The 116,309-nt window shown below is 38.9% G+C and overlaps 4 protein-coding genes across 4 annotated transcripts; 2 read left to right on the top strand and 2 right to left on the bottom strand.

The window, feature by feature from the left end:
* Nucleotides 1-9,168: 9,168 nt before the first annotated feature.
* On the bottom strand, nt 9,169-59,396 carry LOC139708922 (delphilin-like). The gene is made up of 28 exons (XM_071620886.1): nt 59,289-59,396; nt 53,325-54,008; nt 47,636-47,790; nt 46,762-46,836; nt 45,917-46,002; nt 45,148-45,312; nt 42,296-42,498; nt 41,541-41,611; nt 40,117-40,268; nt 39,410-39,562; nt 37,600-37,674; nt 35,244-35,315; nt 32,686-32,874; nt 32,047-32,094; nt 28,665-28,883; nt 25,385-25,779; nt 24,496-24,709; nt 22,836-23,041; nt 21,241-21,325; nt 19,558-19,593; nt 17,556-17,624; nt 16,783-16,910; nt 16,228-16,296; nt 14,875-15,030; nt 14,481-14,567; nt 12,294-12,476; nt 10,038-10,283; nt 9,169-9,204 (listed from the first exon to the last, which is right to left on the bottom strand). Exons 2-28 carry the CDS (start codon nt 53,982-53,984, stop codon nt 9,169-9,171), a joined length of 4,233 nt encoding a protein of 1,410 aa, XP_071476987.1. The 5' UTR covers nt 53,985-54,008; nt 59,289-59,396.
* Nucleotides 59,397-61,300: 1,904 nt separating this feature from the next.
* Nucleotides 61,301-66,547, top strand: LOC139708935 (palmitoyltransferase ZDHHC4-like). Its single transcript, XM_071620902.1, has 5 exons — nt 61,301-61,429; nt 62,698-62,780; nt 63,443-63,747; nt 64,402-64,646; nt 65,736-66,547. Exons 1-5 carry the CDS (start codon nt 61,301-61,303, stop codon nt 66,075-66,077), a joined length of 1,104 nt encoding a protein of 367 aa, XP_071477003.1. The 3' UTR covers nt 66,078-66,547.
* Nucleotides 66,548-84,686: 18,139 nt separating this feature from the next.
* On the bottom strand, nt 84,687-92,956 carry LOC139708934 (transmembrane protein 220-like). The gene is made up of 6 exons (XM_071620901.1): nt 92,774-92,956; nt 91,350-91,379; nt 89,939-89,999; nt 88,835-88,967; nt 86,664-86,738; nt 84,687-84,810 (listed from the first exon to the last, which is right to left on the bottom strand). Exons 1-6 carry the CDS (start codon nt 92,885-92,887, stop codon nt 84,687-84,689), a joined length of 537 nt encoding a protein of 178 aa, XP_071477002.1. The 5' UTR covers nt 92,888-92,956.
* Nucleotides 92,957-97,556: 4,600 nt separating this feature from the next.
* Nucleotides 97,557-113,320, top strand: LOC139708932 (AP-4 complex accessory subunit tepsin-like). The gene is made up of 13 exons (XM_071620899.1): nt 97,557-97,616; nt 99,936-100,008; nt 102,716-102,807; nt 103,978-104,071; nt 104,869-104,936; nt 105,600-105,735; nt 106,290-106,472; nt 107,267-107,431; nt 109,004-109,124; nt 109,404-109,523; nt 110,676-110,751; nt 111,656-111,790; nt 112,430-113,320. The coding sequence occupies exons 1-13, from the start codon at nt 97,557-97,559 to the stop codon at nt 113,318-113,320; spliced, it is 2,214 nt and encodes a 737-aa protein (XP_071477000.1).
* The last annotated feature ends 2,989 nt before the right edge of the window (nt 113,321-116,309 follow it).

The following is a 116,309-nucleotide window of genomic DNA, read 5'->3' as shown; positions in this document are numbered from 1 at the left end:
TCTTCAAAAACTTTCTAAAATTTATTTATTCTTGTTTTTTAGCTGGGTGGTTGAGCTATTAAGTATGGTATACATAGTACAGGTGACTCCCCTTATAAACAAAGTCCTTGGGACCAGCAATTTTCTTTTTTGGTTATGTACTAAAATTTCACTATATCTGAACAATAATATACAAATAATGAATACAGTCAACCTCGGCTAAGTCGACCTCGCACAAGTCGAAAACTCGGCCAAGTCGAAGCTCCAGAAAAGTCCCGATTATCTCTTTACCTATTTCTTTAAAATAATCTTTCACAAGTCGAAGTTTTACAAGTCGAATTTCGCCTATGTCGAAGATAATTTTGGGTCCAGATTTGTCTAAATACATGTTATTTCCCTCGCACAAGTCGAAGTTTTTTTTTTCCTCCGTAGGTCATTCAAACATCGAAGTAAAAAAAAAAGCATTCTTTCATTCTTTAATAAACAAAAACACACTATAAAATACTCTTGTAATAAAATGCTCCCAAGGGTCGAATACAAGTTAATCCCAATATCCCAGGTATCCTCGATGTCCAGCTGAGAAGAACATAAATCACAATCATGTACAGTACCAGGTTAGAGGCGAGCCATGTGCGGGCGGTGCAGCGGGGTTTGTGGGGAAAAGAGAAGAAGAAAAAAAATCCTCGCACAAGCCACCCAATCTCATTTAGTGGCGAATGTTTGCGAGCGTAGCGCGTTGAAAATTTATCGACAACAAAAACTGTTTCCGACGATAAAAAGAGTCTGCGAGTTTGACTGCATTTTTTTTTGTTTACGAATTTGCTTGCAAATTCCCTAGTATTCGCTACGCTCGAAAACATTCTCAGCTCAGTGAGATTTCGGGGAGTACGCGAATGATATGCGAAGGACACTAATGGCAAAATCCAAAATTCGAAAGTTTTTTATCCGAATGTGTTCGGACAATGAAGCAAAAAAAACAAAACAAAACATGCCTTTTTGCGCAGTATGTACCAAGTTCTCAAGATGTATGTGTAAATGTCGCGTGTACTTTTGCTAGAATCAGTCAGTTACGTAAACGAAACACAAGCGTCGGAAAAACCACGCAAATTTTTCAATAATCATTGCAGAATAATGTTTTAGTTGAAGAATTCTCTTCCTGTACTTCTCCTTTCTTTCCCTTTCATTTCTCCGTTGCGTATGTGTGTGCAGACCATTAGTTTGTTGGGTTTTTTTCTAATGATCTAGGCTACCCCACGATGTAGGTGGTCAAAACTTACATTTGAAATGAGAAGGTGGGAGCATTTGCAGACATTTGTAAACATCCGACAGTTGTTTTAACATTGTAAAGAACCGAAAGTTACCGTTATTCATTTCTGATTTCAAAAGCAATCATCCAACATTTACTAGTATCTTAACACCTTATCGGAGCCGAATGTTACCGTTAATCATTTTCAAATGTAAAAGCAAACAACCGACATTCATTTCAATATCTTACGGAGCTGAATGTTATATCCTTATTCATTTCCGAACGTGAAAGCAATCATCCGCTATTTATTTTAGCATCTAACAGAGCCGATTGATACCGTTAATCATTTCACAATGTAAAAGCACCAATCTGTTATTTATTCTATCATCGCATGGAGCAGAATATTACCGTTATTCATTTCCAAATTTAAAAGCGCACATCCAACCTTTATTTTATTATTGTACGGAGCCTAATGTTACTGCTGTCCACTTACGAAAGTGAAATGAATCATCTGACAATATTATTTTAGCATCGCACGGGGCCGAATGTTACTGTTTTTCATTTTTGACCGTCAAGGCAGACATCATTTACTATCAAACGCAGCTGAATGTTACTGCTATTCACTTCCAAACGTAATAGCAATCATCTGACATTCATTTTGGCATCTTCCGGAACCAAATATTATTGTAATTTATATACTTACGAAAGTAAAAACAAACATCCGACATATTATTTTATCATCGTACGGAGTTGAATATTATTGTTATTCATTTCCAAATGTCAAAGGGATCATTCGACATTTATTTTAGTATCTTCCTGAGCTGAACGTTATTGCTATTTACTTTCGAACGTAAAAGCAAACATCCGCCATTTATTCTATCATCGTACGGAGTTGAATATCATTATTATACATTTCCGAACGTCAAAGCAAACATTCGACATTTATTTCAGCATCTTCCGGAGCCGAGTGTTATCCTTATTCATTTCCGAAGGCACAATCAAATATCTGACATTAATTTTAGCACCATACGGAGCTGAATCTTACCGTTATTCATTTCCAAAAGTATAAGCAAACATCCGACATTTATTTTAGTATCATACGGAGTCGAATATTACCGTTATTCATTTCTGAAATTAAAAGCAAATATCTGACATTTATTCTAGCATCTTACGGAGCCGATTGTTACCGCTGTTCATTTCCAAAAGTAAAGGCAAACATCCGACTTTTTTAGGTGGCCCGACGTGCGTTTTTTGGTTGAAATTTAGTTGCCGAATTAAAAATGATATCCCCAAACACATGACGACGCCCCGAACTCCCGCGTTCGTTTGGCGATCTTTGGCAGACATTACGTGCAACGCATTTCGATTATCGCAGTCCAATTATTGGGCTTCAGGATTCTTTTTTAAAACTTAAACAAAACAAACACACTAATTATAACATATTGATACCGCCTACTGTAATTTCACGGCCAATAAAAACATAGAAAGACGTTGAATTATGAAAATTCGTCAGGAAATAAAAGTCGAAAAAAAATTCGACTTTCGCGGAAGTCGAATTTCGCGTAAGTCGAAGTGTTTTTGTCGGTCCCAATAGATTCGACTTAGGCGAGGTTGACTGTATTTATGAGTGCAGACAGCCAGAATGTTCAGGAGGTGAAAGATCTTTCAAAGCATTATGTTTTTAATACATGTATATAACACCTAAAAATACAACTTGTCATTTGATGTCTTATGAATTTAGAAACAAGTGAGAATGTGCGAGATCTGAGAGCTACAACGTATATACTGTATATGCTAGAGCGCTGTCCATCAATATGCTGGATTGCATGCACACTGCAAAGACAAGCGTTTTACGTACCAGGTATGTAGTGTGCCGGGCTCTCAGCATGCGTGCAAATTGAGCAAATCGCATGGATCTTAGATTTCACATTAAGATGACGTAGTAGTAAAATTGGACATACGTGTATCAAGTAACCAATCAAATGACAAGGATCTATTTGGGTGTTATATAAAGTATGTTGAGATATATACTTATAATAATAATTTTGAGGGCCTGAATTTATACTGTTCTAACGAGAGTTTCAGTGTAAAAGTGTTTGTTATAATGGGAGTGCACTGTATATTTTGTCATAATGATGTGATAAAGTACTGATTAATCATAACAGTATGTTGTTAATTTATAAACTGCTCATATTGGCTTCCTATTGCATGATAACTCTACATCTCGAAAGGTCTGTTGTAGCAAAAGGTTGTCAATATTTGCGATATTGTAAGAAGTGAATGTATTTGAAATATGTGCTTTGAAATATGAAAAAAAGATAAATGTATGCAGCAAATAAAACCACACACAGACATCTGTGAGACAAATATTGCACTTGAGTCTGTTTTGAGTTCTGCACACATCTTTATTTTCACATAATCTGGAGATAATCAATTGACTGTACATCAAAGTAGGAAAAGTCAAGGTGAAGAAAAGGAAGAAGTTTATTTACAGGTAAAAAAATTCAGCATGCTTTACCAGAAACTTTACCTTGTACTTTATTCTGACACGCGATGAATAATTGTGCAATACTATCTAGGATAACCATGTGTAGTCCTCATCTGAAATTTCCCTGTAACGGGAATCATATAGTTTATAATATCCAGAGAAATCATCACAAAAGCATTTGATTTTCATTGATAAATCTTGTGAAGCATAAATAAGACTGACAGAATTTACAATAGCATGAGTGGACACACAAAGAAAATAGTGAGTTAAATCCAATATTACATTGAGAGTCTGTGTAAACAGTAGTTACTTGCATTTTCCAGATCACATCAAGGTTTGTTGGGGCTCCAGTGACATTCACATTGCTTCTGAGTTTGTGTCATTTGAAAATATGGAATTACTACACAAAGAATTCTGTTAATGGATGGATTAAAGAATTAACATACATTAGTACAGTGATCAGATGCCTGCCATACAACTCCAAATTTTCAGCTCAGATTTCTTTTCTTTGGTGATATTCTCATTCACTTCAAAAACCTGCATTTACTACATGTATGTCATGGACTGCTGATAAAACAGGAATTTCCATTATCACAGTTCAATTCTTGACCTTGATGCCCTCCCTTCCAGGCAGCTTGCTACTGTGTACATGTATATGCATTTTTTTTTTTTTTTTTTTTGTCTTCTTCTGTCAAATAAATGGAAATGAACTGGGAAATCTGCAGGAATCTTCTGCATACCAGAAAAACATCTGTGCAGTGAAATGTACCATGGATTCTTGATACAAAGCACACTGACTTAACAAGCTATTGTCTTAACAAGTATGTTTTCCTCCTCCCAAAGTTCAGCTTGTTTGATTTTTTGAAATATTTTTTCTGGTGATTTTCAAACCCTGTCGTATCACAATTTTCTTTTTTTATAAATCAAAAACACATGACAGAAAACAAACTAAATTGGTCTCAAGGCAGTTGCTACTAGGATAACCTATTGTATTGTAAAGGTTATGTAACAATTGCCAGTGAAACAAACAAAGCACTATACGGGGCATTCGAACTAGGATGTCAGCAAATTTGCCTCAGTGTCATTAGAGTAAGTTTGTTGTATCTATGTTTGCCACTAAGCACAATTCACTCTATTCATTTTCACCACATGGTTCTTTCATTCAACCGCCGTTAATTTCTCACCAGCACAACCTGGTTCCTAACTCTCTTGGCACTTAATATTAGCACACTTCTGTATTACCCTGTCAAAACTTTGTGGATTCCTTTGCGATCCTAGCACATACTCTCCGTACAGTTCCTGGCCTATTTATTTAAAAAACCAAATTCAAAACTACAACATTCAAGATATTTGGGGAGCATGGTAAGACATTACACTTGGTTATGACAGCTGTTGTTATCTTACAAAACAAAGTCAAGGACTGGTGTTTGATGCAAGTCCGACAGAGAATTAACCATTAATACTGTGTCAAGAAGAAATTCCAAAGACATCACAGAATAGTCTTGTTAAACATGTACTATTAATTAAACAGACATGTATAATATTACAAATGCTAATGGCATTAGCCCACAGGAGGTAACTATTGTATACAGATATGCTCAAGGTGATGTATACAAATATGCTCAAGGTGTTAAGATGCCATGTAAGGCAGTACACATGTAAAGTGTTTCAGAGGGACACCTGTTTTACTTCTTTTGGATTATTCATAGTAAGTGCAAATCATATAACAATGGTGAAAGTTGCCTTATATGCAAATGTTATCAGTCACTCAAAAAAACTGTCTCAGTATTTATTGCAGCAGATATACTAAACACTTGCCAGATAAAATTATGTGTGTAAAGATACCAAACAATAAGCATTTCAGGAAAAAATAATAATACATTTTAGCACATTCACACCAATTAAGCAGGCCAGCCCTATCTCTACAACATGTAATGAAACAAAGCTTGTGAGTAAAGCAGCAAACTCAATACACTGTACATGCAATGTAGCACTTTGCACAATGTACATAAAATATACAATATCCACAATCACAAATTTATGCACAATTCACACCGCTGATGCACGTATATTATAAACAACATTATCAAACAATATTAATACAGATACAACCTTCAATTCTTTGTGTACTTTCAGACCAAACAAACACATAATTTATTTTCATAATTTTTTAACTGAAATGTAAATACTGCATGCAAAGTTATTGGCCCACCGATTTACATTGCAGAGGCTCACATATTTCAGACCACACTTGTGTTTGTAAACAAATCCACCACACACACACATACACACAAATAATACAAAGATACAATGACAGACCCTTTTAACTCCATTGAAACAAATATATGTACTATGATAAAGAGTACTTCATAGGTCAAAGCTCTACCTTGTGCTCGTCTCAGATTTCATGGTGCCAGAAATGTTCTTTTTATTTTTCCTTCATAGTTGAGAATGATTTGACAGGAAAATTCCCCACAAATTTCAACACTTCAATGATGTGACATGATTTGATAAGTATGTTTGTGGTCAAATTGAGCTCATTTCATGCCCTTTGAGCACTCAGACTGAGTGGTAAAGAGCAATATAAATACTCATTATCAATAGTAGTTATTCTTTGAACATCCTTGCAGAGTTAAACAGGTGGTTGCTAGTAAAAGAAGACAAGGAATATTTCATATATGATATGGGTAACTGTATTTCCCCTTTGCTTTGCTCATTATCAAAAATAATGCTACATCTTTCAGTCTTCACACTTCATAGTAAAGATTATTTGATAAGGTGATCTCATTTTGATTTCACTTGGTAGCAGTACAAGGTCATGGCATCACCATTTAAAACATAGTTATCTCCCAAGCCACAGAGTTTTTTTTTCCCCTTTTCTCATTAATTCGATTAATTGTATATAATTGTATATGTCATACATTGCTTGTCCTGCATTCAGCTTAATACTTCCTTGTTTACCTTGATTCATTTGCTGTGGTGGGAAATTTAACATTGATCCTTCCATCATCATTCTTTCAGTGAGATGGGATACAAGTGACATGAATGATTCAAATTTTGACATCACAATTGTCATATCTTACATTAACACACACACAAAAGGGAGAACAACTTTATGCAATGAACACAATTTTGATGTGTGTGTGTGATCAAGTAATATGATTGACGTACCTTAGCACAACCATCAAGAGCACAAATCAAGGAACAGCACAACAAAGCACTTTTAACTTTCTGAGAAACGAAACCAAAGATCATGGAAATCCAACAAAACGTTCACCACAAGCTAAGCACGATACTTGAGAGAATTTGCCACACTTGTGCAGTGTAATACTCAGTTGAGCACACGTCAAATTGAATGCTGGTGTGTGTGTGTACGAAATGGCAAGCAGTGTTGCTTGCTGGACAGTTCAGCCTTATCGGGCCGTGCACAGAACACAGAGCAAATTCCAAAGCATGAGTTACAGGGAAAAAAAAAATGATAGAAATCATCACACTTCAAAAGCAACAACAATTAGAAATATTTGAAATACTGTATACGCTATAATTTTCGCTTACATAAATTTTCGCAAATTGTCGCTGTCACACATTTTCGCGAGTGGTTAAATTCGCGATTGGGGGACCAGAGAAAATATGAAGTGGCAAAGAAAGTGTGAATTTTCAACTTACTAGCAAATAAGAATGATACTAGTTATACACTGCATGAAAAAGACTTGCCAAACTCTGCGAACTAGTAAGTTAGAATTCAACATTTTTGAAGTGGTTAAGTCCATCGCGCTAGATTTCTGACGAGTGGTCCCCTTGCGATAATGGATTGGCTCTCTACAGTATTCGTAAGTAGACGTGGACGTGCGTAAACAAGCTTAGCCAGTATGGTCTGTTCGGTAAGCCGTGACATGGTATACTAGTTATACTAGTACTGAAATGTTCGTATCATCAAGGCAAGGGATTCATTTTGGAAGGTAATATTTTCGCGTGTTGTTAATTTCGCGAATAGCTCCCGACTCGCGAAATTCGCGAAAATAAAACCCCCGCGAAATATATAGCGTATACAGTATGCTTCCCTTGACAAGTCTTAGGCCACAATACCAGGACCTCAGGTTTTACACAATCATTCCATTCAGGGTCTCCAAACAATCAATCTTACAACGGGAAAAGTTTGCTGTCAAGTTGTCTCCAGACCCGAGCGAAAGACACTGCAGTACCCAGCACATGCATACAATGGCTTGTGCCACAGAGACTTGAAGTGGACTTCCTGTAATTACAGTGACCCTGGAGGTCCTCTCTCTCTCATTACCAAGTTCAATGAAATTAGTCGATCACAGCTGGAGCTTATACTTGAACTCCGCAATTTCGGGAGTAGACTGTGATCCTTATTCCTTGAGCTATGATTTGATTTGTCCAAGACCTTGTCAGTTGCCATACCATTCTACTTCTATTGTGTAAAGCTGAACAATGTTGTGTCCAACATTTCCTAGTGAGTTCTGTGTGTGAAACTATAACTGCATGACAATGACATATGAACTTTGCCCTCAAATTTTGCCCTTATTTTCTCAGCATTTTTGCTCTCTCACAATACATTGATTTGTAAACACAGCTGCTGACCAATGCTAGCTACCCCAAACTTGCACCAAAGCGATTCTGCGAAATTGCCTCACAGAAATTACATTCAAACACAGAGTTTCAAGAAACTACCGTACATTGAAGACTTCTAGAGTAATTAAGTGAGCAATAAAACCTCTGACCCTTGACCCTTGTTTTTTTTTATCATCAAACTAGTGAATCACAGCACATAATCTCAATTATCACGATCTTATTTGCATGATCCATTTTTTTTTCCTCATACACACATCAAACGAGATAAATATCAGCCTTCTAACTTGTTTTGATATCCTAAAACATAAAGAGCAAAAAAGTGATTATAAAAAACACACAATAAATTAAACACCTGCTATCTGCAACATTGTGTGAACCTTTGTTACAGGAGTTTGTCTCTCAAGTTTACATGAACTTGACAATTAAAATGCTGAACATCTTCAGTGCTCTTCAACAGCCATGGAGTTAATGCCCTTTTTTCTCTTAAAGGCACAATAAACTGTACAACGTACCTCATTAAAATCCAGAGAGTGCAATTAAACACATGTACTTCCTCAAACCTCTCCATGTCTTGCATCCAATCAGCATCCCAAGACCACAGTTGTCATTGAAAATACCTGTATGACGTCAACTTGAATTTTTGCTGTGAATAGCTGCAGGTCCCTTGGTAGTGCTGCGCGAGGGTGTGCCGCCTTTACACGCCTGCAGGAGCGTAGTCCTATTATGAAATGCTGCGCGGGGGATGCCACACACACTTTACTCAGGGAATCAGCTACATCTATGAACCGTCACTTGTGCCGGGGCAAGTCTGGGTGTCTGTGTGGTTCTGTCCTCCTACCCTCGCTGTCTCCCGTTCTGACTGTCACGAAGGTCTCTGTTGGTTGTCTGCATGGGCTTTCTGAGAGAGAAAGAGAGGGGGGGGGGGGGGGTGAGGAAAGAGAAGGAATGTACTCACTTACCTGACAAGCTCAGTGAGTCAAATAATCTGACATAAAATCCTTACAGAGAGCAAGCACCAAATATTTCGAGAGTGCCCATCATATCTAATATGTAGTGTGCTTCTGTGACACATCTATTCCGGTTTCTGATGGTATGAAAGACTCGAGTAATGACATCTTCATTGTACCAAGGTCACTACGATTCATCTTCACAAAAGTCCTCAATGATCCAACTTCATTCCAGTTATTTCCACAATAAAAACAAAACCTAACATAATACAGAAATGCAGTTCTTCAAGCAAGTATTTTATTGTGATTACTACCATAGTGCTCTGTAAAAAGTGGATAGATTCACTTATTACTCCAGGAGCGTCAAATGATCTACAGAGGGTTTGCTGCAGAACTTTACAGAACAGCAATGAGCTACATTTCAAATGCAAGATGAAGTGTGAGTGCTGTGTTTCCTAGGTCAGTTTCTCTTGGTTTCTCCCTTGACTATTCATCGTCTTGCGATAGAAATAATTATATAATAGTATTAATAATGCTTAAACTTGGGAGAATTCTGAATACGTGGACAATTTCACAGTGCAGAATTTTCTTCAATCTTGGCGCTTAAACTGCACTATCGCAAAATGATAATATACAAATATTTGTTACAAATATTTTATACATAGCAAAGTGAAACTGGCCCCACAAAAAAAAAGTGTCAAAAAAAAAAATGGCATCTCATCAAACCATACATTTGGATGATAAAGAAATACAGAATTAAGATGATTTGTCCAGTCCAACTTACAGCAAACTTGTTGATGAAGAGTGAGAAGATACTGAAGAAGATGTCACTCTCGGTGGAGGATGGGTCCTCGCCGAAGAACTGGGCCGTCTTGAGGAACTCCTCGTGACTGTTCTCATACTGCTCCTGGACACTGGCCAGGTGATGGGCGGCACTCTGGAGGAACGTCGCCATGACTTCACTGAAATGGTCCTCCTCATTGACCACCTTCTCCTGCTGGTTGTAGGCGTGGACCTTCTCATCCATCTCCTGGATAGGTGGGGAGAGAAGTGAAGGAGGTGGGGGTGGGGGTTTAGGGTTATTATAACTTTAGATATTTGTATCCCTCTTTCAGCCAGGGATGGATAAAACAGTGTTACATCAAGTATCTAAGCTAAATTCTAGGCAGCAATATTTGTACATATCTGAAACATGTTTAACAGGCTTTTTGAGAACAAATAGGCCTACTATTAGATAATCAAATTAACTAGGATATTATCATGTATACTTTTTGAAAAAACAAGCATGTACTACTTATCTGGCTTATCTTATCTTTTGTTTTCTTTCTTTTTTTAGGGGGGGGGACATTTGTTTTAAATGCACAACTGGATTTCCAACTATTTTGATTGCATTCAAATACTGCTTCAAAATATAAGTTTAAATCTACATGAACAAAAAAAAAAAAAAATTGCTGCACAGAAGCATCTTAACACTGAACAATGTCAAATCTACGCCTGGGGCCTTTCCAGTTTGCATTTAAAAGACAAGCGTCATCTGAAACCACAAAAAACTAGAATTATCACTGAAGGTGATTGATACCCCCGCCCCTAGTGTTGCTTTATAGTATGTGATGTCATGAGGGCAATGACGTTAATATCAAGTTTGTGCATTTGTCGAATTGGAAACAGAATAATTTTAGTTTACTGTACAATTACAGAGTTGACACCGAGTATAAAACTTACAGCAAATGGAAACATGCTTTCCCCCAGCATCACTACATTTAAAGACCATCACACACACCAAATTTGACCTTCATAGCTTGAATAGTTTATTTTGATACAAAAATGAGTGGTTACCATGGCAACACATTTTCCTTAAACTAACACATTGGTGTCTTGCAAAACTACACTTCTAGATCATGATACATATCAAATTTGACTTTAATTGCTTGAATGATGGAAAAGTTATTCGATCTGCAAGGTTTTGGTAAAATTGTGGTTACCATGGCAACGGTTTGTGTGACAAACACAAAAATTATGTGTTCCACATCTATACCTCAGGGCTATAATGCCTACCAAATTTGGTTCCAATTGCTTGAAAACTGTGGAAGAAGTTCACTCCACAGGAATGAAAAAAAAATGCGGTTACCATGGCAATGCATTGTCTGATACAAATACAAAGGACATTTTGCAAAACTACACTTAAAGAGCATCATACACACCAAATTTCACCTTCATAGATTAAATGGTTCAATTTGATACAAAAATGAGTGGTTACCATGGCAACACATTTTTTTTATATAACACATTGGTGTCTTGCATAACTACACCTCCCGATCATCATACATACTAAATTTGACCTTACTTGCTTGAATGATGTGGAAGTTATTCAATCCACAAGGTTTTGGTAAAATTATGGTTACCATGGCAACGCTTTGTCCGACAAACACAAAAATTATGTGTTTCACATCTATGCCTCAAGGCCATAATGCCTACCAAATTTGATTTCAACTGCTTCAAAACTGTGGAAGTTGTTCACTCCACAAGATTTCAAAGAAAACATGTGGTTACCATGGCAATGCTTTGTCAAGTACAAACACAAAGAGTGTCTTGCATAGCTACACCTATAGATCATCGTAGATACCAATTTTGAAACTGATTGCTTAAATACTATGAAAGTTATTCAATCCACAAGGTTTTGGTAAAATTATGGTTACCATGGCAACACATTGTCCGACAACCACAAAAAACACGTCTTGCACATCTATACCTCAATATCATCATTTACCCTAAGTTTCATTTAACTTGCTTCAAAACTGTAGGAGGAGTTCGCGACGCAAGATTTTGCAACAGACCGACCGACCGCCCGCCCTCCCGCCCGACCAACATCGCGGTGATTCCTATATAACCCCTTCACACTATGTGTGGCCCCCCTTAACTAAGCACACTAAACTACAAAGAAAGCTACAGAAACCTGTCTGGCTAATGCAAATTGGAATGATTGCTGAGAGCAAAGGGTGAAAGCAAACACAAGCCAAGAAAGAGACTGGGATGGACTCACGGTGAGTTCTCTGGCGATGCTGTTCAGCTCCTCACCCAGCTGCCTGAGGGAGATCTTCACGGCCTTGGGAACCGACGGAATCTCGTCCCGGAAGTTGATGACCTCTGGCACGTTGGAGTGGACGGCTTTGGCCACGACGTGCAGAAAAGTGGCCTTGTTGTCGGATGTCTTGGTGGTATCCAGCTGTGGTAAGAATCAATTATAGCTGGTGAATGAGCTTCTTTTCTTTTTTGCATTCAAGTTTTTTCATAGTTTCCCTCACAATGTCATCAATGTACCAACAATTTACATGGTTTTTCAGCCATTCCTACCAACTGCGACAAATCTGATCAACCCTGTCACTCCATGAATTCATATAGTGATGGAAGAAAAAATTAAGAAACTCATATATTTACATTTCACAAGGGGATATCAGTTTAAATACCAAATCAAGCTAACTATCATGTAAAAGCAACACATATTTAAAGTGTACAAAGCTTGTCTTTATTTTTGCGCCATTGTAAACTTTCCTTATCATAGATAAGTCCTCTTGCATAATAACAAGAACTTTCAGTCTCTTATATTAACATTTTAATCATTATGCCCTTTCAAGAGTAAAAAAAACAAGAGACCCGCGGGTCTAGCGCTCACCTGAGTATCGCAAGTTCACCTTTCACGCAGTCACTAATCTAAATTATTCACAGCTCTACCAAAATTTGACCAGGCATTCTGAAGTAGAAGATGAAAATGTACAATAAGGGCCCAAATTTTTAAAGATTCCTTAATTTGGGGAATTGGGGGCCCCCTGGGGCCCTCTGGGTGGGGCATGGTGCCCATTTTGATAAATTGAGATCCTGACCCCCTAAGGATGCTACCTGCCAAGTTTGACGAAAATCTATCATGAGGTTTTCAGGAAGAAGATGACAATGTACGATTCAGGCCCCCATTTGGACCTTCCTAACCAAACCCCCCCCCCCCCCCCCCACCCCTGCCCCCAAGAGGGGCACCCCTGGATCTCCTATGAACAAACTCGAAACTACAGTCATTAATGTACTCACTCATAGTATTATCTTAGCTGTATAACTTCTGATTCTAGAGAAAATTTTTTAACAATTCCTTCATTTGGGGGGTTTGGGCCCCCCTGGGGGCCCCCTGGGTGGGACATGGTGCCCATTTTAACAAATTGAGATCCTAACCCCTTAGGGATGCTACCTGCCAAGTTTGGTGAAAATGGGTCATGGGGTTCTAAAAAAGAAGATAAAAATGTACAATTTAGGCCCCATTAGGACCCCTCCTCACCTCCCTCCCCTGGGTCCCAAGGGGGGCACCCCTGATTCTGCCATGAACAAACTTGAAACTGCAGTCATCAATGTACTAACTCATAGTATTAACTTAGCTCCATCACTTCTGGTTCTAGAGAAGAAGATTTTTAAAGATTCCTTAATTTTGGGGGATTTGGGCCCCCTGGGGGTCCCCTGGGGGCCCCCTGGGTGGGGCATGGTGCCCATTTTAACAAATTGAGTTCCTAACCCCCTAGGGATGCTACCTGCCAAGTTTGGTGAAAATGGGTCATGGGGTTCTCAAGAAGAAGATGAAAATGTACAATTTAGGCCCCATTAGAACCCCTCCCCACCCCCCCTCCCCTGGGTCCCAAGGGGGGCATCCCTGATTCTGCCATGAACAAACTTGAAACTACAGTCATCAATGAACTAACTCATAGTATTAACTTAGCTCTATCACTTCTGGTTCTAGAGAAGAAGATTTTCAAAGATTCCTTAATTTTGGGGGGTTTGGGCCCCCCTGGGGGCCCCCTGGGTGGGTCATGGTGCCCATTTTAACAAATTGAGTTCCTAACCCCCTAGGGATGCTACCTGCCAAGTTTGATGAAAATCGGTCTTGGGGTTTTCAAGAAGAAGATGAAAATGTAAAAAGTTTACGCACGACGCACGATGGACGACGGACGACGGACGACGGACGACGGACGACGCACGACGCACGACGCACGACGCACGACGGACGCCGGACGAAGGGCGATCGCAATAGCTCACTTGAGCCTTTGGCTCAGGTGAGCTAAAAATAGAAAGAAAAAGTTACATCAAATAATTTTAAAGAATAAAGTCTAAGTGATAGCAGCATTAAGATATGTATGTGAACTCATGTGATATTTTAAAAGATAAATGATAATGCCAAATACCCATGGTCACTCACCTCTGTTAGAAAGCTGATTCTAAATCCTGTTGCCCCCGCAACACGCTGGTTGCCCTGATTCATGTAATTGCCCATTGCAAGGACGAGCTGTCACAAGAAGAGAAAGGAATTATTTTCTTGCTCAAGATAACAATTACTGAATAAATTGGTAATAGGCTTGCACTTCTGCTCAACATACATGCATATTTGCTATAATTTTAAATGTACACTTATCCTACATTTTTTCTCTTGTTGGGAAAAAAACATGTGTCAAGTAAGAACATACTTTGTAGGGTTTCTCATAATTTCCGATACAAATTGAGGGGGGAGATTTGCCACCTCCAAAACTTTTAAGTATATTAAACATGAACTCCTAGGAATGGGGTAGTTGTAGACACATAGTGACAAGACTTACCTCCAGGACTTTAGCTAGTTTCTGGCTGTGCCTCAGTTCAGCTGACGCCCGCTGGATGACGGACAGACAGCCTGACAGCTCCTCAACCTTCTCGTTGAATCCTGCCTTGAACATGAGAGCAGTCAGCCTCAACCTGAAGCCTGGGATCCTTGACATCTGGAAGATGTATAGATTATATCATCTTCATCACCATCCTTTCATTGTTGTCATTTTCATAATCACCTTTTCATTTCATCATCATCTCTTTGATCATCATTATCATCATCTCTTAGTTGTCATCATCATTTCATCATCGTCATCACCACCATCATCACTATCATCATCTCCCCATCATCATTATCACCATCATCATCTCTTCATCAACAACTTCATCCTCATCATCTAATCATCACCTCTTCATCTATCTTTATCTTATCATCATAATCATCACCTTTTCATTAACATCATTAGCATCAACATCATCATCTAAGCATCATCTCATCATCATCATCATCTGAAAGATGTTCAAATTATATCATCTTCCATTGTCATCTTTTTGTTGTCATTATCATAATCATCTCTTTATCTCATATAATCTCTTTATCTCATCATTCATTTCATTATCATTATCACCATCACCATTACCATTTTTCATAAAAATCATCACCTTATCATCAACAGCATAATCATAATCCTCACTTTTTCATGAACATCATTATCACTACCATCATCACCACCAACTCTTCATCAACATCTTCATCTTCTTTTCCTTCTTCATCATAATCATCATGATCATCCTCATCATCAATGTCATCATCCTCATTATTAATGTCATCATCATCATTATTATCAGTCATTGTCATTATCATCATCCTCACCATCACCATTATCACTGTCATTCTCATCATCATCATCATCACTATTATCATCCTCATCATCATCATCACCATCATTATCACTGTCATCATCATCATCATCACCATCATTATCACTGTCATCATCATCATCATCACCATCATCATCACCATCATCCTCCTGCCAAGCGCCATGTGATAGCGTATTGTTTAAGAACTCCCCTCACTTGCTTTCCCACATAGTCTTCTTGATTCTTCTGGATTCACAACAAATTTTGTATTCTACTGTACACTCCAGGGAACAAGAAAGCCATGGGTTACCTCAACATTTGATATGAAGGGTTAGATGTTGGGAATGATACTCCCCATGTCCTTAAACTGAGTTACACCAGGGCTTTACAAATCTGGTTACATGTAATGCTTTCCGTCAGAAAAAAAAAAGGGGTCTTAGAAATTCTTTTCATGACTTCTGCTACAGAAACAACACCAGTGGAAATTTGCCATGATACCACTCACTCACCTCATACGCAAACTTGTCTGGTTCGCTCAGCTGTGATGCTTGGCCGGCATAGCGAGCCAGATTGGCAACCTGCACAAAACATTTTAAAAGAGAATGGGCAAGTTTTCTTGTAAGCATGTGGTTCAACCGATTCTATTATTTAAGTCAATGATAAGATTCACAATATCTGCACAGATAAATCTTGATAAGATTCACAATATCAGCATAGATAAATCTTTGCATACCAAATTAAAATCATCCCCTCGACAGATAACATGACTCTTGATCATATCTATCAGTTTTTGTGTAAAAGCTTTTAAGTTGGATTTATCCAAATCTTCCCATTGAAGATGAGTCCCGAGAATACTAAGGCAGGTGTTTATGGGAAATGCGTGTTATAGCAAAATCAGTCCGTCCTCAACGGGTTAAAGACTGTATTTTACAATGAAAGTAAAAAGCAGGTATATTCAGGCATAGTTTCCACTACCCCCACAGTAACAAGAAAGACCACACATGAGTTGCACATGTAACCAAAGAGGGAGCCATCACGGAAACCAGAGCCCACATTTAACCCACCTCTGAGTCGTCTGGTGCGAACTGGGCCAGCTGTTGGATGTGGGCCACCGAGAGACGCCGACACTCCATGGTCAGGATGTCTCTCTTCAGCTCCTCTACGGGGGCTCGGAGATGACCCAAGAGGATGGCTGCCATGGCAACAGAGGAAGAGAAGGAGAGAGATTATCTATTTAATTCATTTACACACATACTTGCATGTACACAAATACATTGAACATACACACACACATACACACACGTAGTTACAACATACATGATGCACCTACACACGCATAGAATGTAAACAACACATAAGAAGAGCATACACATTTAAATGCACACACATAACACAAACACAAACAACACACATTGGCAAACAAATACTTTAAAAGTGGAAATTTTCGCGTACTTCGCGCAACCAGAAACTAGCGCGAAATTAAAACCACGCGAATATTTTTGCATGCCATATGTTCCAGTGGTTGATGTCTTGATACCACGGAATTTAAAACACGCGAAACTCTTCTTACCTGGCCTAGCGCAAAAAATTAGTCACACGAAAATATCCACTTTACAGTATACAACTAAATGCAAACACACATACAAACAACACATGACATACATACAAACTGACAGACAGTCAGACACACAAAAATGCAGGTAAATCTTTTGAAGAGGACATCTTCACCCCTATTCACCCGATCTCTAAATCAAACATGCAGGACACACAGCCATATTTCTCACCCACCTCCTACATACAAACTATTACTTTTTGCAAACATACTCCAAAGTCTTACCTGTGTTATGAGCCTTCTTGTGGTTGATGACAAAAATGTGGTTTTTCTTGTCCTTGGGACTATTCAGTGCTGTAAGAAAATAATAGCACACAATGTTGACAGAAATCTTTTGTTAGTGGACAGAGTGGTAACTGCTCAGCTCTGACATCAAAAACTCTTTCAAAAAGTTCTAAGAGCAAAAAAAAACAACAACAAACAAAACAAAACAAAACATAGCAGCACATATGCTAAGGATTACAAAATTTAGGGAAACACACACAAAAAAAAATCATTGTGATACTCAGAGGGAGGCCAAAAAAGACCCTAACAAATGCAATGTATACAAACACTTAGCACAAACATGAAACGGACACAGAAAACAAACAAACAAACCTACAAGTAGTATTTTAAATGACTGGAGTACAAAGTGCAGAGGAACATTCATTGAATTCTCTGATGTTAGAAATAGTTTTCACAATTACAAGATTTAATCATATTTTGTAAATCTTTGTAGGAAAACATGGACAATTTTTGTGTAGACTTTTTAATTACCGGTAATATTTCGGGTGATCGTTTCTGGCTCACATTTTTAGTGAAGCCAAATTTAAGATGGATTTGAACTGAAATTTTTGAAAAAAACTCAGCATCTAAAAAGCAAGTGTTTACATCTAAAAACCATGGATTAGAGGTAGTTGATAAAACCTCACTCTTCCATTGTCTACTGCATTCTAAAACAATTAAGCACAGGACACGACCAAAGAAACAAGTGAGTACACTTTCTACAATGAGTTAAAGCAGTTGTTACAGAAGCCACATAATTGTTGCCTATTCCTACAAAAGCAATGAATAGACTAGCACTAGGTACAACTTTTGGCAATAAACAACACAAACAAATATAATGCAACACTTGATTGCACACAGGACAAGACCAGACAAGATTAGACAAGACAAAAATAAAAACAATGTGTGATCCAGACTTATTATGGCCCCCTAAACATTCCAGCTTTATGAATGTGTGACTCTGCTGTGTTACAAGATAACAAGGGACATTCAACAGATTAACAGTGAAGATTTTCTGATCACCAGAATATATACATTATATCCAGACACCTAGCTTGGGAACATAAGGCATACCACCAAGTGCTCAACCAAAACCAATATTTCCTTTTACTACCCAAACTAACGGATGTAATAATAGCAAGTTAAAATGGAAATAGCAACACAAAATGGAGTCATCATGATGTCCATGGAAATTTCCTAGCATTTTAAGACATTGTTAAAGCTTCTAGCGCAACAAGAATACACGTCAGTGTTTCTTTTTTTGCTTAGTCCTTACAAATTTCATAACAGATTTGATGAATTGCATATTAGTTTAGATGCATTTTATTATTCAATTGAATTGCGGTCTTAGGTGTTCAGTATGTATCTCTGTTGGTCAGATGGAACCATTTGCTTACACTTATTGTGTGCACCTAAACAGAGCCAACTTTATGTGTGCTTGTGACTTCCCTACAACTCATCACTGTACTGTGACTACTGCACCTTGGGAAGGCATATCAATGCCAGTAGTGTATTCAAAGGATATCATTTACAGTGTAGTTGCTACAAACAGTTGAGATGAAATGAATGATTAGTGCAATGTTCTATCTCCAGCAAGCTTTACGGAAATCTTTCATCATTTTAAATTCTTGCACTGAAATCTGATCAATCTGCATTATGAAGCCTAGCCTCAAGCAAGCTTTTGTTTGTGGTTGTGTGTTTTGCATGTACATTGTATCTCCTCTTAGAAGCACATATTGACATTGAATGCAATTAATACTATGCAACTTCAGACTTCACAAAGTAGTACAAACAAACAAAAATAAAAACACTGGAAGAACAAAATGAGTTAAAATCATATGAACAAAAAAAAAAGCTAGTCTACTATTTTTTTTTTTCTTTTTGCTCTACTGAAACTAAAAGAATGACGCATCAGAAGATGAATTTAACAAAGAGTACATGTACAACAAATCGGTTATCTGACCTAGCTTGCCTACTCCACTCCTGCCAGGGCCAAACTCTGTGAAAAGCACAACATATATATTTTGTCTGAAGACACAGGAATGCAGGTGTATCAAGAGAACTTCCAACAGAATCTGACTTCAAGAATCCAGATATAACTCAAACTGTGTATTACTGATCGTGATTTATACCCCCACCTAAACCTGAGAGAGTTACTGTATAGCTCAATCCACAATATTTTTTGTGTGTTTATTATCAAAAAAAAAAAAAATTTTACCAAGGCAATGCATTGTTTAATGTTGACGACCAACTGGAATTATTTTGCTCATTTAAAATTTTGCTCATCAGTCACATATACTAAATCTCAAGTCAAATGCTCAAAAACTGAGACAGCTAACTTAATTTTAGAATATTTCTGTATGTTTTCATTTTAAAAATGTGTTACCATGGCAACACACTACTCGACATTGACAAAAGATGAAGTTTGCATGTCTTCATAGGAGTAGTTTGATCTGCAGGTTATTGCAATGGACAAACAGACCAACTGATTGACCGCCAGGCCATCCACTGAGTGATTCCTACAATGCATAAATAATCATTACCCCCATACACACTGTGTGTGGGTGAAGGTATAAATTTGTTTTTCTCCATAGTTCTAACTGTTGACTGTCACTACCACATTGGTACATTCTTTTAAATACCATCTGAAGAGCGAGACTGTAATAAGTCTGCAATGCTCTACAGCATATTCTTTGTGTATGCTACACAAGCCCATGTGACATTTCTGGGTACACTGGTCTCCATACCTTATTTTTTACACAAGAACAGCCAACTCTTTGTCACCAACAATGTAACCAGTTCTGTAACCACCAATTAAACCTACTTTCCATTGATTATTTCAGCAAGTTTCCACTTTTCACTTGTCAATAGGCTTGTTTGTTTGTCTGTTTCCTCTTTTAATTGCTTTCTCTGAATGGAAATTATAATGAATACAATAATTTTTCACATATTTAAGTTTTTTGTATATTTCTAACATTTTGGACTGATATGCCTGTCATCAACAGGAATCAGCAAAAATACAGACTGGAATTAAAAGCAATAATTATGTTTTTCTATGGCTTCCCTATATTCATGGCTTCAATACAGCCTCTACTAATAGCATTAAAGGGACTGTACAGTACTGGTTGAGGTGGGGATTCATGTTCTGAACATTCTTAAGTGAGATAATGAGAAACCTCTTATGAAATAATAAAGAGCATGTAATTCTAAGAAGGATTTAAGATTTATTTGATGAAAATTGGTTTTCAAATGGCTGAGATATCCAAAAAAGTGATAATAATAAAAGGCGACAGGCCACGCCTTTTATTAGGATCTCTTTGTTCACCTTGTTTTTGGATATCTCAGCCATTTCAAAACCGATTTTAATCAAATAAACTTTTGATACCCCTTAGAATTGCATGCTCATTGACATCTCATAGAGTGGTTTCTGAATATCTTGCAAAACGTTAAAAGCTAAATTCTCACCTCAACCAGAACTGCACACACCCTTTAACCTGTTGAGGATGGTTTGATTTTGCTACAACATGCATTTCCAATAGACACCTGCCCAAGTACACTTGGGACTCATCCTCAACGGGTTTATACAAATATCCCTGAAGCTCCTGGGCTTCATTTTCATCTAAGAATGAAATGGGAGCACACTCACCTTTCCCTTTGCTCACTGTGCTGAATTTCTCCTCTAGCTCAAGATGCTTGATGACATCATGGAAGTAGCCGTCTTCATCTCCGAGCTGAAGCAACGAGGTAAAGTATGAGAGAGGAATTCAGTGAGAGCGATGAATGCACAGAATCATCAGTTCGTATCTCTTGTCTAAGACGTGGCAGGAACAGACATTTACCAATCCAAGTCCCAGAGTGATTTCACTGCATTTCATTATCATTACATCCGCCAAGGAAGGAGGTTGTGTTTTCATCGGCATTGGTTTGTTTGTTTGTCTGTGTGCAAAATAACTCAAAATGTTGTGAACGGATTTGGAAGAAACTTTCTGGAAAGGTTGAGAATGTCACAAGGAGCAGATGATTGAATTTTGGTAGTGATCTAGGAATTTTTCTGGATTTTATGAAGGATTTTCAATATTTTGGTAGGTAGGGTCAATGAACTTGGGAGTTCAAGCTGCGCATTTTTTGAGGTTTGCATAAGCGCACAAAATTGCGTGCTCTAGTTTCTGCTATGGTGAGGCACCGCACAGCTGGAAGTTGATGATGTAACAAAAGGTTTCCGTATAGGGAAATCGAGCAATTTTCAACATGCATATGTATGGGTGCAAATCACCGATCTCTATGGATGACAAGATCAATGGTGGAAATGAGCTGCTTGGCAGAAGTATGCACTCTCAGAAAGTGCTTTTCTAGTTTGTCAATTAATCTTTGCCTCTGAATTTCACTTCATATATTCTATTGGAGAAAAAAAAAAAAAACTTCAAAACTCTGCTAATGAGAGTGGGATCAGGAATTCAAGTCTTTGAAAAGGTGTTGCCAATTGTAAAGCAGGTATAAACTTTACCAATTAGAAGCTTTAGAAAATTCTGCAACTGACAAAAAACAATCATGTATGCACAAGCAAAGGACTCAAGTGGCAGGGAATTTTTCACTTTACCTCATGAAACTTGAATGAGGAAAGGTAACAATAATAACAAAAAGAGACAGTACAATCGTACCACATCACACCACAAACATATTACTGGGACTTGAGGGTTAAGAGGATGGTGACGTAAAAAAGGCTTTCCACCAGATATACTGACAAGTTGTTTTTATCAAGACACAAGCAGCCAAAGAATCTGACCAAAAGAATTTTGCCGACAGGATGAAAATATAATTCTGAACAGATAGATTTGCATTGTGACGATTTTCATGTACTTCAACAATATGTATGATTGTAATCCTTCATGATCTGAATTGCAAGTAGATGAAATGTTTTCAGGACCCCTTCATTCATCACAAAAACAAAACCTAAATGATAACTGTAAGGTGTAGGCAAATGTCATCCAAAGTCTTCTAAGATGTTTGTTATAACCTGCCCAGCTTTGACCATTTTTGCCCCATGACATATCGCATTAAAAATAATTTCTATGATCATAACCAGTGAACACATACTTTGAAGATGAAATAACAGTATTTTGCACAATAAAATAGCATTTTCTCAAATTTACCAATGGACGCTTTAAGCTGGAAAATGTGGGAAATGGCACCATGAAAGAACATTTTATTCAAAAGGAAAAAAAGTGGGGCCGTCTTTCTCACCCCACTCCAGACGGTATTCTCTGTGTCCTGTAGTTTCTCCCAGTTGAGCCTCTTGACCGACATCTTTCCCTCTCTGGTCCAGTTGTTGTTGACCTCTCCCGGGACCGGTGGAGGGGGAGGGGGTGGCGGCGGCGGTGGAGGGGGCGGTGGGGATGTGGGCGGGGGCGGAGGACTCCGTGGAGAGGATGTTGAGGAGGAGGCAATGTCTATAACAAGAATAGACAAAAATTTTAGTATGAAATTGAAGGCTCTATACTTTTAAAAGGACAGAAATATTCGATGTACCACAGCAACTACTATTTGAAGGTGTTTGAGAAGTGTACATGTAGGTCCATGAATTGCCCGATGAAGTGATGACTAGAATATCTCTTGCAGCCATCCGTCTGCCTCAACAAGACACATTGGACACATTTCTTCCAGACATTTCAAATGTCAGACACAGAGGGTAACCTCAATTGCTGTATTAACATCTTGGAGAGTGTTTTTCCCACCTACACTCCATGTATCTACAATAAAGAAGGCAAAGTCAGTAGAGCGTTGAATGAGTGATCCAATGGCTTGCTTTGGATACTCTTGCTTGCTATTGCTCACAACAAGTAAATTTCTTCACACAACACCTCACTGTCTTTTCTTTCTCCTTATTAGACATGGCTGTACCACAATCACACACCAAACTCACTCTACACCTCACTGGAGTTGCATGCCACATGTACTTCAAATCACTTTAATTTTTTTTAATAAAAGAAGGGAATGATACAGTCATTCGCATTGAGTATGTGTTAAATGTAGCTATATAGTATACTGTGTTGTAAAAGCTGCTCGTAATATTCATTGCAATATTAGTAAAATGTTGGTATTGGCTTCAAGGGAGAGGGCTCATGCTTGTTAGTTGGGCAGATGCCAGACAAAAAGAGGTTACAAAAGAGAACATTATATCAACCAGATATCAATCAGTCAATCAATCAATCAATTCATTTATGACACAGATATCACAAGCTTCAAAGACTCGGCAACTTAGAGCACCAAATCATCTGCATACTGAATTTTCAGCATGTGTGCTTGCTTAATATACAACAATTCCTCCAGCAGAACACATTACATCATCAAATCCTCACTAACTGTCTACACAGAGCAGCAGTAATGCAATGTGAGTTTGATTTAGCAGTATTTTTTTATTTTTTATTTTTTTTGGCTGAATTCACATTTGCTAGGGTCAGTACTGGCACTGTTCCTGTTATTTTGGATGACAAGAGTGCACACAAAAGTGTGATACTGCTAAGACCGAAAGAAGTTGAGATATAACTTAGCATGGAATGCAAATGAGATGGCAGGCACCAATACTACAAATCAAAAACAAGTATTCCGGCTCTACTTTTAGGATCATCTCTTCAAATTCATGTGGTAAATATTTCTGAGAAGGTACACTGTGTATAATGGTCATTACCAATATTTTTGAATGATACTACAGGACACCAGATGTATTATCTTCTTTCTTTTTTTTTGTCATGATATTAATTTTGTTTACAAAGAAATAGAGTAACATGTTTACCACCTTTCTTAAAGATGTGCCTGACAGAAAGTATATTGTGCATCACAGAGCACAAACATGAAATAAAAGTGAAAGGATGAAGGTGCATAAGATGCCTGCTGAAATTCTTACCCGCCTCATCACCATTGATCATGGTGGACTCCAGTGAGCCATTGTGCTCCTCCGTGGGCAGGGGGATGACGGGGGGAGGGAGGGGGCGGGCCTGGGTCTGGGGCGGGGACTGGTGGCTGTTGCGGATCAGATCCTCCACCCGCTCCTGGATGCTCTTGTCCGAGAGGGGCGGGCTGGCGGAGTGGTTGAGGCCGGCGCTGGAGCCAGGGGAGGCCTGAGAAAGGGACGGGGAGATAGGGCAGAAGATGATATCATCCTGAATCTGTGCTTCAACATATAATCATGACCAGTGAAGGCAGATTTGTTTAATTTCTGGATGCTCAGTAGAGTTATAAAATTTACGTTATTATGTTTTAGTGAAAAGTTGAGTAAAAAAAATGGGATTCCATCAGGAATATTCTACTGAAAAATGAAAATAAAATTTGAATTGAATGGAGTAAATGTGATTTCCTACTCTTTTCTATGTGTCTGTGACCAAATGACAGCATAATGCTACATTGCAATGTCATTCTCCATATGGTTTTGTCCTGTGAAATTCTGTAAATTCTTTTAAACATGAGGTCTTCTTGAATGATCCCTTTAACTTCTGTTGGTCAGTACTCAAGTAGTTCTTGCTATGACTTTCTCCTTATAACTGAATATGACTTGTGAATTATGTGGTTTTTAAAGGATTTTTTTTTTCTATGTACTTTGCCTGAACTATGCATGTTATTATTTGCCTGTTGCTATTTTCACCTTGATGGCAATGATCGTTTTGGTTGGAAGAAGACTAACGAAGTATATAGTATGTGTTCCTGCATCATTCTGTATCTGTATCTATATCTATGTTACGGTGACTGAACTGCTAGTAAATTAGTTATCATAATCTTGAATTACTCTAGAGTCTTACATGTGACTCCAGATTGTAGGAGTTGTGGGCTTGGGATGACTGTCTCCTGGAACTCGATTCTCGCCTCCTCTCCCTCTGCCGGGCCGGAGGACTGCCTCCGCTGCTGTCGGACACGCTCCGCCGGAACTGTTGCTCCTTGGGCGTGGAGAAGTAGAAGTTGGGCGAGGCGCTGGACGCCACCATGTGGGCCTCGCCGTGGGTCTCGCCGTAGGCCTCGCCGCGGCGACCGCCGGTGGCGCCGCTGTGTCGTGAATTGTTGTTGTTGTTTGCGCTGTCGCCTGGGGCGCTTCTTTCTCGCTGGGACCTGGGGGGTCTTGGCACCGATCTTGATCGGGGTTGGCGGTTGCTAGGGGGCATCGTAGCACTCTCCTCATCTGACACTAAGTCAGCGACAACTAAACGAGACAATCACACAATCACGTCATGCATCCTCTTCTAAATGAGAGTTCCATAAAAATGATTTCCGTATCGTCACTGGCGTGACAAGACCTTGCGTATCTCAAATTTTGGTGAAAATCACTTTTTGGGGATAGATTGTCAGACAATTAAGTTCTGTCATGTCCAAATCCTACTCTGTCGATAACCCCAAAAATGAAGCCAATAAGGCATGTCAGAGCAACGGCAATCCCAATTTAAGATACAAGGATTTGTCACTCCAACAGCAGTATTCATCTCTTTCTTCCCGGCCCTCCTAACTGCATGTTGACTGCTGAAAATCAAGTCCACTCTCACTTCCAGCTTAACCTTTCATAAATGGTTCGAGTAACAGAGAGAGTGCACTTTCAACATTCATATCAAATATACTGATCTGGTAGCCATGGAAACACAAAGACAAATCTTGTGAACTACAAAGCAGTTCTGTGAGGGAAGCATAAACATCTACATGGCATGTGGGTAGCGGAATGTCACAGTGGTATGCATGCATGAAAAATTCTGGCCATGTGTCATTTTTACCATTTTTACAAAGGCAAATGCATTTGTGATCACAGAAACACAACATGTATGTGCTGCAACTGTTGTGGATCTGACATGACATATAAATGTGTGCGCACAGTAACATCTCAACATTGTCATGCATTAGGCAGTTAACAATGTAACAGCATTCATGCATTGGTCCAGAGTGTGACACAGTGCAACTCACCTTTGTTACAATGTGCAGTTACTCTGCGAGCTTTTTGTTGTTATGTGAAACAGCCACAAACAAGCATTATTCATTTCAATTTATCGAAAAAAGAGTCTATCTAGAGCAAGTCATCCTATAATCCATCACACATTAAATTACATAAATCAGTCAATGATCATGTATTTAAGATTCAGATCCAACATTCAATATCTGTTCAAATTTCAATGAATTAACCTCAGCTCTAGTCTTGAGAGCAACATTACAGCTTGATATTTCTTTGGTACATGTATGCTCAATTCAAGCATCATTCGCAGTGCTCATGACTTGCTGGGCTGAATGTAGACATGCAGTATTCACATGTAGCTCTGACAAATGTTGTCTACGCAAATGAAATGAACATAAAATTAACATAATCACTGTATGTTCATACAAAATTATTAGAATAATTTCACCTTATTTGTGGACCCCATATAGTCACAATTCAGAATTACTGCGAAGGAATTCCTTCAATTCTACAATCAACTGAAGTTGTGTTACTATTTTGCGTTTTTAAACATGGGGGTGTCAATCGAAACCTGATCATTTTCACAAGGGGATCCATCATTTTCTATCTAAACTGATGGAAAAGTTGATCTCAACTAACTGTAATTATGAACTGACAAGAGACCCGCGGGTCTAGCGCTCACCCGAGTATCGCAAGTTCACCTTTCACGCAGTCACTAATCTAAATTATTCACAGCTCTACCAAAATTTGACCAGGCATTCTCAAGTAGAAGATGAAAATGTACAATAAGGGCCCAATTTTTTTAAGATTCCTTAATTTGGGGGGATTGGGGCCCCCTGGGGCCCTCTGGGTGGGGCATGGTGCCCATTTTGATAAATTGAGATCCTGACCCCCTAGGGATGCTACCTGCCAAGTTTGACAAAAATCCATCATGAGGTTTTCAGGAAGAAGATGAAAATGTACAATTCAGGCCCCCATTTGGACCCTTCCAACCACCACCCCCCCCCCCTACCCAAGAGGGGCACCCCTGGATCTCCTATGAACAAACTTGAAACTACAGTCATTAATGTACTCACTCATAGTATTATCTCAGCTCTATATATAACTTCTGATTCTAGAGAAGATTTATAAAGATTCCTTCATTTGGGGGATTTGGGACCCCTGGGGCCCCCTGGGTGGGGCATGGTGCCCATTTTAACAAATTGAGATCCTAACCCCCTAGGGATGCTACCTGCCAAGTTTGGTGAAAATAGGTCATGGGGTTCTCAAGAAGAAGATAAAAATGTACAATTTAGGCCCCATTAGGACCCCTCCTCACCCCCTCCCCTGGGTCCCAAGGGGGGCACCCCTAATTCTGCCATGAACAAACTTGAAACTACAGTCATCAATGTACTAACTCATAGTATTAACTTAGCTCTATCACTTCTGGTTCTAGAGAAGAAGATTTTTGCAGATATTCCTTAATTTTGGGGGTTTGGGCCCCCTGGGGGCCCCCTGGGTGGGGCATGGTGCCCATTTTCACAAATTGATTTCCTAACCCCCTAGGGATGCTACCTACCAAGTTTGGTGAAAATGGGTCATGGGGTTCTCAAGAAGATGATGAAAATGTACAATTTAGGCCCCATTAGAACCCTTCCCCACCCCCCTCCCCTGGGTCCCAAGGGGGGCACCCCTGATTCTGCCATGAACAAACTTGAAACTACAGTCATCAATGTACTAACTCATAGTATTAACTTAGCTCTATCACTTCTGGTTCTAGAGAAGAAGATTTTTACAGATTCCTTAATTTTGGGGGGTTTGGGCCCCCCTGGGGGCCCCCTGGGTGGGGCATGGTGCCCATTTTAACAAATTGAGTTCCTAACCCCCTAGGGATGCTACCTGCCAAGTTTGATGAAAATCGGTCTTGGGGTTTTCAAGAAGAAGATGAAAATGTAAAAAGTTTACGCACGACGCACGACGGACGACGGACGACGGACGACGGACGACGGACGACGCACGACGGACGACGCACGACGGACGCCGGACGAAGGGCGATCGCAATAGCTCACTTGAGCCTTTGGCTCAGGTGAGCTAATAATTTGTGAAGCTCCCCAAGAGAGCCACTCAATCATTAGAGGAGTAGATAAAATGTTACTATAGTAGCTGTTACATACCTGCCATGGGGTTCCTCACGTAAGAACCCATTTCCCCGTGCTCAAAACCCCCCGTATTCGCTAAAAAAGAATCCGACAGGCGTGATCGTCTGCGGCCAGCAGGGAGGGAGTGAAAGCTGCCGTATCGGCCCGCGCGGCCCTGGGGCACGTAGCGCGGGGCCGAGGCCCGGCTGTAGAACAAGCGCTCATCAGGCAGAAAATCTTCAGCCTCTTCGAAATCTGCCATGCAGGTGGGGGGAGGGAGTAGAAGGGAAGGGAGGGGAGAGTTAGAGGTGTATGAGGGAGAGGAGATTTTAGCCAAGTGGCATTTTAAGCTGCAGGGTTGTTTTTTTGTTGTTGTTGTTGTTGATTTAAACTTATACTTCATGCACTGAGTGATTCAGATGCAGGGAGGGAATTTCACAGCACACTGTTTGCTCATAAAAAAAAAATGAATGACATGGAACAAATGCGTAAATCATCCGATGTCCACACCGAGTGTCCAAAATCTCATGCTGAGCTACAGCTTTCTTTCTCCTACATGGGGCTGATATCCTAAATACTGGCAACCATTCTAATGTGGTATAGAAACATCTGTAGCAGTAAAGTTGCCCATAATTCACTCAAAGTGACTGGTTATGCGGCTAATAAAGAGCCCTTATTTCATACAATATTATAAATCCTTTTACACCAAAACTTAAAAGAAATAGTATAACAGACCCATATACAAACTTTGAAGCAAAACTTAAAAGAAATAGTTAAGACCCATATATCTCTGAAGCTACTTATATCCAAATAAATATAACAAAAATATTATGACAGAATTTTAGATTCTTGTTGTTGCTAGTCACTATGAGGAAATATCACTTTTGTGATATAAATTTATTTTTTCTTCCATTCTAGACATTACTATCACGGTATATTCTTTGAAACAATTGGAGAGTAGATGGGACATTAAATTCTGGGTTTTGTTTTGTTTTGTATTTAGTTTGAAAATTTCATTTCCTTTCATAACTGCTTTCTACATTTAATGATTACATAGTTTGTATTTACAGCTGGAGTTACAAATTAGTGATAATTGGGGGCTCACAAACTTTTTACTATACCCTGTTTAAAACTGTTGTAGATGAGAGTTAAAGAATTATTTTTTCATAAATGAAGTGAATTAACAAACCCTGGTTCTAAAGTGCACATTTGTGTAACCTTTGCATACAAGATGATAATATAGTGGTAATGCACACAGGTTCAGCAATACATTTACATTTTGAGTATAGAAGGGATACATTTTGTGTTTTTGAAAACACAAAACATGTGAATGCATAGACTAGGATGTTATGCAATGCAGTGACTCATACTTACATACAGCTGTAAAGCTGTTTAATCAACTGTGCTCAAGCTTTGTCACTATACATAACAACCTAAAACCTACCCAGGTACAACTTTGTACATGTACGTCTGATAATGTAATGACACAGATATAAAATTTAAGAAATGTATATATACGAATAATAGAAATATATGCATTGTAAGCAAGCATCACCATCATGAAGGAATAACACATGAGAAATGATGGGGTTGATTGATTTCACAGGACAATTTCCATAACTTCGACATGTGGCATGGTTCAGGTTGCTAGCTAAAACTTCTCGTAAAATATTTCTTAGTTATCCTTGTAAGCATGAGCAGTCACTTGATTTCAACTCATGAATACAGGTATCATGCATATACGATGTTTTTCTTATCATCATGTGGTACTAAAGCTCTTCACACATAAAATTGCTGAACGCCCCTTGAATTGTTGTTGTTTGCCTATCCCCCATCCCCATTCTTTTATCTTTCTTTCTTTCTTTTTTCATTGTTTTATGGGTGGGGGGGGGGGAGAAGAAGGTTAAGTTTGACACGCATGTTTGTATGATTTTTCTGTGACCAATATTCACATTTTTGTATATTTTCCAAATACACTTGCATCCATATTTTTTCTATTTCAAATGAACCATTCAATATACTTGTCATGAGAATTATTTTGATATATTCTATTCCATGATAAACATTCTAGAATGTCCTGCAAAATGACAGAATGGTGCACATGAAATGGACCAGAAATGACAAAATTTTACCATGACCCAGGACATAAAGATGAAATAAGTGAAGGAAATATATTGAAGAAACATAACTCAAAGTATATATATATATATATATCAGAACATGCAATACAGATAGAGACGCAGATGAATATAGATACATAAATCTTAGTAAAACGATATACAGGATAAACAAATGAGACTAAATGATAGCAAATATTGCTAGAAGAGATAGAAAGTAAGACCTGGGCTGACATTCAAAATGGAGTTGAAAGGTACTACACACATTGACAACTACTCCCTCAAGGAAAATCCAGCATATCCAGCATCCCCAGCAGAAGCCAGATGTGAGCATTTCTACGAACACTTCTGCAAAGATGTGTGGGTGGCTATGACAAATACATCTACAAACTTCAAAGACACTTTTACACCTGTCTTTAAACGTCTAACTTATTGTAGGCCACTCTGCTACCTATAATTGCAATCACATTGCAAAATATAAGAATGAACTGAATGAGACATAAACTTCTCATTGCCATTTATAAGATTTAATAAGATTTCAAGCATTTTCAATTAACCCATAGTAAGAAGATTGTTCAAATTCATGAAATTCTTCCATTGAGTTGTTTTTATTGCAGCCCATTGACAAATCGCTCTACATCGACACAAATAAGCACTGAATTGTTCAGTATTTTAGTAGTACATTGTAGGTATGCCCGTGATTTCTTTTGTCATGGCTACTACAAAAACACTCATTAATTCAGTGCTTACATGTATTTACGTCAATGGAAGGCAATTTGTCAATCAGCTGCATAAGAAAGAGTGTACTGCCTTGGTAACTCCTAAAAGTATGATCACACATGCATTACTGCAAGAGACAAGCTACAGGTGTATCTATGGTCTACAGTTAAAGGGCAACTCATTTCTGTTCAAGATATTCAACAATTCCAGGCAAATATAGGCCTTAAAGACTTTAGAAAAATAAACACAACGCCAAAATAGAGAAGCAGAAGAGATGAAAGGTTGAAAGTTATAGTTGCAGATTAAATGAATACTCAGTCTGAAAATAGAAATGGGTACTGTGAGAAATTGAAAATGCACTGTAGACCATAGCCTGAGAGGCAGGTAAATGATAGAGAAATATGGTGTATCAAAAAAAAATGATTAAAAAAAAAAGTATTTTGGAAAGTTTTGGCAACAAATAGAGAGAAAGCTGCAAGGAAATACCACAGGAACCAATAGAAGTCGAATGGTGCACATATGGTATATGAGATGAGAAGCTACAGATCTTGACTGCAGATATTTCTAAGCTTCATCTTTACCTCTTTCATTGACGGGTAAGTATATCTTGTGAAGATTTCGTTCGGAAACTACAGGAAATGAGTGAAACATAATAGACTCTAATCACATATTAATAATCAAAATTATATCATCACTTGTCTAAATGCATCAGAGTGGTTCTGTAATTAAACCAGCTTCCAATGCTGAAATTACATGTACAAAGTATTACCTTTTTTCTTTTTTTTCTTTTTTGACTCTTGAAATACTTATCTGACACACTGTGCCATATCAAAGCATAGGGTTGAAATTGAGAGGGCTTGTAATACAAGTGTAACATTGCTAATGTTACATTTCTTTGCTCACATGTATTCACAATAACTTGTTCTGTGAAATTGTGCATCAAGCTTATCTTGGTATGGAGCAGAGGCACCATTTACTAAATGCATTGAGACATGTCATCAAAGTTCATTCAGTCAGTCTTTCAATAAGCTCATTTTATTTTTGTATTTACATGTAGAACATATTTTTTCTTTCCATGATGTTTACCTCATGGAAAGTAGTTAGCTGTGTTCAAGTGTGCATTGTAATAATTCAACATGTACTACAAGTTAACTCTCCAGTAGCTGGGAAAATGTAATTAATTCATAGTTCTACATCTGTGGATATATATATTTTTTTACCATATCTTCTACCCCTTCTTCTTGGAATGGGGAATATGTCAGAATCGTCGTCGGTGTCGTAGCTATCGTGGGTGAGGTCCGGCTGGCTGCGGTGCCGCATTCTCCGCGGATAGGTGCCCGCTGCCTCGCTGTACACCGACCCGTCCACGGAACCACGCGTGGAGAATCGCGGTGCTTCGTATTCATCAGCTGCCGATTTCAATTGGGATGCATGTTAAGACGAGGGAGCAAAGCAGAAACAGGGATGTTGTGGGTTAATAAGGGATCAAGCTGGCAGCCAAGGGGGCGGCATGGGGGGTAGGGGTTGTTAAAAGATTTTCCTATCTGAACTTCTCAAATTTCATGCAACATTTTGAATGAACAAATGCAAGATATTGAAAAATGAAAAGCACAGCCACAACTATAAAGACTATAAGACTTGATTTCTTGCCACTCTCTACACTTCAACACCTAAAAATGATAAAATCATAAATGCACTTGATTAAGTCTCACGATGATGAAAGTTAACACCGCAACTTACTTGCCAGCACTAAGCCATGATGCATACTGTATGTTTTCTAGCACATGAAAATTCTGATGAATATACACATGAAATAACAATGGCAAATGGATGTGATGTATGCAGTGATTGTACACACTTGCACTATGATATGTAGAACACACCTGAATATATTGTGAAGTCCCTATATTGATCCAACAGTGCATATAAAGCAACAAAATTTGCAGCCAGGTGCTGTATGCAAAATAAACATGATGCAACACACTACAGAATAGCAGGATGGAGTATATCAACATATTATATGCAATGGAAATTTGAAGCAATCCGGTATTTAATTGCTAGGTCAAGCCCAAGAGTGTCTGCTGGTCAGTCAGACACAGAATGAGAGTGGACTGGCCCAATCCCTGACAGACTTTTCCAAACACAGATACTGGCAAGATTTCGAAAGAAAAGGCATGAAATATAGTGAAAAGCTACTTCAAATGACGTTTTGTCTGCCAGTACTGCTGTCTCTGTTGTAGATGATGACATGTTATTCTCACTCATTCACTACTTAGTTTACCTCTTCTTTTTTTTCATCCTTGACTGTCACAGTGTACCAATTAATTTTGAAATATTAGGAATCATTTGGAATTATTTAGAATTATTTGGAAAATATGTACACATAAATAAATTGCAGCTCATTTTGCATTTTCATACTAGATACTTTCACCTGTTTCATGTTTAATGCCACGAGATTCCAAACCATAATGCGAACAGAACGGTAGCGTTACAAGTAGTAGAAAACTCATTAGACTATCAAACTGAAAAATAAACAACTAATGTGATGGATTTGGCTGCAACAAACACAAATATGTGATATGATTAAAAGTGTTCAAATGGAATTCGGACATGAAATGGATACAGAAAAAAAAAAAAAATCCCTGATTGCTAATACATGTAGTTAAGGATGATTGATGACAATAAAGGAAAAAATGAAAAACAAAACAAGAACCTGTGTAAATGAGAATTACAAATGTAAGTCAGTTTTAGCATGCATTGTTAGTACCTGGAAGGATATAAACAACTGGTGCTGTCCATGCTAAACAGTGAACAAGAATAAAGGAGAAAATGAAAGGTCCTGTCTCATATGATATGATACAATGTATGATGGCAACACACATTCTTTTTTTTTTTTGTGAAGTCAAATTGATTTACCCAACTGATAAACACAGAATGCTGCTAATCTCAAAGAATTAGCATGGCATGATAGGTATTGTATGGGCGCACAACAACAACAACAAATCCTTATGTATGTATACTAGAGATATACATTGTTTCAATTTACACAAGGAGTAACAGCAATAAATATGTGCTGGTTTAAAAAAGAACAGAAATGGCCAAAAGTAACAGGAGTTGCTGACATTGTGATTTCCAGCTAAGTTGTGTGAAAAAAAAAAGGTTATACAAACTGCAGAAAATTGGTGATAACCATCATGCAAAAAAAATAATAACCATCATCATCATCTTTGAGAAAGAATCTACTTGGGGGAGGCATAAGGGTTTTGTGGAAGTGCATATTCAACATCAACACTGCAAGGTACTCACAGGGAAATTATGAAAAAAGGAGATAATACCAAAGAAAAGGTGTTAGTACAGATTTGTGTTCGTGACTTGGGGCCATCGTTGTCACACAGTGCGGGTTTCTGAGGTCAATATTACTGATTTAATCTCTCAAACAGTGTTATCAAGCATGATGTTACCAACTGTATCAATACACTTTATTAATTCGGCCATTCACTGATTATGTTTTACAACATTGGCAAGGTCTGCATTGCAACTTTTCTCTCTAATGGCTGTACTTCCACAGAACAACAGGGCATGAATTAAATACCAGTAATGATGAACAGATGATGATATTAGTGCTTATGCTTCTATTTCTTTTTTTTTTTCCTTCATGGTATCAGCACACAAGGTCATGTATAATTAGTATAATGATTTTGTTAAAAAATTATGTGTTGACATTTGACATTCTGTCATTTCTGGAAAGTGGTTAGAATGCCAAGGATATTGTTCGTACCTGAGCTGACCATAGCAGGTGGAAAAGATCCATCTGTGTAGCGTTTGCTGATCAACTTTGGCTCTCCAGAATCTAATCAGAGAGATTGCATTTCCATCAAGCAGATTGCACATTCATCAAATTATAGTTGTGTTCACACTACGCTTGAAATCTTCAAAGCTTCAAACTTTGATTAGCTTGGAGTTTTAAAATACAATGCACGTCCACATGGAAGCCTAATCTTAAAGGACAAGTTCACCTTCATAAACATAAGGATTGAGAGAATGTAGCAATATTAGTAGAACACATCATTGAAAGTTTGAGGAAAATCGGACAATCCGTTCAAAAGTTATGAATTTTTGAAGTTTTTGTGCAGTAACCGCTGGATGAGAAGACTACTGCAGTGTGTGAAAAACTTAGATGTCACATGCGTACAACAATATAAGGAAAATATAAAGAGAATTTCACAAAATTTCATCTTATGAAAAAAGTACACATTCCCCCGACTCGTTACTGACAAATGTTATGGGTAATATTATTCCCCCTGCCTTTAGAAAGAGGCAAGTCAAGTGCTCTTTTATTATGCGAAAAAAGTGAAAATATGTTGAATTTTCTTTATATTTTCTTTATACTGTTGTACGCATATGACTCACAAGCTGTAGTAGTCTCCTCATCCAGCGGGTCCAAAACAAAAATTTTAAAAATTCATAACTTTTGCATCGATTGTCCAATTTTCCTCAAACTTTCACTGATGTGTTCTACTAATATTGTTGCATTCTCTCAATCGTTATGTTTATGAAGGTGAACTTGTCCTTTAAAGACTGAATCTTCAAGTGACAGTCCCACTCTATGATTAAACCAAAGGACCTGAAGAAATACAAATAAACAGCACGAGCAATAAACCCGATAATGTGCAATGATACCGTAGTGTACAACAGGCACTGGAGGTTGACCTAAAAGCTGTGGGGTAATAGGCTTCACAGAGAGGTTACCCTAACCTACAAGTTTGTTGATTATGGTGTCTACACAGCACAAATCAACAAGTAGGGAACCCTCCGTGGCTCTTGGATAGAGCATAAACCTTATAATGGCTTGTGGTTTTAATCATCGACTGATCTTTAAGGTTGCTATAACTTTCGAGTCCATCTACATGGGATTAAAGTACAAGCTAACCCTCAAAGATTGAATCTTCAAGCTAATCTTTAAGTTTAGGAACATCATGTGAACATAATGAACTTATGGCACAATCATCTTACAAAAGCCTTCCAAAAAATGGTAACATTTAGCTGGAGTTCAGAAATCAACTACAGGGGGTGGAGGAAACATGCAATGCGGGTATGCATGGAAACTTGTATTATACAGATACTACTGATTTATTCTAAGCCTACTGGCATGAAATCTGTAACAGGGTATGCTGAAATTTTTGGTATCTTTGTACACAACTGTAAACAAATTTTATGAAGCAAGGGTATGCAAAAGGAAAATGGACTTTAGTTATGAATATCGACATTATACTTAAAATTACTTTGTCTTAATCATGAATGTTAATGCTTTAAGGATTTGACAGGATGACAAAAGCTTCATCTACTCTCTGTGGTCTGTTAAAATTTTCTCATCTATGCAAAAAAAAAAAGTCAACTTAAACTCAGCAAAATTCCATACGAGTCTGAGAACTACCAGCTACCACATTCTGTGAAAAAAAACCCTAAAGTTTCACCATGTGGAGGGCATACGTTGTACTTGAGTTTGCTTTTTAAACTCTATTATCTTGGATACTTTGCTGTATTGAATTTGGAGGACACGATTGTACTTCTCAGGATATTCTGGTAAAAAAGAAAAAAAGAAAAAAGAAAGACCCAAGACTTGAAAGCATGACATCATGTTTCATATCATGGATACCCATCTTAAAACTACCGACACGCTGGGATGGCAGCAATTGAAAATGATTGTTCATTTGGTTGTTGTTGCTGTTGTTGTTGTTGTTGTTGTTGTTGTTGTTGTTGTTGTTGTTGTTGTTGTTGTTGTTGTTGTTGTTGTTGTTGTTGTTGTTGTTGTTGTTGTTGTTGTTGTTGTTGTTGTTGTCATTGTTGTAGTTGTTTTTGCTGCTGCTACTGTTGTTGTTGTTCAATATGGCAAATGAATATAGAAGTATTATGAATCGGGCCTTTCTGACTAACTTTGTCTTGAAACTAACTGTCAGGATATGAAGGCAAAAAAAATAAAAAAATCATGATAATAATATGGACAGCGGAGCAAGCAGACCCTCTAGTGCAATAATGGAAAAAAAAAGGACAAATAATAGCAACTTTTATAGTGAAAACCATTAACTTATACACCTTGTACTAACTCGCCCCAAAACTTCAGGAGGGATACTCACAGTCCAGGTTGCCCAGGGAGCGGTGCCGACGCATCCTCCGCCTTCGCTCCTGCTGAAACATGTACGCTGCCTCTCCTAGTTTGGGGTATTCGGAATGGGACGGGATGGATCGAGTTTGGCGGGGGTGGGTTTATTTTGTTTTGTTTTGTTTTGGGGTGGGTTTTTCAAAATTTTATTCCAAAGCAAGCCAAGATGGACACGCATGCAAAACGGCAGAATCACAGAAAACAAAGTTGGATAGGAGACACAGAAAGAGGGAGAGAGAGATAAATAAAGAAGAAAGAAGACAAATAGAAAAAGAAAGCAGCAAAATAAGAGGGTCAAACCAGGAAGCACAACAAGCAAACATCGTGCACGCAACTGTGAGGTGCTGAAGTCTACAAGAGGTCATGCGCATGCATTCAAATGTTACATGGTGCCTATAACTGTACAATGGGTGGTGGAATAATTAACTGTATAGCAAATCATGTCTGGTCAACACAACGCACTGAGAATGCTTACTCTTGCAACTCATTATTTGTAAATCTATACAGCGATTGGTACTAACCTACATGAAGCACAAACATCACGTTTATCATACAGCTCAAATTGTTACATGATCAGAATACTATGAATGTACACCGTAAATATCGTACATGTACAGTATACGTACAACTGTATATGCACCACATAGTACAAACACAACTGTACACCTTGTAATGAATGACAATGGACTAAACTTGTACTGCTCCACTGAAATTATTGTATTCATAAAAGTATAAAAAAGGCAACTTAAATTTCCACAATGCCTCTCCCTGATTTTCTCATGGTTGCATTTATTTATAATAACTATGCTTTTCATAGAGTTCCGTCGCACCATGCCAACATATCTCTCTCCTATGTTCAATCTTACAAAAACTAGTATATTAATTCATCTCTAGTGATGACTAAGTCATTACAATTAACACATTTAGACATTTTTCTAATTCCAGGCAGTCAGATTATAGGTATAGCTACAAAACATATTCACAATGTCAAGATGATCATTTCCATGATATCACTATTTACTTTGGTGGGTCTTTCCATTTTTTCCTGAACTTTTTGATTCTCAAAGAAGACTATAAAAAAGCCTGCTATTCCAACTTTAGGTTGTTCTGCATGTACCCTTTTCTTTCCACAGCATATCAAGGCAGTTTTCATGAACCTACAGAGCTCATTGGCTTGGTATAAAGAAGGCTTCATAATTCAGCAAAAGCTAAAATTTCTACTTGCTACACAAACCAGGGTGTGTAGTACCAAGAAATAAACAGCTAGCTCTAATGACTCTTATCATCGAGGCAAAATGCCTGTGACTGTAACTTTCACAAACCACTTGGACGACACAAAATGAACTGCAATGCAGTGTTGTGATTTCAATTCAGTTTTGGTATCTGCACACCCACACTGAGCCACTACAACAAAAACTTGATGCACTGATGTTCAGTTTAGCAGCATAAGGACACAACTGCATGCAATTCACCTCTACAACTCAATCATGTATGATTGTGTGTCTTTTTGTGTGTAATCAATTTCAAGGCCATTGACTCAATATCTACAGCTGTATATTATCAAGTATCTCAGTTATGTTCTACTCTATGTGCCTTTCTCTCACGGTACCTAATGGCATGGCTGTTAGCTGGCTGTCAAGTTTTTCTTTATGGAGCAGAGTAAGCAACAGTGGGAACTAAATGGACACACGATGAAGAAAATGCGCATTGACACAAACACACATATACATACACACATACACATACATTTGAAATGTATGTATGCACACTTCATCACAACTCACCTGGCTCAAACTCGCCGGGAGCGCCGAAGACAACGTCACCGTAGGAAGGCGTGATGTCGTAGCTGGCAGCACGGTTGTGGTTGCGGGACCTGGCCCGGCGTGACGTCTCCTCGTCGGGGTGAAGCAGGCTATTCTTGGGCTTGTAAACAGCATCTGCAAACAAATGGGTCACATACATTGTATCATTTACAATATACATCATGCGTACATGTAGTGAGCTGCACACAGAAGCACTGATTCCACTATGATCATAACAATGACATCACCTTTCTCAATAAAGCTAACCATCATGAATTATCACCATCACTGATACCATCAATATTAAATCACCAACAGCATTAACACTATCATCATCATCATTAACATCAACCTTCTCATTATCACTATCATTATGTTCATCAGTATCATCACCAACATCATCATCAGAATCATTGCCATCATCATCACGACCATTACTATCATCATCTTCATCATCATTATCAGCACTATCATCAGTATCATCAACATCATCATCATCATCATCATCACCATCATCACCATCATCATCATCATCATCATCATCATCATCATCATCTTCATCATCATCATCATCATTTTCATCGTCATGACCATTGATCTTACCCTCATCACCATCATGATCATTGCCATTACAACCATCCACATAATTCTCATCTCATCATCATCATCATCATCATCATCATCTCTACCTGCGGCATGTCTGTCGATGAGATAGATGACCTTCTTCTTGCACCGCTCCTGCTGGTCGTCAGGCAGGATGTGGATGATGTAGGGCCAAATGGTTCGCTTAGCATTGGTGTCAAGGATCGGGAAGATTTCAACAATCAGAGCATCCAAATTCCTGACAGGAGAGAACAAAGGATGATTTTTGATTCACAACAATGACAATCGTTGAAGAAGCTATTCAGATCCGCTTACACCCTAATAACATAAACAGGGACAGCGGAATTGATATTCCGGATGAATGGTTACCTGTCATCCGCCACCATGCTCTCCCCCTCCGCAGCCGACGGGGACGGCATGGCACCCCAATCAGTCCCCGTACAGGCTGATTTCAGTGTTTACGCATCACCGCATCGTACGCTGTTGTTTACCCCGCCTTGTTTCCTAGCTACGACGTCCGCAATTCGTAATTCCGCCACGACTTAAGACGTGACAAAAGAGCACCGGCGGCGGGAAGCATCCTGATTGGCTGACCGTTATCGCATTGTCGAATAATAGCGCACCTTACGCTCCAGCAAAGCGGAACAATGGCGTGCCCTTGAGCACAATGCTCCCTTCCACCAGCCCTATAAATAGGCATGCGCTGCAGCGTTCGGTCTACTTTGCCAGACGAAGGCCAGCAGAATTCGTGGCCGAAACGTCGTACGCGTACATTTGTGTTTACCTCGCTTCGTGTGACAAACGATTAACTTTATTCTTACAGATTCTACCACGATGATGAACATCTTGCGTACTAATGACAATCATCTTCATAAAATGCACACAATTTTGACAGGATCTAGCCATATCACAAGCAAGAGAACATCTCCAGTCTACTTCTGAGAAAACATGATAATGACAACTCATAATCTTCAAAAGAATTTTCTAAGCACTGCTACAGTTATGCTTGCTGTACAACACTACAGGATTCAAAAGCTTCAAACACAAAAACCTAAAATTTCCTAAAGCTGTTCAAAGAATGAATCTCTAGACTCAACACACAAGTGATAATAACCATGTGTGCAATGCTGGTGTGATTTTATATAAATTCTGGAATAACTGGAAAAAGTGACATATTTTATCATGATGAAATTACACAATCTCAACATGGTGACATTTTTAAACACAACAGGAGGCAAATATGAACAACAACAAAAAAGAAAGATGTCCAATTTAGTGGAAACAAACATGTGCCATTCTATTTTTCCTTGTCTGCTACACACACAAAAATGAGTGAACAGTCATAAGTTCTCTCTAACTTGATTGTAAGCTTTATCCTCATAACTATCATGTTTTGTATGCTTGTGTATACTATAACAGTGTGGCATATCCTTTGCTAAAATTCTCACACTTTTGCCCTTTCATCACAAGGAGATGGGACTACATACCACAGAATATCGTCTGCACTCACCTGGTGTGATGGTAGTCACGGAGACACTTCTTGATAACCTTTCTCTCCTCAGACGTAAGATGGTGCTCCATCTGATGGAGGAGTGAGAGAAGGCATGAGGAAGAAATCATTCTCGAAGGCAAGATAACTGTGCTGATAATGGGACACACACATGGTAAGAGCCTCTTCGAATCTCTAACATTTGAATAAAGCACTAGATAATTCCCTCTATCTCCCGTTGCACTATCGTTGCATTATGTGCATTATTTGTTTTATAAAATGATTACAGCATTGTATCATCTGATGTCAAAATGTCTGCTACTCACACAAAAATGTGTGAACAGTCATGAAAGTTATCTCCAACTTGATTTTAAGCTCTTATTCAACTACATGTATCATGTTGTATATGACACTGTGGCATATCTTTTTGCTACAATTCTCACACTTCTGCCCTTTACATTATTGATTAAAATATCTTCTATTAAAAAACATGACCTCATGTTTTTGATAGAAATGTAGCTCCATGATTCACAAGAGATGCAATTTATGAAGGATGGTACATCTGCTCTCTCACCAATAATCAGAAATTTAACATTTGGTATGAATAATAAAACATTTACTGATGTGTGTGGTTACAAGTACATTTTACCTTTTTAGAATATGAGACAATATCCCTGCATTTTGTCCAAGAGGTTTATCCTGTTAAATTGAATGTAAGGTTTGATTGCATTGTACATATTATTTTCTTCATGTGCTTGTAATGCAGAACATCCTACCATTTCCTTGAAGGTTCGTCCTAAAGAGTACAGGTCCATTTTGCCCAGAGACTTTAGACCCGCCACACTCTCCCCATCGTAGGCCGTGGTCGTCGCCCGACTCGTTCCAGACTCCGACCACCACCCCGCCACCGACGTGACATCACTCTGCAGCGTTGTGCTCGCGGCGCTCGACACCACGCTTGCACTTGCCACAGATGTGCCTGCAGCAATTGGAATGCAGTGGAGTTGGTAAGCACATCAAATTGTCCTCAAATGCATTAAGCTACCAACTTTGCCATAACAAACACACCATCTGTTGGACAGCATGAATACATGACGATGCAGAAGCAATTTGGAAATTGAGTGATTTCATTAGCAGCTGCATGGTGCCTCGCATCTGCAGAAATGTTAATTGATTCTTCTTCATGCAAAATGCAATATCAGTGGGCGTAAGGTATGACAATTACATTACCATGTTGCTAATAAATTGATGTTACATTTACATTACTGCTACCACGCTAACCATGAGGTGCAAGATGTGTTTTTATATGGATGCTCATTTATCTATTTGTCGTATTCATGTGGCATGTGTCAGTAACGTACATATCCACAGACATGACAATCCTCTCACATTAGCAACCGATAATAGCAATGTGAAACACTTCCATGAAATAAATGATGCAAACTCGGAGGCGAAATTTATGACAAGTCAGACACCACAGGCTATTCTACACTCCTAGAATCAAATGTCACACTGGAATGCACATACTGTTCCCCACAGGCCTTTTAAATCATGATGGAAGGCATTACAATGTAGATGGTTTTGGGAGCAAATACAGAGGGGAAGAAAGAGATTTCAAATGAAAGTGAATTTCAATGTTTATTGCGAAAAACATAAACAAAAAACAAACTTTAATGTTTCGCTTTGTTTATCAGAATACTGAAATAGAGTGATAGCACATCGGTTCTTGAGAAGTTCTGTAGACATGTATCTTCATCTCATTCTTACATATGAAAGGAAATATACAGACTGTATACTGCATTTGCAATATATATGTTCCCTAGTTTGCACTTTTGTATTCAACATCTCAAAAATTTGGACTAGTACAGCAATTTTGCACATTGTAAAATTTGCAATTGAAAACCACTTTGACAGAATGTGAGAGAAGTATTACCCTCTTTCAAGACAAAAAATAGCGATTTTCCGCCTTGGAAGCATTGGTATTTTTTGAATATTGGTCAACTTGCTACTGTACGAGCTAAAATTTTCGCGTTCAGATATTTTCGCGAATTGCTACTTGGAGGACATTTTCACGTGTTATCAATTTTGCGGTTGCGAGGGTCTAACTGAACTTACTTATTCGCGCGTTCTAATTTTCGTGTGTTGTTATTTTCGCGGTTCAAAGGCGCTTCGCGAAATTCGCGAAATTCGCGAAATTAAAACCACCGCGAAAATTTCAGCTCATACAGTATTTGCATAAATAAAAGCACTGTGACTTTTATCACCTACACCAGAGCTTGACACTAATCTTTTTCTCTTGTGACCTGTTTGGGCCACTAAAATAAGAAATGTTGGTGGCATGAAAAAGATATGTAAAAACCTCGAATAAAAGGAAACAAAACAATTTGTTTTTTAATTTTAGCTGTCCAACAGGCCATCAAGGGGTAAACTTTTTAGAAATACGGTAGACCTACATAAATTGTTGACTCCTGAGTATACAGTAACACCACATCCAGCAAGGTTTAGAGAGAGTAAATGTGATCAAGCATTTACAATAAGCTCAACAGTCTCATCTCAATGATTATAGTTTATCACAGAAAATAAATGTCATATGAAATCACGTCTGCATGTGTGTGTTGGCCAACTGGTTGATTCGCGCCTGTCCGTTCCTAAATTCTCACAACCACTCAACTGCAAAAATTGCAACCAAGGATAAAGCCATTATAGAATATGAAGCCGACCTACAATTAGCATAATGATAGACAGCACAGCTTTTGAGCAGCACGTCCCAGAAGGCTACAGCCCTCTAAAATATTGTCAGTTAACTGGGCATTGGAGTTCTGGCACGAACGTCTCAATGTTGATACTTGTAACCTGAATGCTTTAATAGATTATGCCGATCGAGGTGCTCTACCAAGGAAAAAGGGTAGCTTTCAGACTGTATTTTGTCTAAACAGCTGTTGCCTCTAACCTAATTACACCCTATTTTGCCATAACTTTGCTATCAAAACAACAGCGGGCCACTATCCAATATGCTACTAAGATATGAGTGTACTGCACTTGTCACTTAAAATAATTAGTATCTATTTCCTTGCCAAAAGTGAGAGGCAAAATTTGTACAGCTTAGAACTGAGCCATTATCTTGAAATTTCAAGGTAAAGGAATGCCCCTTGTTGAGCAGGTGACAGTTGCAAGGGAGGGGGTAGGAGATTAAGGAGGAACATATGAATTCTTTCATCAGTGCAAATGTTTTCTTTTTCTCTTTCTTCTAAACATTCACTCTCTCCTGTTCTACCTTTCTACCTTTCTACCTTCTATTTCTTTTCTCCCATCTATTCTGTTCCTTTCATGTCCTCCCTTTCTTAACATTCCTCTCCCTGCAATTGTGTTTTGTTTTGTTTTGTTTTGTTTTGCTTTGCTTTTTTTTTGGGGGGGGGGGAGGAAGGGCTTCAAGTAAAATGTTCTGCTAAACAGTGCATGCTGCAAACATGATGTAATGTCCAGATTGACATGGTGTTGTATTTAAACACTGAATGGCAATTTCAGCATTGTATGACAGATCCCTGTCATCACTCCATTGTTTCGTTTCACTTTGTTTTGTTTTGTTCTGTTTTGTTTTGCTTTGCTTTTAATCACGTGTAACACTCACCGGAGGATGCTACCACAGGACCGGTCTCTACCACCAGCGTTGGGGTGGAGCCACTCCCCTTCAGGAGTTCCACCAGCTCGTCATGTGACTTCTTCTTCACATTCAGGCCGTTGAGTCGCAGGATGCGATCACCTGTCCTCAGGCCGGCTCTCTCTGCGGCGCCACCTACGGGTAGCAATTCATTCGCAAGGCGATTATTATCAAGTCAATGTTTCGTGGCAAGCATAAATCTGAGCAGCTGCATTCCTGGGTGGGTGGGGGGGGGGGGGGGGGGGGGGGGGGGTGGTGGTTGGCCTGATTAAAGACACTGCCAGTATAAAGCCACATCAGTAATGTCAAATATACTTTAATATGGGTGATTGAGGGTCATTACACAACACAGTTACTCTAGTGAGATGTACAAATGTACACAACTGATTAGCTTACAATAATTTACTTTAGCGGTGGCAACGCTGACAATTTTACCACATGAAAACTGCAAGTAGCCATAAATATGGCACAATATTCCTGGAATCAAACTGCAGTGTAAAGAACTGTGGGAAAAGCCACCAACTAAACCTTTCTTTTTTTCACATTTAATAAGGCAAGCTATAACTGATTAATCTTAATCTAACAAAAAAGTGACAAAAGATTCTCAGATTCAAGTCTACACATCTACAGCTGTATTTGATTTTTTACAGGAATTTGAATATGCCTTTACTTCATACTTTTTGGATCTATCTTTACAGCATTGTACCTCTAGTCCCACAGAGGTTAGTTTCTCACTCACCTTTGTCAATGGTCTCAATAATGACAGGGTTTTCTCCAGCAAGAACAAAACCAAATGATCCACCTGCTCTGTTGATGGTGACAATCCTGTAAGGTTTCAAGATGATAGCAACAGTCAGATACTAAACATGACTTCTGGTTGTCTTTAATTGTCTAGGGCAGGTAGGTGAACATCCTACTAAAGAGCAAAGTATATCCAATAATTCTCACATCCACACAACACGCAAGAGACAGATTTGAATATCCCTTTAAAATAATAAAAGCACAAATATCCCTGCATAAGAGTATATTGTACGTCTACATGGGTAATTCTTATGCTTGAATACAAAGTCACATGTCTTGAAGCTTGACATGATATTCTCAGGTTCACTCTTATAGGAGAAGTCAGGGAAAGTGCAATCTTTATTCTTGACCTACATTTGGTGACTTCTTATCTGTTCTACAACCAAGATTAGCAAAGTAAAAAAATAAAAAGTGTGCAAACATATCAGAGAGTGATACAATCAACATAGAAATATCACTCGAACCATCTAATACATGTATCTCCCACAGTAACATATAAATACAAAACCTGCCATTTCACAAATATCAGACAATCTCATTGTATCCAATATACTGTACTTACCTACTCACAAATCACTGCAGCATCCATGAAATGCTGTATTACACATCAATTATAATCATACACATTGTAGTGTAAACAGACTACATGTGAAATCACAAACATTTATAGATTTTATGCACTGAGGAAACATTATTTTGTAACAACAACCATTCCTACAATGTAGTTCACATAGTACAGAAATATTGTGGTAACAATAAAAGCATGTCAGGTATCACATTTACCTCTTTCCTGTTGCTGGTTCATCTTTCGTCACCAAAAAGTCAAACCTGTCACGATGCTTCGGCGGCACAAATATCCTGACAAAATAAATGAGACCAGTGCAAAGTCAAAATTGATGACATCCCAGTACAGAAGGGCATGTCTGCACAGAAACTACAGAAAGCAGTCTGTTTAAGTAATTTGAGAGGGAAAGAGTGAGAAATGAAGTCTTTCCAAGTGCAGCATAGAGAGCTTTATCACTGAGAAGTGATTTGATTGTAAGTAAAGTAGTATTACCATATTAAAGTCTACCTTTTCCACTGACTAACATCTCTATGTCAGCATTTATATTTCTATACAGCTGTACAACCTTGTGAATCAATAATCTTAATATTTTGTATATCTCATGTTTATGTCTCATGAACCTATCACCTTTAGCTGTAGATCATGTACGTTTGCTAAATGCATGGAAAAGGTAGTTCACTCTCTCTTTGATATTCCTCTCTGTCCCTTTCAAGTTTTATGACCCTTTTATACATGTACTCTGGACATTCAATAGAATTTGTATTCGAATCAATTACTGAAAATGAAAGGTATAAGAAAGCCAAGGTTGCATAGAAAATTTCCACACACAAAAAAAAAACACACAGGAAAAGTGGTTACTTATGAATCATAAATAAATAATGTATTTTCTTTAAAGATTTGGAAGAAATTTTAATCTAAAGAAAGTAGAGTAATGGACAAATGGAGACTACAAACGATATATCGGAATAATATCGGAATGACAAAGAAAGGATGCAATGTAACAGCTGTTGACAGTTTGAACACAAGTGATATTCCTCACCCCCCTCCCCCTCCAAATTTTTGTAGAATGAGGCCAAAAATATCATTGCTTACCTGATGTCTTCAAACAGCTTCCGCTCTGTGGGTGTGTCCAGAAGCCCAGAGAGTGCCCTCCCAAACATGTCCACTTTCTTGTCCCTGGCATAGCGCTTCAACAGTGCTAGGAGGGTTTCCTTCTTCAGAGGTTCATTGTAAAATACCGCATCCAGCTGTCGAGATGAAAGAAAATATATCACATCTAAAAATATGGAAATAAAAAACTGATGTGTTTCTCTTTTATATCTTTTTGACTTTGTTTCAAGCAGTATGAAAATACTTAAGTGGAAATCAAATGGTTTTTGTTTCAGATGATGTACTGTAAAAGTGGTTTCTTTCGCGGTGGTTTTATTTTCGCGCTTTTCGCGCTTTGAGGTTGAACCGCGAATTTGACATCACGCGAATATGTTTTAAACTCGTCGCTTGTACAACGCTATCATTACCGACCGCGAATTTAAACACACGCGAAAAAGTCCGCACCGATGGAAACCGCAAGTTTCTGTACGCGAAAGAAACCACTTTTACAGTACCAGTACATGACACTGCTCTGTATGAAAGTGATTACTATAGTGCTATCACCTTTTTCTGAATTACAATGAATGATGAGCCTACATGTACACTGTACAACATGTGAGATCACTTTTCTGTTAATTCAACAATTTTCAAAGTCTCACTCAACAGACATTACTTGAAATTTGCTTGCCCAAAACGGGTATAATAATGAGTGTGACTGAATGTAAATGCTGAGCATCTAAAGCTACCCAACAGAGCATGGGTATCGAGGCCCAAAGGTAAAACTATATGGCGTACAATGTACAGGGCCAGCACTACATTTTTACAAGTAAAGGGGCCCAGTTTATGGGAACAGGGCCCTGTTTCATAAAGCTGTTCGTAAAGTTATGAACATCTTACGAGCTACTGGTGATCACTTCTGATGTGCTATACTTATCAGAATTTCCATAATTCAGCACAAGAACTGATCACCAGTTGCTCGTAAGTTGTTCGTAACTTTACAAACAGCTTTATGAAACACCCCCCTGGGACGTCAATTCATTTTGAGGATGGGGGGTGGGGGAAACATTTTGGATGAAAGTTAATTGTATCCCCAAATGGGCTGACAAGCCCCCCCCCCCCAAAAAAAAAAGGGGGGGGGGGCTTTTTACGTGCCATGCTCGCACGCCTGACCCAGTCAACGGCTCAAATGCACAAACCCACCCAAACCAATCTATAAATCGCCAAATGAAAGTGTTTCCCCCAATTCCATTCCTGTCACATGTAGCCTGCATATGTATTACAACTACAGTGTATGTATGTGGTACGTGACTATCAAGCGGTGTTCCCTACTAGATTTGCGAGTAAATTTTAAGTTTCTATCACTGTTAATGTGTGCAAAAGTTGTACAAAAGAAAAGGAATTGCATTGTTATTGGACACTGCTTTTCTTTTTATCTCTTTTACAATGACTGTAACATTATATACTGGATGAAGGATTTTTTCCATGTTTTTGTTGTTTTTGCATTTTTCGTGTAGCACATTTACAATGATGAAAGTGCATCATACAGAGCTACAATTGTAGTCCCTTCTACAATGTAATAGTATGATACTGGTAAGCTAAATACTGATTTTCTTTACCAGCATCTCAATGCAATAAGAGCTAAGTACTGTAGTTCTCATACAATGTGAGTATTCAACATTCTTTCAAACACTAATGAGTGACTGCATTACCTGCATTTAATTTCAACTAGTTTTGAAATCTGATGTTAAAACAATTTGGATCATTTCGTCCTTCTGAACATGGAATGGATGCAATTTATTAACCATGTACAGCCATATATACAGGTATTCAAGTGGCAAGAAGATTGACAATGCAAGCAAACAGGACTAACAGATTACCAACTCTGTCCCAGCACAAATTCCACGAAAGAAAATTTGTAAAAGCATTAGTTTTTTTTTTTCTTTTGTGGCTTGACCCCAATTCTCATGACTGGGCAGTCACCACATTAATGTCGGCCTACAGTATTCAACCCAATAATTCTTTATCGAGTAAAAAAGGCAAATTTATCTTATATTTGTTGTGTTGACAGTCTACCCACAATTCCCATGTAGGGGTTTAACAATTGTATTGTGATTACATAATCCCCTTTTTTAAATGCCAGCCATCTCATCCACTGTGTGGAAAGGAACCAGCCTGTTTCTGTGACCCAAATCTCCTTGTACAATAATACAAAAATTGGGCTTCTGCAGACAAGTCAATACAGACAAGAGCAGTGGCTGTCAATAGGCCCCTGCTTTTATCTCGCAGGTGACTACATTACTTGATCAAAGCATTTCGAGGAGATTGTAATTCCCTTAGTCACATTGATGCGTGCACAACAGAAATTGCGGGTCACAAAGGAGCGTGGCTGCCTGTCTATCGATTGCTGGAAAGCCAGCGATCATAAAAGAACCCCCAGCCGGCACGCTTGGGTGGAAACAATGCCATTCTCATAACCCCCCTGCTTGCTCTGGTCTGACAATGGCGGACAGGGAGGGGGGACAATGGTCATTTGCACGAAGCGGATTCACAACGTCATTGATTAGCGTGCACTGAGGAATTCAATGTCACCGAGAAAGGCATGTTTGCGGTGAATCATTAGGCGAGACTGGATCTTCTTTTATTGTTCTTGACTGAATGATATCATCCTGCATGCAACAACTCCACCCACTCCACCCAGAAACCATAAACATGCAAATCAGCAGGTTGAATTCTACTTCCACTCCTTTGCAGGCCTGCAGACTGTCCAATTGGTGACATCTGGACACTGATCTTTTTTGTACATTGCTACGTGTATCATCTCTGCACAGCATTAATAGCACTCATGCATCCAGACAAAATTCTGAATATACTGTAGTGAAACTGAAATTTCAATGAAATATTGTGCAGTACGTAAGAGATTTAGATACGTAAATAATAAAGATTTATTGACAATATACCCTCAGACTAGGAGTATAATTTACCAGTAATAATGTTATCATACAAAACAAAATCTTTACATTCTAATTAACTCAATGGAATGTTCAATTGCATCTTACATCAATGCATCAATGCCTGCAATTAGATTAAAAATCTTTTGCTTATTTCTCATCCAGCATACTTTTATGAAATAGGATTATACACACAAACACGCACATTGTACACACACACACGCACAAAAGAAAGTCAGTGGGGTCCACCCACACACTGCACGGACGATGCGATTAAATATTTACCCTTCCCCGACCTAGTGCACTCTGCTAATTAAAGTCAGTCAAATTCATCACCTGCTAGACCACCACTTGTACACTGTAGCCTTACATCACATTGTTGTTGCTGTTTTGTGGATAATCTTTATTACTATTCACAACAAGATGAAAAGTGCAGCATAAGTCAGCTGGCTTGACATCTTGCATGAAATATCGAATCTATGTCTAGCACTTTAGTCAACTACAGAATAATATTGTTAACAACATTTCTTTCTTTGTTTTTTGACAAAGTCATTTGGAATCATACAAACTGTCATCTCAAGGAGGTGGAACTACAGTTTGTACCTCCCTGGTCATCTCTCGATAACATCTTATTAGAAAACTTCCATAACCATTCCTTGTCTGAATTAATCTGCAGAATATTGATATATCATATCAATGTGTGGATCTCATTCATATACAGTGTACATGGGTGCAGGCCTACATGTATCTCGTCTATATCATATCCATAATCAAATGAAGGACAAGCTACAAATTGAAGTACCACTAAAATTTCTATTGCACAGAATTTACATATTAAAAGGAATATGATCTATCTACTGCTTGGTTGCTGTAGCCTACAGGTGTACAATGTTTGTATGCTTGAAAAAGAGGCCACTCAACATTGAAACCAACTGGATGTCAATCAAGTCATAACAATTCATGGTGGTTTTGAAGAAGATATATTTCACTTCCTCTCCCCCCCCCCCCTTCTTTCTCTTTCATGATACAAGTAGCTTGTATCCAAACAGGTACAATCTATGCTAAGTAAAGTAAATCTCACTTTAAATGCAGAACATCTTTTGTGTGGCTGTCATACATTCTGTATGCCCCAGGACAGCTACCATCAATTATGCATTAGAGTCAGGTCTCAACAAATACAGCCCTTTTACCCTTAATATTTGGACAGTTTACAAATTGGTTTGAATGCCAATAAACATGTCATCCAATCAGTCTTGCCCTATTAGTTTCCCTCTCCAATGCAAACAAGGCTCCCAGTCAAGCAAACTCAAAGTGCTGAAAGAGCAGGCTGCAAGCCATCCGGCAGCATCTACATCTGGTTACCATGGCAATGGCCCTGCACATGGCAGGAAGCCATTGCCATAGCAACAGGTGTTGGGAATTTCATTCCCATAGGTCTGCTTACTGGGCCACCAGTCTCACTGGCTTTTCAGCCTCTGAGAATTTCAGCTAGCTGCCTTTGTGTAGGGACATGTGCACTGTACATCAATGTAGACTTCCAAACACATGTACTGTACAGCTGTATTTTTTTTCTTTAATGTGTTCATTTACTGTTCAAAGAGTACTCAAATTCAAGATACTCATCAATAGCAGATTTGCCATAATGTAAATGTATCTTAAATTTGCTAAGTACACATACTCTCTGAGACATTTTTTTTTTTGCACTGTTGGTTTGTTTGTTTGTCTGCACATGGTTGAATCTGGAAGAATTATAAAGGTTTACTGTCAAAGGAAAGGGTGGTGCATGTGGTGAGTTTTTGTTTATAATTCTTTATTTACAGTTGTATATCAGCTAGTGTTTTTAACATCACTGCATTTCGGGTATTTTTATCTAGAGCTACAAGTAGTATACGTATTCTAGTTTTATTTATCGCATGCATGTCATCAATGCCTACAATGTACATATGTACATTCAGAATGAATCTGAATTAGAAATCATCTCTCACCTTTGTTGTAGACCTATTCACATTTCTAATGAAAATACATGTGTAGTGTATACAGATGCAATCCTCTGATCCATAACCCTGATTTATACATTGTACTGGTGTTTTTTTTGTACTTGATGGTGACAATATTTACCAATGATGATGGTGTTGATGATGATAACAATGACAAAAAACATATTACATTGTATAACATAAGCACAGTAATCTGTGATACTGCACAACACGACAAAAGTTTCTACTACATACAAATTTGTAGATGTGATAAAGAGAATTCTGCAAAAGGGAATTCACTGTCAAAAACACAGTCCGAATAACAAAATAGTGCAGGCCTACACACAAATAGCATACACTGCAAACTATATTTGTCCTCAGTTTTATATGTTCTATCACAATGTAAATACCTGAAACACTTAATATCTACAAATACAATATTAGGTATATTAAAAGGTCGACTCTTCTTTTTATGTGATACACACGAGTAGGATGGTAACATGAATATGGTTCAGATAAAGTATAATTTTCAGCAGCAAACAAGAATGAAGCAAAGAACTGACTGTAGGCCTATACAGTTTTTGTGACAGCAAACTTACCTCATGTTTCCACTGGGTTTGTTTGCACAAGCTACTGTACAGTGCAGCTGACTTGGCCTGCACCCAAACCTGCAATATTTACTTTGGGAAACATTCTATATTAGTGTATCAATCGGTTTGAAACTGAAGGTCATGAAAATCAAGGGGGGGGGGGAGCTATTATTTTTACCTTTCTGAAGAATCCTTCTGCTTTATTTTTCCTGTCCTGAGCGTGGGCCTCAAATCGTTCAGCAATTTTCTTCACAGACTGATGTCCAGCCCCAGGTATGATGACGAGCTTGAGTTTTGCTGCCCCCGTCACAAATAACTTGGCATCATCGGAATGCTTGATGGGCAGCCCGTTGATTTCTAACACCATGTCACCCGCCTTGAGTCCATGGTGCATGGCAGGGCTTCCATGTTCCACAATCTCTATGTAGACCGGTCCTGCCCCGATGAGGGTCAGTCCAAACCGGCCCTGCCTGTCGCGGTAGAGTTCGCATGTCTTGACGCACGATACGACGACAATGCTGGGAGGCACCTCCGGGCATCGTCGTGCCAAAGTTCTGATGGCGTCCGATCCCAAATGTAGCACGCTCTGGTTGTTGAGTTCCACGAGTTGATCGCCGGGCTGAAGGCCCGCAGCGTAGGCATGGCTGTTTGGTTCCACAGTGAGAATGTATGTGGGCGCATCGCCACCAATGGTAAATCCGAATGACGTTGGCCAGTTTTTGTTATTGACAGGCATGGGGAGCGGAGGTCGCTTGTGTGGCCGTTTGGAGGATCCGGTGGACGGTCGCGAGGACCGCACCGACCGAGATACTCTCGAAGAGGTTGATCGGCCGGGCATGTTGACTGCCGGCCATATGATTTTCTGTTGTACAAAGAGATGTAAACAAAACATTTCATTATGATCATCACACATTTAACTGATGTATACATACAAACCTTTACATGGGTATTGTTTACGCCCTTTCTAGGAATTCTTGTTTCTATCATAACATTATCACGAATTCCTAAAAAGGGCGTAAAGATTTTGTCTTGCCTCAACAACAGTGTCCTTGCCCTGAGATGTTGTACCACCTATTACAAAACTTCAAAAACTGAAGTCCACGGAGGATGAAAATGGTGTAAATGTTGTACTATTGTAAGTAGTCATTTTCATATTTCCTGCCATACCCACTGCCAAGAAATATGGCAATTGCAGAGCCTGTTTAGACCACCATGGGCATAAAATTCCAACTGCATACCATGTGCACTTTATCTTAAATGATTTACTTTAAATTGCTTCATAAGACTGCTTAATAATACTATATAGTACCTACAGGTGTTTTACCTATTCAATCTGCCTATTAAAGAAACACCACTTTCAGAAAGTGATATAATTGCAAACTAAACAGTCTGAAATTTAATGCACTGCAACACAACACCAACAACAAAAGGATATTAAATGCACTGCACAAAACTGGAATCCGAACGAGCAACCATCAATAGCCTATTTTGCTATCAATTGCAATAAAGAAGGCTCCTACAATGTAACACTTCCACTTTACATGGAACAATTGACAATTTTGTAAGTTGAACATAGAAAAAAATTAAAAATGGTTCACAGAATATTATGCTCCCGTACAACTGCTCAAGTGTCAAAATGTTTTGTTGTGGTTGTTTTTGCTTAAGAAGTTTTGTTGACAATCTGCAGGGCTGCTCCCACATCCTTATTCAAAGGGAATGAGATCATACATGTACAATGTACAACTGTATACATTGTGAGACCACGCACTTACATCCTGTATTTTCAGAAGTGCATTTCCAGAGAGACAAGATCCCGGTTCCTGACTTATTGTCACACATACACTGTATAGTATCCCTCCTTGAGGAGTCCTACAGATTGGCAGACACAGGTTAGTAAAAACAATATGAGATTCCTCCCCCCCCCCCCCCCCCCACCCAAGTGCTGTTGTTGGGTGTTGTCAGGTGTCCCGTTTCAGCAGCCATGACCCTGGGTTTCTAAGGTCAGGATTGAGACCAGGCTCATTTGACCCCCTGGCTTGGCGCATCACATTACGTGAGGAGACACACAACAAATTTTGTACAAGTTTTCTCCTGTAGGGCGAATGAAAAACACTTGGTGCTCATGTTCGCTTTGTTCCCTGTCGTTGAATTCATTGAATCTGTGGATGACTTCAATTTACCTGACACAGTTGCAGACACACGTACAACTTGAAAATACAGAACATCACCAGAAGACATAACATGTACATTGTAGTACCTCCTCAGTGCATACATGTAGATTCTAGGAGCTAACCTGCTCACAAAGTTACTTTGATAATTTTAAACAATATTTACCTCAGCCAAGGGAAGAGGTTATGTTTTCATTACCGCTGGTTTGTTTGTTGGTTTGTTTGTCCGTGTGCAAAAACGTTCTCAAAAAAAGTTGTGAACAGATTTGGATGAAACTTGCAGGAAAGCTTCAAAATTACACAAGTAAGAGATGATTAAATTTTGGTAGTGATCCGGACACTTTTATGGATTCTATGAAGGATTTTTGATTTTGGTAGGTTGTACAGACTGTAGGGTCAATTGAACTTGGAAGTTCAAGCTGTACATTTTTTAGGTTTTTATACGCGCACTACAGTGCGCGCTCTAGTTTCTGCTAGAGTGAAGGGCAGCGTGGAGCTACAATTGATGTCATAACAAAAGGCTTCTATTGTGAAATTGGGCGAATTTCAGTATGCAATATATGGGTGCGAATCACTGATATCTATGGAAGAACAAGATCATTGGTGGAAATTAGCTACTTGGCGGAGATCTGCACTCTCAGAGTGCTTAACTGTAGTTTTTCACTGTTTTTCTCCTCTCTAAATCTTATCTTCAAACGTGTTGCCCTTGAGCAGGACATTATTTAAAAAAAGATACGTGGATTTGGATTTTGACACATCACGCTCCTTCCATTCAGCTCAAACAAAAATGTGAAGAGTGTTTCTTAACCCCTTGAGGATGAGTCCGAAGTATACTCGGGCAAGTGTCTACATATGGGAAATGTGTGTTGAGAGGCAAAATCAGTCCATCCTCAACAGGTTAAAGAGGAAATCAAGTCCACATACAAGTTAGTCTGATAAGAAAGAGTAAAATATGAGCTCAATGGTATAATTTTGATCAAAATCGGATGAAAATTAAGGAAGTTATGACATTTTAAAGTTTCACTATCTTGGGGGTAAACAGTTCTTGAACTTCAAAATGTCATAACTTCTTTTAAATCTTTCATCCGATTTTAGTCAAATTTTTACAGTTGAACTCGTAAGATTTTATTCTTTTTTTTTTATTGGACTAACTTATATTTGGACTGGATTTCCCCTTTAAGTCTTGATCTCTTTGCTGTTGAACAATCAGACACAACAAGCTCCATTATCTGTAATTTAACCATATACATGTAGGCCTCATGAAATGTATTTTTGTACCACATTGTAAGTAGACATCTTTGAATCAATCTGCTTTGAGCATGACATGCTTTGAAAAAACTAAACTGCACCCTGAGGGGGAAAAGTGTTCTTAGGTCTTCTTCAATGATATCAATTATGGAAATATGTTAGCAACTCTTGCTGGGATTGCAGGGTTCGAAATTGGCGATGGTCCGCTGGCCATTGGCCACCCAAAATCACGTCGGACTAGCTAAAAATCATAAAATTCTGAAGTTACTAGTCCGTCTGGCTAGCCAAAATATTGCTTCAGTGTCAAAATTGATTCTAAGTAGTCCGCCTGGCTAGTTAAAAAAAAAAGTTAAGTGCGATCCCTGGATTGCAATTGTCATGGTAACATTAAAAATCCAGCTTCCTGATTGGCTGTTGCTATTGGAAGTTGCCATTCCAGCAATGCTATCCTAACATCTTTTATGAAATGGGACCCAGATGCCATGTGAAGCACACACTTGTGTACAGCGACAGGGCTGTGTACTGTATCACCCACACAAGCCTCGCCCACGTGGGTGGTTTGGGCAATTTGTGATGGGGTTGGGATGGATGACGGAGGCATATTCATGTAGTGTTCTGTAACTAGTGTTGTGGCTAGCCAGGATGTTCAGAAATGGAAGCTATAGATTGTAGACGGTCTATCACAGACTTACTGCCAACATTCTCAAATTTAATTGCACCTAAATGATCACAGCAATTTTCTCCAATGTAACATTTCAAATGTAATAAGTTAGAAAAAAAACTTGATAATCCTGCAGTGGAGAGCGAAGGCACGCGATATCAGGATCGGATCGCACAGTGTTCGATGTGTCAGCTACGCAGCTAGTGTAGTAGTGAGTAGTACAAGAAGCGCAGTCAGTGACAGTCCGGGAAATCCACTCATGAGGGGGACTCTGTCGAACAAGGCTCTCTCCCTGGCTAACCTTAAATCAATGGTTTATAAGTTAGTGTTAGGTTACTCTAGAGGTTCCCTGCCCACAGTGCTCATGATGAGGCCTCCTTACTTTTAATATTATTACTTCTCATCCATCTCACATCCAACAATATTAACTGCGACCAGCCCCAACACTACGCGTCAGCGCACTGTAGCATTCAGGATCATGACAGGGGTAGTATCGCGGATAAACGACATCTTATCCGGTCAATGGATTTGAAATTTGTGCGCATGCGCTGGCCGTCAATTCAGTGTAGCTCTCCCAGGTTCCTCTCGACCGAGTCACATTATTAAAGTCATCAATTCGAACAGAAAGGGACTATTGGCAGAACCAGACGTTGCACAGTACCTGTTGTCAACACTTCAACTTCACCTGTAAGTCTTCAAATTGAAGAAATGTTTTGATTTTAAGTTGATACTTATCCGCGATACTACCCCTGTCATGATCCTGAATGCTACATTGTAACTGTAGTTGCTATAGTGCAGTGGGCTACGCGTTGGGGCTGGTCACAGTTAATCTAACAAGCGAACTGTTATTTAGTGTTACTGTTAGTTTAGACCCCTAAAACCCAGGATAGCCAGTAACTGTTAACTACTAACGTTAAGTCGTTACACTCTAACGTTAACTAGTTACAGGTTAAAGGACAAGTTCACCTTCATAGACATGTGGGTTGAGTGAATGCAGCAATATTAGCAGAACACATCATTGAGAGTTTGAGGAAAATCGGACAATCCGTTCAAAAGTTATGAATTTTTGAAGTTTCTGCTCACTCAAGGCTGGATGAGAAGACTACTATCATAGCTTGTGATGTCACATGAGTACAACGATATAAAGAAAGAACAAAGAAAATTCAACATACATGTATTTTCACTTTTCTCGCATAACAAAAGAACACTTGATTTCTCTCTTTCAGAAGGCAGGGGGAATAATATTACCCTTAACATATTGTCAGTAACAAGTCGAAGAAATGTGCACTTTATTCAAAAAGTAAAGTTTTGTGAAATTCTCTTTTTATTTTCTTTATATGGCCATATGGTTGTTGTACGCATATCATCATAAACACTGTAGGTATCTAGTACAGTAGTAATCTTCTCATCCAGCAGTAAAATTCATAACTTTTGAACGGATTGTCCGATTTTCCCCAAACTTTCACTGATGTGTTCTAGGCCTACTAATATTGCTGCATTCACTCAATCCACATGTACTAGGGTCTATTTATGAAGGTGGACTTGTCCTTTAACGTTAACATTTACAAGATAGATCTGATATAAAAATGGTCGCAAGTTCAAACTGTGATTTTTTGTTACACAGAGTCACAACTTGTCCACTCTCTCTCTCTCTCTGTGATGCACTGATGGATCGTGATGAGCAGAAGAAAAAAATTATATCTGTACTGTAACGGTGTTAACTGTTATGATTAAAACTCGAAACGTCGAAAGAATACCTTGCCTCATTTAACGGAGTAACATAACACTAACAGTGTGTTACACAGTAGAATCTACATGATGAAGTACTTTCGAAGCTTTCCCCAAGTACTTTTTTTGTACCATGTTGTACTAGATCTAGACAATTAAAATGAATAGCTTCATCATCCAAATTTCATTTACCCGACATCACCCTCGGCCCTCATCGACACTGGACATGCGTATGCAAAATTTTAGTGTCAGTGTCAGTGAAGCCAAGTCTGTGAAATATTGTTGGAAATATGTTTAACTCATTTAACGACTATCATCAGATCATAGGTCTACTCACCTGTTTGTGACAGCAGATGAAACTATCCGGGTATTCCGATTCTACATAATTCCAAAAGTCTACGTCGAAAACATGTGCATGGCGAATTTAAATTTCTTCATCTTCCCCTGTCCTAGTCCTGTACGGCACAGCTCACTGACTAAGCGTGTGCGGGTACGGGTGGAAAAGTGCAGTGTTGTTGTAATGGGTTGTACACCAAAATCGCCACCAGCTGCAATACACTTGTTCACAATGCAAATCGCTTGATACGTGCGTCGTACAAGTACCGTACTGCCGTTACTCAGTAGATGGCGTCTCTAGCAATCAAAAATTTGGACCAGCCTTTGTCACGTGACATGATAAAGCCAATGCGCAGCATCTCACTATTCATTGTCGTGTCGTATCGTGAGCGGATCGCTTTGTATGCGGAAGCCGCGCTTTCCTGCATGGTAGTGCACTGGCTATGGTACTATAAATTTACGCGATGCGTGTCTCAATCGGATCGCGGATAGGATGAATGAAAGGTGGGTGACCGTGATGACTGCAGAGCTGTGTCGCGTCTGTCGGAAGGTATGGAGCCCAATCTGCGAAATGGTCAAGCGAACATACGGGTATTTCTTCTTTAGAGTAATTTGAGACAATTCAGTCGCTCTAAGTAAATTCATGATTACGTGTGACGTGAACGTCGGGTGTTTAAACCAGGTTTTTCGTGAAAGGAGTTCGGATCTAGCCACATAAATGAGAAGATCGACCGGAGCGGAGAGAGTTTGCTCTAAAATTGCGGGAACAGACGATATATGGCCCTTAGGTACTTGTCCCACCTATTAGTATTTGTGTAAGTAATGAACATGCTAATGACAATTTCCATCATGTCCATGCATGCTGCATTGTTGCCATAACTTTAATAAGGGATCTAATCTGCATGCAATCACGATTTTCATTTTAGTATTGTGACAAACATAATCTGGATGTACTAAGTTTATCAACTGTATATAAGCGCAAATTGTGGCTGTTTGTCGATTGTGTGTGTAGGTGCAAGTGTTGGCCCAGCAAGGCCAGGTCAATGTTGAATTGCCACAATGTAATTTACAAGTAAAGTTAATACGCCATACACACGGTTCTTGTACTCCACTTCTACTAGGAGTTCTAAGCTAGTAGAAGCTCTAACTTTAACCCTTTTTAATAGACAGCTTTCTTCAGTGAAACTGAACTGTGAACAACTCAACCACATGCCACATGAAGACACAAGACTACAAAAGTACAACTTAAAGTTCTACCAGAACAAGTGAAGGGTGTTTTTTTACTTTTTTCCTTAAAAATTAACCATTTTTTTTTTGCCACGTGCCGCGGACATGGACCACCCTAGAAAAGTTCAAATGGATGTCTAAAAAAAACAACTGTAATTCGACTATAGAAATGCCGTCCAAATTTGACCGCCAACTTAATGTAGGGGACATGTACACAGAAACCTCTTTAATAGCGCGAGGTGGAATTTCAGCACGGAGGCATAGCGCATATTGGTCCTAAACTTGCTAGAAACTCTATGATATGCAATGAGGATATACACAATGCTAAGTTTACTTGCAACTATATCATATGCAAGATATTTCACAGAAAAGTATAGAGATTTGTAATCACTCAATTCTGTGTTTGGAGTTGACTAGCTTGCAGACCACACAAGGAGATGAAGAAAGTGTGGTTAATATTGCTTTCTTTGTGTGTGTATGTGTGCTTTATAAATGATTCAAATATGTGAGTATATGGTGGTGGCATATTACCGTACAGTAGCATCAAATTAACTTACAAAGCAAATGAAAGCATTCAGCTACAGGGATATTACAAAAATACCATATTCTACCCTTGTGTACAATTCTCATACGAAAGAAAAAAAAAACATGTAAAAATGTGCATTACCATACTCAATTTGAACATATGATGTTATCTGCTAGCTTACAGGCATCTGTGTCATCACGCTGCAGCTTCGTTGGACTGAAGAGAAGTTATGATGCTGAAAGAAAGCAACTGTCTTCAAAATGGATTTCTTGACTCTAATGATTACATATGGAGTAACATTTGGTGTGGCTTCTTACATTCTGTTGCTCGGCGATAACGACTTTCATCGTAATGGAGTCATTGGAAGCATTAGAAGAGGTTCCATTCAGGTATACCAGAAATATTCTTTTGACTGTTTCATACAGTGCACTCCCGTTATAACGAAATGCTCGGGACCGGCAGTTTTCTTTCGTTATAACGAAATTTCGTTATAACGGAACAAATACAATATATAACGAAAACAAGGAACCATGTATATATATCATATTATGTTTGCTGAATACTCATCATACACTGGAAAGCTATGTGAAATGTGATGGCATAACTGTATTACAATAATAAACGCAAGTTCACCCTCAGAAACTGCGTGACACAAGGAGCGAACACACAGTGGTATGAAATGTTCACCCATGCAGAGACGCTGTAAATGCTTGTTCCGCTTCGTATTTTCAAAAGCAATTTACATTTCATTATAATGGAGCACATTTCTTTTGTTTTTCTTTGTCTGTGGTGCTCGGAAAAGACTTCATTATAACGGAAATTTTGCTATAACTGTGTTCGTTATAAGCGAATTTGTACCATAGACTTTAATGGTGATAATTTTGGGACCAGAAGATTTACTTCGTTATAACGAAATTTCGTTATAACCGTGTTCGTTGTAACGGGAGTGAACTGTACATGAAAAGTTAGGACAAGTCAAAGAACATGCATCATGGCTTTACCTCTACATTTTAGCTTCGAGCTGCCAAGTCTCCGTGATTCTGGAAAAAGAAAACCAAACCAAATCAAAACAAAACAAAAACTGTCTTTTCTCAACATAAGAATATGAAAGCATCTCTGATTTTGAAATATTTTCACCTATTGAGATGCATGTGACACATAAGTATCTCCTGTGTAGATCTTAAGAATCTCTGTGATTCTGATGTGTGGATGTTGGCATTGGTTATACGTGACATTTGCTCCCATGAAATATCTGTACGCTAAGCTAAATGTAAAACCTACCCAGAAATATAACCCTAATCATGTTAAATCCTTACATTTAACTAAACCTATACTCCTATCACAACCCTAATCCTAACCCAAAGTCTTTGGAGAAAATAAGACCAGAGCAGTTGTCGTTGGAGCAAATGTTGTGTCACTATTGACATTTGTACCTTCGTTGGAATATTTTGCATGCTTGTTTTTAATATCTTGTGGTTTGTAAGGCTTTGGTTTTTATTTGTTTGTTGTTTTCTCACAGGAATGTGAATTCAAATGATGTACCATTTTATTTATTTTTTTCTTTCAATCAAAATTATATTGATTTTGTATTGCATGTATTTATATCTCTCTCTGCCATCTCTAACTATCTCTTTACCCTCTCTTTCTGTGAATGCAGATTGTGACAAGGTTGTCCCTGCTGCTACCTCAATCTGTTCAAGATGGAATAAATAATGGACTCGAATATCTCCTGTACAAGAGGCAAGACAACTTCAGGATACTACAGTTTGCAGATCTAAACAACTGTAGACTTAATTGGTAGTGTCAGAATCTGCAGTAGGCATCCACTTTGGGGGAAATCCATCACTTGTAAGACTTGATTATGGGAGAGGAAAAAAAATGCTTTCTTTCATGTTTCCATCATTTTATCAATGTGAATTTCAGCTTTCAGCATTGTTGCATGACATTCAGAATTTTAACTAGCAAAAATTGTAGAAATATGTATAGTGTCTTTATTGCCATTACTATAATTCTTTGTGGGGGATCAAGTGTTGTTTAAACAAGATAGCAGTTTGATCTCCATGATTCCACATGGGCTGTGATTAGTATTAGCTGTGATAATAGGCCTAACCTGCTGCCTTCAAAGCGATTTCAAGGAACTTGAGGGATTAGTAGTTTATATGCCACATTTTGAGTCTTTAGACTCAAACTGTTTAAACACCTGAAAATGTGATTGATAAGAAAGGCAATTTCACACACAAATCATAGCATAAAGATCATTATGAAGCCCACATTACACATAAGGGTATATTACTGCTCTGAGTAGTCTTGATTTTTCCACATGTGAATTCTATCACATTATTCCTAATGCTTGGTACCTTTTCTATTCCTCATTGCAATCACTTGTCCCGTACCTTTCTCAGAAACCCAGTCTTCAAGTACGTCTATGTCATCATTCTCCTTCTTGTGGCCTACTACTACACTACAGAGGTCTTACCCGTTGCCACGACGGTGGGGGCGCCGCCCCTGGTCATCCTAGGAACCTACACCTGGTTTGTCTGGTGTCTCTGGCTGTACCTGTTTTGCTGCGGGACCGATCCAGGTGTCATAAGCAAGACCACTTTGCACCACTATGGAGATGTCTACGAGTTTGATGAGGAGCTTTATCTCACAGGAAGGAAATGCTGGACATGTGGGATTACAAAGCCTGCCAGATCTAAGCACTGTGGTGAGCCACGACAAAACCCTACATAAAAATGCAGCAGTGATGTAAATCTGTTAGTATGATCATGATTGTCATGGACATCGATTTCCTCTTCAGCTTATATGACAGTAATTATGTGAGGCAAGATTATATCTTACTACTGAGCATTACACTGCATAGATTCTGCAAAGTGTAAGTGTGGTGCAAACACCTCTCATGGGGTAAGAGAATCTGGAGAGGTTTGTGAACCCAAAGCTGAAGAACATCCTGCGACTGTTTTTGGATTTATGTTTCATTGATATATTTTGATTGAAATGTGTGAACCGTTTCATCATATTCATGTATGACATGCATATCTGTGCCTCAATCTATATACACAGAAATTAATCTCCCTACTTGAACTCATTATAAAGTTATAAATGTCATGATCATGATGCTATGTAGTAAATCAGTGGCTGACTGTTGTTAAATTCCTTTAACTTGTGTTTGAAGTGACATGGTGAAGTAGGTAAGGCATTCATGCTGTCATTCTAAATGCTAAATATTGTTGAGAATCTGTTTTTCTGTCATGAAAAATTGCATAAATTATACCAAGTATTCTTTTGCTGGATAACCTTAAATTTGGTGAAAACAAAATTATGACATACATTTTTTTTTGTCTCATGTTTTCTCTTCAAGTTACTTGCGATCACTGTGTCCATCGTTTCGACCACCACTGCACCTGGCTCAATAACTGCATCGGTGGGCTCAACGTCCGCTATTTCTTGCTCCTCCTCATGTCTCTCACTCTTGGCACGAGCTTCGTGTCATACAGCATCGCCTCAACTCTGAGGTTGTTTGCCGAGACTAGTGGTCTGCTCAGAGCCAGCTACGTTGGTCCCGACGGAATTCTCAGGCCCGTCACCTGGCAGGTTGCAGTCCAGGTATGAATATAATAGTCTCCTGTCGAGTCAATGCAGCCTAACAAATCCTAAAGCTACATTGTATGAAGTCACTGGAAGCTGTACTGGTGTTCTGAATCTAGTGGAAACCTGTATATAAATATAAATATATGCAAATGTCTTTCTATGAAAGATGAGACTGTAATTGTAACCCCAATGCCTATGGCAACCATACTGCATATCATGTATCAAGTCTATGAGACATTACCATACATGGGTATGATATGATCAGAATAATATGGACAAACAAAAAAGGATCATGTTGCAGCAAAGTCATTCTGTTAGTCCTTTGGTTTGATTTTCTTTGGAGTCCATGTTCAAGAATGCAATACCCTATTGATCAAAATTTGCTCAAAATTTGACTTACAATTTTATAGCTCAATGTCACACAACCCAGACAGCTCTGTTGCTTTCAGTTTTGCCATACCCTCCAAAGATGACTGTCCATGATGCAGCCCACCTACCTTCAGTTCTTGAGTTTGTGTTTTGTTCATCCACTAATTTTTGCATTCACTTGGGTAACAGTGGGTGTTAATCAGTTGAGGACGGACTGATTTTGCTATAACACACATTTGCCATAGACACCTGCCCGAGTATTCTCGGGACTCGTCTTCAACGGGTTAAATTCAGTTGAGAACAATACATACTTTATGTACTAACATGTCAACAGAGAACTCTGTAGAAAGTTTGTAAAAAGGATGAGTCATGACTCTTTGGAAAGCTTTCATTTTTGTCTTCTTTTTTTTTTTGTATAAAAGTGTATTCATGAAATGGAGGATTTAATCAGTTCCCACTTGTAAACTGTTGCTTTTAGTAGATAAATAGATAGATAGATAGATGGATGGATGGATGGATTGATAGATAGATAGATAGAGAGATAGATAGATAGACAGATAAATAGATTGATTGATTGATTTTGGTATGTGAATGTAGAGCATAATGCTGGATGCAGCTTTTTTCATTTCATGATCCAGCTAAGAATCATAACCATAATCTACTGAAAGTTTTCAAAGGTTAATTTTCTGTTGCAAGCTGTCATTGAAGCGTGACCTCTTCCCACTTTCGAAACAGCACCTCTTCATGGAGAGACCCATGCCCATCTTCATCATGGTATCTCTGGCGCTGCTCTCCATACTGATCGCAGCCTTCACCCTCTATCACCTCTACCTGGCCCTGAGCAACCAGACCACCAACGAGAGATACAAGCGGTCTCGCATCTCCACCCACGTCCACTCACAGGAAGCGTGTAGCGTCCACTCTCACGGTCAGAAAACCACAGAGATAAAGAATTCACGGAAGAGGCCAGGCAAGAGAAGACAATGTAGTGGTCATGTTCGTCGTCTTGGAAACATATACAACACTGGACTTGTTTCAAACATCGTTGAAGTTGTATGTCCACATGCTCCTAGGTGACTGAGTATTTATGTTCATTGGACAGCTATTACAGTACTACAATGTAACATAGAGTATAACAGTACTGGTCATAACACAACAGAAGGAGAGGATTTAGGGAAGAGGAGTTATAAGAGCAGTTAATGTTACAGTCTAGCCTGTTGATTATGAAACACATACACTACAAGCCTAGTTCCAAACATATTTAAAGTCATGTTCACGTAATCTGAGGTGAGTGAACACAGCATATTTGTATCGGACAGCTATTACAGTACTTCCTATTGCAGTACACACTACCAGAGTATCTACTCTCTCTCATGTAATGACTAACTGCATGTGTGAACCTCTTGTGCTGTTACATTTGTAACATCTTTGGTATATAATAAGGAGTCAGGGAGTCAACAGAACCAACATCATAGCGAATATTTTCAGGGTCCAGCTTGACCAGTGTGTGTGTTTATTAGCTGCATGTAAATTATAATTATAAAATACTCCGGGATCACACGTTTGATGTGCATGCATGAACAGAAAACTGTCTTGGTATTTTTTTTTTGTCTTTGCATCAATCTGTGCAATTTTCACAAACAATTGTACCCAAAATGTGACAATTCTCTTTTTGTTTATTTTTTTTTTATACCAGAAGCCACAAGAATTACATTTTCTTTTTGATGAACTTTAAAACAAGACCAAAACAATTTTCATTAAAACCTTAACGCAGTACGAAATCGCTCAGCTTCGCTGGGGCTCTTCTCTGGCGGCCTGACCGTCAGACTGGAACGGCTGGTGGCTTCCCATGTGGCCTGGACACCTCAGATGTGATGTCACCCTGGTTAATGTGGGAAAGGGGCTGGTCTCGGGAACGGGTAGGAGTTGCAACCCTAGACCTGTTGCTGGAACTATGGATGGAACCAGGGCTGGAACCGGGACAGGAACTGGTACTGGAACTGGGGCTCGAATCGGCACCATCACAGGAAACACCTGCCACTGGTCGAGAGTGCCTGAGTCTGTCTCCGGTTTAATGGTAACCAGCACAGGGTCCTCTGGACCAGGTGGTTCTCTGCTGGCCCTCAGATGCTCTCTGTTCCATCTATAGGTACCATCGTGGTCCACCTCATAGGACCGCTCATTCAGTCTGCGGAGTACTGTTGCCTTCCTCCAGTGATCCTCTCCTGGGCAAAATGGTTTCATTCTCACCACGTCACCCTCCGCAAGATCAGGCAGTGTCTAGGTGTGTCTGTCACAATACTTTGCCTGCCTTTTCTTGTTCAGCTCTAGTTGTTGTTTCTCATGTTTACTGTCATGTTTCCTCGGCTGAAGGAGAGACTGAGTTGTTGGGATGCCAGTTTTAGTTCATTGTCCAAGGAACCTTTGAGCTGGGCTGGAGTCAACACCTTGACTTGGTGTGTTTTTCAAGTTCAAGAGAGCAAGGCTTTCATCTTCTCCTGATGAATGACACTTCTTCAGCCCTTTCTTTGCTGCTTTCACGGCTGCCTCTGCTTTCCTGTTCGCCTTGCTGTTGTAGGGCAATATTTTCTCTGGTGATTGATTCCAAGTTCTGCTACAAATGTGTCGAATTCCCTTGACCCAAACGGTGGACCATTATCACTCACGATGGTGTCTGGAAGACCATATCTCGCAAAATGGCTCCTCAGGTTTGTTCATGACCACCGTCGCAGTAGTCTTGTGAAGTCTTTCTAGCTCCCAGAAGTTAGACTGGTGACTTGGCATTTAGATTTGGAGTGGGAATGCTTAGAGATGAAGATGCATTGTTGAGACAATTCTAAGGCTGAGAGACACACTCTCTGGGAGTAGATTTGTTTGTGCGCATGTATCTAATTTGAACAGCACTTGACACTCATTCACCATGAGATGTGCTTTCCATTCGTCGCTTGACTCCTGTGACTTGACAATATCAATAAGAAGACTCCCATCCTTGGAATTGCTCTGCAGTTCATTTATCTGAACACGACTTTTGCAACTATTTGCGAAGTGATTCATTTTCCCACATTTTTTACACACCTTTCCTTGTGCAGGGCATGCATTCATGGCATGTCGATTGCCACACCTGCCACAAGCCTTGGAATTCTGACCAAGACTTTGTTTTTGTTTCCACCTTGAAACTAGTTTCTGATTTTTTACCGGGATTGACTGCCTTTTTGTTTAAAGCATCGACACAGCTACCTTTGAATCAAGCTCTTGTGCCTGAGCTCTGGTAATTTCAGCAGCACGACAAATTTGCAATACCTTTTGAACTAGTGTCAAATCATCCTCTCTGAGCAAACGCTCATGCAAACCACCATCTGTGATTCCACAAATTATCTGATCTCTGATCAAACTATCAGTCAACTCTCCAAATTCACTCAATTGTGCATGATTTCTCAATTCTGTGACATACTGATCAACGTTCTTACTCACACCCTTAGATCTGGGAAAGAATTTATGCCACTCATATGTGACATTCTTTTTGGGAGTGCAATATTTCTCAAACTGTTCAAGCACTTTCTCCAATGTCATCTCATCACCCTCAGCAAATGTGAATGTATTGTAAATATCAAGGGCAGCATCACCTATCACATGCAACAACATTGATGTTTGTGCTTTATCATCTTTCTTAGACATTCCAGAAGCAACATTGTACAGAGTGAATCTTTGCTTAAATCTCTTCCAATTCTCAGACAAATTACCACTCAAATCTAGCAGTGCTGGTTTGGTTAAGTATGCCATGTTCACTCTCTGATCATTCACTCACATGAATAGTGTTAAACTAAATTAGCATAAAACTGTATCTTTTCAACAAGTACAATGTATAACAGGGGGTTAGTATTTTGCATGCACCATATGCGTTCTCAATACCTGCAGCTACATACACTGTGCATGCAGTCTGGTCATTTGACCTCTTGAACTTTCTGTTCCCTCTGCTTACAGTGCCTATGCAGGTCATTGGACACACAATACAGTCAAGCACATTCAATGCAATGTATGTCACCGCACACGTTGGGTTAGTACATCTCAATACACTGTGTTGCTTTGCTACTGTACTGCATGCTAATGTACACGTAGCTCCATGCATTCTCCACTCGTATCAAATGAAACGGTCTGGCCTGTTTCCTGCGTGGATTAATCCCTGTCCTGGTCCCTTCTGTTCTTCAGAATGATGTGGACAATTGAACCACTCTGACACCTCTGACACTTTGATGATGCTCTCCAGAGGCTTGTGGTCTGAGTAAACTGTGACTTCCCGACCGAACGTGAACTGGTTCCACTTCTCGAGTGCGAAGACTATTGCGAGCATCTCTTTCTCGATCACCGAGTACCGCAAACTCAGCGTCCCTCAGAGCTCTGCTGGCATAAGCAATCGGTCTGCCTCCCTGCATCATCACTGCACCTAGGCCAAGTGCACTAGCATCTGTGTGTATGACAAGTTCTTTTGCCTGGTCGTAGTACATCAGCACTGGTGCTTCTCTCAGCAACTGTTTCAGCTTTCTGAATGCCTCTTCATGGTTGGCATCCCAGTTCCAGGCAACGTTTTTGCGAGACAACTCATTCAGAGCTTGCGTTACGTCAGAGAGATTCGGGAGATACCGGGCTAGGTAGTTTACCATGCCTCATAAATGTTCATTGTCATCTTTGTTGGTTGGGGCAGTCATCTTCAGGATAGCCTCCACCTTTGATGGATCCTGCTTCAACCCAGAGCTTGAGATGATGTGTCCAAGAATTCACCCAAATCGACACTTCTCCGTGTTGAGCATGATGCCCACATCATGATATCTCTGCAACATAGTTCACACAGACGATCTGAGAATTGTGTTCTGCTTCATCACTTCCCCACACGATGATGTCATCAGCAACACAACATACTCCACTGAGGCCTTCTAGTGCCTGATGCAGTTTCTTCTTGGAGATCTCACAGCTCACCTTGAGTCCGAAAGGCAATCTCTTCCATCTATACCTTTCCCATGGTGTAGCAAATGTAGTCAGCAGACTGGAGTCTTCATCTAGGGCACAGTGGAGATAACCATCTTTGAGATCACAGACTGAAAACAGACTAGCAGTAGCCAACTCTGGTAGTATGTCATGGAGTATGGGTAGAGGGTAGTGCTCTCTTTTCAACACCAGATTCAACGATCTTGGATCCGGACAAATTCTGACTTTTCCAGACTTCTTCTGAGCGACAGACATCTGGCTGACCCAGTCCGTTGGCTTGTGCACTCCTTCAATCACGCCTCTGCATTGAAGATTGTCCAGCTCCTCCTTCACTGCTGCCTTCAGTGACTCGGGCACAGTTCTAGATGGACGGATGACTGGCTGTGCATTTTCTTCAGTCAACAAGTGGACTTCATCACCTGACAATGTCCCAACTCGTGATGACGAGAAGACATCAAGAGTATACTCCTCCATGAAATCAGTCTGTCTAGCTGAGTTGACTTGTTTAATGGAATCATAGTTCACTGTTATGATGCCCAATTTTTCTGCCACTGCTTTACTCAGAAGGGGTGTAAAGTCTTCCTCGACTATCACATAGTCCACATTCTACTTCTTCTACGTGGCTGGATTACGCGTCTTGACTGTGCATCTGCCCTTAGCACACATTGTTTAGCAATTCCACATCTGCAGAGACACATGATCATTCCTCAAATCATTAGATGAGTGAAGAAACTTCTGCGGCATAAACATTATAATTCAGGCATTTAGCCAGATCGCATAAACAGCGTATTGCCACAATATTCTTATGTACACTGTACCTCCTATCCTAATAGGTAGCTGGAAACTGTAACTTGTTGAGAAAGGTGATCAGAAAAACTAGTGATACCCTAATACACGCATAAACAAACAAACACACACACACACACACACACACACACACACACACACACACACACACAAACCTATCAATGTCTCATAATCAGATCACACTTCTCCAGTAGAAATTATCTAAGTTTAATTTTACTGGAAAAGTACTCATTCAGTCAACTTGTTCCTGACATATGAGAAGGGGAATATTATTCACCCTTCCTTCTGAAGAGGTTAGTCAATTGCTCTTTCATTGTGCTAGAATAAAGAAAATGTGTTTAATTCTTCTTTAATTGTTCCACTACTGTTAAATTGGGAATTGTTGTAGCCTTTTATTTTCCAGCAGTGACAATACATGGTATTGATTTACCCAAAACTTTGAACTTCATAACTTTTTGAAAAGGTGGTCCACTTTTCCTCATACTTCGCTGATATGATTCTCAAACATTTCTGCATTCATTAATTTCACATTTGTGCAAAGGGTTAATTCCCTTTCAAGCTCTGTAATTCTAGATTTACTCTAGTCAAGCCAGACAACAAATCTATTTTAGGGAAAAGTGAAAGGCACAGATACAATCTTCTGGGGAAGTGTTGCTGGACATAAGTGATCAAAGCATCCACTTTGTCCTTACCGAGGGCAAGTTCTTTTTTTCCCCATGACTGTTGGCTGCACCGGTCAAGGAATACTTGTAGAGCTCTTCCCGTCCAAACAGAACTACCAGAAGGTCATTAGTTGATTTTCCGAAATCTCGCTGATCACCTTGGGTGAGAGGTCCACCATGCTCTCTATCTGTTCTTCTGCAAATCGCTTGAGCCTTGCAGCATGTCGTCAATGGATACAGTTGCAGATGAGGACAGTCCTGATGTTGACTATCGGCTCTGGTTGCCTCCAGTGTCCTTCAGGCAGGTCACCAACCGCTCTTCCATCTTTTCCATTATTGTAATGAAGTGTGGAAGTTTATCTTTGAGCAAGAGAAAACTGTTCTTATAGAACATTTTTTCCTTTTGCTCTTTTTGCAGAAGATTTTGCAGGTCTCAGACTTTTTTGTTTGATTCTGTCTGCGTAGGCAGTTCTTCGTCAGAAGAATCTGAATCGACTAATGTTGAACCTGTGCCGCTCTTGTGTTCTTCTGCCAAATCGCTTGCAGCATGTCGTCAACGGATACAGTTGCAGATGAGGACAGTCCTGATGTTGACTTTCGGCTCTGGTTGCCTCCAGTGTCCTTCAGACAGGTCACCAACCGTTTCTCCATCTTTTCCATTGTTGTAGCGAAGTGTTGAGGCTTATCTTTGAGCAAGAGAAGACTGTTCTTACAGAACACTTTTTTCCTTCTGCTCTTTTTTCAGAAGATTTTGCAGGTCACAGACTTTTTTATTTAATTCTGTCTGCACAGGCGGTTCTTCGTCAGAAGAATCTGAATTGACTAATGTTGAACCTGTGCCACTCTTGTTCAATCAGTCTCGTAGCTGACTGGCAACCTTGTTACAATCAGAAACCGTCAGTTGTCAGGTCTTCTTTGTCTTTTTTGGCAGGTCTCGGCTGTGCGTCATCCTCACTCTCCGATTCCATTTCTTCTTCTAAGTCACCTGAGTCTTATCTAACAGGTTTTTTTAGTCCATTTTCCTCGACCAAATTCAATGTCAGTATCAATGGTGCGTCCATCACAGAGCTTATTCGGTTTTTCACATAATATCAGCTTTGAGTCATTCACTGCAACTACTGTATCAGAATAACTCCTAGGTGATTTCATACTGCTGTTCGATCCCGCGCTCGGCCACATCACGTTCACCATCTTTCCCAACTTGATCAAGTGGGTTTATCGGGTCAGTATCAGGGTCAGTAACTATCCGAGATACTTCTCCAACCTCTACACTCAAGTCCTCAAACTCAAAGAGAGCATACTTCATCCTTAGATATTCAAAAATTTGTGAGTTAATAAAAGGAAATATTTTCAAATGTATTTGTCCGTGTGATCTTCCACCAAGCACCATTCCTTGATCATTTCCAAAGTTTTTTTGATGGAGATAGTTTTTTGATATGCAAAAGATATGTTGCATCTATGATGAACTGTCATAAAGATGGTTACAGAAAATATATTGTTGATTGAGTTAACTTATTTAGTTTTTTATGTATTCTTATTTGAAATTTGGCACATGTGATTAATGTCAAGTGCGGGTGTATAAATTTGTTTTGTTCTTTTTTAAAATCAAAATTGATAGTAGAAATAGGGTAATTTTTCAGCGATTAGCTATGTGTTGACAGTAAACTCTTCCCCCCTGTTTTTCCTCCTGTTTTTTCTTCTTTTTTTTTATATTAAAAGTAATCTTAGTATTGATTGAGCTGGTACTCTCTGATAAAGTTGCATCATTAGTTGTAATAGCGAAATGTGAGTTTTTTTTTCAGCGTTGAGCAGTGTGTTGCCATGTTAAAGTCAATTTTTCGTTCTCTCTTTTTCTGTTTTGTTTTTGGGTTGTTTTTTTTAGAGCAATTCATGGATTGGGCTGGTACCCTCACTGATTGACTATTTGTTGTGATTTGCCACATGTGACCACTGTAATGTTTTTGTTTTTTTTTTGTTTTTTTAATATCATGTCTTTATATCATTGTTTGTACAAAGCACTGAAGTAATCTGTTTTTATAATTATGCTTGTAAACATTGCATGTGCAATTCAGCCTTTGGCTGCCAGACATAATTTTTAATAAAACCTGTTCAATTCAATTCAATTCAAATACCGGTACACAACTCATATACATTTTTTTTTATTTTTTAAAATCATTTTCAGATTTTTCCCTATTTCTTATTTTTTTCTTAAAGGTAGGGAATCCCATTTGTATGCCTTAAATGAAGAGTTGTATAAATACAGTGGTATGTTGAAGAGAATATCATTTTAGAAACTCCCATAAAGTATTGAAAGTGGAAGGTAACATTTAGTACATTTTTTTGACGGTTAGATTTTGAATTGAATTGTTTTCGGGGCTCACCGTAAATTCCAGTACATTACTAGGCTACCTTTGCAGACCCAATGTACTGCATGTGTGTCCATCATGTATATTTTGTGAAGAAAGTTCATCAACACTTACAAACATTTCTATATACATTCTTACCACACACTCTATATGTTATTACATCAGCTCTTGTACTGTTAGATTTGTGTTTATAGATCACAAATACAGAAGAATGCAACAAAAAGGCTTAAGTGTGGCTGACACACAGAACTACTGAGTAGTTGAGTTTTGTGCATTATTCAAATTTTAGATAACTGTTGACTTCCAAATTTCTAAGCAGTGGCCTAAGCAAGTCCCCAGAGGTTCATATCTAATGTTTTGCTGCATTTTGGGAGGTCTGTAAAAGGTATCCCCTACCTTTAAAGAGTAGGGAAACTGACCCCAAACAGTTCCATGGCCCCTGTACCAGAATGATTTTGACAAAGCTGTTCTTGCACTTGAAGAAAATGGTTTCATGATTAGCAGACTTTGGAAGTTGTATACTGTACTGTATGTCACATTCATATTATATTGAATGGCAATGAATGGGATGCCAGGGAATATTGCACGCATTAGGGCCAATATTGCAAGATGGCGATCTTTAAATTGTGAGAGGAGAATTGAATTCAACTCAATGAATTTATTAAGTTGGCCTTTTTTGAAACTACATCACACTGTAGATAAATGTTGACATGTGTGTAGTGAAGTTTTTCTTGCCTCAAAGTTTAAAACTTCTTCTCTTTTTTTTTAGGTTATGTTATTGATGTTGAATGTTCCAAACCTAATAAAAGTTTGATTTCACAAAGTGACTTTCATGGTCTGAAGGAGTGTTTGTTTGTTTGTTGGTTGGTTGGTTGGTTGGTTTTTTATTTAATGTGAGCCCACTGTGCTGGATATGCATTCCAAGATGACATGTGGGGCATGTGGTAAAGAGGAAGGCATATGAAAACACAATGGAGTGAGTGGGAAGAGAAGTGAAAATACATGTACTTCACATTTAGACAGTGTACTGTAGATGGACTGCTGCTTGTTCACGGCAGGTTGATCTGAAATGTTTGACTTAAACTAAATCTATGAAGTCTTTTCTTTATGGTAGTCTATACAATGTACTCTGAAAGCAAAAGTGCTAATATTCACGGAACCTGAAAGACAGTCAACAGAGGTGAGTCCTCACCTTACAACTCATATGACACCATTCTACACGTATTAACTTCTTGAATGAAAGAGCTAGAGAATTAGAACTGGAAATGGATTCAATTGGAATTGAACTAATGATGTACTGTAAATGCAGAAATGTTTGCATTAATCTTCATGTGTTTCATGTAACTTTTGGCTGGCAAGAATTCCAAAACCCAGGAAATTATCTTCACAATTTTGTCCGTGCATTGTGAATAGGTTGATAATTGCACAGCGTGCAAATTAAAGAACCGGTGAATAATTATGTTTTTGAGCGCTCGACACAAAAAATCTATCGCACAAAAATATTGACGTATACCTTGTAAAGTATGTGGTAGCTAAGGAAGCAACAGATGCTAGTGAACATGAAACAACAGGACGGATGGTTCAGTGTCCCTCCCTCTTAAGGACTAGGCCATGCATGAGGGATAAGGTGCCTTGCGTAGGGGCATAACCGCTGCAACAAGGGGACTTGAATCAGGGAGCTTGTGAATGACAGTCCCTGGTCCTATCCGCCTGTCCCAACGGAAAATGACATAGAGCTGGAAATTGCTTTTGCTCATGACACAAATTGTACACCAACAAACAACAGCAACTGCCTGCAAATCATTTTGAATTTAATTCATTATTCAATTCAAATAATCTTGTACATCAATATGCTTCCAATACTGGTAAAAGGAATGCATGGTACATATTTATACACATGTTGCTCGGGCATATCTTCAAAGTGTATACTAGTAGCACTCATAGTTTAATGACCTGATGATGATTTTGTCACTAACATACAAAATGAATAACTGAGGTCAAGTCATTAAACACCTGCAGTATATATATTTTTTTGTATCAGATCACTGATTTTCTGAATGACAAGACTTTAATAGACTCAATTCTTATCTCCTATGAGTCTCATCGCAAATCAAAATTATATCAAATAGACAAACTCTGCATAGAAATAAAAGCAATGAGTATCCACTTGGAATTATCAGACAGAAAACACTGGAGCAAAAGAAACAACAAATTCTAAACCATAGCATCCATGTTAAAAAGCATAGAAAATTTGATCTCGTGACATATAACATACCAGAACATAACAATTCAAAGTTTCCATCCTCTAACAGGTACAATTCAGGCAAATGTTTACCCTCTCAAAGTTAAACATTAAAACATTTTTATTGTTTCAGTAGTACAAGCTGTATGAATAAACCATAGATCTACGTCTCTTTCGGTTTCGTCAACTTTGACGACATCTTGCACATCTTATACAGCTGTATGTGTGTTGTATATCCTCCACTGTCACTCTCACCCTTTAAAGAACTATCACGTAATACACCATAGACTATTAAAGGCATGAATATCCTTCATATAAATTATTCATTCTAGAGACATTTTTTTTTGTGCATATATAGTAATGTCTCACGAATTTTTGTTGAATGCCTGCACAAAGTGCCAGAAAACAAGCAAATTTCCTAAATCTTTGAACAGCCTGAAGCATGAAAGAAACATGGTATTATGGCAAGCCTTGCAGATTGCATCCCAGCAAAGACAACTTACGGTAACTTCCCAAAGGGTTTGTCCACAACTAATAAAGTTGTGTATTTTGCCCCACAACCAAATGTCCTTAAAAGTGGACAGTGTGACTGTAAAAATTTGTCTCCATTACACAAATTACATGTTATTGCAAAATGTCTCTAGTTAATACCATTGAGGATTTGCCTATCTCATATCATTGTTCTTGTCCCTCTTTACTGACGGCCCTGCTTGCAAAACAAAATGAAAGAATCTAAACGTCTGAAGCAGACGATAAACCAGAAAGATAGCTTTGATTACCGTTAATCAGCCAGAGCCCTCTTTTATGAAGAGTGAAACTTGATAATAAAGTTGATTTGGAGCATAAGTCTATGGCAGCCTGCGTGTTAAGGAAATTTGAAATCGATCATATCTTTTGATAGTTCAGGGCCCAGTGCTGTTAGACCCCGTTTACAGTGCGGAGCCCGGCCTCAATTGCGCGGCCGAGCCCCGCAATTTTGTCCGTTTAATATTTTGTCGTAGTGGCGCTCTGCTTGTAAACAAACACAATTTGGTATTGTCTGGTTTTCAGACCCTTTGCCAACTGAATTCCGTGGCGACAAAGTCGCCGTTTGGGCAAAGGCCTTTGCTGAAGGAAAAAATTCTTTGCAAGACAAAACCACCTTAAACTATACTAGTTTTTGACATTGAGGGGGTTAATATCCTGAATAGCGAAAAAGTACAGGCAGAGGGTTTGGAAGCCAGACTAAAATTGGCTGCACATTTGGCCCAGTTTGTGTTTACACTGAGAAAAGGCCGAGACCACCTTAAGAGCGAGGCCAAATTTGGCCTTTTGCGCGTTTACACTGAAGCGGGGCTGGGCCAGGCCGCGGCTCGGCCGCGGCCGAGCCTCGCACTGTAAACGGGGTCAAAGTGGCCACGGTGGTATGACTGTTCTTTGTGACTAGAAGACTAATGAAACTCCACAATATAACCTTCATTGTTTTCACACTTGTAACAGTTTGATAACTGCAAGGCTAATTGATTCCATGGATTTACTGGTACTGTACCAGTTCTTTTTTATATGATTTCTCTGCAAATCAAAATAAGTTGTTTTTTTTTCTTTATCTTCTTCTTTCTTTCTTCTCCTTCCTATTTTCTTCTTCTTCTCCAAAGACAGCTCTTTATATCAGAATAAAATGATATAGTGTTTAAGCATTATGGGGGATTGCATTGCATAGATATGTCATACTATAAATGTGCAGGAGCATGAATATACAGATACATATAGGTGCAAGTGCATACATAATATCTCTAAATGATTTCTGACATTACCAACCGATGAAAGTGAGGAAAAATAGGATAAAATTAATATAACCAACTTCTTTTATTGTTAAAGCAAGTTTTCTTTTGTCTTCATTCAGCACCTTTTTAAGACCCATCACATGCCGCAAAATCCACTAGTTTTTTAAGAAAATGTTCTCATTAGTTAACACCATATCATTACTTTGGAATACATGTAGTTCTAAATAATTTCCTCATAAGTGCATTGTATCTCAAACCATTAATCATGCATACTACCTGTTTGCATTTTCATGGAAATATATAATTTCTATTGAAATCAAAGTAACATATGTACTCTGTTGAAAAAGCAAAAATGCTCAGCCATAATTTGATTATTATCGAGCAGCATTGGCTCTGGTTTACCTAAATCTATTCAAAGTCACAGAAGAGAAAGTTTCAGAAATCGACATCATGAAACAGATTTCAAAAAATCAAACCACTCCACCTTCCAATGAATTGAGAGAAGGTATCATAGCAGCTGTTTGCATTGCAAATTAGTAGGTACTTTCAAAACTATGTGCATTCATTCTTGCAACAAGGCAAGAAGTCATTGATTAATAATTTCCAAATATGCAAAAGAAGTCTAGCCTCCACCATACTGACAGAAACGAATAGGTGTCTTTTTTGTTTTGTTTTTTCCTTAGAGACCAAGTAGATTTTCTTTGCATGAAAATACACACACGTGAAGAAACTGAACTTCTTTCTGAATAGTGGAACTGTGTAGGAAGTATAATTTTCCCATACACATACTTCTGGATTCAGAGGAAAAGCCACTTGTTTAAAAATATGACAACAGCCTGCTCGAGATTACCTACATAAAAACAGCAAACATGTTCGAAGCATGGAGCTACAACACAGTAGTTGCTCCATGCTTTTTATTGTTACATTTCTCAAGTAAGTTGTGACTTTTGGCAATGCATTAAATTTGGTGATGAACGATTGTCAAGTCATTCAAGAAATGTACAGTAGCTACAATGGGTGAATTTCTGCACTTAACTCCCTTATACCACTTTCACATAGAAGTCACTACCTTCAGGAACAAAGAAGAATTAATTTGCACCAATTTTTAAATGCACAACCCTGTACAGGTAGTTACGTTAAAAAAAGTATTTCAGAATATTGTGCATTCAATTAATTTCTTTTAAGAACCAAAACTCAGGGCATTTCTAGGCAGTCATTTTAATTTGTGTAAGTAACCATGGCAGATGAATAAGAAATTTTCCAAATGGTATTCTGTATTACTTCTAGAGAGACTCAGTGACTTTCCGGATCACATCTTTCCCTCGATGCTAATTCTGGATTTCAAAAGTCAACTACGTAAGTACTGATTTAATGTGAATTCATTGAACATAAACAACCGACTGGACACTTGACAGATCGGGGGGGGGGGGGGGGGGGGGGGGGCATTTCATGAAGCATTTTGTCAGATATTTTTTCTGACAAAATGTTATAAGCTACTGAAATCCTTGCATCTGATTGGCTGAAAGCAAATCGGACAAGTCGGACAAAATGCTTCATGAAATGCCCCCTGGTGGTTACTAGTGATAGGGCCTCAAAAATGCCACTTTGGAGACATGCCAGACCCAAGTTTCATTCCATTCACCCTGAGATAGAATGCATGCCCCAGTCAAACTTAGCATAACCTCTGAAAAATTGGTAATCAGTAGAGTTGCTCAAATTACTAAAATTGAAGAAAATATCAATGTTACATAACCAGGGGAATGTTTCATAAAGCTGTTCTTAAACTTACGAACGACTTAAGAATGACTGGTGATCAGTTCTTGTGCTGAATTATGGAAATTCTGATAAGTATGGCATATCAGGGGAGCATTTCATGAAACATTTTGTCCGACTACTTTGTCAGACAAATTTGCTATCAGCCAATCAAATGTAAGGATTTCTGTTGCTTTTAACAGTTTGCGAGATGAAATATCTAACATAACGCATCAAGAAATGCCCCCCTGAACTGATCACCAGTCGTTCTTAAGTCGTTTGTAACTTTAAGAACAGCTTTATGAAACACCCCCTGGGAGTTGTATACAAAACCATGCATCTGCATCAACACCACCATATCCTGTTAAACACTACATATTGACTGTATGCCAAATGCATATTGAAATATAAACTGATCTAATTAAGTGCTGAAAATGGCTTCCTTTTGTGCAAATACATGTGTGACATTTGAAGTTATAATTATAGTGGCTACCTTTGATGAATACTGTGCTTGAATTATGCATGTACATGAGAAATACAATGTACTGCATTGTCAGTGTACAGCATGTGGAACATACTGTCAATAATTGGAACCTTGAGCCAAAGAATTTGCAGAAGTAATGTGATTATCATCTTTAAGATGTAAATGAGTAATCAATTCAGCATCATAAAATACAAATATAATTTACAAAATGACTTTCAGAACAATTTCAAACAGATTTTATCTTCATATCAGGGCAGTTGTTGAACTTGCGCACATTCCATGTTAATACCCAGCTGAGAGTTTCCATTTGTTTGAATCACCAAGTTTATCATGAAACATATAAATATTTCACCTTTTTCATGTGAAATATGGAGAAAAATTCAAAGTGAAATCTACCAGAATTGTTTGGTGATATGACGAAGTTTTATCAAAGTCAAATTCCATGCAACATGCACATATGTTCTATAATTCTGACATGAAGAGCAAACAGTACTGTTTTTAAATGTTAGTACAATATCCTGCAACTTTTTGATTACGGTACCATTAGGAAGCCGAAGATACAAAATAACCTTCTTTCTAAGGATATTGGCTGCATTAAATGTAAGGATTACAAATTAACAATATATACAAGTTACAGAGTTCCTATGAATAATCCTTTGAAAGTAATACATAATCTGTCTAAACAAAAGCCTAAATTAATTCAAAAGTCAAATTGAAAGCCCAAAGTCGCCATTACCATTATTTATAAAAAGTATCAAGAATGCTATGGTGTGCTTTGATACCATCCAAACAAGCACACATCAAATCAAATGATCTTTCTTTTGTTTTTATAACATGGAAACTCACAGAACAATGTACAAGAAAAGAGTTTTTTTTGTTTGTTGGTTTTTTTAAAAGTGATAATATGGTCTTAAACATATGGGGCAATATCAAGCACAAATTTGTGCCATATATACAAAGAATGTACTTGACTTAATCAATAGATCACTACTTAGCACAAGTCCCATGTACAGAGTTGTTATATTCTTTTGCAGCATCTCCACATCCCATGCACAGATCATGAGGAAAATAAAACATTTAATGAAAATACATGAATGCAGAGACTCCAACCCCAAGCACCTTCTGATCTGGAGATTCTCCCGCCCGAAACCCCTAACAAACGGGAGACTCCAAGTTGATGTGTGCGAAGCGCAAAGCGCGAAGTTCCTAGGGTTCTAGATGCTCTCTGGTGCTATCTAAGGCTTATTTTTTCAACATACGATAGCAATAAGTAAGAAATCCTTTCCACTGGGAGACACAGTGCCAGGGCGGGAGAAATCAAATCTCAAGCGGAAGAACTGAAGATTTTGCGAAAATGGGGTTTCGGCGGGAGATCTCCCGTCGAAAACGGGAGAGTTAGAGTCTCTGTGAATGTTGTGAAAAGGACTCCTATGAAATCATAACAATCACACGAGTGTACAAACCCAAGCTGTGCAGGTAAACAAGCATACAAATCACATAGATGACTATTTTTAAACTTAATTCAGCCTAAGCAACCAACAGCATATTCTTTGAAGGTCCCATTAAAGATAATATAAAGTTTTGGTACCTCAAAAGTTTCCCTGAATTTCCTTGTCTTAATTTGTGTTTCAGGTTAAAGTACCTTTCATATGACTAACACTGTGAGACTTACTCGCCCCAAAGTGCTCTCATGTTTTAGTAATCATACGATAATGGTTTTGTACCAGAGCCGCCGCCGTACAACGGCGAGGTAGTACACGTATTGTACGAAACCATTATTTATATAATATTGGATGGCCTTGAGATTAATACATGGAAATATTGGACGAGCTATGCACAAATATTGGACGAGTCGAAGACGAGTCCAATATTTTGCTTAGCGAGTCCAATATTTCCTTGTATTAATCGAAAATAGGGCATTCAATATCATCATTATTATCCTACAGAGGATTTTAGCAAAGAATGTTTTCACTTACGCCTCCCCTTTCTGTCTCCGACTCCGAGTGCTGTATGGTCTCCTACTGTGTAGTGATCCTGACATGGGGCATGGTATATACATGTTGATGTAGGCCTACACTCTTCAGTGCAAGTAGTTAATCCACTTCAGTCTCTGATAAAACAGTGATCTATGTATCCAAGGTACGTGTATGTAGCCGTCATGTTACTGTTAGACCGAGATCTAGCTAATTTAGACCAGAATTAGATGTATTTGTATCCGAGATCTGAGAAACAATTCACGGCACATCTACCGTAGATCGTGAAAGATCGAATTAGGCTACTACCACAACTAGTACTAGTCCTGCTGTGCTAGTATGATGTAACGTACTTTTACACACGTACGTACATGTACAGTAACTGTAATATGCATATCGCGCATGCAAATGCAAGCGCAGCGGCGGCGGCCGGCTACATATCGCGCGCGGGCTATCCAGCCGCGTAGCGCTGAGCATGCAGAGCTGCAGATCAATCATCGCCTTGCGCATGCATGCACAAAAAAAAAAAAAAAAAAGCAACTTGTTTTCATCTAACCTAAATTTAACTTCCTGTTATGAAAGTGATATTTTGAAAAATTGTGTGAAAAACAATTTCAGATAATTGATGTATGAAATTTGTTTGTATAAACGCAGACTTTTAGAAGAAACGATATTCTAGTTAATTCGTGATTGACCAATCACAGACGTTTTTGCTTCATATTTCAGATCATCTCGTATATATCTCAACCAATCACGGTGCAGTTTATAAAAACTTTGGGGAATCCCCCTCTTGCCGTCCAATATTTTAAATATTGGTCGCCTCGGCAAAAAATATTGGTCGAGTTCAACAAACTTTTTAAGTGGGTTGAAGGTTATGAGGTGCGTCGACAAAATAACACTTGTATTTGGGCTCTAAAAATCCTCTGTATGGATAATAATGCACGATAACTGCGACCAGCAGCGTGCAGCCCCATACGCATACAGTAGCTAACTGCGACCAGCAGCCCCATACGCATAGTGTAATGGGGCTTCGCATTGTAGCATTCAGGATCATGACAGATTTAGTATCCCGGGTAAATATCAACTTAAAATCAAAAAATTTCTTCAATTTGAAGACTTACCAATTAAGTTGAAGAATATTGAAAACAGGCTTCGGGCAACATTTGGTTCTGCCAATAGTCCCTTTCTGTTTGAATTGATGACTGAATGTGACACGGTCGAGAGGACCTTGGGAGAGCTACATACACTGAATACTACGGCCAGCGCATGCGCACACAAACATCTTATCCGTTCATGGATTTGAAATTTGTGCGCATGTGATGTGTGGGCATGCGCTGGCCGTAGCATTCAGTGTAGCTCTCCCAAGGTCCTCTCGACCGAGTCACATTCAGTCATCAATTTGAACAGAAAGGGACTATTGGCAGAACCAAACATTGCCCGAAGCCTGTTTTCAATACTTCAACTTAATTGGTAAGTCTTCAAATTGAATAAATTTTTGGATTTTATGTTGATATTAACCCGCGATACTAAATCTGTCATGATCCCGAATGCTACAATGTGAAGCCCCATTACGCTATGCATATGGGGCTGCTGGTCGCAGTTAATTGCATGATTACTAAGACATGAGAGCACTTTGGGGCGAGTAAGTCTCACAGTGTTAGTTATATGAAAGGTACTTTAACCTGAAACGCAAACTAAGACAAAGAAATTCAGGGAAACTTTTGAGGTACCAAAACTTTATATCATCTTTAAGGTGAAAAGTGGCAGAACAATATCGGAAATTAAGTAGGACAGGAGAGAGGAAAACCGGCAAACATTGAATTTTGACATTTTGAAAACTGAAATAAGGAGGAGTTTTTTTGCCACATTCCATTTTGTCTGGTGGTATCCACGAGCGGCACTGGGAATTTCATGGCACCAAAGTCAAACCACTCAGTGGCACAGGGGCAAGTGTTGCTTGCAAAGCTTTTAAATTATGACCAGAAAACAAAAATCATGGGAATTGAAGGCAAAATAGTATTAGCTGTCGATTTGCACTGCATATTGACAGGTTGGGATCCAAAAGGTTAAAGATAAGTGAAACGAGAGAAGGTTGTGACTTAATCCAGAGAGCGCCCTCTACAGCCACAATAAAAGCATGCAGAAGGCTGGATGTGGCACTCTTGTCATGACCCTTACTTCACACTTCAGAGGACTGGCACCAATTTAACTTTTCCCTTGGCATGTTGTGCATATATACTACATACAAAGACAAAACATGTGTAAAAATAATGGGAGTATTAGGTACATTGTATACTCTTGCTTTACTCAGTTTACAAACAAGTATCTGTTATACACTAAAGAAAAAAACAAAAGTTTAGTTGGCAAATCTGATTAACCCACTGTGGATTTAATGCATAAATGTTTCCTACATAGATGGTGCTCTTATCTGAATGTTATGAATGATGCATTGACTTACTGGCACAAGAAACAAACAAACAAACAAACAAACAAATGCTCATAAGTCAAAGAGTAGTCCAAAGAGCAATGTAAGTACAAAACATCTTTAAAAATACATGCAAGTCATTGTTATGGTGCGTGGTGGTTGGCAAGTGTTGTCAGGACTAGGTGGCCTGCACGTCAGATGGGCCGGCCCCGTGGCCGGCGGGCCCCACTAGTCACCACATGTCCATGCAGTGGTTGAAGCGGGAGAAGCAGCAAAGGCCCCAGAAAACTATGGGCATCAGGCTACTGACCAGCGTAAGCCACATGACCACACTGATCTGACCCGTCGACGTGCCACTGGAGGAGGCAAGGATGGAGGAACGACAGAAATGATGCACAAGAGGAGGAGGAGAAGGAGGAGGAGAAGGAGGGAGGGATAGAAATGATGCAATGGGGTACAAAGTGAGATGTGCAGGAGAGGGTAATGATTCCAGGATGCAGCAGGAGGAATTATGTCAGAGAGAAGAGAGCAAGGAGACAGAGAATACCAGAGAGGAAGAAGGATGAGGTGGAAGAAGAGGAAGAGGAGAAAGAGTGATGAGAGGAGAAGAAATGTTTTGAGATGCAGAGGAGTGGACAACAAGGAAGATTTAGATTTGATGCAAGAGAGGAATGGTGCAAGGAGGAAAGAGAAGAAATTAAGAATGAATAATGCAAGAAGGGAGGAAAGGGAAGGAGGAAGATTAGAAACAAGGTAAGAAGGGAAAAAGAATGGTGCGAGGATGAAGAGTAAGAAGAGGAGAAGAAATAATATCAGAGGATGAGGAGGGGAGGGTGAAGAGGAAGAACGGAATTGATGCAAGAGAGGAATGGCACAAGGAGGAAGAGAAGAAATTGAGAATGGATAATGAAAGAGGTGAGGAGGAGGGGGAAGAAGAAGGAGAGGAAGAAGATTAGAAACAATGTACGAGGGAAGAAGAATATTGCAAGGAAGAAGAGTAAGAAGAGGAGAAGAAATATGAGAGGATGAAGGGGAAGATAAGAAATGATGCGAGAGGAATGGTGCAAGGAGGAAGAGAAGAATGAATAATGGAAGAGGGAAGAGGAGGGGAGGAAGAAGAGGAAGACAAGAAGAAATAAAGCAAAAATGAAAGGAGGTGGTGAAAAAAGAGGTGGAAGAGAAGAAAAAAATAAAGCAAAAATGGAAGAAGGAAGAATGAAAGAAGGAGATGTTGGAAAAGAGGAGGAAGAGAAGAAAAAATAAATCAAAAATGGAAGAAGGAGGTGGGTGAAGAAGAGGAGGAAGAGAAGAAGAAATACAAGAGAGGAAGGGGAGGAAAAAGAGGATGGAGAGAAGGTTTAGAAATGATGCAAGAGAGGAGGAGGATGGTGCCAGGAGGAAGAGGAGTGGGGAAAAAAAAGAGATAATGAAATGAAACAAGGGGAGGGGAGAGAGAGAAGAAATGATGTGAGAGAGGAAGAGGGAGAAAAATGACGCAATGAAAGAGGAGGAAGAGAAATGGTGCATGGTAGGACATAGTGGAGAAGGAGATGGAAGAAGAGTACAAGGCAGAAAAGAGAAGATGTGCGAGAAGAAGGGAAGAAGGAAGAGCAAAATGCGAGGGGGGGAAAAGAGAAGACAAGAGATGACAGTAACTTATGGAAAACATTTCCACTCATTAAAGTCTCTGCTAACTTGGTGTCTGCTTTTATCAAACACTGCATCAATGCAATTACAATAATTGCAGTCACATAAAATAGCTAGGCAGCAACCAATTAACTGTCAGCACTTAATTTTGTTTCTCCAGAAATTGCAATACATGTCAGCTGCAATAGTCAGTAACATTATGGGGGATTGATGATAGAGAGCTTATAAGATAAAACATATCACACAGAGAAGGCTCCCGGATAGACGAGAGATAATCCCAACGACCATAACCTCATGACCATTTGAATGTTTGTAGGTCATCTAAATTTGCATCTTTGACCAGCACCACAGAGAGATTTAGAGCAAAATGTCATTTATTTCTCATATATGATGGAAAGACTATCTTCACAATGACTCCTGCCGTGACATACAATGTATACGTGTAACACAGAAATTATTTCCTGGCTCGTCCTCCATAGCACAGGACATTCTGTAATACAAACCAACGTCAAGTTCAGGGAATGGAAGATGGGTTACACAAACACTCGGACAGGTTACTTACTTTTTGACGACACCACAGCATTTGCACAGGCATATTGTTAACCAGACGTCGATGATCATAACACCACACAGTTCCCTGCATCATGAATGATGGTAATGATAACAGCAATTCAATACTTTGCACAATATTGATCACTATGAAATGATGTACACTGTTGTACAGCATAGGTTATAAAATCATACTGGGTATTGGGAAATTCTATCAAAAGTGACTGACAGGTTACAGTGGATAAAACAGACGAGTCTACAATCTCTCTTGTACAAATCTTGGTTACTGGCAAGAAAAATGTCACAAATCTGCCATCTAAGTAAGAACAGGCCGACTCAGTACATAAATGTTTACACTAGACACACTATGATCTCTTATAGTATATATATGCAAAAACTGTCATTACAGGCAAAATCGGGAGACACTCAACTTGGTTAACCCTAAAAAGACTGGGGTATTTTGGTAGCTGGAAAGACTGGGGGGGGGGGCCTAAAGGACCCCCCTTGAGATCTCGGCCGTGGATCCCGTGATCGCCGCAAAAATTTGCACAGTGGTAGTGTGCGATGTAATCTACAAGATCACATAATTAGATTTTTCAAAGTAGTCTTCTTTTATTTCATACAATTAATTATGCTAATTCATGCAAAAATCAGACTTTTTGCTATATATCAGTAAATGAAGTTCTAAGAGTGCAAATTTTTGGTCCAAATACCCTTGGTCGCATTCTTAGCAAATGTACTTGAAAAAAAAACATTCCGTATCAAACTTTATTTCTTCTATGTATTTTATTGTTTTATGAATTTCTTATGTATTTCCTTGTTTTTTGACCTTTTGTTTTTGTCTTTTTTGGGGGCAAAATTTTATGTCAGACGTTTTTGAAGAACAATACTGCTAATACAAATCGATTTCAGCCATTGAGAGTAAAAATAAGCATATTTATAAGAACCATGTGAAAAATATCAATTTGCATTCACTTTGTACACAAAATCACATTTTAGAGCCATTTTCAGTCTGATGTGCATGCACAAAAAGTTACATAACATCAGAACCATACCCCGGGCATCACAAATTTGATGTCAAAATGTGCGGGAAACTCAAAAGAAAAAAGTCATTGAGCGTCGCGGTGAAAGCAAGGCGCGTTGCCGAGTAATCTCACAAAATGTTGAGGGGGGCCTTTTAGCCCCCCCCCCCCCCCCCCCCCCCGTCTTTTTAGGGTTAAAAAAAAATCTTCCTTATTTCCGATTCACTGCCCTCCCTCCCTCCACCACCAACTTGCCCCTCCCTCTCCACCCCCCCCCCCCTCCAAAAAAAGGGGGGTTGAAATGAGACATATCAATTTGCATTTAACAACATGCATGATCAGACGTCAGGTTTAGATATGTCTAACATTCGTTCACAATGTTCTTGAACAGATAAATGTTGATATTTGGTGTACAGACCATCTGCACACACTACTTAATTTTGGTCTTGTACATATAGATTAAAAACCACAAGAACGCTCACATTGTGCCAAAAACTTGAGTAGTAGACTCCTTTATTGCTTTTAATTGCTTATTGAGTGCAAAGTTGTCTTCATGAAAGAGTAAAAAAAAAAAAATCTTTATCATGACATCATGTTGCTTTGCATGAAAACTGTAAAAATCAAAGAAGTAAATCAGTGAAAATTTGAGGAAAAAGTTGGACACATAAAAAGGTTAAAAATTCCATGAAAACTGAGGGTAAGACAAATCGGCAACTCTGTGTGATCGAGCTATATGTACTTAGCAGCTCTCCATTTGCTTTGTACACAAAATTTCATGAATTTCAATTTTTCTCAAATACTTAGCTGCAGACAACTTATCCTTTAAAGGGACACAGAAAAAACGTATTACTCTTTAAAATCATATACTTGTACTGTACCAAGAAGATGTCTGAAGAAAATCTCACTTCATAGAAAATGAAACTCGGTGCATTTTCATGCATGGAGACCTGCTCGACACCTAGATCATACCGAGTTGCCAATTTGTCTTACTCTCTATAGACATATAAAATTCATAACTTTTTTCTGTGGGAAAATGAGCAAAGAAAATGGGATTCCATCGGGATTTGAACCCGAGACCTCCGAATGCTAGCCCGATATTTCCTTTAATGGATATAAACAGGTCATACAGCCTCTTGTAATGTTAGCACTTGCTCATACATACCTCCCTTCCTCATATCTGAGTGGATTTATGACTCTGTCTTCAAGATAATGGATGACAGTTCCACCAACCACCAAGGTTGCAATGAGGCAGACTATCAGGTGGGCTATTGCTATCACTCTCCATAGCCCTTTATCTGTGGGGAGAAGGGAGAAGGGGAAACATCCAGTAACAACATCTTTACAGTCATTATGGTTTGCAAAATTGGCATAAGCTTTTTTTTTTTTCTTTTTTTTTCTGTCTGTCTGTCTGTTGTTGTTGTTGTTTTCAAATGGAAAACGTATCAATACGGGTACAGAGCCGAAATCATGTGTTTCTTCCAAGCACTCAAAAACTGGTCAGAAATATAGAAATGTTGTGGGATGTTTGCTTTGTTCTTATTTGTCTGTGTCTGTGTCTGCGTCTGTGTGTGTCCATGTCTGTTTCTTTTTGTCACAGTCCTGTCTGTCTTTCTGTGTGTCTGTCTGCTGGTCTATAATGGAGCAAATTCTTGAAGAAAAATAACCAAATCACTATGGACCTACCATGACAAGTCACACAAACATCAATACAAGGAGACCATCAAAAGAAACCAGAATACTAAACCTTCAAGCACAAACCCCAAAAAGAATGTTGCTCCTGTTAAAGACATATTTGTAGTTATCGTGGCAACTTATCAGTAAAACATGGGGGGGGGGGGGGAGGGAAAGCATGTCACTGTCATGTCAGTTAAGCCATCCAATTGATCATTAGTTCGTTGTTGTTGGGGGTTTTTTTATTTTCAGCAAATTTCCTTGTTTTTATAAAAAATTTAGCAAGATCCTCTCTATTACAAACATCATGCTAGAGTTCTACGATTTAGCATCAATAATTTCATGAAAAGGAAATTAAGTTCCTAAATCCTGGCTTGATATATAGATATAGATATTATACATATATACATATATTCCAGAAGATTGTACAAACACAAAGACTCACTAGACTGAATGAAACTGATATCAGTATTGCATGAAAACCCTTTTATGACTCCATTTGCAAATCGTGGATCCTTTTATCAATGTTTACTTGAACTTGGATTTGAACATGGACTGAACACTTTTTCAGTAGATTGACACATTGACTACTTACCTACAACTTCAGGATTCCAAACTATTGTGAAGCAGAGACATGCAGGAATAAGGTAGATGGGCTGAAGAAAGAACAGTACAGAATTGTTACACATGCAACTTCAGATGTCTGAAAAGTTTATTTCCAAATATACATATTCCTCAATTACTAAACAAGCTAGACAACGTTTATTACTGCAGGTATTCTAGAAGATGAACATTTGTACCACATAAAACTGAAGGAATATTCAACAGAAGACTCTCTAACCCAACAGTCATACATGAACGTGTATTCATGTGTTGACTGAAGAGATACACAACGTACGTTGGGATTGCATAACATGTATGCACAATCTATACAACTCACTCATGGACTGGCACACATGGCAGGTCAACACATTTTGCCTACAATTCTATCATCCTACCATCAGGCTGAGAAAGACTCTTTTTCAATTTGAATCTTATATCACTGTACACAGGCTCATTAAAGCAGTGACATTTATAAACATAAGGCAACTGCCACGATTGTATCTAGCCCACATGGGACTTCATGATGTTATGGAATATTCATGGCAAGAGATGCAACTAACATTCATTATTGATAAACTGGCTACATGAAGGAGAGAAGCAAAGCTAAACAATTTTTTAAAATCATTTTCATTATGATATTAAATAAGGGTGGGAGATATTTGAGGAAGTGCTGTATGTGGACAGCAGAATGTGATCTTTGAAGATGAAGATTTCCCAATTGCACCTTTGGATTAAGTTTAAAGAGACTGTACAGTTCTGGTTGAGGTGAGGATTTAGCTTTTAACGTTTTGCGAGATATTCAGAAACCACTCTATGAGATGTCAAAGAGCATGCAATTCTAAGGGGAATCAAAACTTTCTTTGATGAAAATTGTTTTTGAAATGGCTGAGATATCAAAAAAACAAGGTGAAATAAAGAGATCCTAATAAAAGGCGTGGCCTGTCCCCTTTTATCATTATTACTTTTTTGGATATCTCAGCCATTTGAAAGCCAATTTCCATCAAATAAACGTTGAATCCTTTTTAAAATTACATGCTCTTTCATATTTCATAAGAGGCTTCTCATTATCTCACTTAGGAATGTTATAAACTTGAATCCTCACCTCAACCAGTACTGTACAGTCCCTTTATTAAATCAAAATTGGAGTCATGATTGTACTAAGTCATTCGTGCGAGGAGATCTGTTGACATTTGTGACTGAAAACAGACAGATGCAACTTTGTATCCCCTAGTCCCATCGCTACATTTAGTGGGCCAAACAGAAAAGCACTTGCTGTCATTTCTGTCTGAAAATATATATTTCCACTGCAAATTGATACCCATATATGTCTGTCCGAATGTGTCTGCCAACAATGATTATATTGGTTCAATACTGTTATATAGTTTAAGACGCGTTCTACTTACCATCCATACGTAGGGATCAATGTCATTGATCTGCAAAATTAAACAAAACGACACATTTCTATGGGATAAACATCATATGTACACAGCTGTTCTGACAGGAACAAGCAACTCTACTCACTTTGGTATTGACATTGTTCAGTTCCTTTTACTGATGTGAAGTAAACTTATGTCTGAAAGAGCCACATTATAATACATATGTAATTACCTCACTTCAAAATACTGATCTACTCTCTCTATATGTTGAACATTATGATAATACATGTAGGATTCATGCTAACATTTACTTCACAATAAGTTATCTGTTTGTATGATACATTTTGTGAAAAAGCAACATTTATAAGCATTTTGTGGTTCAGAAAAACGTGCTTCAGAAGAGACATTTAGCCATTATATCAATTTCACAGATTGAGTGGTATATTGCATACTTATCACGGTTCTTTTTCTTTACATCACCATCAATTAGCACTAATAAGAACAAGATAATCTTAATCAGGCTAAAATGCATACAATGTGACATGTATGAATAAAAGAATGACCAAAATACACTGGCAAAACAGAATATTGCTTGATATGCAAAGATAATCAATTTTTCTGTATTACATAAATGAAAGAAATCAATCGGGCAATTTCTTCTGGCTTCTACAAGCCTTAGGGAATGTGAAGATACCCCCATTTCAAACCATATGGGCCTACTGCCTATTTGATGCCTATACGAAACGTGTCTTAAAATAAAGCATTTTGTGCCCCTTCTGAGCTTAGATGTGTTCAGAGCTTTTTTCGTGCTAGTGTATCAATGTAGGCCTACACTCCACACATTCCACTGAGAGAATTTATATAACATGTCACAGTATGTGTGACACAATTCTGTAGCTTACAGAATGTAAGGATTTATATAAGCATTTAATTTCTTAGACTGTTTTCAACCATACAAGTTTGTATTGGGGTAGGTAGGGGTGGATCCAGGAATTCCGCAAAGGGGAGGCGCCTTTGCAAAATTACAGGGAGGCACACACACACCCCCCCCCCCCCCAATTTTTTCCTTTATTTCTTTCATTTTAACAAAAAATAAATCCGCCAACAGCTGGTAAAGGTGGTTGCCTTAGACTTTACAAAATTAAAGGGGGGCGCATGTGCCCCCTTTTTCATTTCTTTTGTTTTAACAAAAAATAAAGGGGAGGCACGCGCCAGGTGCATGACCACCTTGATCCACCACAGGGTAGGGGATGTTTTCCTTTCTTTTTTCTTTAATTTACTAAAATTTTACTTGCCTCCCGTGCACTGGGCAAAGTTCCCCAGTAGAGCTGAGAGCCCTTCTAATGAGCTTTGACTTTTCTTGTTTTTTGTTTTTTGTTTTTTGTTTTTTGTTTTTTGTTTTTTGTAACACATTGTTTATGATATGACAGGAATCAGGGCATGCCAGTTACCTGTACCAGTCCAGCTAGAGAAAAGAACACTCCCGTGATTATATTTATCAGCATCCACAGCTTTCCTGCACTGCTGTTGCGAAGTTTCTGACTAGGTCCTGCATCAGACCCCATGGCGATATCTGCTTGAGGTACAAGTCCACTGCTGCGGCTACTTCACTTGTTGTCAAAAGGTCACAGGTACTGTCTTTCTGTTGACACTTTTCACCCGATTCCGGAGATGATCAATGCAACAGTGAAAAGATATGAATCTGCAGTATTTTCTGCCATGGTGAAATTAAAATAAGGTGAAACTGACCAATAGGTACCTATATGTGACCCTGCACCTCAAAACAAACAAAAAGTCGCCAGACATAAACTTTTAGTTAAGACCATATTCTGAAAGAGGAGACTTTAAGCTTTAAAATGATGTATTGATAACTCAAATCAAATGGACTCTCCTAACCTATCTAAATATTGGAAAGAAAGCACAAACTCAGGAAAAGTGTGAATTGAGAAAAGAGGCTCTGAAGTACAGTGTCTATTCAAGCGCTTAATCTTTACCAAACCGTGCTGGCTGTGCGATGAATGGGACAAAAAACAGGAAGTAAACCACCAGAGTAACAACAAGGAAGGGATTATCAGATTTAACTGAAATTAAGCATGCCTCATTAACACATTCTGTCCATATTTAATGCCAACTTTCAAAGCAGTAGCACTATCCTTTCAAAAGTTATTAGAGTTGAAAGTGAAGAGTGTGGACAAGGTTTTTCAGAAATGAAAAAGGGATTCTAAAGACACACCTAATCACACTATTCTACCAAAAATGTTCGAGATAAACTGCTAAAAAAACACACTTTCCTGCCCGTTTTATGATACCAAATTTTAACATAATGTAAAAGAAGACCCGCTCTTTCAGAAAATATGAAAAAGTCAAGGTTGACCCATATCACTTATTTTCAGTCCTCACGCAAAATCAGTGTGTGCGACTTTATGTTCGTTTTGAGGTGCACGGTCACATATTTTCTACTAAAGATACAAGGTATTTAAAAGGAGTGGTCGATGAGTCGATGGGGATTTGAAGTTTCAACTTCTTGATATTATTAGTTATACAAGCAAGACTACGCTGTACAAGTGGATATTTTGCACGACTAATTTTTCGCACTCAGCAGGGTAAGAAGAGTTTCATGTGTCTTAGGGATTGCATAGTTTTCGTTGAGACCTAATTTCAGGTTTCTAACATTTTTTGGTGAGATAATGAGAAACCTCTTATGAAATATGAAAGAGCATTTATTTCCATGAGGAATTCAACGTTTACTTGATGAAAATTGGTCCTGAAATGGCTGAGATATCCAAAACAGAGCGATTCTAATAAGTGTGGGACCCACACTTTATTACGATTGCTTTGTTTTACTTCCAAACATTCCAAACCCGATCCTCATCAAACAAACTTTGAATTCCTCTTAAAATGGTATGCTCTGTACTATTTCCTAAGTGTTTTCTTGGTATCTCGCAAAAAGTTAAAAGCCCAATTCTCATCTCCACCAATACCGTACCGTTACTATCCCTTTAATTTCGCGGAATCAAGATTTTTATTTTAAACATCTGGAACATATTGCAAGCAAAAATATTCACGTGCTGTGAGTGTTATTTGCGCACTTGTTTCTGGTTGCGCAAAAAGTGTGAAAATTTCAACACCGCGAAAATCTCCTCTTTTACAGTTCTTGTCCTTTCAAGTTTTCATATACTTATTAGTTTAATATACTGCAAAAGTGGAAATTTTCGCGGTGTTGAAATTTTCGCGCATTTCGCGCAACCAGAAACTACCACGAAAATGAAAGCACGCGAATATTTTTGCTAGCCATATGTTCCTGTGCGTGATGTCTTGATTCCGCGGAACTAAAAACACGCGAAACTCTTCTTACCCGCCCAAGCGCGAAAAATTAGTCGCGTGAAAATATCCACTTTTACAGTAGATGGTCTAGACATGTGTGTCTAATCCAAATACAGTGGAAACTCGATATAACGAGATGGTCGGGACCGAGTCATTTTCCTCGTTATAGCCGATATCTCGTTATATCAGTAGGCATAAAAGAAAGCATAACATAAAGACATTAATTTGCACATGTGGGACTACCCATCATATTTCAATCAATACTGATATCACTTGATATTGTGTGTGAGGGAATTACTCACCTTTATGGGTAAGAAGATGTTTTTCGCCAAGGAAATCCAATATCAATAATGTGTTTCTTATCAATTGTAGATGTTTGAATTTGTAAATTTATATAGCTTGCGATTGTATCCTGCAAGATCGTCTGTGGATTGGTATGTGGTTATAGTATGGGTGTGTGTTGTATGGAAAGCTTGAATATGGTCTGCACAATGCTGTGTGTGTATGTGACACATTCTGTATGTACGTTATGACTGCGTGTGTGTGAAGATGGGGAATTCCCTACGTAGAAAGCCAATCACAGCATCAGATTGCCTCACACCTGCTAAACGTCGTGATGATGTCATGTATACATATGACCGTCCCACCACATTTTCTGCATGTATCAGTGTGCGCGCACACACACACTTACATGTACAACATGCAGTGCTAGCTGGAGTGCACTGAAGAAAAATAATTATGTGTGTACAAGACAGTTTTTGGCGCATCAAGCTTTACAATCTCGGAAGATGATAGCACAGGCGAAGTAAAGCTTTACCGAAGACATTTTGCTTTACCTCGCTATAGCAGGTTTGATTGGCTTTGTTTTTCTTTGTTTGGAAGTCACAAAATTTATCTCGTTATAGCAGTTATTTCGTTATAGCCGATCTCGCTATAAGAGTAGCATTTTACATAGACTTGTGTGGAGGAAATTTGGGACCGGGAAAATTTCCTCGTTATAACCGATATCTCGTTATAGCAGTGTTCGTTATACCGAGTTTCCCCTGTAATATAACAAAAAGTCTTGTACAAACATTGTCATTATTAAAAAACAAACACAAGTAGAAATGACAATTCATGAATTCATCATCAAACATTTATTGATTCTACAGACTTCACAACTGCTAACGTTAGTAGACACTATATCACTAACGTAGATTTCTTAGTTGTTACTGAAGCTGATAAAATTTCTATCTTCTGGTACGGTATTGGTAATGCCTTGGTAAATTTATAGCCTGTTCTTAAATTCCACTGGCGCAAGTCAACCAACACTAAACGGTAAACCACCAAACAAGGCCAAGGCAAATTAGGGTAGAGAGTGTTTAAGATGGTAGAACCCTCTAAGCTCTATGACTATGTGAATACTTTCTGTGCTGTGGTGCTGTGTTTGAACGAAAGATCGGTCTGTATCTGTCCGTCGGGGAATGTTCCGCGGAGACTACGTCTGGCTTCATGGATCTACGGAGGACAGCGTTAATGGCAAAATATAAAAGAGTCCTCCGGACAGACGGATCTTTCTGTCTAGTGCTGTGTATGACCACAACGTGTAAAATATTGACATTTGTGTCAAACCAACCCGCCAGGGCCAGGGCCAGGGCGCTCCTTGTATTACTAGTTGTAACGTTAATAGTAATTTTAGTACACAGTTTATAAACTTCCTGTGGGTTGGGGCTGGTTGGTCGCAGTACTGTACTGCAGAGACTCCAACCCCAAGCACCTTCTGATCTGGAGATTCTCCCGCCCGAAACCCCTAGCAAACGGGAGACTCCAAGTTGATGTGTGCGAAGCACGAAGTTCCTAGGATTCCAGATGTTCTCTGGTGCTATCTAAGGCTTATTTTTTTCAACATACAATAGAAATAAGTAAGAAATCCTTTCCACCGGGAGACACAGAGCCAGGGCGGGAGAAATCAAATCTCAAACGGGAGAACGGGAGAATGTGCAAAAATGGGCTTTCAGCGGGATATCTCCCGTCGAAAACGGGAGAGTTGGAGTCTCTGGTACTGTCAAACAAAATACTACTAGAAATACAGCGTAAAACTGAATGCTGAAATGCGAGCGATTACTGGCGCGAGTGTCGCCAGGCGCGGCGGGGCGGCAATGCTTGAGTGCAGACGTGGCGAGTGAGTACATGTACTCAGTCGCCACGTCTGCACTCAAGCATTTGCCGCGCCACCGCGCCTGGCGACACTCACGCCAGTAATCGCTTGCATTTCAGCATTCGCATGGGTCGTTCGACATCGCATTTAAATCCATGATTTTAGATATGATGCCTCAAACCGATTTTGCTCAAATTTCGTGAGTAACTAGGAAACTTGTAAAGCTTTATGGACATAATCAAGCGAATTGCCGCAGTCCTTTCATTTTCGCGTTGCATTGCAAAAAAGCGTGGAGACTCCTTATAAGGGGTGCCCCGGGGACTTATAAGGGGGACGGGGTTACTTATAAGGGGGACGGGTTACTTATAAGGAGGGGCCCCCCTTGTGAGTGGGTTTCCCGAACTGAACTATACTATACCGTAACCGCAGCAGCGACCCCATACGGACAAATACGACCACAGCGCCCCGCGACGGGGTTATACTATACCGGTACACATACCAATGTGGTGTGATGCTGATGTTGATGTGGGCAACAGCCAGTATGCAGCTGGTACAACGACTCTCACGATGTAAAAGTGGACCGTCAAGTTGATTGCAACGCCAATTTCATGCATTCAGCCCGTCAGCAGCCCGCGGGAGATGAATGCGATCGGATCGTGCGATCATGCGAGAGCTGAGCCGAGAGCTAGGCGTGTGTGTGTGTGCTTAGCTAGTGCGTGCATATGCAGCGCAATCAAAGACACGGCAGTCGCAAGTGACGTTGTTGTAGCAAAATGGCTGCGCCCACAGGGTTTTTGACGGAAGTGGTCGAAAAAGTTTCTTTCGTCAATAAGGTGAGGTGCCACATTTTCTATAGTCTGGATTATTTGCATGTCTATGAATATCCTTAATTTGGCAAAATCATACTTCGTATGAAAGTTTAGTTAAACTATCTGAATGTTAGAGCCTATTTCTTATAGCGATCTAGGTGTGTAAGTGTAGTTTAGTCCCACTAACTGCTTTTCATGTAAGTTACGATAATGAGAATGTGCGTGTGTGTCATACACATTTGACATTTTGCACTCATTGCTAAAGCTTCTGACCATTCGAGCATTTCCTGGACGAACACTGTTCTAGGGCTTTCTGTAGCTCATTTGGTAGAGCACCGGGCTAGCAATCCGGAGGTCGAGGTCTTGCCACTCTTCTTGGGCCTTGGGTTAAGCCGGGTTCAAATACCGGCGATGCACAATCCCATTTTCTTTGCTCATTTTCCACTAAGTTTATCTCCAGACTCCAATAGGTCTAGAACTAGAGTAGTAATACATAAATTTTATATTAATTTATTCAAATGCTATGATCCTATGGCTATGATGATGAATATGATGAGTATGAATTGTCTGGAATGTCATGACCACTCACCTGTTCACAGAGCTGACTTTGTATGCAAAGTCTCAAAGAACAGTAAATTTAACCAGCTTAATAGTGGACGTGGCTTGATGACTGCAGTAGGCCTTAGCCCTTACATTATAAAGTAGATTTACATGATTTAATGTAGATCCTCTCCAGTGTACCAAAGACCAAACAACCACAACTGAGTCAATGACGACATGTGCGTGTCTTTTGTGTTATGGCATCCACTGCCCAGACCAGGCCAACCACACATCCACAGCCACATGAGTGTTTAAAGTGTGGGTGTGTGATTGACATTAGAGTGGGTAATAGATGAAACGTTACAATACATGTCCAATTGTCCATACTGATCTTTGCCTTGGCTGGATCTGGAAGAGGCACACATACATATCATGTACATAATGTAGGCCAGTGTAGCAGCGGAAAGTGCCCCCCATAGCTACGCACCCTCCCTGCCTTAACTGCGACCAGCCCAAAAATGCAAGCTTATGAATGAAGTCCTGTCTCCACCAGTGGGCAGCGAATGCATCAGGCCACCTTTGAATCCCTACACAACTGTATAAGCTGTTATTTTCGTGTACAGATATACATAGACGTTTTCACGAGATGTTGTTTTCACGAATAGACATCAACGCTAATGTACCAGGTATAACACATGGTGACATTTTCATGTGTTGTTAAATCCAAATGTGATTCGAAAAAATTAATTGAAATTAAGCGCTCACGAAAATAACAGCTTATACAGTATTGTGCTATTGGGTCTTTTTAAACTCCAAGATTTCCTGATAGGCCATCTCACTGCCTCTGAGTAGAACCACATTCCACCTCAAAACAAGCACACAAAGTCAAGTCCATCAGTCTGTGGAATAGGCTGCATAGCCCATTGAAGGTTATTGAAAGAAAAAGAGGATGAAGAAGAAGAAGAAGGATAAAGCATTTTTTGGCTATTCTTTGTGGTCACAACAACCACTGAAGCCTTGGGACTCCAGGGACCTTCATAATGTCATGCGACCTTATATCCACTGAGCCACAAAAGCTTGGCTGCAATTTCACACCACATCATATTCAAATTGACTCTGAAAAATAAAGGAAAATCAGACAAACAAATTGGTAGAGGTTTCATGAATTCATATAAAGATTTAAAAATCTATTCAGTTTTTTAACCTTGAAATGCATTTGATACATGGTTCAGAGACAACAAAAATAAATCAGTCTGAATACACTTATGAAAAGAAGTCCTAGACACTACCTACGAGCTGGCTGAGAGAGTGTAAATGACTTTGCAGTCTTGTATTTCACTTGACAGAAGAGGAATGCTTAAACTTGTTCCAGTATGTTTATAAAGATGTTTGGTTTGTGCCAATCTCGATATCTCTTCTCCTTGGATCTGTGGACTTTGACATTGTGCTTACCAGACACTTCATAATACATGATAATTGTAAACTCTGATAACATTTCAATTTGTGTAAAGTAAAAATGAGTTTAATCACCAAACAGGATGATGGCTGGTTATTTCATTGCTTGTTAATTGCTGTCATAGGACAGTTATGCAGTGAGTTATATTTATTTGACAATTTAGATTTCCAATTTAAGGATGTATGTATGTAAACATACATGTATATTTACTTTATAGTGAATGATGAATATGATCAACATTTCTCTGTTAAAATCTAAAAGCTCTATGCATTGTTTATCAATTTTGTGTTTACATTTATGATGCTACGACTGTACTTTTATTCCTCATCTTTACATTGTTATTCCAGTGGCCAATGCTGTTGAAAGCTACTCAAGATGATGAAACTCCAACCCCTGGCTATCTTTACAATGACATAACAGGTATAATTTTGATGCAACGCCTAACAATTTGACTGAAGTACAGTATATATATGTACTTTGACACATGAGGATAGTGCTCAAACATTTTGTCGTGGGAAGTAACTTTTCACAAGCTACAAACTATTGGGGGCATAGGCGCCGGAAGTGGGGGATCAGGGGGGGCGGCCGCCCCCCCAATCCAAAAAGTGGGGGGGGCAAAACGCATTTTTGCCCCCCCCCCCCCCCAAAAAAAAAATGATAATAATAAAAATAAATGAATAAACAAAGAAAATAAAATAAATATGTATATATATGAATATAAGGGAAAAAATATGGCTACAAACCGCAGCTTTTGGACTGTAAAATGTCAAAATTTTCAAGCTCGCTCGCTTCGCTCGCTCGCATCCAGCAGTTGAGCCCGGTGCGCCTCCCCCTTAATTTCTAAAGCGAAAAACATAGCTACGACGGCAGTTGTTGGACTCTAGAATGTCAAAATTTTCAAGCTCGCTCGCTTCGCTCGCTCGCATTGAATCGTTATGCCATTCTCCTAATGTTGCTGACAGTAATTGCCAGTAGTTGCGCCCGATGCCCCCACCCCTTAATTTCCAAAGCGAAAGATAAATATAGCTACAAACGGGAGTTTTGGGACTGTAAAATGTCAAAGTTTTCAAGCTCGCTCGTTTCGCTCGCTCGCATTGAATCGTTATGCCACTCTCCTAATGTTGCTGCCAGTAATTGCAGCAGTTGCGTCCGATGCCCCCCCCCCCCTTAATTTCCAAAGCGAAAGATATAGCTACAAACGGGAGTTTTTGGACTGTAAAATGTCAAAATTTTCAAGCTCGCTCGCTTCGCTCGCTCGCATCCAGCAGCTGAGCCCGGTGCGCCTCCCCCTTAATTTCTAAAGCGAAAAACATAGCTACGACGGCAGTTGTTGGACTCTAGAATGTCAAAATTTTCAAGCTCGCTCGCTTCGCTCGCTCGCATTGAATCGTTATGCCATTCTCCTAATGTTGCTGACAGTAATTGCCAGTAGTTGCGCCCGATGCCCCCACCCCTTAATTTCCAAAGCGAAAGATAAATATAGCTACAAACGGGAGTTTTTGGACTGTAAAATGTCAAAGTTTTCAAGCTCGCTCGCTTCACTCGCTCGCATTGAATCGTTATGCCACTCTCCTAATGTTGCTGCCAGTAATTGCAGCAGTTGCGTCCGATGCCCCCCCCCCCCCTTAATTTCCAAAGCGAAAGATATAGCTACAAACGGGAGGTTTTGGACTGTAAAAATGTCAAAATTCTCAAGCTCGCTTGCTTTGCTCGCTCGCATTGAATCGTTATGTCATTCTCCTAATGTTGCTGCCAATAATTGCCAGCAGTTGCGCCCGATGCGCCCCCATTTATTTCAAAGCGAAATATGTAGCTACAATTAAAACTCCAGTTTGGAACTATAGAATATCAAAATTTTCAAGCTCGCTCGCTTCGCTCGCTCGCATTTTATTGTTATGCCATGCACCTTATGTTTAGCTGACAGTATATAATTTGTTGATCGTTTCACACCGTCATTCCATAAGCCATGTAAGGAAAACTTACAATGTTCCTCAATGACTGCGTTGTTGAATGTATCACATTCCGTAATTGTAGTCCCATTATTGCTCAGGCACACACGCACAAGCATACAGACCGTCAAAATTACTTTATGGTTCCCCCCATGTTTCGACCCACCGTACGCCACTTAACATATATACATACATATATAATAGATGTGTGTGTGTGTGTGTGTGTGCGTGTGTGTGTGTGTATGTGTATATTGTGTAACATATGCATGATCTAATCTTGAGCCCCCTCCAATGTTTGCCCCCCCAATCCAAAACTGCTTCCGGCGCGCCTGATTGGGGGGAAAAATAATTCATCAATTCATTCAGTCATTCATCCATATCTTTGCTTCACATTTCAAACATAATATTATTGTCTTCAGGAAGTCCCATTTGGTGGTATTTGGTGTACTAATTACTGTTGTTTATCAAATTTGGGTGTGGTTTTTTTTCACCATTGAGATTAATTATGTATTTGATATTGAAATGCATACTTAAATGCTTCTGATCAGTTATGATTTTCCTTCTGTATCAGTATCATTACCTGCCGTATGATTTCATGAACAATGATGTATAGCATGTGTTATAAATTTGACTATGTACATGATTCAGTACAGGCTGTTCTCTTGCAACTCTTTGTGATTGTACTTCCTGTTCCTACACTGGATCATTTTCAAAGTTCTCATTTCTATATGCTACATGTGGTCGTTGTTGCATAATGTGAAGATCGCTCCTTTCCATACATCACCCCCAAATTTGGGAATTCATAACCCTCCTTGCAAACAAATAAACTATCAAATTTGTTGCTTGAGAAGCACCTAAAATTTCAATCATTTCAGGATTGATATATAATATTTCAGACTGTTGTTTGTTTATGAGTATACATCCAGTGTGAGTTTATCATGCCTGATATATCATTATTTAATGTATAAAGCACCTTGTACCCTTTGGAAAAGGGGTTGTGAAAATGTCATGATGTACGTGCAGTGCACCCAGTTTGTACAACGCTGTATGTACCGGTATACATGCGCTTAAAACACACCGCAAAATTCTGAAGAGATGTGTTTTAATCTCCTGGTTCAAATGGGATAACAGGCAACAATAGGCAATTTTCGATTTTACCTCCTACTGGTTTTCTGAAGCTCTGACGTATGAATCTGGGAGCAACTGTCAGTGTCTTGTGGATTTCCTGGCAGACAGACTGGACAAGAACTCCTGTCATGTCAAGTTTAAGGTAATCTTGGCTCAAGAGTTTCTTCAGCTGCCATATGCCAAGTCAATTCATAAACCAACAATCATGTAAATTCACAGCCAGATATACTCACTCACAAGCTGGACTGTGGTATACTGGGTTTAAACCATTAGAATTATGTATTGAATGTTAGAAATCAAGCTGTCTTTACAATATTTGATAAATTACATTACCTCTTCTTCTTTTTTTTTTAGAGGGGGGCATACAAATATTTCATGTAAGAATTACTTGTACAGCAGGTCATGATGCCATATGTTTTGTAAGATCAACTTAATCTACATGATTTGAATAATGATATACATGCTCCCCAAAGATGGGTTAAACTCATTTCCAGTGTTCTGTGCTAAAAGAATTACTTTTTATTTTGCTCAAAAAAAGTGTATCATAAAAGGAAGCCGAGATAATATGAACATTTTTCATAGTGCATGAGTTGTCTAAAGACTGCTGGTTTGATCAGAGGAAGCTGATGAAAAAAAAATGACCACTTTCTATCTGACAAGTGAGAAGAAACAGCAGATCTTTAGAACACAATTTTCATTACTGTGTAGCACATTTTTCAATATCAGGATTTAGGGTATGAGTACCCTATATCTTCACCCCTCTGCGAAATGATATCTTGCTCTCAATATCAAAATTGTTTTTCATTTCTCGAGGGCATTTATAATAGATGCTTTGTGGGGCAAAAATTCTCCAGCCTTAAGTGTAGGTGTTACCACAGTCGCAGATCCAGAGGGGGGCATACATTGTACCAGGTGCACACCCCCTTTATTTTTCGTTAAAAACAAAAGAAATTTTAAAAAATGAAATGAAACCCGGAAGTGGCACCAGAAATATCAGTTGCCCCCCCCCCCCCCCCCCCCCAACAAAATTCCTGGATCCGCCCCTGTACCATGACCTATTCGATGAAAGCAAAAAAAACCCAATGTCATTGCAGACTATCACAAATGTTGGATTATGGGGTATTTTGGTCTACAGTACAGTTAGATCCAAGCAGGAGATTGTAATATTGAATATGATATTCACAATATGATCCAGGGGATGTTGTCAAAGTTATTAGTATTACATTACATATATAAAGAAAGAATCATATACCAGTAATTGCATTTGCCAGCAAATTGCTTCTTTTCACCACTTTGTAATTACATCATTTAGGTTCTTAAAGTGATGCTACACATAGTGGACCACGGCCATGAGGCATTCTCTGACAGGTTGAGGAACAAAGCAAAGGGCATTCAACTCTCAACAAGTAAGAGCAACGCAGTATGTCATAAACCTGGTCATGTACTCATTGACAGATTCCAGATGTATATCATGACACATGCCATCCTAGAACTATCTCCAGGACTTGGATGAGATGATTTCTCCTCAAGAATAGGCAAATTCAACCACATTGACTCTTTACATACTGTTGTTTTTGGTTCAAGTACATATCTAAACCAAATGTGTTGTGTCTAGGGTTTTTACACCTCTGGAAGATTTATGTAGGTGTATATTAGGTTGTCTCATTGATGTTGTCTTTTATTAGATAACCAGACTGTGCATACAGTAAACTGATACTAGTAATGGTTTTGTTAAAAGATCAGATATTTAGCTGTTTAAATGCTATTTTATTGATGCAGAGAAACAATACATTATTCTCATTGCTTGAGCACAGAGTGTGCCCTTGTAAGCTGATGTTGATATTGGCAATTCATTGCTAACAGCAAAATAGGCTTGAGCTCGTTTGTCTGTGCAAGGATGTTTGAAAAGGTGGAGATACCTCAAACCTGGTGTTACTATCACATAGGTTGTATACCTTTAGGTTTTACCAAACTGAAATACAAACATGCACAGATTAGGGGTCCTCTCATGGTGAATTTATATGCGTTAGAATTGATTGTAAATCTGACAAAACTCTGAACTCAGTGGCTATTCATGCGTCGCAGTACTTGCACAAACTGGGCTGTAATGTCAGATAGCATCAAAATATGTTATACTGAAAAAAAAACACAATTAAAAAAAAAAGATCTAGTGATATCTGGAAACTGAATTTCTCCCTCACAGAATACAGTGGCCCTCCACATCCCTTGCATGGCATGGCTCCTTATGTAGCTGTCAGAAAAACAGCAAAGGTAAAATTGCATTTTATGCTTTGGCAATGTTTAATTGAATGAAGTCAGTGTTGAGTCATTTCCACATTTTTGTTTTGCCTTTTCACCTTTATGTCATTATGTGTTGTGTTGTTGTTGTTTTTTTGTCAGTAGAGAAATCTTTCTCAAGTTGAGATGGCTAGAGTTAGCATCAATTTCTATAGCTGTAGTAGCTCTCTCAATTGCTTCAGTTTTCTCACTGATAGTATTTGATGTTTTAGTGACTGTGTATGAAATTTTATTTCAAACTGCCTCAATAGGTTTGGCATTGGAGGATGAAAATGTCTCTTTGTGATTTAATTCTTATTCTTGTGATAGCACAAGGAATTCCGTAGTCGCCTGAGCACAAAGTATTTATCAGTGTATCAGGTTAATGTATATGGGGAAGGTGCTATAACTAATTTGTATAATGTTATGTGTATCTCCTGGTATGTAATTTTGGAAGACATTTTTTTTTTTTTAATCAGGGCAACTTAGTCCACAAAATGTTTATCTCCTGGTATGTAATTTTTGAAGACATTTTTTATTTTTAAATCAGGGCAACTTAGTCCCCAAAATAAAAACAATAACAGCAACAAGAAAACATTTTTGTTTTTTTTTTTTGCAATGAAGCACTGCTTACTGTCAATGTGTGTTCTTTGCCAGGAGCTGAGTGAGAAATTATTTGATACAGAAGCCTCGTCCAGGAGGAGTTCATCTCAGCGTACAGGAAGGTCTGGTCACATGACGCAAGCAACCAGAAAGATGGACGGCATTGGGAATTCCCCAATATCTGCACAGAGTGAGACATTTTCTCTTTTGATCAAGCATTTTATGTCCGTCAAGAATCCGTATTATGTAGTAATGCATTTTGATTCTGTCTACTCAAAACTTTTTCTTTTTTTCAATCATATAATACAGGTCTCACACATACGTACACACACAAAAAACACATATTACCCAACAACATACACTCATTATATCAACTTATTTGGGTATTCTTGAAGCGTCTTTTGTGTCTTCATGTGTGTATGTGTGTGTGGATATTCATATTACTGTATACGCCATATATTTGCAGAATCTATTTTGTCGCAAATCGGGACTTTCTGACAATTTCACAAGTGCTTAAATTTGCAATTGCGGAGTGAAATACTGAATGGAGAAACGTATATATGCATGCACGTCACATTCATGTCAAGATAAGTGTTGATATTTTTGCGTTTTTTTAAATTTGCGAAAAGCACCCGACTTGCGAAATTCATGATGATATAAACTCACGAAATATTTGGCGTATACAGTATGTTTGCACTACATGTTTGTACTTGTGTGTATTTGTTTCTGCACCTGTGTTTTCAGAGCCTGTGACTATTGAATCTCTTGGTGAGTCAGTGAAGGAAGGCCTGCAGCACATTGCCAATAGACTGAGCGGAGAGAACAAGATCTCACTGGCGTCCTCTCAGTCTGGCTCAGGGTACAGGGCTCTCCATGGCAACGATGCAGGGTCATCGCACTATGACTCACATGGGTTTACCACACAGGGTATGTTGATTCCCCGTCACATGATAAGTCACATCATAAGCAATTTTTTTCACTGCTTAACATAGTTTGTTTGTTCGGTACAATTCATGAGATAGGTTCTCATCGTTACAGCAGTGTATTTACAGAAATGTTTTAATACAATTTTTTGTGACAAGAGGCATTAGTTTCTTTCCTTTGATGTGATATTCCATGTTTGCTTGTTTGTTTGCTTTTTTTTTTATAGTGTGTCTCAACCCTCTAGTATTTCAGGGGAAACATTCATCAAACTACTTACTGGCATATGAAAAAAGATATCACAATTATCCTAGACCTCTCAATCAAATCAAGTTCATAGTTAAATATGTTTGTCCACCCTATCTCAACTTTTAGCAGGTGCCTTTTTTTTTTAATTCTACAAAGTGCACTCCTTTGTAGAGTCCTAACATGTCTATTATATAGACATAGTGATATGTCTATGGCAACAAGCTTTCCACATAGGTATTGGAATTCAGGCTTACTTTGCTCAAGTTTTGTTTTTAAAAGTAAAACTCTCATTTCTCTACTGCCATGGATTATAATGCTGATTGAGCTTGTGCCTTAAATCTGTATTCCTAAACAGAAGCACTGATCATACAGTAAAGGAAGCCTGTATGAATTGTTCTCCTCGGATTCCAATTTTGTACCAAATTGCTTTCCCCTATCCTGGTAAATGGTAGGAAAATTGCATGTGTCAAATTTTAGGTTTAAGAACAAAGTAACCGCAAATCTAAAAATGTGATATGATGCAAACTTACTGCTCTTCCTATCTTTATCAGGTTTCATCAACTCTAGATCACCAGCATTCCCTCGTCACATTTCAGACTCCAGTAACTACACACCGGTTACAATAGGCAACGATGATGATGGTGATGGTGATGGGGATGATGCCCCTAGAAGCACCGGTAGCCATGTGATGCGAACACTGTCCTCAACCAAAGCAGGTAGCATCATGAGACATGAGTCTTTATTAATATAGTGCCCCTTGTAAGTGCATTAGACCGTGAACTGTCCTGTGGTGTGATCTCACCTCAAAACAGCTGTTCCTTATCGAGTGGTGGTTTGTGTTGTATTTCTTGTTCCACAAGTGATCCTGACATTTCACGTCAAATTGTGAGAGAAAGAAGAGAGACATTATAATTTACATAATTTGATGAAACATATGACAAAATATGACAAATTTGATTCCATAAAACTTACAGTAAGCTGATGCATTTCATTATTTGAATTGTTCAAACAAAGTTTGAAGGGGGTATATAGGAATCAGCGGACGGTCGGGCGGCCGGTCCGTTGCAAATCTTGCGTCGCGAACTACTTCCTCAGTTTTCAACCGATTCCCATAAAACTTGGCACAGATGTGTGCCTTGGGTTGTAGATGTGCAAGACGTATTTTTTCACAGTACCCAAAAGTACGTTGCCATGGTAACAGCATATTATGGGCAAAAATGGGTACAAATCTTGCGTCGCGAACTCCTCCCACAGTTTTTGATCAATTTTTATGAAATTAGGTACAGATGTTCATCTGAATATGTTAATGTGCAAGACACATATTTCCGCAGTGGCAAAAAGTGCGTTGCCATGGTAACGGCATGTTATTGGTAAAATATAGGGCAAAATGCTTCATGGCAAAACTGCTTCATCAGTGTTCTTCCAATTCTCATGGAATTCATATTGAATGTTTGTCTTAGGATATAGGTCAGCATGACACATTTCTTGACAGTGACAAAAAGTATGTTGCCATGGTAACAGCTCACATATTATGAGCCAAAATGATGGAAAATTTTGTGTTGCAAACTACTTCCTCAGTTTTTGCCCAATTTCCATGAAACTTGTTACAGATGTGTGCCTTTGGTTGTAGATGTGCAAGACGCATTTTTTGACAGTACCCGAAAGTATGTTGCCATGGTAACGGCATATTAATGGCAGAAGATCAAGGAAAGATCTTGCGGATTTAACTACTTCCTCAGTTTTTTGACCAAAGCTTATGAAATGTGGCACACACCTTGATCTTGGTGGGAAGATGTGGAAGACATATTTTTCGGATGTGTCGGAAGCTGCGTTGCCATGGTAACGGCATATAAATGGCAGAAGATCAAGGAAAGATCTTGCGGATTGAACTACTTCCTCTGTATTCGACTGAAGCTCATGAAATGTGGCACACACATTGGTCTTGGTGGGAAGATGTGCAAGACATATTTTTTGGACGTGTCGGAAGCTGCGTTGCCATGGTAACTGCATGTTAATGGCGGAAGATCAAGGAAAGATCTTGTGGATTGAACTACTTCCTCAGTTTTTGACAAAAGCTTATGAAATGTGGCACACACAATAGTCTTGGTGGGAAGATGTGCAAGACATATTTTTCGGACGTGTCGGAAGCTGCGTTGCCATGGTAACGGCATTTAAATGGCAGAAGATCAAGGAAAGATCATTCCTTGGGTAAGACTGTCGTCACGGGGCGGGGGTATTAATCACCTTCAGTGATATTTCTAGTTGTTTTAAAATTCCCTCTTTTCCAGCTGTCCCAGATAGGGATGAAAAGACAACTGATTTGCTGTTGGATAGCAGAGGAGGAAAAAGAAGCAATAGTTCAAAGGGCAGTGATCAGTTGAGCGGTGCTAGTTCTGACTTGTCAGAAAGGTGAGTAACATTTCTGGACGAATATATGATGCTCAAAAATTGTTTGCAATGACTCAAGTACAAATGCAAGTTGTTGACATGTTTACTTTCCCCAATTTGACAGTTAACAGGAGAATGTTAAACCTGAGGTCTTGTAGAGTATGATGAGAACAAGATGAAAAGCATGGACAAGAGGTTACAGAAAGACAATGATTTTGCACACACCAAATCTAATTTAAATTGCACTATTGTGTAACAGCAAAACTTGAAATTGACACCTGTTACATAATCTCTCCACAGGCTAGAGTCAGTTGCCGTGGCGGATTGGTCTCAAGAAGTGTCTTTGGTAGAGACGTTCATCTCAAACAGTGAAACCAGACAAACACCACCTAAGGGAGAGCTGCAGCAGTTTGTCAAAGGGTACGACAGACTGAATTTAGAGTCAGTGAAATATGGTATAGGTAGAATTGCATTGAAAGAGAATATACCCAAAATATGTGATGTGTTAATAAAATGATGAAACAGATTCTAGTCAAATGATCGGTTGAGAGCTTACATGCGTGACCAGGACTTTACTTTATCCACACTTGGTACCTTCGAAACGGTCCAAACATCCTTGGCTGTTGCCTCAGGTGTGTTGGACTGTTCTAAATGTACAATGTGTGTGTGTGTGTTTCTCTCTCTCCTCTTTTCACTTTCCAATTGCGTAATTTAACTTATGACTAAATTCAAACCCCTTCTGGGGGGTGTTTCATAAAGCTGTTCTTAAAGTTACGAACGACTTAAGAACGACTGGTGATCAGTTCTTGTGAAAAATAGCACATCAGAATGTGTTCCAGTCGTTCTTAAAGGACAAGTTCACCTTCATAAACATAAGGATTGAGAGAATGCAACAATATTAGTAGAACACATCAGTGAAAGTTTGAGGAAAATTGGACAATCGATGCAAAAGTTATGAATTTTTAAAATTTTTGTGTTGGAACCGCTGGATGAGGAGACTACTACAGCTTGTGCGTCATATGCGTACAACAGTATAAAGAAAATGTAAAAGAAAATTCAACATATTTTCACTTTTTTCGCATAATAAAAGAGCTCTTGACTTGCCTCTTTCTAAAGGCAGGGGGAATAATATTGCCCATAACATTTGTCGGTAACGAGTCAGGGGAATGTGTACTTTTTTCAAAAGATGGAATTTTGTGAAATTCTCTTTATATTTTCCTTATATTGTTGTACGCAAGTTATTCATACACTGCAGTAGTCTTCTCATCCAGCGGTTGCTGCACAAAAATTTTAAAGATTCATAACTTTTGAACGGATTGTCTGATTTTCCTCAAACTTTCAATGATGTGTTCTACTAATATTGCTACATTCTCTCAATCCTTATGTTTATAAAGGTGAACTTGTCCTTTAAGTCGTTCGTAACGGTAAGAACAGCTTTATGAAACACCCCCTATTATCATATTTGTCTACCTTCCATAGCTCTTCTCTTGCCCATTTCCTCCCCCATTTCCTCTGTTTTTCCATTGTTACTTTGATCCACCATCCACTCATTTATTTATTGCCTCATTCCAGGAGCTCATCATTAAACTGTCAAAAGATACTTGACCTGCTGACGGCCAGCATAAAGTCTTCACCTGGCAACCAGTTGGTGAGAATCTGGTCTGATTTCACTCTGGAATTTAGTCGTCAGCCCCCACCCCCCCCCCCCCCATTTCATTTATAAAAAAAAAAAGAAAAAAAAGAAAGTTGCTATGATAAGCAACTCTTGCTGCCAAAGCAAGTGTCATAGTAATGGCAAGAATCCCTGCTTTCTGGTTGGCTATTGTTGTGGAAAGTTTTTTTATTAGCAAGAGTTGCTGTCCTAATATACCTAATAAAATGTGACCCTGCTGTTGGTCAAAGGGCTTTACAACTTACCTAATCCAATGAAAAGGGCTTTTTGGAGAGTAGTGCTTACACTGAAGTGACTACCTTTACTTAACATCATTACTGTTACAGACAGGAAACCGGGTGCACTACTTTCAAGCATATAAGAGACACTTTTTGGGAATAATTTTGTGCTCAATTTCCAATAAATTCATTAAAATGATTTTGAAATGATTCCTCATTTCACTCTGGACTGAAGCAGTCTTAGCTGTCTTTGTGTTCTTTTTCTCTGTGATAGAAGTCTGCTGAAACACAAACAAACAAATGATTCAATGTGAAGGGAAATTGTTGCTTTGGTGAAATCTCAAACTTCAATATGTCTCATGGCTATACAAAAGTCAGTACTCACTCAGTATAACTACCAAGTATGATATAGTGCTATGGTTAGCAACACAAAAATTGTGTAGATATTTGTCATATCTGTATTCATTGCAGCTGGAACCCACCTAACCACATGAAATTTTACAATAATGAAGACACTCCTTATCTTTTTTTTTTCTTGTCTCTCCCAAACATTTCTCTTAATCTATCTATCTACCCATCTGCCAGTTGATATGTGTTTGTATATCTACTTTTCTTTCTGTGTATTTATATATATATTTCTACCTATCTCTTTCTGATTGCAGCGATGTCTCTTTGGCATTGAAGGGATTGTGAAGGAGGACCTGGTCTCATCGGATGTAGCCCTGGCCCTTCTCAGCTCTCATCTCTCGGCCCTTACGACCAGCCCAGACAGGGCCATCAGATCCAAAGCTCTCAAGGTGAAATTTGCCTTTTTATACCCCGTTTATACTACTGCCAAAATTTGGTGCCTCCTCGAACCGTTTCAAAAACCCTTTTGAAAAAGTAATCTCTTGTTAGTTTATACTGCTCTGGCTGCCCGCCCAAAGCAGACCTTGACTGGCTCCATTTTCGTTGTGACTGAGTTCTCCTTTGATAACTGCAAACGCAATTGAGTGCGAAGGTGTGCCAATTGTGCAGCCGCAGTCAGTCAAAATGGCTGCTTCGTTTATGTTGGCTGGCAATGACCTTCAGTGATTAACTTTGTTGTCAGCCAAAAACTGTTTTTCAAAAACTGTAGCATTTATACTGCAGCCGAGGCTCTTCAAGGTGCCAATAGAACATCATGTCAGTTGACTAACCCTGTTTGGGATTTTTATTGTTATCTAATGTTTTTCTTTAACTGCGCACATTGAAAGTGAGATGAGATTTGTATTTACTCCCACATGTTGCAAATTTGTTTCCATTGTAGTAGTAGTGTGGAATTATTCTGTAATGTTCATGGGTCAATTCCTATGTTTACTTTCAGACATTCTACATTTCACAGCGGTTTTAACATCTATACATCTACAGTATTATTTAAGTTTGTATGTTTCTGCTTTTTTTATTTGTTACTTTAGATTTTACGGCAGCTGGAAAGATTAGAGGCTGACACCAGACTAGATCAGCCCGTGATGTCTGATGCACAACTCATTCCCCAACCAGATTTGGACCTTTCCAGAGTGCAGATACCAACAGACAGTCAAGAGTTGCAATCTACAACTGACATACCTTCAACATCGAACTCGGTAGGGTCCCTTTTCAGTGGCATGAGTCTGGCTGAGAAGACTCCCTCAGCAAAGTCCCATCAGGGTGTGCCGTCAGAAGCTGGACTTCTGTTAGGAGGTCTTCCGCCCCAATCCCCGTCATCTCATGTAGACGTTTCACTTCTAGACTCAAAAGTTGAGGGAAAGGAGAGCATGTTGTGCGAGGATCTTTTACTCACCGATGGGATAAAAGATCCACAAACAAAAGAGGATGGTCAAATCCAACAAGCAGTATTCATTCCTCCCGGTCAAGACATCAACCAGGTAAACTTCACACCACCCACACAGCAACTGAACAAAGGAGATGTTACAAGCTCTGGCGCCAGGGTAGATCCGTTGATGTCCAGAGAAGCGGGCTTTGCAGAATTATGGAGCAGCATCTCACCCAACGACTCACCAACAAAAAAGCCCCTCAAGAAGCCACCACTGCCCACCTCGAGCGGAGTCCCAAGTGTTCACGGCAGCCCGCTAAGATCAAGTGCTCAGCCTGGTCTCACGTCACAGCAGATTGCCAGCCTGTACCCGCAGCTATCTAACTCAGTGCTGAGCGGCGCGAGCTCGACCCCTCTCAACCTTGCCACCAAGCCGACCACGGGGTTTGGATTCGTGGCAAGCGGGGATGGGGAAGACAAGCAGACGCGGACATCCTCCACGCGGGATGTGTTCAGCTTCGTGCAGGATGCACTGAAAAGTGGCAAGAAATGACGAGTCCTTCTCGGAATGTGTTTTGATGGAATGTGCAATCTTACTCGACAGAAAAACTTTTCTGTGCAAAAGTATGCTCTCTCAGTACCCTTTTGTGATTAAAAAGGGGGAAAAAAGTGCAAGGTGTATTTTAAGACATTGAAATAGTAATGTATTTGATTTCATTGTATGCAGTTTGCATTCCAAGTAAGGGGTGGTTTTCTTCTGCAAGGTAGAAACCCATCTTCTTTTGTTCCCCCTTAGTTTTCACCAACTTCAGCTTAAGGTTGCATGTGAAACTGAATGAAAATGTGCCAATGTTTGTCAAATACTCATTGAACAATGAGAAATGAAATCTTGATTTCCTTTTATTTCTGGTTTATACTCAAGGCTTGTTCCCGTTGCCTGTAAATTGTAAGTGTGTGTAGCTATACTTAATGATTATAAAAGTATATGCAAGTTTACCGATTGTCAACATTTGTAATATCTGTCAATATTAGCCCCCTCAAAAATAAAAAAGAAAAAGATAACACAAACAAAAATGCGCTAAATTGCACCATTTGGGCACCTTTCCTCTGGGAGATGGGACACACCATCAGCTGGATTTATTTTCTAAGTTGACATATCTCCACTGCCCATATTCAGAGCCCTCATGGATAGTGGAGATCCTGTTGGCCACAACAGCCTTGAGAGCTGCAACCTCTGCTGCCTTTTGGCAGCTCTCTTTGCTCTTGCATTAACCCTAAAAAGACTGGGGGGGGGGGCCTAAAAGGGCCCCCCTCGACATTTCGCGCGATTACTCTGCAACACGCAATGCTCTCGCCGCGATGCTCTATGACTTTTTTCTTTCGAGTTTCCCGCACATTTTGACACCAAATTTTTGACGCCCGGGGGTACGGTTTTGAAGTTACATAACTTTTTGTACATGCACGTGAGTCCGAAAATGGCTCAAATATGTGATTTTGTGTACAAAGTCAATGCAAATTGAGTTTTTTCACATGGTTCATATAAATATACTTATTTTTACTCTCAATGGCTAAAATTAATTTGTTTTAGGAGTATTATGCTTCAAAAAGTGTCTGCCACAAATTTTGTTTAAAAAAACAACAAAAACAAAAGGTCAAAAAACAAAGAAATACATAAGAAATTCATAAAACAATAAAATTAATAAGAAATTAATTTTGATACCGAATTTTTTTTCAAGTACATTTGCTAAGAATGCCACAAAGAATAATTAGACTAAAAAAGAGCACTTTTGGAGCTTTATTTACTGATTTAGACCAAAGAGTCTGATTTCTTGCATAAGTTAGCATAATTAATCAAAATAAAATAAAAGAAGACTATTTTGTAAAATTTGAATATACGATCTTGTAGATTACATCGCAAACTACCGTTGTGCAAATTTCCGCGGCGATCGCGTGATCCACGGCCGAGATCTTAAGGGGGGGCCCTTTAGGCCCCCCCAGTCTTTCCAGCTACCAAAATAGCCCAGTCTTTTTAGGGTTAAGTTGTGAACTGGTTGTGGTGGCACTGCTCACCTGATTAGCACAGCCTTCTGGCCTTATCAGTGTCCTCAAGTTTAGTGTCCATTTTGGCCAAATCCTTCTGTGTGGTAATGACTGTCTTCACAATGTCCTGTTGTTTGGCTGCATTACAGGTTCAACAGTTTCAGGTAGACATCAATTTCTTCGTACATTTTGCCCATCGGCTCTTGAAATGTTGGTGCGAGGTGAACACTTTCTGTTTATCCGAGTAGTGGAATCTTTATGAAGAGATTGGCTATGGCAAAGCCCTCATATAAAGAACAATGCTACTTTGCATGTCCAAACCCTTTCATATTTCTTTGTTGTTGCTGTTTATGTATCTTGATACAATGAGAAACCTAATACATATAAGGTAATCGTTATGGTTTTTTTGTCATTGTGTGAGGTTCCACTGTACATGGGTGGACTGAAATACTAGTAGCTTTGACTTAGAAAAGATTTGACTTATGAGGGATTAAAATAAATAGAATATAAAAAGAAGAGGACTTGAAAAGACCTTCAACTTCAATGATTATTTGACGTATTGACTGTATTTCAAGTGGCCAAGCTGCAGTGTACTACCCACATGAGTACTTGTAACAAACTACCATATTCCACAATTTTGGACATACATTGTATTTGTTTTATCCTGCAATAATGCCGCTTGGTACATCACTTGGAAGTCAAGTATCAAGAAACTGTACTAGCAATACACAAGCTCTCTTTATTACAAGGTTATCATGATAGCATAAACCGTAACCATAACGAAATGGGGACTGGTTCAGTGTTCTGCATGTTGTGAAATGTTCTTTCAGCTGGATCAAAAAGGGTAACAGTTGGCTTTGCTCTATGCAAGTGAAAATATGCTTGTCATCATAAAGCTCACAAAATTAACTTACTGTAAATGTTGGTGCATGAGCAGATGTTACAAAGGCCAATATGACTTGCCCTTGTGTCATATAGAGTTATCCCTGCCTCTTTGTTGAGGTTGGATATTACAGCTGCATTTGCTATGTTCACAAAATATATTTTTATTTTATCAGTGTCTGAAAAATAAAAAATGAGTACTGTACCTGGATCTGTCACTTTGTGCAAGCTATTCTTTAGTCTGTGTTATGTAGTTTCAATATTCAGTTCTACAGTTACCACGTTCTATCTGTGCTCCTAAAATACATCTTGTACAGTGCATTGTATTTCTCGCTCACATAATTTCTGCCCCTGGAAGTCCAAGGAAACTTTAAAAGGCACAATGAGGAATGATACCTTGAGCAAGTGCACCAGTTTGAATGAAAACTGGATAGCATAATAATGTCCTTTGATTTAAAAGGCATAATTCCTGAAGGATGGAGCTCACTCATTTTTTCACACTCACACACACATACACACACACACACACACACACACACACACACACACACATTCACAAGCACAAGGATCTCTACATTTCAGCACTGAATGAGCATGTGGGAATGACATTTTCCTTGGGG

The sequence above is a fragment of the Diadema antillarum genome, unplaced genomic scaffold, assembly GCF_040938485.1.
Source record: "Diadema antillarum isolate AM-2024a unplaced genomic scaffold, OU_Dant_1.0 seq00001390_RagTag, whole genome shotgun sequence".
Classification (NCBI taxonomy): domain Eukaryota; kingdom Metazoa; phylum Echinodermata; class Echinoidea; order Diadematoida; family Diadematidae; genus Diadema; species Diadema antillarum.
The sequence above is the reverse complement of the archived record's forward strand: the minus strand, read 5'-3'. Positions and strand labels throughout refer to the sequence as shown.

Coding starts and splice junctions, on each gene's coding strand:
- LOC139708922 (XM_071620886.1), bottom strand. CDS start 53,984: ATGCCCGGCCGATCAACCTCTTCGAGAGTATCTCGGTCGGTGCGGTCC. Junction 41,612..42,295: donor GACGAACCTTCAAGGAAATG/GTAGGATGTTCT, acceptor CTCCTCCATCAG/ATGGAGCACCATCTTACGTC. Junction 16,911..17,555: donor CAAGAAGGCTCATAACACAG/GTAAGACTTTGG, acceptor TTGCCATGGCAG/CCATCCTCTTGGGTCATCTC.
- LOC139708932 (XM_071620899.1), top strand. CDS start 97,557: ATGGCTGCGCCCACAGGGTTTTTGACGGAAGTGGTCGAAAAAGTTTCT. Junction 105,736..106,289: donor TTCCCCAATATCTGCACAGA/GTGAGACATTTT, acceptor CTGTGTTTTCAG/AGCCTGTGACTATTGAATCT. Junction 106,473..107,266: donor ACATGGGTTTACCACACAGG/GTATGTTGATTC, acceptor TATCTTTATCAG/GTTTCATCAACTCTAGATCA.
- LOC139708934 (XM_071620901.1), bottom strand. CDS start 92,887: ATGGGGTCTGATGCAGGACCTAGTCAGAAACTTCGCAACAGCAGTGCA. Junction 90,000..91,349: donor TTGATCCCTACGTATGGATG/GTAAGTAGAACG, acceptor TTCTTTCTTCAG/CCCATCTACCTTATTCCTGC. Junction 84,811..86,663: donor TGCTGTGGTGTCGTCAAAAA/GTAAGTAACCTG, acceptor TGCCTCCTCCAG/TGGCACGTCGACGGGTCAGA.
- LOC139708935 (XM_071620902.1), top strand. CDS start 61,301: ATGGATTTCTTGACTCTAATGATTACATATGGAGTAACATTTGGTGTG. Junction 61,430..62,697: donor TTAGAAGAGGTTCCATTCAG/GTATACCAGAAA, acceptor CTGTGAATGCAG/ATTGTGACAAGGTTGTCCCT. Junction 64,647..65,735: donor CCTGGCAGGTTGCAGTCCAG/GTATGAATATAA, acceptor CTTTCGAAACAG/CACCTCTTCATGGAGAGACC.